This window comes from Antedon bifida, chromosome 6 (assembly GCF_963402885.1).
Source record: "Antedon bifida chromosome 6, ecAntBifi1.1, whole genome shotgun sequence".
Classification (NCBI taxonomy): Eukaryota; Metazoa; Echinodermata; class Crinoidea; order Comatulida; family Antedonidae; genus Antedon; species Antedon bifida.
Genome location: NC_136231.1, coordinates 13,840,793 through 13,984,971, shown reverse-complemented (window position 1 = coordinate 13,984,971; position 144,179 = coordinate 13,840,793). Strand labels below are relative to the sequence as shown.

The 144,179-nt window shown below is 31.5% G+C and overlaps 10 protein-coding genes and 2 long non-coding RNA genes across 18 annotated transcripts; 5 read left to right on the top strand and 7 right to left on the bottom strand.

Moving 5' to 3' along the window:
- Window positions 1–11,577: 11,577 nt before the first annotated feature.
- Window positions 11,578–12,274, bottom strand: LOC144844343 (low-density lipoprotein receptor-related protein 5-like protein). The gene is made up of 2 exons (XM_078701208.1): window positions 12,038–12,274; window positions 11,578–11,748 (listed from the first exon to the last, which is right to left on the bottom strand). The coding sequence occupies exons 1-2, from the start codon at window positions 12,070–12,072 to the stop codon at window positions 11,580–11,582; spliced, it is 204 nt and encodes a 67-aa protein (XP_078557334.1). The 5' UTR covers window positions 12,073–12,274; the 3' UTR covers window positions 11,578–11,579.
- Window positions 12,275–20,904: 8,630 nt separating this feature from the next.
- LOC144845664 (uncharacterized) lies at window positions 20,905–51,150 on the top strand. The gene is made up of 9 exons (XR_013612582.1): window positions 20,905–20,969; window positions 21,054–21,288; window positions 39,401–39,464; window positions 43,093–43,177; window positions 44,960–44,977; window positions 45,797–45,847; window positions 48,444–48,503; window positions 50,032–50,076; window positions 51,092–51,150. It is a non-coding gene; the product is annotated as an uncharacterized LOC144845664 (long non-coding RNA).
- A 3,811-nt stretch (window positions 51,151–54,961) lies between these two features.
- LOC144845417 (receptor-type tyrosine-protein phosphatase epsilon-like) lies at window positions 54,962–86,672 on the top strand. 4 transcript variants are annotated; one of them, XM_078702733.1, is made up of 30 exons: window positions 54,962–55,147; window positions 57,000–57,239; window positions 59,015–59,146; window positions 59,470–59,775; window positions 60,487–60,807; window positions 61,111–61,374; window positions 63,351–63,454; window positions 63,862–64,057; window positions 64,325–64,430; window positions 65,530–65,679; window positions 65,969–66,131; window positions 66,459–66,501; window positions 69,034–69,118; window positions 69,584–69,678; window positions 70,130–70,209; window positions 71,428–71,518; window positions 72,252–72,328; window positions 72,537–72,573; window positions 72,901–72,998; window positions 73,277–73,396; window positions 73,873–74,045; window positions 74,880–75,015; window positions 75,818–75,967; window positions 76,178–76,271; window positions 76,878–76,954; window positions 77,419–77,553; window positions 78,065–78,214; window positions 81,572–81,726; window positions 82,330–82,465; window positions 82,871–86,672. In XM_078702733.1, the coding sequence occupies exons 1-30, from the start codon at window positions 54,985–54,987 to the stop codon at window positions 82,943–82,945; spliced, it is 4,152 nt and encodes a 1,383-aa protein (XP_078558859.1). In that variant the 5' UTR covers window positions 54,962–54,984; the 3' UTR covers window positions 82,946–86,672. The 4 variants fall into 4 exon arrangements, with proteins under 4 accessions (XP_078558859.1, XP_078558860.1, XP_078558858.1 ...); XM_078702734.1 differs by having other exon boundaries at window positions 70,121–70,209; window positions 78,065–78,199; XM_078702732.1 differs by having other exon boundaries at window positions 70,121–70,209.
- Window positions 86,673–88,063: 1,391 nt separating this feature from the next.
- LOC144845468 (beta-1,3-galactosyltransferase 5-like) lies at window positions 88,064–96,429 on the top strand. Its single transcript, XM_078702836.1, has 2 exons — window positions 88,064–88,276; window positions 88,620–96,429. Exon 2 carries the CDS (start codon window positions 88,643–88,645, stop codon window positions 89,702–89,704), a length of 1,062 nt encoding a protein of 353 aa, XP_078558962.1. The 5' UTR covers window positions 88,064–88,276; window positions 88,620–88,642; the 3' UTR covers window positions 89,705–96,429.
- Window positions 96,430–96,985: 556 nt separating this feature from the next.
- Window positions 96,986–101,785, top strand: LOC144845467 (BRISC and BRCA1-A complex member 1-like). Of its 2 annotated transcripts, none has more exons than XM_078702835.1 (8): window positions 96,986–97,409; window positions 98,004–98,062; window positions 98,239–98,359; window positions 98,884–98,993; window positions 99,592–99,712; window positions 100,182–100,268; window positions 100,785–100,992; window positions 101,224–101,785. In XM_078702835.1, the coding sequence occupies exons 1-7, from the start codon at window positions 97,014–97,016 to the stop codon at window positions 100,959–100,961; spliced, it is 1,071 nt and encodes a 356-aa protein (XP_078558961.1). In that variant the 5' UTR covers window positions 96,986–97,013; the 3' UTR covers window positions 100,962–100,992; window positions 101,224–101,785. The 2 variants fall into 2 exon arrangements, with proteins under 2 accessions (XP_078558961.1, XP_078558960.1); XM_078702834.1 differs by having other exon boundaries at window positions 100,785–101,000.
- Window positions 101,775–112,947, bottom strand: LOC144845481 (trimeric intracellular cation channel type 1B.1-like). 2 transcript variants are annotated; one of them, XM_078702858.1, is made up of 7 exons: window positions 112,937–112,947; window positions 111,136–111,199; window positions 108,608–108,753; window positions 106,618–106,771; window positions 105,957–106,141; window positions 104,975–105,062; window positions 101,775–103,529 (listed from the first exon to the last, which is right to left on the bottom strand). In XM_078702858.1, the coding sequence occupies exons 3-7, from the start codon at window positions 108,735–108,737 to the stop codon at window positions 103,274–103,276; spliced, it is 813 nt and encodes a 270-aa protein (XP_078558984.1). In that variant the 5' UTR covers window positions 108,738–108,753; window positions 111,136–111,199; window positions 112,937–112,947; the 3' UTR covers window positions 101,775–103,273. The 2 variants fall into 2 exon arrangements, with proteins under 2 accessions (XP_078558984.1, XP_078558985.1); XM_078702859.1 differs by lacking the exons at window positions 111,136–111,199; window positions 112,937–112,947 and adding exons at window positions 110,516–110,558; window positions 110,722–110,732.
- Window positions 111,251–118,129, top strand: LOC144845494 (uncharacterized). 2 transcript variants are annotated; one of them, XM_078702881.1, is made up of 6 exons: window positions 111,251–111,361; window positions 114,541–114,634; window positions 115,046–115,093; window positions 115,574–115,678; window positions 116,067–116,093; window positions 117,275–118,129. In XM_078702881.1, exons 2-6 carry the CDS (start codon window positions 114,551–114,553, stop codon window positions 117,464–117,466), a joined length of 456 nt encoding a protein of 151 aa, XP_078559007.1. In that variant the 5' UTR covers window positions 111,251–111,361; window positions 114,541–114,550; the 3' UTR covers window positions 117,467–118,129. The 2 variants fall into 2 exon arrangements, with proteins under 2 accessions (XP_078559007.1, XP_078559008.1); XM_078702882.1 differs by lacking the exon at window positions 116,067–116,093.
- Window positions 118,130–118,467: 338 nt separating this feature from the next.
- Window positions 118,468–122,376, bottom strand: LOC144845663 (proton channel OtopLc-like). The gene is made up of 5 exons (XM_078703093.1): window positions 122,300–122,376; window positions 121,297–121,553; window positions 120,369–120,549; window positions 120,005–120,102; window positions 118,468–119,635 (listed from the first exon to the last, which is right to left on the bottom strand). The coding sequence occupies exons 1-5, from the start codon at window positions 122,374–122,376 to the stop codon at window positions 118,785–118,787; spliced, it is 1,464 nt and encodes a 487-aa protein (XP_078559219.1). The 3' UTR covers window positions 118,468–118,784.
- A 263-nt stretch (window positions 122,377–122,639) lies between these two features.
- Window positions 122,640–126,675, bottom strand: LOC144844892 (proton channel OtopLc-like). Its single transcript, XM_078702002.1, has 5 exons — window positions 126,539–126,675; window positions 126,044–126,315; window positions 125,326–125,497; window positions 124,901–124,992; window positions 122,640–124,515 (listed from the first exon to the last, which is right to left on the bottom strand). The coding sequence occupies exons 1-5, from the start codon at window positions 126,631–126,633 to the stop codon at window positions 123,683–123,685; spliced, it is 1,464 nt and encodes a 487-aa protein (XP_078558128.1). The 5' UTR covers window positions 126,634–126,675; the 3' UTR covers window positions 122,640–123,682.
- An 839-nt stretch (window positions 126,676–127,514) lies between these two features.
- Window positions 127,515–128,227, bottom strand: LOC144844182 (uncharacterized). The gene is made up of 3 exons (XR_013612399.1): window positions 128,137–128,227; window positions 128,001–128,035; window positions 127,515–127,808 (listed from the first exon to the last, which is right to left on the bottom strand). It is a non-coding gene; the product is annotated as an uncharacterized LOC144844182 (long non-coding RNA).
- A 1,334-nt stretch (window positions 128,228–129,561) lies between these two features.
- On the bottom strand, window positions 129,562–135,750 carry LOC144844583 (uncharacterized). The gene is made up of 7 exons (XM_078701557.1): window positions 135,614–135,750; window positions 134,139–134,242; window positions 133,150–133,467; window positions 132,371–132,431; window positions 132,128–132,340; window positions 130,657–130,691; window positions 129,562–130,541 (listed from the first exon to the last, which is right to left on the bottom strand). The coding sequence occupies exons 1-7, from the start codon at window positions 135,700–135,702 to the stop codon at window positions 130,105–130,107; spliced, it is 1,257 nt and encodes a 418-aa protein (XP_078557683.1). The 5' UTR covers window positions 135,703–135,750; the 3' UTR covers window positions 129,562–130,104.
- A 1,535-nt stretch (window positions 135,751–137,285) lies between these two features.
- LOC144845662 (protein Wnt-8-like) lies at window positions 137,286–140,166 on the bottom strand. Its single transcript, XM_078703092.1, has 6 exons — window positions 140,105–140,166; window positions 139,645–139,675; window positions 139,233–139,369; window positions 138,739–138,866; window positions 138,164–138,306; window positions 137,286–137,772 (listed from the first exon to the last, which is right to left on the bottom strand). The coding sequence occupies exons 1-6, from the start codon at window positions 140,164–140,166 to the stop codon at window positions 137,287–137,289; spliced, it is 987 nt and encodes a 328-aa protein (XP_078559218.1). The 3' UTR covers window position 137,286.
- Between the last annotated feature and the right edge of the window lie 4,013 nt (window positions 140,167–144,179).

Here is a 144,179-nt window from a genome sequence, read left to right as displayed (position 1 = left end):
AAGTGGTTTTCATTAACATTTTATCCTTTTTAAACTCTTGGAAGATATTCAGTGTTTTCCCTTTTATACATGGTTAATCAAACATTTTTTTAACGTTTGGAAGATTGCCATTGGTATTAAACAAATATTTCGTTCGGTAAATGTGTAAATAAATTATAATTTAATAATAAATTATTTGCTTAGAATTTATACTGTTTTACCAGTTTTTGGTAAATCATTTAAATTGTACTCATAGTTGCATATGCGCATTGATGAGTTTTAAAAGGCGATTATATTATAGGTCTTGCCTTGCGGCAGAAATATTGTTCTCTCTTCGTTTCCGTAACTGATAGTTTAATTATAATTATAATCACGGTATCTGTATAGCGCGCTTATGGCGTATTTACTCATACTGTATTTTCATATTTTCTTATGTAACTGAAGCTTTAGTCTCACTGTTAAAACTGTTGAATTTTTAGAAATAAATACAGCACTAGAATTTTGAAACGTGACTTAAGTAGGATGAGTTTCTTAATCTTAAACTCTTTTGAGTGATATGAAATATAGTACATGTGACAAGACAAGAAATTATCTCCACAAATATGTATCTCCAGTTTCCCTTATCAAACTTAGGAAACAGTACGAGTCCAGGTTATACTAACAGTTTACGTGTTTTAGTGTACATAACAAATGAGTGCCCATTAGCCTAGGTCCATAAAGCGCAATGGGGATTCCGCTGATCTGCCAGGATTCATAGTTAAAACATGATGTTTATAGAACCACTGCATGGGCCTAGCTGTTAGGCCTCAGCGTGAACAGGCGGAGGGATATTGAAGCATGTTAATGATCGAGATCATGTTTTAAGCAGCTAGTAGGCCTAAATCAAAGTAAACTAAAATCTATTCTGATTTTTAACTATATTTTGTTGTAGAATAGACACCCGCCAATCAAACAGCTTCCAACTGCGTTAGACGAGTTCGTCTGAACTTTTTCTAAGAGTTATTCGCATTAAAATTCTGCATGTTTGAATTCAGTACAAGCAGGTGCTAATACAGGTGGAACATGTAGTGTTTTGTCTTTTGTTTGGAGAGGTAATAGGGTGTCAACGTAATTATTTCATGTTTACAATCAACTGTCATTTTTGCAATCTGAAAATCTTATGAAAATTGAAAATTACCGGCAATTTAAATTCAGAATAGAAATACCATAACGTTACAGGTAATTGGATTATCAATCAAAATTCAGATTATTTGATTGAGTTATGAAAAGAAGTATATCAGATTTGAAAAGTACAATGCTAAAAATATATGATTTAGGCCTAGTAAACTAATTTTTACGTTAAAAGAAAAGTTGTTTGTTAACTGTTAAGTTAAGTTACAAACCCATTTACTGTAGGATTACTGAATCTGTAAGTCAAATATAACTTCTTTAACATTTCTGTAGGATTCATGGAAAATAACAAAATGTCAGTTTACGCACAAGGACGCGTTACTTTTCACTATAAATCTTATATGATGTTTACTATTAACAAGGCCATATACATTGCTGCAGTTGCGTGCGCAAATTTGGGTTAGTGATTACCGACCGACCGACCGACCAACCGACCAACCAACCAACCGACCGACCGACCGACCGACCGACCGACCGACATAGTGAGCTGTAGAGTCGCGTTTGCACGCGACTAAAAACCTACAGTGCATGCGTACAATTTTATTTTGTTTAGGCCTGTGTTCAACAAAATGAAACTTTTTTATTATTTGTTTCTTTTTTCATATCTTTTTTTTCTCGTTTGGATATAAACAAACAGTTATTGTATGATGTAGTATGTTTTAAATAAATATCGGTAAATAAATAAAAGTTTTGGTTTTCCAAACTAGTTTGGAAATTCAAGTATAGGCTTAAATCAACAAGAAAGAAACCACAAACAATCAAATGTATTGGGTTATTTTGTATTTTGTGGGTTCGTCTCACTTTTATTTAATCAGCTGTTAATTGTCTAAGATAATAATAGTTTTAAAATTGCTCATTTTACATCATTATTCCAACCTATAAATTGTATTGATACTATTCGTTTTCACACTAACAAGGATTCATTCTGTTTGATTACATATTTTGTTTACTAATATTACAACATGCATTTATTGCATTGGTCGCGTATCATGTTATTATAGTCATATGTTTTATCGCGTATGCCTATCAACTTTTTTTTAAACGAAATTTATGTCATTTATGTATTAAAATATTACAAACTATTTTTTATGTATTTCATGCCACGGCTCAGACGATATCATTTGTGAATATTCCAATATATTCAGTATGAATACAAAACTTTGCATGCCTTTTCAAAACATTAGGCTATTGATAGCAAATACACCCTTAATATTTAAATTTGAATTTAGTGTAGTATAATTATGATAATATCAAATTATATGGAATCACTATAGAAACTCTTCCCCTAAATTTTGTATTCCAATTGCAGTGAATTCGAATTTCAAAGCTATATATAATATAAAACATTTAATCATGGTATAACGTTGCGTATAAAATTGTGTTTTAAAATGTGTTTTTGCATTGGTCATTGAACTTATTGAACACCTGTGTTTATTTAAATTTACGGACAATGGGTAAAAACCCCATGTATTTGCATTAGTAACCAGTAATAAGAATTAAAAAGTAATACATTACAAATAAATACCTTAAAATAGTATGTGTGCTTATTTCTTAATTTGTCAGGTGAAACAATAATTATTACTAATCCGAATTTACAATGTATTGTGGATCAAAGTTTAAGCATCTTAAACAAATGGAATTAAAATAAAGAAAGCAAAAATCTTGACATCAATGTTTGAATTAAGTAGTACATTTAGAACAAACCCAAATCTGACATTTCTTCGGGGCAATATCCACCCGTTAGAAATCCTCAAACCTTGTCACCCACAGCAATTCTTATCAACAATGGCACGTTTACATTAGTACTAAAGTAACAGAATCAATTTTCTTAGACAAACTCTATTTTCTGTAGTATCAATTGTAATGGAGGCATTTCGTCAGAGAACAAAGGCTGATTAAGCTGTGAGGGATGGTTACTCTACCATACTCCTTGGTTTTTTTACCTTTAGGGTTGTGTGCTCAGGTAAGTCCGGGCTACAAACGTTAACAAAGCAGATGGGAAGAGCTGTGCAAGCAAATCTAAGGCCCGGTATTTCTTCTGTGTATAAATTTGGGTCATTAAAAACGTAACACAAAGAATACAAGTCAATGACCAAGTTTACGAAATGAAACACTTAGACACTTTCATAACTACAATGTATCATTCTTAAGCTTTCATGTTCAAGTAAAAGCAGTTTATTTTCTTTATAGCTCAAAGTGTGAAGCTTTCAATATTATTCTGTAACTCTATACTTATTTAGAATGTCAATCAATATACTATAGAAAAGTAGGATTCTATATGATACATGAGAAAATACGTCTATAACGTATAGTTATAGAAGTACCGGTAAATGTACATGGGATAAAAGAGAATGCATTCCAAAGCCTACTGAGTTACTATTCTAATATTAATATCAAATGAAACATGTTTTGTCAAACACTAGCGGATTAGCCATAAAAAGAAAGGGTCGATTAATATTATTATAGATGTTTTTAAATACAGTTATCAATATTGCCTAATGAATATTTTTAACTGTGTCTATTTACAAACTAGATCTCAACAAGATTCTTTTTTTTTATTTTTTTTTATTTTAGCTCTTATCAAACTTTATGTTACAACAAAAAATGTGATGTGCCCATTTATGGACGCGAGGACGCGATGACGTCATATAACTTTGAGCATATTGCACTTAAGCGTAATGGAGCTGTAGCTTGATGGTTAACCAATCCAAAGATCCAGGGTTGAATCCTGACCTGTGTCAAGAGTCGTAACTCATGACTCTTTCACCTCCACTCCCCAAGCCTAAAATGAGACGTAGTTTATAAGCACGATAAATTATAAAATATTGTATACATCGTGTAATTGGGCTATGAAATAAAAAACAAACATATAGTCTATACGTTGACATATAAATGATTCGCCCATAATGTTACGTTTTCAGTAGAACCAATACAAGTTTAATGTATGTAAATGGAGAAAGCTTTAATTGAACGGCATGACAGCTTTGATGATTGCATTTCGTACCAGGTAACAGTGGATAAAGTTCAAAAATAAAAATTCAATATTTATTAATTTTCACAAGGCCTACTTAGACTCGTTCTAATTTTGATGTTTTTGAAAATTAAATAAAACTATTCGTTATGAATAATGTACTATGATAATTTGGTTTCAAAACGATTATTTAACAATGTACCGATAAACTGTTCAATTACCTATTCATTGTCCATTTCGATTCAACAACAAAGCTTTAAAAAAAACAGGCTAATCAGGGTATACATTTAAAATAAAAATAGGTTTGATTGTATGCAATTAATTTAATTAAATTAATTTATGAACACTTCTTAATCACTATACTAAATTCAATTCAATTAATTTATTTCGCCAAACACTTGGTTTGTCAATGTGGGTAACTAACAGTAGGCCTACAACAAAATAAAAAGCACAATTAAATACAAACTTAACATGATAATTAAAATATCATAAACATAGTTAAAAATAGGCCTACTGAGAGTAGTAAATAAAACTAAATAACTGTTTATAATTGTGTTTGTAAAATAGGCCTATAGTGTTAACAAATCAACACACTTCTTGGTAGCAATATGCATGATATTAAAAATGAACAGTGAGGTAACTGTGCAACTCATCTAACAAGGTTCTCGAGTACGAAACAATTGGTAGGTCTAGTAGCCTACGGAACAATTAGTACCACTTTAGTCTATTTCGATCAAAATAATGACATTATTTTAATGGTTTAGACATCAAAATAATTCGGAAGAGTTTAACGCCACTAGCATAAGTTGCTGCTGATGACGAAGTAAGCCATGACAGCAAGAATACAGCAAGGCTTAACTACATTAATACCGGTAAACATTAACTTATTTCATGTACAGTAGTCTATTTATAAATACTTTTTAAACATAAAATTTAATAAGGTTATTCACTTGTTGATTTCTTGTTGTTTGCTGTCGAAGTTTGCTAAAAACATACGTCAGGAATGATTTTGTAACAAAAGGTAGAGCAAACCAATTGGCACACTGGAGAGTTTGTATGTGTATCAAATTTAAGCATTCTGGCTTCCTAATCATCCGCTTCTGTAAATACACTTCTAAAGCCTTAAGAAATAATGTTTAAGCAACCCAGATATCTAACTTTTGAATACAATTAGTGGCTTCATCATACGTTACACGTGTTTCCATGAGTGTGTGTAGGGACAGAGGCCCATGGGAACACTCGTTTGCCTAGTGGCTTCCTGCCTGTAGTGTATTTTGGACCTATTATACATTTTACAGGTCAAGTGCCAACAGATTTGTTTAAATAGAAGAAACTGTAATAATACATTGGTGTTTTTTTATTTTTTATTTTAACTACATAATCATGACAGTTGTAATAGTCTAATTAAAACCATAGTAAATGTACTTCCACCATCCAACCTGCATCAGCATTGGTGTAAATTTTAGGACATTTTAGGTTGTTTTTGTGGAAGATGCTACTGTTAATTTCCTGGTGATTTTTTATTCTCATTTTTTGTAGGTTTTGTATATAGATGTACTATCCGAAATAAAGAAAATTAATGAATGAATATGACTATATAGGCCTATCCTTTAATTTGGTTAAAACTGGTGTTAATTGTAGTGTATGTTGAACGAATTAAAATACATTCGTTATTTGTTAAATGTTATACAGTGTTGTTACACAAGTAAAGCCTGTTTTCCTGTCGACGTTATTCGACGCTATCGTCGTTGATCGTTAACGATCAAGTTGAAATGATAACGATAGCGAGTACCTTTTCCTGTAAATCGTTAACATCTCAATGTTTACGTATAGAAGATCGCCGATTATTGTTAACGATAGCGTCGACTAACGTCGACAGGAAAACAGGCTTAAAGCTATTCTAAATGTGTTAAAGATATTTGTTTCTATAGCATTATGTGCATATTCCAAATGAACTTGTGAGGTGCACTCATCACAATGTTTAGAGCCTGTACGTTAATGTTCAAGTAGGCCTAAGCCTATTTTAATTGTGTGTACGATGAACGAATTACAGTTCATTCGTTAAGTTTCCAATAGTATATCGATATTCTTAAATTAATGCTTACATTTTTATAAATGAAAATATAATTCACATCAGTCTTTTAATCTTATTCTTTTTGGTAGCCTTAGCAAAAAAATAACATACAATGTTTTCACGGTAATTGTGTAGGCCTATATCGGTAGCCTACTTTGCCGCAGTTATTACCAGTGAACACCAGTTACCTGTTTACAAAAAATAAGTGATTATTAGCTGAATTAAAAGGTTTTATATTGTAAACAAACTACCTTTGTTTCAGCTGTGTTTAGGCTAGCTTGTTTCTGTTTTTTTACATCGGTATATACGAAAGGACAGTAACGAGGGTTCAGAATATTACAGATAGGTCTACTTTTTGTCTTGTTAATTTCGGTAGGCCTATTAGTCTTAATACATTACTATGGATTCAATACTTCCTCATTAAAAATTAATACTGTACTGTTAGGGTATGGAGCGCAATTAAGTTAACCGATATTTTTACAGTAGCTACAAGCGTTACCGCATCGAATGAGTGACAAGTTAGTCCTAACCAAAACTGAAAACTAACAAATTGGGCTTTGTCCTAACGTACCCCCGCAGGGACACCAAAACGGAAAGAAGAGACCTGTTTTGAACACAAGTTTGCACCTCCTAGTTGCTCAAGAATCCCAAGCGGTTTTGTTCTGTTTGTTCTCGGCTGTTTACGTTTCTACTAAGGTTTGACACTAGAACCATTAAGTAAATAGCTAACAGACACTTTTATACATTTCCGTATACATTGACCTTTTTTTATTCGAATAACTTAGTATAAACACACGTTAATATGAATCATAATTGCAGGTGTGAACACATACTGAAATCAGAATGAATGAGTTAAAACCACTTAACAGAAGTGCCGTATATACAATTGTTCTAACATGTACATGATAATTATTTTTGAAATAAAAAGAGGTAATATTCTAACTACGTTATCTAAATCTTTTATTTTGACTGAGAGTGCAGTACGTGTTTAACGAATAAAGACACGTTTGATTAATTATGTCATTTTGTTACAAATAACTTTGGCAATTAAATAATTAGAATATTTTATATTCAAAATTTATAGTTAAAATCAAATGTTTGTGCTGATGCTTAGGCCTATTCTTCTTGCGATACCCAGTATTAAGTAGCCTGGAAACATCTAGCGACTGCTATGCTTATTTATAAGTATGTTTATGAATGTGTATGATGAATGCGCTGCAAACAAAGAAAGAAATAAGAAGAATGTCATTCATATTCGATGACTGGCAGTGCTCATCATTTTTACTATTAATTTATTTATTTCTATACACAATCTTACATTATTATGGTTTCATTATTTTGAGAGTGGAAAACAGTGGTAACATCTTAATCTGCTTTATGTGGTTAGGCCGACAATCTTATAAGCTAAGAAATAGCTTTCTGGAAATGTTTTCAGGTTCGGCCGATTTCCCGAAATATTTAGAGCTTCCTAAGCAAATATTACATCCCTAAAAGGGACTGCAGTAAATGATCATCCTGTTTGAAGTAGATTATACCTGGAATTCCTGAAGAGAATAAAATGAAGATTTGTATAAGTGGAGAAAGGATGTAAAGAAAAGAAGGCTGACATGGTATGGTCATGCTCCGATTAAAATGAAACAAACAAGCTAAGATCACACTCAGGCTCAGCGAAAGACCAAAAGAACAAAAGGAAGACCGAAAACAACATAGATGGCAAACATAAAAAAGGAAACAGAACTTTTCACATGTGGACCTATACTCAAAAACGTACAGAGTAGCAAACACAAGTAAGACGCGCAATGTCTAACGACGACTGCGTTTAAGATGATGATGATGACATATGACTGGTATTTATTGGAAACAAGTTTACCACACCAAATTATGTGAAACGAACATAATTAATTTATAATTAATTTCAAGCATATGGTAGCATTACAACGCTATAATATAATTGCAATTTTTAAATAATAACAGGAATTATAGCAACACTAAAAATGTAAAGAAACAAAACATTCAAACAATACCCATTAATGAGTTGAGAATTCGTTCTGTAATAATATTATCTTTTAATTGACGATTATGTTTTTATCGAAATTAAACTAACGAATACTTTACTGATATTCAGTAAACTTACGGTAGTAATGTAATATAATAATGTAATATCTGTAAGGTATTATTAATTAATATTGATATTAGGGCCTAATTGAATTATATATTGATAGGAAATAATATCGATATCAGTGAAATGTCTGAGTAGGCCTATTGTATTACGTCTTAAACCAGCAACAAAAACCGCAATCAGATTTACAGTGGAAGATCCGGAGGAGGCGCATCCTTAGCAAGTGTGTGTCTATGTTAAATGTTCTTAAGTTATAGTTCGTTTATTGAATTTTTTCCCAGTCAGTATATACAGTACCACAATAAGGATAATTACGTATAACTAAGAAAATGATGAAATAGCTAGGTAAATTACAGTATGAAATGGCAGTCATTTTTAAGATGGACTCAAGCTATTCAAACTCATATTGTATCAATTAAACAGTCAATCAACTTATATCTCAGTATGTCTTTTTAGAAATTAATTTAAAATCGATGAAAAGGTTAAAAGTTGTTAATAGTTCAATTATATATTCGATGGTAGTTTGTTTTCAATCATACGTTTCCCATATGAAACAACAATCTTGTCACTTTCCATTTTATGGTACTAATGTGAGAACATTCTAAATGTCAGTTCGTCGTGTAAATTAATCTTTCACATTCCGGATTGGCAGAATAGTTTGCTCTAAAAGGTGGATACGTCGAAATAAGTGAGCATGATTGGTTTGACGATTCCGAATCGGGTCAAATTCCGGTGATCAATTTGCCTGCTTCAATTATACAATTGCATGTTTTGCTGCGAATTAGGAAATTGTTCGACAAAAAGATTGCATAGTTTACCCATCAGAAAGAAACCGATTCTGACATTTTGTGTCCGTCTCCAGTCGAGAGGTTGAGGAAGGAGAACGAGTTGAATAAACACTGTATGAAATGATGACGGGTATTGATAGGCATTGAAAGTGACAAGGTGGTCATTAGGTTGCTTGTTCGTGTTTGATTTCATGTATCTGTTACGAATATACTTTTTCACCACAAACCTTGAGATGGCGCTAGACTGATTGTGTGGTATGCACCAGATCGTCAATTTAATTTTATTCCCTGACGAAGGATCTCTTGACAGAAAAGAAATGTGTATATTATAGGCCTATGAAGCTTCATTAATTAGCATGATTATTATCAAAATTAAAAATCGTTTTAAATAATGTCACAGTAAATGAGAGGCTATTTTACTAAAAAAACTAAAATAATATAAAATGCATAAGAAAATAACACAAACTGACTAATTATATTTTTTTTAGTGCTCGTGATTACGTTCTTGCTTATTTCCACTTTTGATTCACGGTTAATGAGATTCTACATTTGTTGTCTACACTATAACTTTATGTGATAAAAAAAGTATGTGATGTGCCCATATAAGGACACGATGACATGCCATATCAGCACATCACACTTTTTATGTCAAACTAGTTTGATAGTGTGTAGACAGAACTTAAGCAAATATTGTTCTACTCATTTTATATTCACAATGTTTATATTATGTGTAAAGCTTGCTTGCTGTGCCGTCCCTTTTCCACTTATATTTCTTTTCTTGCTTTTATTATTAATATGTTCATTATTTTTGTATATTTATTCATTTTCCATATGATTTGAAATTTTTCAGGAAATAATATGAAGTAACCAATCTCTTGATCTAATTAATCCTGTGAATGTGTTTTCTATCTTCTTATCCTAATTTTAATTATTGGTTATTGATGAAGTTTCACGATAATATTCAATAAAGTAAATCCTCCTTATGATCTGACTTATTCAAAATTAAAATAATTAAATTTATATACACATTAAGCAACATTATATTTACCTGTTGTTATCGTATATGAATCAACCGTTTGATTATGAGTTTGTGTTGGTGGATTTTTTTTTGATTCATAGCATGTTAGTCCGTCTGGAAATAGTGATGAGTTGTTGGGACAAAGGCAATAGTATTTAGCATGGTAGGGATTTCTAAGTCTTGGAGCAGCTACGCATAGATCAGAGCATCCACCATTTAGACCTTCACAGTGATTCACAATTCCTAATAATATTAGATTTTATATTATTCATTTATTATTGTTATGAATAAATGGATGTTCTTGTAAATCGGAGGAATAATTTAGGCCTTCATAAGAATTTCCAAATTCGGGGTATTTGATTGTATTAGATCGTTCAAATTATCTTTTAACACAAATATGTAAGTATTGATATTGTAGGCCTAGTGCTAGAATCGATAGATCTCAATTAATAATTGTATTTGCCAAGTTTATCTATTAAAAACCAATTCTGTAGTTCAGCTCGAATTTCAATTTCTATTAAAATTGACTTACTATACCCCTGTTGAGCCGTGAAATGTGCAAGAAGTCACATTTGTGACATGTCATCTTCAAATGTGCAAATCTGTAAAAATGTATAACCCAATAATGTGCAAACATCCCGCCGTTAAATGTAAAAACGATCAGTTTTGACGTTAAATGTGCAAATGAAATTCTACAATGTGCAAATCATTTTTGTTCAACGAAAATCGTTTATTAAAAATGATAACCTAATTCTAAATAGTCACGGGGTTTTCTAACAATGTTTTCAAGATATAGCATTTCATATATTGTAGTACAGGCTGAAATAATCTGTTTTTGAGGGAAAAAACACAATCCGAATGTCCGGGTATGCAGGACTGACACGTGGTCGCTGCCTTCTGGAGATGGTAACTTCTATACCGTTAAAATTTAAGTCCCTTATAGTTATTTACAAAACATAATGAACTGAGTTAATTAGATTTTATATTATTTCTGTTATGCGCGATTTGAACAATGTATGCAATTTGAAATTTATTGACGATTTTCTTGCATCAAAATTCAATATTGCGCATGGTATTTTCAGTATTTGATAAAATCAAAGCTCATTGAAATTCGTATATGCATTTCAAATTCAAATGCGCAACGAAATCTTTGCGCTATTTTAAATCACGCATAACATTTAACCATATTCATATACCTACTTCATCTATATTATTTTCCTGTTAATTAATTTTGTTAAAGAAAATGATTTACGCAAGAAAATCCTCACAATTTAAAATTGCATAAATTGTCCAAATCGCGCATAAAAGAAATAAATTTTAAATGAAATAATATAAAAAAGTTGTCCTCTTAATTTAAAGGAAATTCACAAAAGATAATGAACTCAGTTCATTATGTTTTGTGAATTTCCTTTAAAATAAGAGGATTGTGCGTCTGTTCACACCATCGTAATCCACACTACTCAACTATAGAGCTTAGCATCGACCCAGAACAAACGCTCTTTCACTATATCGATGGACAACCCATTTGGCCAGGTGATGGAGGTGTCAACAATAGTTTGTCGCCGCTGTCCATTCATTCCTGCTCGTTCAATCATAACTCTTTCTCCCAAATCAGACCAGAACATGTACCTGTAGGATATCAACAATATTAGGAGTTGTAGCTTGGTGGTTAACGTACTTGCCTTCCAATCTCAAGGTCTAAGATTTAATCCTGACCTAGTGCGAAGGCTTTAACTTACTACTCGTTCAACTCTACTCCCTAAGCCTAAAATGAGACTTAGTTTATAAGCACGATACATTATAAAGTACCGGTACTTTATCCATCTTGTAATTGGCAAGTTACTCGCTGTTGCGTATGAAATAAAAAAATAGCCTATACGCCACGAAGTATAAAGCCCTGACAAATAGTTTAACTTACCCAACTCTCGGATCAACTGAAATGTCTCTAGGCATATGCAAATTGTTTGAAATTAGAACGGATCGTTTGCTTGGTTCGTCAAGACTCGCAACTTCAATGATCCTCTTTGCTGTATTAGTCCAGTAAATATTTCAATAGATCCAGTCAATACTAATACCTTCTGCTTGATCTTGGATGTCAATAAATACTTCGGGTTTCGATATATTAATCTTAGCGCGAAAGATCTTTTTTTGAACCACATCAGTCCAGTATATTTCCTTCTTGTTAATGTCCAAATCTAGAGCAAGGGCACTTGATAGATTATTAGCCACCAATGTGTAGACTCTTTGTGATGGGATGTATTTGCGAACATCAATCCTGTTGGAGAAGACAACAAACGGGGTACCGGTAGGCCCAAGAGCTCTGCAGTTATTGTTTACGAGGATATATCCGTCCAGACAAGAACAAGAATAACCACCGACGGTGTTTCTGCATTCTTGGCTGCACACATTTGAATTCAATTGTTTACATTCATCGATGTCTTCACATTGATAGAAATAGAATAGAAATAGAAATATTTAACGCAAAACCAATCGGATACGAATTGTTGTGACAATGATAATCACCCTCCAGATTCAAAGAGCAATCACCTACGGAAATGAAAAGGCACACGTAGCTTATCACATCGTGTTGTTCATTTTGAATACGAGATAGGCTCGTTTTCTCGCGTGCCATCTCGGACGTGCACACAGATGGTCCTTGAATACATTAGAACACTGTGGGACACAACTGAATCACTGAATATTATTTTATAACTTTAAGGATTACTTGACTTCAGTTATTGAATATACTCAGATTGCATTAAAGATGTATTGTCCCCCAAAATCATGAAAAATCAAGATTTTTTAAATCAGACTTTGAATAGGCCATTTTGCAGTTTTAATGAAGTTGTTCACTTCCATAAGAAAAAAAACGGGGGAAAAAATTATTTCACCTATAAAAAGACAAAATAAACAGTTAAATTACCCAAAAAAAATTTGACCATTTTTTGCTTTAAATTACATTTTTCTCAGGTAAATCAATTTTTTTCAGACCCAATTTTTTGTGAGAGTGAATAACTATTATGTGACATTAAAATAACATATTCAACAAAAAAATTTAAAAAATATTTTTTTAATTATTTCTTAGACTATCTTGGTTTATGCTTTTAATATGGTACACCTTACACCTATCATTTTGTGTGTCTGGTCCCCGGTCTGGTCTAACTAACTAGACTGTAGAAAGCTCACGTCATAAATCCCGTAGACACCAATGAAACAACTTACGACATTTTAATTCATCAGATCCGTCTGTACAGTCATCTTCTCCGTCGCATTGCCAATGTCTAACAATGCATTCTGTATTATCACAGGTAAATTCGTCATCATAACATCCATTCCGTTCCACCATACATATTTCATCAGACTCATCGGATGAGTCAAGGCAGTCTGTATCACCATCGCACTTCCATCGATGCGTAATGCAACTTGTGTCATCACACATAAATTCGTTTTCATCACAAGTAACAAGCGGACAGGAGAACTCATCCGCGTTGTCTCCGCAATCGTTTTCCCCGTCACAAATCCATCTGTCAGATATACACCTACCATTTACGCATACAAATTCATCGTAATTACAATACGCAACACCTGAAATATTATAGTTTCACAATAATTATTGTAATAATAATTTTATAGATTTCTAAATTCGTGTAAACTTCAATTTGAATAATTTTGAGGAAGTTGCATGTATTATTGTGAACTCCTTTTTGCCATGACATTTATATTATGATCTTTGCACCAACAGACAATTTTACTCTTGCCTGGTTGTACCAAGGGACATTTCTCAAAACACTATAGAAACAGACAACTAAATAAATAAAATAGGACTTTTTTCGAGCGTGCGCCAGAATTTCCGGTGGTGGTGGTAAAAGTGGTATTGGGAGTAACCATTGTAATAATTATTTACGTTTATTAAAGACTTGCGGCATGTATAGGACATACATTGTAATTACATAGCCTTTGATAGAATCATTTCATTGAGAAATAGGGTACAGCAAATATTTCAAACTTTATGGAAATAAACGTTCTATACTTTGTGAAGCACATACCAGAAATATTAAAAATGGAATTATGATTATGATGATCGTATTCGTTGTCACATAATATCAATCACTTGGTAGCTGATATCACAAACTGTTTATTTTTAGTCTGAGACATTAGTTTAGTTCAGTTTGTTAGTTTAGTATATTTTATTCACATTGTAGGCATATAATGATTTGATTCATTAGGCATTTGCTTTTATCTTAATAATCTACAGGTATAATGCGTTTATGATTTCAGCATCCTATGGTACTGTGATATCATGGTGATATTGAATGACGAAAGCAAGTTAAACTGTACTGGTTTTGCTATTTTTGTAGAATCGATATTACATACCACCACCGGCCGTTATTAATAAAAGTAGAAATTTGATCCACGGTGACTTCATGATTCAATTTTTAGGCTAGTAGGAGTACGGTACCTATTCTAAAACAAATGGAAAGAAGACAAAAATTAATTATCAGTCATATTTATTATTAAGTGTATATTTAACAATCCTGTATGCTTAGTTTATTCAATATTCAATAAATGTTCCCCACAATATATATATAAATACATAAAATAATACTATTAACACGTACGATAATAACCAATAAAAAACATAGTATGTGTGGAAGGAAACCTATATAAGTTAAAAACTTTACGCCTAGGCTCCCAGAAAAAAATAAAGAAGATACAAAAAACGATATATCCAAATAAATTTCAAAAATGTAAAAATGTTACTGATGAATTGTAACGACATTTGGAATTAATAGATGTGTTAAATAATATGATTTTATGTAATGACATGAGATAATATGAATGTGAATAAAAGTGGTGTTTGCGCCACAAAAGAGAGAAAAAAAAAGCATTTGAACTTACATCAACATGTCTGATCGAACAAAGTTAGTTGTTGACCTACAACGGTATATTTTCTACAAAACTACATAGGCCTATTAGCGCAAGCTAACTTTAATTATGTTTACGCCAATATAACTATGTTTTAATACTATTGCTAAATATTTGACTGTTATAAGATTATACATTTTACTTAATTATCAAATTTACTTACTTGTAATAAAATGTTTATCTGTATTTTGACGGTTTATTATAATGTACACATTCATTATACACTTTATGATGAACCAGTGTTATTCAATAGGCCTACGTACGATGTACCTTTTTCTTTTTGAGAGGGCGGAAATCAAAATGGAAGCACAGAATTGTCACAAAACCTTCTTCAAGAGCGTAGAGCCAAAAATCAGTGGGGTCAGAGATCTTTTTACGTTGCAGCCCCAAGTGTATGGAACAGTTTAACAACAGTTAAATGCTCCACTAGTCTGAACAGTTTCAAGACCAACCTGAAAACGTCGCTCGCTAAGTGCCATGAGCTCCACATGTCAGTTAGGCAGCCCAGAGACATCTGGTTAGATGACCTAGGTACCAATATCTGACTATGTAAGTGTGTGGTGGGTTACCTGAAGGGTGGCTACATAAATAATTGCAGATACCACCAGCAACCAATGTATGAACTAGCACATTGTAAGGAATACCAAGTCCACCTCTACTACACTCATGCCTTAATTCTGGCAGCCCCTCCCCACGCCCCAATAAAGTTCGACTGACAGACCCCTAAATACAAGTTTGACTAGAGACCCCCTTACTGTACCTCAAGTAGTTTACATTAGATAGTGTAGATACCACCAGCAACCAATGTTATATGATCTGGAACATTGTAAGGAATGCCAAATGGCGTATTACAGACCACATTACACTGCCTTCAACCGATCTTGTCAACCTGTCATGAGTGTTAATTTCACTCTTATATTTGGATCTTACTAATATATCACGAAGGTTGGGAGATTTACGAAATGCAATAATGGGTGGTTCCGGAAAAACAGTCCTGAGACGTTCTGTGGACTGTAGAATGGGCAATGGGTTTCTCAATAATAGCCCGTAATGGAGGCAACCTTGGGTGATGGCACTCTGGTCGAATTTAGCTGACGTGGTTTGTACGTCAGTGTCTGACATCGAGGAATGTCTTTTGCTTCTTTATAGCAGTTTCTATTCAATTCAATACGTAATTAATGCTTGACTGTACGGTATGTTTTTTGGTACAGTGTCGGTGATGACAACTGCTAGGTAGCAGGTACATATTTTTATCCGTGGGTTTACGAAATAGGTCAGTTTTTATTGTACCATTTTCTATGGTGATCAATATAGTGTCCAAAGGGTCAACGCAACTAGTGGATTTAGTAGCTGTAAATTTGATAGTTGGGTGGGCTGAATTAATATTCAGAAGAAATGAATTCAGTTTGTCTTTACCATGGGTCCAGATCATGAAGATGTCGTCAATGTATCTAAACCAAGCAAGTTGGAGGGACAGAAAATTGGCCTCAAATTGTCCTATAAATAAATTTGCAAAAGATGGCGTCATTTTTGTGCCCATCGCTGTGCCATGAATTTAGTCCAGCAAAAATATGGTTGAACCTAGAACAAATTGCAACAGAATTTTTGTTTTGTTTTATATGGTTGATATGGTGAACATGAACATCATATCCAAATTTTACCAAAATCGGACATCGGGAAGTGCGTTAATTAGCATAAATTCAAAATGGCCGCCATTTGCTATTTTAAAGCCCCATATCTCCTTAACGGTTGGATTTAGACTACCTAAGTGCATTACAAATAGATATAAATGTGATATTAAACATTCTAATTAGCATATTTAAATTCCTATATGACGTACCTATGACGTCATATGGTAGTTGTGACGTCATATATTATGTTATAAATGCTTAAATGACATTATACTATGCGAACAATTTAGAAACTGCAGAAAAACAAGTTTTTTAACATTCTCCTTGTTGAAATGAACATAATTTCCAAAGTTTACTAAAATCGGACGTCAGGAATAAATTAGCATAAATTCAAAATGGCCGCTATTTACTATATCATTTTGAAGCCCCATATCTCCTTAACGGTTGGTTTTGACATCATAAGGTAGTTGTGACGTCATATATTATGTTATAACTGCTTAAATGACATTATGTACTTTTAATTCTATATTTATATCTAAAGAGTTTTAAGGAATCCTGTAATTTGCGATTTTTCGCTGTTGGATGTGGTTGAAATAAAATAAAATAAAAATATCCTATGCTAAATAAAAAATGTAGAAACTGCAGGAAAACAATTTTCTAACAATTTCCTGTTAAAATGAACATGATATCCAAAGTTTACCAAAATCAGACTTCAAGAAGGGGGTCAATTAGCATAAATTTAAAATGGCTTCTATTTACTATACCATTTTGAAGCCCTGTATCTCCTTACGGTTGGGTTATAGACAGCCTATGTGCATTACGAGTAGATATATAGGCCTATGTAAAAACCGTTGAAATTTATCATTAAGTTTCCATTTACAAAATCTTATGAAAATCGTTATTCTACAGAACCGGATGAAAGGTGATCATCAACTGTATTTCCGAAACTGATTTGTACTCACGCGCACATCTTGTTTTGTGTTTCCTAAAACTACATCTTTTAGAACTTCATTTCTTTAAACTGGTAAAGGAAAATAAAAAAATATTGTAATGAGGCGATTGTCTGTGGGTCAGGCTATTCAAACCCATCATTCCCACAAACTCATCTCAATTCCCTATTAAATATATTACTTTGCCATCATTAAAAAAAAAGCGAGTGCGTTTTAAGACAGAAGAAGCAAAAAATAGTGGAATAATTGGTACCTAAAGAAAACATCTTAAGGAGCGGAATTTAATTCTTTTACTCAGAAAACTCACAGAGACTATACGGTATACCTGGATTATTTGATTAAAAAAAAACGAATTCTAATAATAATAATAAATGAAAACTTATATAGCGCCGGTATCCCCCACTCATTAGACCGGCAACCCAGAGACATTTGGTTAGATGAACTAGGTACCAATATCTAACTATATAATGGTGTAGAGGGCCGGGTTACCCAAAGTCAAAGAAAATGTGAGTCTGCGGGTACGGTACCTCCCGCTGCGTATAGACCCGAGGAACCACGAAATGTGCTTAAAAATGGTACCAGGTAGACGACAGAGATACCACCTAATTTTACCACCATGAGATACGTCCCATTTACATCCTCATACCAAAGTCACAAACACCAGACATATTATCCGCTGCAATAGGCCCGCCAGACCCCCCTATACGGATGGAGATATCATAGATGAGTGAGATACCACTTAATTTCACTACCATGAAATGCCCATTGACATCATACCAAATTCACAAACGACGGACATTTTATCCACTGCAATAGGTCCGCCAGACCCCGCTACGGAGGGCCTATAAAATGGGGATAGCATAGATGAGTCACGAGTGAGTAACGGCAGATTACTTATTAAGAGACCCCACTTCCCCCATTATTATAATGTCTGTGAAGTTGGTTACTACTGTAGTTTCTAGTTCCTTATTCAAATTCAATTAAAGGGACAGTCACAATATAAAAAAAAAAACAGATAAACAGATTTTAATACGTAATAACTGTCTAATTGAGTTGTTATTGCATCAACATGTTAGCCTTGACCTCCTCTACTTCTTCCGGTCAAAGTTCAATAACATTTTATGCATTTACGCCCTCTACGGCGAATAAGTAACTGGCTTTTACGAACGTTATAACACTTGACCTACTTTTTTTTAATTCCGCGAACTTTTTTGCATCTACGCCCTCTACGGCGAATAAGTAACTGGCTTGGCTTGTCTTTCTAAGTATCTTATAATTATCGAACTATTACCGCTGTAGCTTGGTAGTAAACAATCTGTCATATCTTTCCTTTATAGAAAAGTCATAAGTCATGGTGCTGTTATTAATGTGCTTTATTGGATGTTGTGCCCTTGTTTTCTGTTTTCACATTTGAAATATTCATTAATTTCCCCATTCTTGTTTATGCATTATCACCTCATTATGATTGTGATAGACATACGCATATCATTATTGTTAGTTATTATCAGTACTGCAGTAACATTTTGGTTAGTCTTTAAACTACAAATCAAAGACATACGCATATCATTATTTAGTTATTAGTACTGCAGTTAGTTAGTCTTTAAACTTCAAGCTCTTCTTAGAAAACTTTACAAACTTCTTCATAAACCTTTACATTGAATCAAACTATAATATGTTATTGCGGTATGGCATTACTGAGGTAACTTAGTAAATATTATAAAAGTTATAATAATGCCCTTGCAGTGTCTGGTATAAATATCCTTTCGGAAAGAAGAACTAAATTTGTACTCCCAAACCAATATTTTACCTCAATTTCCAGAATGTAATTCTTTGTTTATTAAACATTGTATATAGTAGCAATTAATTTACATTATGCTAATCTTAATATCCAATGATCCATGCAATATCTTTTGATGACAATTTTAAATATGTGCTGTTCTGTTAAATGTGTTTTTTAAATAGTTAAATATCTTTTTATAGCTTTTCATGTGAAACTTTCAATTTTAAAAATGTCTGTACATCACTAGACTTGCCCCAAGTCTGTATTTATTGTCTTTTTTTTTATTTATTTGTTTTTATTTCGACCGCGATTTTTGTATACACGTATGAAACGCCATATGTGCAAAAATATTTATATTTTTACAAAACTCCGTCTGGAGCCCAGACTAGTACATCACATGCAATTCAGTTTTAATAGTGATTTTAATAAAATGGATCATGAAAACTTACAAACATAGCATAGCGCTCCTTATAAATGCTAGCAGAGAGTGTCGTTATTGTTTTCTTTGTCGATATAAACATGGCTTTATGATGTATGTGTACTAGTTCATTTAATCAGTCTCAATTACTACAATAATTCGTGACAGTAACAGTCAGTAAGAAACAAACAAAACAAACTTCCAACTTTTAAGTGGGAAATAGAAATAGAGGGCGCTGTGTAGTAACCTCTGACAGAGCCATATATATAAAGAGTTACGACATTGAAAATTAGAAGCCATTTTTGTGTCAAAGAATTCGCACGCTGAGGGCGCGCGCGTCTCTTTTGTATAGCGTTTTCCTATAGTTCATGCATTATTTTTAGATTTTTTTGTCTATGAAATAACGCTTATATTCCGTTTTTATTTAGTAATTAATTTTATTAATGGTATTAATTTGGTAACATATATATATTGTGTCTATAATAACAAAAGAATAAATGCTAGGGCCTACATGCAAGTCAGGATTCATCAAAGCATGAACCAATACAAAAAACACAAATTCACCCCTCTTTTTATACAGTATATGGCTCGCTGTGTGTTTTTGACACAAACTTTCAGAGACTCGTTCATCATTTCATTTGTAATAATTTGCCTTTATTATTTTAATATTGTTCATACCCTATTCAAAATATTAACAAATATATCCACGACACTTTATTATTTTATTTAGTCATCAAAGCATGCATTATGAATTGAAAATATTACATAATTGTTATTAATAGGACGTAGTTATGGGATGTTTCGTTCCAAAATCAATCAATCGAACTTTATAATGTACTAGCGCACGCGCGCGCAATATTCTTTGCCGCAAGTACTTCTGTACGCTGTGAACATCGATATTTCACCGTAAAATGTGCAATTACATTTTTTTAAATATAAAAAAAAGTTTAAAGTATTTTCTTGCTCCTATACTTTACATGCATTAACGGAGACAAGTTTGACACAAATTGATCTGCATGTCACGTGACTATAATCCAATGTCGTAACTCTTTATATATATGGCTCTGACCTCTGACCCCAAACAGATCGAATTGTATTTTTTTGAGAAGTATGTTTTTCGGGTGGAAAAATGTTACACGGAAGTAGTGAGTTGAATTTTATTGTAAATGAGTATATTTTCTTGTATTATTTCTCAGTTATAATGAATGTTAATTTTTAATTTCTGGCAGGAAAATTTAATGGAGGGAAAACATAAATCTCATTTTTTCTGACGAGACTGTGTTTATCAACAAAGAAGTGGATAAGTTGTGGAAGCAAGTGAGAAACTCTGAAGCCCAAGCAAGCAGCTTGCTTCTTGTTGGGGAGAGAGAGAGGGGAAGTGTTGGTTTTGCAGTGTGTGGGGTTGTGTGACTGTTGTCATATAGCCTGCAACCACAACACTGAACACAATCACGAAGACTAAAGGTAAATAATATATGTCTGGTTTGTTTGTGGTATATAAGTAGGCCTGCTAGATAGGTCTTCATATATATACAGTCATTTTGAAACACAAAACAGGCCTAGTTTAAAATAGTGTAGGCTACTACTAGGCCTATGTTGTGTTTGACGTAGCCTAATTGACACAGAATTTCTGTAAATCATGAATACAATATTTCATTTATTTTCACAAAAATACAAAAAAGTGCTGACTAGTTGAATGCAGATTTAAAAACCATATAATAAAGTTAATAAAATAATTACTGTTTTAGATAAACAGGTAATTTTAGAAATCCCTCTGGGACTCGAGTCACAAATTTAAAGACACCTTCCCTACATTTTTTAGATCTAATATTTAAGATCACAAACTATATTTAATGTAAAAATAATACTATATATGGTCCTATTGCGATAACTTTTTTCGTCTTTAAATGGTTAAAAATGTGAAAAATAAGTAGATTCTATTAATTATAGCGGCCCGCTATAAATCCCAAAATGCATTACGTGCGGATTGATATTTTTGTTTTTCGTCTGTAATTCACCCACTTTTCAATCGATCGTGAGACCAAAACAAATTGAAGACTCCTAACTTTTCAGCAAAAATACTGGGTTTTCCCCAATTTGTATCAACGGAGTCTGGAAAAAATAGAAAGACAATTAATGCAGCAACTATACAACGTCAGGCTAGGTATATAGCTAGCGTACGATGTTCGTACGTTACCAATGTTTACCACCAGCTAGCCCTACAAAACTAAGCCTAGCTAGGCTACTGTAGGCCTAAAGACCGTCCACGAGAGGTCATTCGCCGCGAGCTACTTACTGTAGGTAGTGCATTGTTTCTCACTTTTTATCATAATTTACCATAAAACGTACATTTAAGACAAGGACTGACCTGGTTTAATGTTTTTAAAGTAATATATGTATTATTTTTACAAAACGTCACAAATTGTAGGGAAGGTGTCTTTTAAGTGAATTTTTTTGTGTGAAATTTGTCAAGCATTTTCTGATTAATATGTCAGACAGTATGTATTCCAGTCTATTCAGTGTAAACAGAAGTGTTTTTATTGATTTTATTTTAACTTCCTTGTTTTTTTTTCTTCAAAAGTTATCCACACTCAGTCATTTATTATTTTTATTGTTTATTTTATGAACATTAATCAATGATACTAAAAATAATAAAAGCAATGTCACCTGCTTACAAATTGTCATTGCATGAATTTGCCAGCCTGCTGAATCTGAAAGATTACTTGATAAACAATTATAAATAATGACTTTATTAGTCATCAAATAAGGCTTAATTTAAAGAGACCTAATGATTCTGTTGACTGAAGGCTATAACATTTACAAGTTCCTTTTAAAGGAACAATTTTCCCTTGAACTTTCAATATTGCAGCTGTATAATTTACCAGGAAGAGGAAGTTGTTTCAAAACTTACTGTAGCACTGAATGATACTGTTTACTTATAATGTGAACAAATCCTTTATTTTTGTAGCCTTAAATTTTTGCAGTCAATTATATTAAAAATATATAAATTTTAAAGTTTGCATAATTTCAAATTTGTTATTCTACAGTGTAGTATGGTAAATTGCTTTATACCCTAATTCGTTTACAGTAGAAAATTTATTTAAAGCAAAAAAAAAAAAATGTATAAACAGTATAAGGAAATAATATACGAACAGGTTTAACTCATTTTATTGTTAGAATATCGTGATTTTCTGACATTTTTATTGTTGATATTTTATGCAGAACGTAACAAATCAAGCAAATCTTCACTCTTTAATTAAAATACTAGTACAGTTCAGTATGTAAAAAAGTGTCTTTTATTGAAAGTTATTTTACAATTATATTCTCATTCACAGTTCAGATTCACTGTAGTATTTATATGAAATAAAAAACATTATCTACAATACAGTATATACATTTTTACTACGTTTTACAGTATACTTAAATGTACTGTATGATAAATAATAGTAATTAGTATACAATAATTAAACATTTATGGAAAATGTAATTAAGATAAACTAGATTTGAACTCGTCACTATGGACGAGTTATGTTATCCGCCGCGCAAATGCAAAACGCATACGATTTATTATGCCACTGTGACCTGAAATAAAATGTTGTTTAAGTGTGCTCTGTATTTTGTGTATAAGTATACAGTATATACTATATACTGTATACATACAGTGCAGCATAGATAACGGGACCTGCCATTTATTTCAATTTTTAATGTATATTTAAAAATGAAACATGTAGATAGCAATTTGGGAAGGGGATTATCTGAGCAACAACTTATTAACGTGTTTAAACAATTTGGATACGTAGAATATAGATGCACGCTTGTTTATTGTGATGAACTATAATGCAAAGATGAAAATACAACTTTATAATTCAACTGGACATATGATGGCTTCACAACATCCGATGCACAAAATTTGTACATGAATTTTTGAACTTTTTCATCAAAAACACTCACAAATTGTCTCATTAGACGTACTCGTATGACATGATTTTAAGTCGAAATGGTTTAAAATTTTCACAAATTACTAGAAAAGGCTGTAAAACACAATTCATGCAAACAAGTTATGTTTTTAATGTTATGTGTGTGCACCGCGCGTGTAAAAATGTTTGTGCGCATAGACATTTCTACGTTCCCATTTTTTACATCCCATTCTCCTTTCGCAAGTTTTGCGAATGATATAATTTTTTTTTGCAAATTGACAACTCCAATCGCAATTTGCGAAAACGCGAATGGTTAGCGTAAGCATAGGGACTTTAAAATTACATAAAATGCATAGAAAGTTGATTAGAAATTGATTTTTTGCATTTTCAATTTTAACTTTCTTGGGAACATTACATTTCTTTCAACAGAAAGTTAGCGCATAATATAAATTACACTTTGCTAAGCTTCAATTTAATAAAATGTTATTTGGTTTTCGACCTATGTTACTGTTAAAACACAAAATTCATAAAATTGCGCATAAGTCACGTTAAGAAATGTTAGCTGCACAACTTAATGTGAATGATGACGGTTGTGAAATTTATAAAATGTTATGTTTGCAAGTTTTAGAGATACGCAAAACACAAACATTATTATTATGATGATGACGATGATCTTTGACAATCACAATAAACTTTTATTGTGTTACAATACAATCATTTTATTTAAACCTCATTTGACCTTTTTTAAAAGCAGACATTTTTTTTTAACACAATCTGGCAACATGATTATGTTTTCTGTAGACTACCATTATACAGACTTACAGTATGCTTTTCAGGTCACTTTAGCATGTATTGCTCACACACTGCATAGAGTAATTGTAGTTTATTTGTTTACACAGTACAGTACGTACTAGATTTTTAAAACATCCGATTCCTTTTAGAAATTTTAGAAATACTGTAGTGTGCCAATAGGAAAATAATTCTTCGAAATTGTGTAACAACAAATATCAAACTTAAAGATGTATTGTCCCTTGAAACACAAAAAAATGAAGGTCAAAATATTCTAAATTTAAATTGGCCATCAAAGTAGTATTAAAGTTATTCACTTTAAGACGAAAATTAGAGCCAAAAGCAACAAGTTTACGTAATTAACAGGTAAATTAATTTGATTACAAATCGTCGCGAGCGAAAGTAAACAAAGATTTCAAACTACGGGTATGCATTATGCCTGGTGCTAATTAGAGTTGTTTACAACTCGTCACGGTTGAGAAGGTGTTTTCGCGAGGAAGTTTTATGATTATGCATACAAAGTAGCCAAACAAGCGTGTTGCATTATGAGATATGTTTTGATCGAAAACATTGACTTCCAGTCAAAGTTATTTTTTGAACAAAAAAACGTCTGTATTTCAGCTAAATTATTTTTTTTTTGACTAATTTTTGGTGAAAGTTAATAACGATTATGATACTTCAAAATGACCCACTTTTTTTCGAAATCTTTTTTTTTAAATTTTTTTGGAATTAGTCAAAGGGACAATACATCTTTAAATCATACATTGTTCTACTACAGTAATTCTGTACTGTATTTTGTTTTTCCATACAGTGTAAAAATGTACTGTAAATAATTACTGTACAGTACTGTACATGTATTTATTACATCATTATTACTATACAGTAGAGTATGTCCATACTGTACAATCATATACAAATTATCTAACAATTACATTTTACATTGTCTTTGTACCTTTACTTTTATTATTTATTAGTAGTTACTAGCAGTAGTGAAATTTTATTATCAATTTGATTTTCTGAGACCTAGTATCAGTTAAGGATTTATACAGTAATGTACAGCTTAGAGTTGTTAGCAGCGAAGTGTCTTTTCATTGAGTACAGTATTCTCTCTGGACAATGTTAGACAATCAATGTTTGGTAATTTTTAAATTGGTGTGAGTATATGGTCAGAAATAATTATAGGAAATATCATGTGAAAGGCTTGAGTTGACTGTACCAAATTGCTAGTTAGTACTGTATCATTTAGACAAGATACTGTACCCTCCTCACTGCCTTGTCCTACTGTACAGTACATTGCACATCTGAATATTTAAGAACTTGGTACACTAGGTATTCAAAAAGTATGGTATATTGGGCTCTCTGGGAGAACTGTCACCCAGTATAAATAATATTAAACATTTTAGAATTTCCAGTTTTATGCTTATTTGTACAGTATTGTATTTTTGTCAAGTCGAGTGGTCAAGCAGTTACTGTACACTAAGACAGCGCCGCAAACCATAGCTATACAATCAGCACCTCGGTTCCAGTCACTCCTTGACCATTGTTCTAGTGGTAGAACAAGTCTTCTCAGATAGGACTTCAAACTGGAGGTCTATTATACACACCTGGCTTGTGTGCACTCTAAAGAACCAAGTTTAGAATAAGTAGGGCGTTGACCCCAGTATACTGGTCCAGTCCATTCAGCCCCTGTCGTTGTGGTCAGACGAACGGGTGCTGTTTGGTGGCAGAACTTGGTCTTCCTTAATACAATATAAAATCTGGTAAAGAGTGTACTGTAAGTATTTACCCCATCAATATAGTTTAGATTTCTCCTTCGAAAAAATATGTCACAGTAAGTTGTAAAATTAGATTTTAACTTTGTAGCTTGTACTGTATTATTACTGCTTTCTAATTTTGCTCTTCACTGCTTCTAGTTCTGCTGTTAAATTTCACTTTTTCACAGATTTTTTTTCCCGTATACGAAAAAAAAAAAGGTACTACAACACGATCGTTAAATAGTACTTACTATTGTACGCCATGTGACCCACAATCATCCAATCAATTGACAGGAATTTATCTAGGTGTTATAGATATTTTTGAATTTTATAAAACCAAATCAACATAATTTTTTCCACAAGTACCATTTAAGTTAACTTTCCTACAGTATATTGATTAATCATTAAAAGTTGAACTCACAAGAAACCTTTTCCCACCCATCTATTCAGTGTTAAAGCTTTTCTTGATGCCAAATTGAAAGTTTAAAGAAACTTTATAATTCATTCATAAAAAGTTCAATGAATCCTTATGGAAAGTAGTTTAAAGTTTAGAAGAAACAAACTGCAGGCAGAAAAAATGGCTTTTTGTGATTAAGCACGATATTTGAATAAAGAGGACAACAACATATAATCTCTGCAGCCCACGTAAACCTTACTTTGATAAATAAATTGTTCTTATTACTTAAACTCTTAAATGCCATCCTGCATAATAATTGTAAATTGAAATTCAGCGCAGCTAAGTAGATATGAACGGCTTAAGAGATAGTTTACCAGTATAAGAAAAAATAGAAAAGCACTCAACTTGAGAGCTTGTAATAAAAGATGACAGAAAATATAGAAACAAAGGATTCACCCAATCTGGTGCAACATATGAATACGTGTACATTTCTATGCTCTTTATGATTATGCAAAACATTAAATACCATTGTCAAACTCCCATGGTGATCATAAAGCAGAATGAATCACAATTTATGCTTGTACAGCAATTTTACATGTTCCACTAACTGGATAGTAGCTATGATTAGTTTCTAAAGTAACATAATCCATACATTTTATGTAGCAGATTTATACATTAGCTGTTATGTTTAACAAGGATGTGATTCAGATTCTCCCCAGTCACTTTGCAGGGTATGCTAACTAGTCTTCATTATTCCAGACTAATCACTAGCTTGTCTAGACCACTTATTTACAATAATGATTTGTGAATATTAATGAAGATTTATTAGGGTACTCTTTTTAGACTCAGTGAATGACATTAGACCAAACTATAGTACTGTACCATACTTTGTGTTTCAATACAAAGCATAAGGATAATGATAACTGCAATATTGTAATAAATAATTACTGTATTTATTCGAATAACAAATGGCCCCCTGCCCGCCTCTGTATTTATTTCCTCAAATAAACGCCCCGCCACATACAAACAATATAAATATTAAGTACAAAGCCTTTTTATTTGTAGTACAATTATATGATTGGCAATTTACCAAGCATTTTGATACAATTTTTAAAGTGTATTTTATGACGTGACTTGTATTTTTTCATATCTAGGGGGTATTTGTTTGATTATGTTAGTACCATTTTATTATTACCCCAAAAAAATAATCGCCTCCTTATATAAACAACGGGGCGTTTATTTTTATATACGGTAAAAAAAACCATTTAAATAAACCAATCAAAGGCTGTATGTTAGCTGTTTTATACATAGAGGCAAACATTGTCATTAACCAACTCAATTAAATAATCACCTTGTGTATTTAAAGAAGTACTGTAGCTATTTACTGTACTGTAATTTATGTACATTCAAATTAAAAATAGTTTATTATAGTAATTAGTTATAACTGGCATCAAAGCATTTAATTGTTTATAACCACATTACAAATTAATGACCTAAAACAGACAAATCTGATGTTGATATAAATTGTACATTAATACAGTAAATGATGCACTGAGTATGCATTGAATCTCGTTAGCCTGGCTCCTTACCACATCATTATACTAGATCATTGTTAGTGAACTCAAAATGTTTGTGTGACGCTGTCAAAATAGATGTTGTATGTTAAGCATGATGATGATTATCTGTTCTTCTTTGTCTCTTCATTTTTTGTTGGTGTAATTAATCATAGATCTTGTATGACTCATGTTCCATGTATCGAAAATCATAAACAATGTTTTCTTTAATTTTAATGTCTTGCGCATTGAAGTAATAATTGTAATAACAACATCATGTATTTGAAAGTTGAGTGCAACAGTATTTTTCATTGGCTGTTTAGCCCAAATGAATGTTCAGACTAATTTTAAATAACTAAATATCATTTATTTATAATATTAATACTGTATATTATAATAATAGTATACTATATAATAACTATAGTTATTCTTTATTCAAGACCCATTGTATTCTTTTTTGCTTTTTTGTACTCAATAGGCTAATTTTTACTATTTAACATATTTTTATTTATGTTTGCTTCTTAAATAGAGTATTTATTGTATCTGTTTTCTGTTGCTGTTGGTTTTGATGAAATAAAATAATAAAATAAAAATGTATAATATACTATCAAAAAGTATATACTTTTTTGTTAATTGCAACATTTGTTTGTGTTGCTGTGGTTACCATTGCATATTATATGCTTAGGGTACTGTATGTTCAGACTCACAGCGTTAAGGTGCGTTATGTAACCAGCGTACATATTTTTGTGTCTGAACTAGACCGTGGATTAGCGTTAGGCAGCTGTTATGCCTCGCCAGTGGCGTTAATAACCCTAGCAGGAGAGGGTAGATTTAATAACGCTAATCCAGTGATGCATCAGTGATTGTAACCATAACCAATGAAAAGACAATTAGCAGGCCAACAGCATGCCAGTACAGCGAGATAGCTACAGTAAACGTCAAACTATCAAGTTTTCAATTTTAAAGAACAGTACAGTTGGCGTTAGAGATATGGTATTTTCATAAATTAAATACATTAATCAGATAATTGTTATTATGTTTGAAATTATTTTGAAATAGAATGCAATTTTGGCATGAATGTATGCATAGTTCTATCTGCTTAGACCTAATGATAAGAGTGTTTTAAACCATTAAACGCAAGGTATTGGAAGGCTGATCGTTGTGTCTGAACACCTTGACTTTTAACGCCACAGATTACCGTCCGTCTTGCGTTAGATAACAGTGAGTCTGAACATTTATTTCATCAAATGCCATACAAATAATACAGAGCATAAAAATGAGGACCAACTTAGAAGTAAACTTGTCTCAGTTGGCCCTTTAACATGGTTACAAAAAATAATAAGTACAACTTCAAATAAGAATATTTCTTAAATTGAACAAAATGTTTGATAGGAAGCTTTTTCCTTTGGGTGGGGCCTTGGCTGTATAATACAACAGCTTATTTCCATAGAATGCTACATTGTCAATGTAAGATATCTGGTTTTAATAACTTGCCAAATTACCACATGACATTAGACTAGCACAAGACTCATACCTTCATTTAAAGTAGAGTAGAGAGCAACAATACTGTAGCTCTCCTCAAATTTTAAAATTTGTTTAAACAAATCCCAACCCCCACTCCCTGGTGTGTGTATTTAGGACTATTATTTGGAGAGGCTATATAATAACTAATAGTACAGTATTTTTCATACTGCTGAATGCAATCTTAAAATAGTAATGAATACTGTACATACAATTTGGTCTTCTATACAGTAGTACTGTGGATAGGTTTTTAGTTTACTTTTTATAGTCAAATAAATGACTACATACATGTGTTAATTGTTGCTGTTAGTGTACCACCTAAACAATAGGTTACTCAAAAAGTGATCTAAGTTTAATGTTTAATAGTGAAAGGTAATCACTACAATATAATATGATATTCCTGAACATGCTTACAGTATTAACTGTACTATGCAGCAACATTACGAAGAAAAGTGATTAATATTCAATATATTTGCAATTGATTGCAGTGTCAAACAGCTAATTACTGATAATAACTACAGTATAACATGGCTATTATATCACTACTACTACAAATCTGTGAATCTACTGTAATGCCGATATCTCTTCACTTTTTTAAAGCTTAATCATTTTAAAATTTATTGCGTTGTCAAATACACTAAACTACTTTTTTTTTATGATTACATGTAGATCATATTTTACAAAGCAATGTTTTTAGTATCTTATTTGCAAGATTTAAAAAAAAAAACCATCATTTCATTCGAGTTAAATATTAATAATATAATAATACAGTAATAAATTTGTCGTCACTATGATTAACAGAAATCGTCTTGGAAAATATGTTACTGTGCAGTAGGTGCTGTTTCTGAATAAACTATTTGTTTTCAAAATAGATTATGAAATATTTTTTACCGCATTTCTACTAAATTTTGCTGTCAAAAACTGTTAACAATACCCAAAAATGCGCAGGGGACACTTTGTTGAGTTCCAAAGATTTTCTTTACATTACTGTTTACAGTGCCCAAAGATAACTTATTATTACTACACTGCAGTGACTATAGATAACCATATCATTACTGACTGAAAACTTGCTTGTTAATAAATCACTTTGAACTCAATGGCAATAAAAAAAAATATTTATTTTATAATGTTCATAAATTATTGTACTACCATTCATCACAATGCCACAATAACTAATTTCAGATGATGCCATCTATTGTATAGCCACATATAATTACATCGTCTTGCTTTACAATTTCTAAAAAGGCCTAAAAAACTAATTTATTTTGTACTTAATAGTTGTACTTTCCAGTAATATTCTTTCACAACCAATGTCATTGCATAGATAACAATCTAATTACAGTACTGCAGTAATCTTGTTCTCTGTGCATGAACTCAATGCCAATCAAAAAAACAATTGATTTTCGTTTAAAGCTTCATCAATAAAAACCCAAAGGAAATTAAATTACATTTTAATGTCATGTTTTCAAAACTTAAATTTAGATTATAGATAACAATTTGTTCATTCAAACAAATTTATTATTATTTATCATTTAATTTAATAAAAGGTATACTGTGTACAGTATGGTACTACATGAGAACTACCCTATAATAAATCACTTTTCTTGTACTTTTATTTAAATTACTCTGGACGCACATTCACTGTTTCAAAAGTGTAGCTTCCAAAAAAAATTATTACACCTACAGTACTGTTCACTGAAAATTAAATTATCAGATAGGTAGACACAAAATTTTTACATATTTTTGGTCTCAGTTGTACAGTAACCTTCTTCCTCATTTAGTAGAAATGACGTCAAATAATACAGGACGTATTTATGAAACTTAGTCTGACAAGGACTACTATGTATAGTTGCTAATGTAAATTTAGGTTACTAGAAGGTAGCAGATGGTTCTCGGAATGATAATGATTTGGGTAAAAAGGTTTTAGGCTTATTTGAGAGATATGTTTAATTTTTTAGTTTTAATAATATGGTAACATTATAATCAAATAAAATCCTCTAGGCAGATATGAAAAGATGAAAAGTAAAAAAGAATAACAATGAATGATTTCTACTACAAATAGTATTTGTGTTAAAAATATTACAATATTGTGTGTATAAATGTGGATGGGCGTTTATTAGATGGTTGGCGATTACTATTATTTTAAGTTATGTTTTATTGGTTTAAGGAGGGAGATGTTTTAAATGGCTTGCAACATGGGCAGCAGAAGTATCATCATGGTCCTAACATGACACAGATAGTCCTGCTACTGTAGCTTACTCAACAGCGGGGTTTCACTCAAACCTTTTAAACAAAAGGTCTTATCATCAATTCTCCCGATTTAATTTTATATACTATTCCCCACAATATACTCTGATGCTTTATAAATATTTAATTTGATCTTTATTAATTTGCAGTATATTGCTAACTACTGTACCTTCACATGCACGGTCCGAAATAAAAAAAAGAAGCTAAAATGGGTATCGCCACCAACGACCAACTTAGTTGAAACTAACTTTACCGCCGACGCTTAAAAATATACCAATGAAACCCAACATTTCGTTTTAAAACCCTCCATGATATCTTCCTAAGAGAAAAATATGGAACAATATCGTAATAGTCAGAACTAATGTTATAAAATCTACGTTTCGCAGTACATCTGATATAGATGAGGTAGGTATCCAAGGCGGAGATCTTTCCCAAAGATGTCCATTGTGCTAGCCTATGTCAGAATTAAACATAATTTATGTGATTATGTGACCAAATGACTACTATATTACCTCACTAGACTATTTATCAAATTTCCTATTTATTTTTACCATTTTTATTTAGCTTAAAAAAAAGCTTTCTGCTTATTTTATTTGTATCTCCAGCCACTGATACCCACATCATTGTATTTTAGGAATTTTCCTTTGGATTATGATTAAGTACATTTAATTCTTCTGTATTAAATCCATTTGAATTAGAATGAGGCCCAGAAACAGGAACTTAAATATTCCTTTTTTATACAAATAAACTAGTATAAGGAAGTAAAAACTAATAAATGCATGAATAATGCCTAGATTTTCCTTCAACAGAAATTATACTGAATTTAGTCCTTTTCATCAATCAGCATTTATTGTAAACACGCATTTATTGTATACTAAATTTATTTTGTCAATAAAGTACAAGCAAAATTGTGGTCATAGGTTTAAATGTACTGTACTGGAGGTCCTTTTGAGTCTGCAGTACTGTAGACACTAACTTTATAATATTTACAATTCAGGTTACACCCTATTACTTGGGGAACATGAAAAAGAAATATCAGTGTTTTGACACTACTATTAAAGGGGAGACTTTGTTGGGTCCTAAAGGGCCTGTTTCTATTGAGCAGAAAATACGGTTTTGAATACCGGTTTTTTCTTGCCAGCAGAAATGGGTCTCCACAAAAAATCGCGGTCTCAATTTGACCCAAAAAAAACTGAACTCTGCTGCACTCCATTGCGGTCAACTCGCAGTCAAAACCCGCGCGATAGGTTAGTCATTTTTATTTCTCTAGATAGTGATTATTTTATTTAACTAAAAAATGTGGACCGATGCCATTACAAGTAATAAATATGTGGTGGAAGAAAGATGAGGGGGCTAGCCGGGAGTAGGAAGAAAGTCTCACATGTTTATAAGAATATTGTAAAGTTTGTGAAAGCTAGACAAGTTCAACTTGACAATATCGGAGGGTGCGACGTACCTATACTTTAACCAAGGACCACAATAGCGTTTCAGGCAATAATGACATGATTACCTGCCCCTTCTATGACGAAATGGATGCAATTCTTGGGGATCGCGAAAAAAAGTAAACATGACCTTGATCGAATCGCGCTTCCGCAAACTGCATTCTGGTATAAGGACGTCATTCATAACGAGCGCACATGGACAGAACTGGTTTTATTGGAGTAAAAATTGAGATGCAACGCGATCTTTATAATTACAAACAACTGCCGAAACCGGTTTCCAAAAAAAATGTTCTTTTTTTATTTTTTCAATATAAACAGGCCCTAAGAATGCGTTTCCTTAATTGGGGTTTTTGGTACTTGTTTTAGGTCACAATGACTTACACATTTCTGGTTTCTGCGTCAGTATTTTTTGTTTTTTTACTGGCTGTACAGTATACAGTTTATTCCACCAACATTTTAATTATTCGTATTTGGTTCTTTAATTCATTGATTTCAGTTTGATTTGTGTGTTTTAAGTAGTGATGTACATCTCCATGTATACAGTTACATTGTTCAATTTCACTTCAGAAGACAGCACCGCGTTGTTAATTAATGGAAAATCTTTTAAAGAATTGAATGGCACCGTATTTCTTTCCCTTTACATAGCTTAAAATATGATATTATAAAACTGTATCTTGTATACTGTACTACAAGTATTACACAGTTTACTGCACTTCCTGGTTCAGTGTGCTTACCACTTATTGTGGGAGTGGTTTATGATGCAATGGACTACAAACAACCACACAGGATTAGAATGTGGCATTGTAGTTCAGTAACTTTTGTATTTCTTCTACATGCTATTTAATTAAAAATAATTCAATTAAATGAATATGCACACTCTCTTATTACAAAATTACTGTATGAAAGAAATTTTGATTTTAATTTGAATGATGTATTCAAAATTTAACCATGTAAAAATTAATTACTTGTTTTTTTTCAAAATCAATCTCTTTATTCATCTCATCAAAAACAGTACACATAACAAAAAGGAGTAAAACAAATTTGTTACTCAATTGGAGTGGCCTAAACTTGAATTTGAACAAGTTTTGGACTGTTAAGAAAATTCTAGTTATTGTTTTAAAGTTTAGGCTTTTGGGGTAGTTAACTTTATTGTATTTTATCCATATTACTAAAGCAATAACCCAAAAGAAAACCCAGTCAATACATTTTAAATTATTGAATTCAATTTATTTTCCACAAACTACCACTACTACTTGAATCAAGTACATAGAGGATGCATATTTTAAGATCTAAGCAGAGCACAGATCTTTAAGCTAAATAAGCAACCTTAGAAAATAATAGATATTTACAATTAAACATCAGTGAATAAAAAAATAAGTATATAAATAAATAAGGCAGTTATACAAAAAAATAATTCAATATTTTATATATATGACATGTATAATGTATAAATAAGCAGGGTGGTATTTACTCACCATATATCGAGATCAGAGAAAGTTTAAACGCACGCTTAAAACTATTTACCGATGTTTTATGTAAATTTAAAGTGGAAATAAATTGCCATAATTTGGGGCCAGCCAGCTCCGAGCCAACAGTGTACAAGTGTAAACACTCTGGGAACAACTGAGCCAGCCTCGAGCCGGCGCAATTTCGATCCTAGTCTAGAGTAGGCTTTGGGCCGGCAATTGGAGCCAATTGCGGGCTTCAGGCCGGCACTTCGTATAGTGTAAAGACTCGCGGTCATAAAATGAACGTTCTGGGTCAACTATAGTTTCAAGTTTACGAAAATTACCATTGAACCGGAAATGCATGTATGATGTAATATATAAACAAACAGGCTTCATCTACTAGGCTAGGCCTATAGAGGCCTAGTTTCTTCGTTGAAATTAAATTGGTGAAGATGAATTGATATACTACTATTCTTCAGAAAACGAGACGCAAACATTTAGTAAAGCAATAATACATATCCATATTAAATACCGTTATTTGATGCTTTTTTTGATAATGTTCGATAGGCCTAGTGTAGATCGACAACGCTTAATAATATTAACTTTTTAAGACGGCTGGTAGCGCACATGAGCGGATATGACGTGAATGTAGCAAAATCGTATCATCGAGCACTCTTCCGCGAGAGAGCAAGTGTAAACACAATAGTAGGGGCCCGAGGCCGGCTTTTTGGGTAAGTGTAAACACATTACAGGCTAAAAAGAAAGCCGGCGTCGATGAAGTGTAAATGGGGTCTATGATGGGAATTGCAGGGTGATAATGAATAAGAATCTAGTTGAGTTACGGTAATTGTGAACAGAAGAAGTAGAAATGAATAAATTATTTAAATGAGAAGGCAATGTGTAATCTGTACATAAAGGAGGCTATTTCGACTTTATTAAAATCATAAATATTAAGAATACGAAAATTATGAGAAAGATTTTTGGTATGGAATTGAAAAGAAACGCCTGCGAAGATACGCAATGCGCGTTTCTGAGGTCTAAACGGGTGTCTTCCCATGCGATATTACCATAAGAAAGATATGGTTTAAAATTAAAGTGCTATAAAGGATTAAAAGAACTTGAGGTGGTAAATAATATTTTAGTTTATTCATCATTCCTAAATTCCGAAAAATTATTTTAGATACATGATTGATATGAGGTAGGCAGTTTAAGTTAGAGGTATTGTAAAAAAAATTGGTTTCAGTGACATGTGAAAGTTTGAAATCAGCCATGATGTCATCCTTGAATTTGCAAGATTTGCGTTTGTTGAACAAAATATAATTAGTTTTAGAAGTATTTAAAGATAATTTATTTAACTTAAACCAATCGGATACTTTAACGAGTTCACAATTTATTGTTTGAACTAATACATTGTTGTCATAGATGTGTTATCTAATATTAATAAATATACTGTACCATGGTGTTGACATTCACTTGTCTACTACTAACAATCGTTTAAACATAACTGTTAACTCATTAAAACTTTTAAATATATTATATACCACATGATATTGTAGATATTTGTTTTTTGTATGTGCATGGCCCCAGGAAAGAACAACCATGTGTTGATCTGGGCCTCCATGATTATATAGTTGAATTGAATTGAATTTGTGTTTATAAAACGATCCATGCTACTCATATTATGGTGATTTATTAGACTACCAAGGAAACTGACAAAACTATACTATCAGTTTGTATCCTGTTTAAGAGGAAAAACTAACAGTATAATATCTAAAACAGCATCTAAAAAATTACCAGAATAATATGAGTACACTTAAGAAGTAATTGTGATATATAAGGAAACAAATTTTTAAAATGTATAGTATTACTGTATATCTATAAACTATGGTTGAATAATTCATAAAGGACCATTCACTACTCAAAGGTAAGGGTTTTTTTAAATATTTATTTTAAGATACGGTAGTAGGAAAAGAAAAATCCCCCCACCATTTGTACATTTTGTACCTGTTACAGAAATTTTAGTTTCTAAAGTTTTGAGTGTAACTAGATTTAAACACACAGTGTAAACAATAAGGTAATTTAATAGACACCTCCTATTTAGGGAACACCCTGTTTATTACATTACGCCCAGTTTATTACATTACGCCCTGTTTATTACATTACGCCCTGTTTATTACATTACGCCCTGTTTATTACATTACGCCCTGTTTATTACATTACGCCCTGTTTATTACATTACGCCCTGTTTATTACATTACGCCCTGTTTATTACATTACGCCCTATTTAGGGGACCCTATTCAAGGGACACTCCTATTTAGGGGACCCTTAGGGGTATTCTACTGTAGTCCAACACAGGGATAAGGTGTACATTAATACATGAGGGTTTTAAAAAATGTAAAGGAGTTTTGTAATTAAGTGCGGTGTGCATTTTATTTCAATTTAAAAAAAACATCTAAAGTATATTTTCTAGCAATTAAACTTTTCTCAGTTAATTAAAATCCTCCCTAAAACACTTTATGGTTAGAGGTATAGACTTGCCCAAAGTCTGTAGTTATTGTTTTTGTATTAATTGTCTTTTTCATGTTAGTCTACCAAGTTGGCGTTTCGATTTTTGTCTGAAGCGCCATATGTGCCAAACTATTTATCATTAATAATTACGGTCTGGAACCTACACTAGAGGTACACTAATAAGATTATACAGTAGCTATTATGTTTTTCACATTTTTACTTATCTTTATTGTGACCCACCAATAGAATTGGCATTGGTTATAATCTTTACAATATTGTTTGTAGTAAATTGCATTATTATTTCCATATATGAAAATATCCTTCATTCAAATACAGTCCTATAATTAACATAATTACATTGAGATGAAACATAAACTTTATTGAGTAGGTATTACAGTAAAACAAGGGGAAGTCCCTAAATATTTTACTTTATTTACACTGTGTTTGTATTGAAAATCCATTGTTTTCTTTATATCTTCTTACAACAAATTGAAAGATATGTTGTAAAGTTTCATGTGCTTTGTGCTCATTTTGAATAAACATTTATAGATCTTCTATTGAGATATAATATTTATCTAAAGGGTTGACATGCACCATGAATGATACAACACTGAAACTTTCTTCTTTTAATTTCATTAATGAACCATGTCAGAATTATTCTACTGCAGAACTACATTTTGGAATAGCAATTAAGCTTGTTGGGTAATCATCAACTTCCGCATAAACTTGAAATAACATTGTATCTTATTGCATTTCAGCAAATACAGTTACTGCAGTATCTGCAGTAGAATAATGTTTACATGATTTCTAATGCATATTTTGACATGAAATGGGTATTTTAAACACTTATACAGTACTATAGCACCATAATGTAACTTTGACTGTAAACAAAGCAATTTCCTGTCATTCAAGCCCCATTACCTCAACTAGGTATTGTGATGAAATGATCATACAATTTAAATATATAGTGGAATTTTTATTTATATTACAATTTTAATACAGTATTAAAAAACAAGCAAAGTTGTTGAAATGTCTAGATATATGATATTTTCTATAAACCCCACAGACTTTGCAAGAACATAGTACTACTTTTGTAGCACCACTGAGTATTTCTTCTTTTAACCAAGGAGTGTATAATTTGACCCACCAACTTTCTCCCCAAATGTGTTATTTCAGGAGATTTGGTCATTTAGACATAATTAAATTATCAAAAACTGTCATTGTATACGGTATATTGGTATTAAATTTAAGCATTTCCTTCGATTCATATTCTGTACTCTATTGTATTATATTGATTTTTCCATTGTTTATAATTCAAACAATAAAGCTGTTTTCCAACTAAACAAAGGATTACTTTTGATCCTTTGCTTAGAACTATTTCTTAAATTGTAAGTTTTTCACTATAAATACTTTCACTAATAAATTAGTTATGTAAAATCTAACATTGAACCATTATTCTACTACATACAGCTGAGCATGAAATACAAATTTTAAACACTATTTACTCGGTCTTTCTAACTAACTTCTTTGCAAAACTGAGTAGTTGAGACACTCAACTATTTTACAGAAAGACCTGTGTTCAATTCCTGATAAGAATAACTTCTAGTCCACTCAAAGCTCATTCCCATACGTTCAGAATGAATACCTAAAATGTGATAGTGTACAATCAGTATATAAAATGGAAGTGGACTGGACACCTTCAGGACCCAACAGTGTTCCTTTTAATAGCGGTTAGGTTGCTATTGTTGTTAATTTCCTGGTGAAATTGTTTCTCTTTTTGTTTTGTATGTTTTGTTATATGGATATACTATCCGAAATAAAGAATAAATAGAGTTCCAGTTAAAACTATTGTTTATTCTGATAAGGTTCTCAAAAGGTTCTACTGTAAGTGTAATTAAATGATGTAAAAAAAAAACGTTTTTTTTATTACTTTGTTTTTAATATTTAGCATCCATTGTAGTATGTTAAATTAAATAATAATATTTTTTATATCTTTCAGACATTTTGGTGTAGAAGTATTACATTTTTTTTCTGTGCATTAACAAACAATATAAGTTGTAAAGGTACAGTATGCTTCTATCACAAGCCCCTTGGGGTTTCCTGGAGATCCCTTTCATCTTCTTTTATTTGTTTTACTCCTTTTTGTTATGTGTATTGTTTTTTATGAGATGAATAAGAGATTGATTTGATTTGACTCGATACTCACAGACATCACATTTATAGTGAAATCTATTAGTTTCCATTCACTGTAATGGTTATTAAGTTCAAGATAATATTTAGGTGATCATTTAGAATAAAATGATCACCTATTGTTATTGTATAAAATCTTTATTATTAGTTATCCGCACTTGGCGGATAACTCCTTGTTATTGTATGGGATCAATATTTTTTTCTGTATTATTCTTCTTTCTTTCTCGCTATTTTTGTGCAGCGCGTTTCTCTAAAATGGGTAAACATAACATTTCATAACTTTGACAACATGTGGACATGTACGTGAAGTTGGTCACCTCCTATTTTTAAAAGACGTCAGAGTTGCGTAACGTGACTTACGCGCAATTTTATGATTTTTTATGATTGATCATAGATTAAAAACTAAAAGTAATTTTTAATTGACACTTTGTGAAAATTTAAGTCATATCAAGAGCAAACTTTCTACGGATTAAAAATGGCATGTTTCACAAGAAGTTACGCGCGCACGCGCATTTAGAATTTCAAAATGCGCAAAATTAATTTCTAATCAACTTTTTATGCGTTTCTTGTCATTTTAAGCATGTCAAAAATTCCCACGGGCGCGCAATTTTTTACGCACGCGGTGCGCACGTAGCGTTAAAAACATATTTTTTTCTCTTGAATTATATTTTTCAAGCCTTTCCTAGTAATTTTGAAAACAATTTAGACCTTTTCCAGTTTAAATAACGCCATACGAACACGTTGAATTAGACAATTCGTGCGCGTTTTTTATGAAAAAGCTTAAAAAATCGTCAAAATAATGTCTTTTTTTAAACAGTCATAGTTTCTAAAGTAAACCGTGAACCGTTTATTTTTATTACAAAATCTAGAAGTTGATGAGTTGTAGATATCGGATTATGCATCGATAAGGCTAAAAAACATTGTGACGTCATCGTATGGCCACACGAATGTAAAATATAGGATTTTTGTCTCTTTCGTTATTGCTCATCACATTCAATGGAGCGCATCACGCTTATCTGTATTCCTTTTTCTCCTACATTTATATATTGTGTAGGTCAATCAACTTTCTTTAGCATAAGATAAAAATATTTTAATTTTTATGACGTCATCATGCCTAAACATTTTAATTACGTGGGTCATTAATTTCATCTTTACAGTAAATTTTAATCTGTAATAGCTCGTAAGAATAAAATGTGATAATCACGATTAAAACGTTTTCTGGAAGCTATTGGATTGTAGATACAAAATCATGTGAACTTTTCGCCAATCGGATGTTGTGACGTCATCATATGGCCAGTTGAATAAAAAAAGTCGTATTTTCATATTTTGCGTAATAGTTCATCACATTTAAAAGGGTGCGAATCTATATTTTACGTATTCAAATTTCTTATACACGTTAATATGTTGTTCCTGAGATAATTTCCTTCTGAAATTGCTATCTAAGTGTTTCATTTTGATACCGTCCACCGTACCATGTTAAAAATTGGAATAAATGGCGGGTCCCGTAATTTCACCTATTCTACACTGTATGTAGTATGTATACAGATTATACTGTTTTCAGCACTAACAGCATATGATATTCTTCAGTTCTTGTCATAATGCCATAATCTTTATCTGTATGCAATATTCCAACGTATGACGTGCACGTGGCGTTTGTCGTGGTGCGGATAACTAACTCGTCAAAGTGACGAGTTTCATGTCTAGTTATTTTTTTTCTTTTTATTGTTTCTGTACACTATTTTGTGTAACAATTATCTCAAAAAGTTTAATGTCAATGATTACAAAAATTTCAGAATATCTTTCAAATAATATAACTTAATCCTAATAAGCTTTCCAGCGTGATCACTCATCCGTGACGACATTTATACGCCATTTTGCGAAATCACATTATCAATCATATCTCCATAATTCATTATCACATATTAATGAAATTCACTACACGTAAACTTCAGATCAAGGGTAAAAATATTAGCAAATAAAAACGCACGCGCACGTAGGTTCATTCGCGTGATATCGCGTGTTAAAAATTTAAAACGCTCAAAATAAAGTTTTGATCAATTTAGAGCATGAATTAGGCCATTTGCGTGTTTCAAAAAATTACTGCGCAAAAATGCGATTTTGCGCGCGCGATACTTAATAAGCGTAAAAAATATGATTTTTTTTTACAAATCTCATTCTACTCACCATCCTTAGTACATTCACCAAATTTGAGTCAGTTCCGACTTAAAATAACGCTATACGAGCACGTTAAAAATGACAAAATGCGCACATTAATTTTACAAAAGTTCTGAAAATGGTGAAAAATAGGTCTTTTTTAAAATGAAAATAATTCTTCAGAATGCAAGATGACCCCCGATTTTTTTAACTTATTCTGGAAGCCATTGAGGTGTAGATATGAATTCATGTACACATTTTACGTACAAAATGTCTTGACGTCATCAAATGGCCACTTGAATTTAAAAATTATGATTTGTTATCTTTTTGTGTAGATTATCACATTCAACAGAGCGCATCTTGGTTATGTGTGCTCGAATTTCGCACAACTTTCAGTATGTGCTTGCTTAATTAATTATCTTTATCATGAGTTGACACTATCTTCATTTTAATGACGTCATCACGCGTAAAAACTTGAATAACGTAGGCCGTGTAATTTCACCTTCGCAGTAAATTTGAATATCTTACAGCTCTTCAGAATTGAAGGTTACCTTGATGATTATAATTTATTATGAAAGCTGATGAAATGTAGATATTAATTCATATAAAAATTAAGCCTATCGGATGTTGTGACGTTAACATATGGCCAGTTGAAGTGAAAAAGTAGTTTTTTCATATTTTTCGTCAAAGTTATACACAATTCAAAGAGCGCGCACAGCGCTTCTACGTGCCAAATTTTTTTCAAAATCTTATATTTTTTTGCTCAATTAATTATCTTTCGAAATTGTCATCTTAAAGTTTAGTTTGATAACGTCATCATGCCAAAAAATTAGAACATGTGTGTCCCGTAATTTCACCTATGCTACACTGTATATAGATATACAGTATATACTGTACATATTGTATATGGCATATAGGCACAACTCAGCACTATAAGCATATAATAGGATGGCATACATCAACATTTTCCGATCGTATGTTAACGTACGTGCATGTTTAAAAAAAAATTAATTTCAGTAAAATGATAAAAATGATCACCTATATTTCGTCAAAGTGACGAATTAAATTCTAGTTCTATCTTGATTCTGTACCTTTGTTAGGAATTAGTCTGCTACAGATGACACAGTTGAAACAGATTTATGTCGAGCTTCTCCCATACTGTATGTGACTATTTCCTGCAATCGTGCCATCAAAATATTTATTAATAATACGACAGAATGCACTAGAAATACAAAACTTGTAAATTTAGACAAGGCACAAAGACAAAGAAACTCATTTGTATTATGTATCAATCATTTAAATGGCATTTTGAAGTACCTTCTTTCTATTATACTTTCCATTTTACAGAATTAATTTCAGAAGTCTAAAATGCGAAGAACTATGGAGACCCAGTGGCTCGTTGCCATGTTTTTACTTTATATTGGAACAGCAGGTTTGTACAAAAAATGTTATTTCAGTCATACAGTAGTATACAATAGTATATAGTACTTTTTAGTAGATGTACTGTAGTTATTAAAACAATATGAGATGTGTATTTTGTATTGAAAGTCAAGAATGAAACATGTTTAATGATTTTAATGAGATGAGATGAGATTAATTATTGTGTTGTAGGTTTTGTGTAATATATTGTGTTTCTAGAATGACTTAAACATACCAGATTGTTTATTCTGTGCTTTCTGTTTTGACAAAAATACTGTATATATTAAAATTACGTTTCAGTTTTGATAAGGAATGCATTTCCAAATAAAACAGTAATCATCGGAATTTATTTATTAATAACTACATAACTACTGTATATTGTTTCCTTGTAAATATGCCTAATGTTAAATATATATATATATATTAAACTTTCATTTTACTACTCTGGACCCACCTTCATTCAAGAAGTGTGCCACTGTTTCGAAAGTCTTTACAAGTGTCCAACCTGTTTGCATTGCACTTATTTATTACAATTAAATTATGCATTATTATATTGTCATTAGGCTTAAAAGTCAGAGGATTTTTGGAAAAGGCTTCCTGCTTTCTAGGAGTTATCAGATAATCTATATTGTTTTGTAAACATGATCCATGCTGATTTTGCAATTTTCCCCAACTGATAACTGTTACTAACATCTTCATTGTCAACTCTACAATCATCAATATTGTTAAGCATTTCTTAAAACTGAAACAATATTATATTATCCTAAGGAATGGAATTTTCCTTCAAATTTTTTATTTTGAAAACTGACTCAAAACAAAAATCAATGACTTGACAAAGTTTTTTTTGAAATTTTTTTATCCTCCCAACTATTTCTTCTATTCTTCTTCTATCCATTTAATCATATCAGAAATGACATATGAGATAAAATACACAGGTCATACTTCACAGCGATCATTGTTAATTGTCTGTTGATCCTGACATCATGTAATTAAAATCTAGCCTGAAGACAAACGCTCACATTTATAGCAATAATATTTCATAGAAGATTTATTGTTAACTTATTCATTACATGTCCCATTTTTATATTAGTCAAATTTTATGTATTGATTACAAGGTATTTAGATTTCATTACAAAGTAGCTACAGTGTGCTGTGAATATTCATATAATTCATCAGTTAGAAACTTAGGGTCAGATTATAAAAAAAGAATCTTAACTTTGTTTTAATTAAGTCAATGATTTTGCTTTAAAGTTTAACAATTTTACATGATAAAAAGAATTGGTTTTATAATAAAGCCTCTTCTTCTTTTTCATTATTTGCTTAAATATTGTCACCTGAAAAAATAATTAATATATAAATATTAATATTTTTTGTTGTTGAATATTTCATTTTAATGTCACATAGTTATAGTTACATGAAAAACTGTAATTTAAAGCAAAACAATATTCAAATTGCCAGCTGCCAGACAATGGGTTTTTGTTGAATTTAACTGTTCATTTTGTCTTTTTATAAGTCATACAAACAATTTTTTTTCTGCAGAAGTATTAACTTTATTACAACTACAAAATTACCAATCAAAGTCAGATTTTTCATGTTTTTGGAAGACAATACAACTAGTTGTCTTAAGCAAAAAGAATGATACACAACAGCCCTCTTCTTAAGTCGAAGTGGTTTTTTTTTCATGGCGCTATAACATTATAGGTTAATGATTTAGTAGAATAGATAGTCCTCCATTTCTTGTGCCATTCCACATAAAAGTTTACACTTTAATAATTATTTGTTTTATATCTTTCAGCTGCTCAAACTACAGCAGGTTAGTATTGTTTAATTTATTGTAATAAATAACATATTTCCTCCTGATGTTTTATATCCAGAATGCGTTTGGTTTCACACTACTAGGTGGTTCTGACCCAAAAGCTAACCTAAACATTCTGACACAGACCGTTTCTTTGAGCTTTTCTATCTATTTTCCTGACTAAATTGTGATATAGTGCGAATAAAAATAATATAAAAATCCTACACAACCTGTTATTTACAATTAATTCAGCACTGACATTAAAAATGTAATAAATGGCTGTGAAGTACAAATGAAACAATCTGCAGTGTGCAAAAAACTCTTTAATAATGTAAGGAATGAAGCTTCCATCTATCTTTAGTATGACCAGGTTTCTATTGAAAAATCCCAAAAGAAAAACAAAAATGGGTTTTGGTATTTCTTTAAAAACAAAGGCCACGTTGCAAATAAATTGTTACTGTCAGGTGCGACTGAATTGAAGTTGAGGTTAATTGAACCTGAATTGAGGTTTTACTATCTATATGATACCTAAATAAATAAATACCATAAAACACATGTCACAAATCCTTTTATTAATTGTAACAAAAATTATGTTATCAGTATGAACATGTTACAAAATAAAAGAGCATGGTGTCATTCCCTGTCTATCCTCTATTGTTGGTAATAATCAGATAGACGACACTTGTTGACTACCAACACCACTTTTGGTTTGTGTATTTTTGATGACATATACATGTACGTCAAATATAAACTCTAAAACATTAGAATTAATGATTATTTGTTATTTATTAATTGGAGAAGTATTAAACTATTTATATTGAAATTGTGTACTATTAGTCGATTCGACTGAATTTGTAGCCACTACAGATCTGATTACAATTGTAGAAGGTAAGGCAATAGGGAAAATTTACTCTCTCCACGTCATGCTTTTGTCATATAATATGCAGCCTATGAAATTCCATTCCCAAATATTATTATTAAAGCATAATATATTAATTGCTTGTCGTCCATGGAGCACCTGCATTGGTTAATAATAATAATAATAATAATAATATTTATTCGGTCATCAATGTAAAAATAACCAGGAATGAGAATAGGCTAAAGCCCAAACAGATTCTGCACTCACTCCATACAATACAATCAGTTAAAGATAAAACCATATACAAGAAAAATACAATTAAATTATACATAACATGAAATATAGTGTTTTGTTAGAGCAGCCTTAAATATTGAAATTGTTTGTGAATCTTTTATGTCATTTGGTATTTGCTCCCATAGTCTAGGAAAGGAAACAAATACAGAATTATGAAAAGTATTGCCTTTCGAATTCCAACGTAAAAGCCTACCCGGACATCTTTCACTAGTTTTAATATACTCATTGAAAGAATGGGGACAGTAACCTTTCAACACCTTAAATCCTAATGAAAGTCTATGTAAATTTTTTGCACTTTCAACCTATGAAAATAAGATGTGTCCCAGGAACCTTCCTTTCTAAACATTAAGAATTAAGACCAATCTTATTCCATTTGTAAATTGGTAATTTTTACATTTTTCACACTTTTTGGCCAGATTCACTTCATTATTTGATGGAATTTGATGTAATTAACTGGTTATTTGATAAATTATTTTTTTTTTTAAATGGCTATATTCATTGTCTATAGGCTGAGTTTTCCAATCTTGCAACAAATTTGCAATTAATAATTGAGGGTTTTGTTTAAAGAATCAACATAAAGTGGCCGTTGGTATTTCTGTATTCATATCTAATCACGTACTGTATTTTATTATAGGCCTTTTACATATTTGCTGATAATTCCAAAAGATATTATAAAGCTAAAATTGTATATAATCTATAAAATCATTATCTCTAGAATGGAGTAACAATATGTTATCATTATATGTTTATCTCGGTACATTTCAGAATCTTTCAGTTCCACTTGTACAATACATTATGCAAATTTATATTTACTTTCACCATGAAGTACTACATTGATTACTGTACATAAAGTCCAAGGTTGAAAGCACACTTGTGTAGGGGAGTAATTTAATACTACTGTATTACTACATAATTTAACCTTAACATTAATTTTATTTCCTTGCATTTCAAATGTGTTTGCCAGGCAGATTTAGGGAATGAAGCAAAATTAATGAAAAAATGGGGAAAAAACTTATAGAGTGAAAGAAATACTTATTTTCATTTCATTTTAAACTGAAAAAGTGATGAGCTACACTATTTAATATATTAATATCCCCTGGTTGGCATCTAATATCACATTAATACAATTTAACAATTTTAATGTTTTTCCATTTCTATGTTTATATTTCTTAATTATTCCATAGAAGTTCATCTGTTAAAGATGTATTGTCCCTTGAAACACAAAAAAATGAAGGTCAAAATATTCTAAATTTAAATTGGCCATATCAAAGTAATATTAAAGTTATTCACTTTAAGTCGAAAATTCGAGCCAAAAGCAACAAGTTTACGTAATTAACAGGTAAATTAGTTTGATTACATTTCGTTTGGAAAATCGTCGCGAGCGAAAGTAAACAAAGATTTCAAACCACGTGTACGCATTATGCATATGCTAATTAGGATTGTTTACAACTCGTCACGGTTGAGAAGGTATTTTCACACAGATCGTGAGGAAGTTTTATGATTATGCATACAGAGTAGCCAAACAAGCGCGTTTCATTATGGGGTATGTTTTGATCGAAAACTTTGACTGGAAGTCAGAGTTATTTTTTTAACAAAAAAACATCTGTATTTCAGTTAAATGATTTTTTTTTTCGACAAATTTTTGGTGATATAGTTAATAACTATTATGATACTTCAAAATGACCCACCTTTTTTCGAAATCTGTTATTTTTTATTTTTTTGGATTTAGTCAAAGGGACAATACATCTTTAATGCAATTGTTTTTGGTATTAATATTTACTAGTTGTTTTAATATTAACAAACTATACATGATTTTACATATATTTATTTCAATAATTCCATCATAAACTAAATGTGTCATGAACTGTGTCATTTAATTAATTGTCTATCATACATCATGTTTTTGTGTCTCATTAATTAAAGCTATTAATTAAAAACCCAGAGTTATTAATATAGCTTTTAAATAATTCCTAATTGGTAAGTTTAAATGATTTATTGTGCATTAAAAACAAATAAGTACCACAAATAACTTGACTTACAATTTTATAAAACACCTTTTATGCACTCCGCCTCCCCACCTCTGCCCTATATAAGAACGTCCTACCTTTTTACCCGAGTCATTATCATTCCAAGAACCATCGTCTACACTTCCTAGAAGCGAAGCGAGCTCACCCTTTAGTTTATGTGAATTTATGTATTTAATTATTTTTTGTTCTATATGTTTGTAAAATTTCTTCAATTAATGTCTTTGTATTGTGCATATTTTGTATTTCTTTATCCTTCTTTTTAGTTTCTTTATATTTTTGTTTTTTTATTTCTGTTTTAAACAAGACTCAACTTTTTACAGTACATTAACATCCCAAACAACAGAGCGTGAAACAACAACAGATGGTAAGAATATCATATGGTAGTACTAACATCATACAAAGCTTTACCTCATCTATTATAGAGTGGGTGATGATTGTGGAATAAGCAGTCAAATTTATCCCCACCCATGTCTAATGAATATTATGACATTCCAGCCAGTGTAAACACCCAGCAAACAGTTTATAAAGCCTGTTTATAATCCTCAATACTGTTTTGGAACCAACCCTTATACGCTTTTTGTGGTGCTTCAAGAGGAATTACTCAATCAAAAAGCTTTAGCATTTAACATAACATTTTTCACACATACAGCGTGAATGTAACAAATTGTTATCTGTATCTCCTGTGCTAATCTTTCCAAGATTTTCACATGCTTGTAATGTAAACGCAGTGTAACAAACTCGGAAAGATATGCAAGTACTGTGCTGTATTACAGCTACTGTATAAAGCTTAGTTCACACTTAAACTGATCACAAGTTCTTGGATGATCGATCGCATCGTAATTGGCCAAATTAATTTGCACTGTACCTATACATCCCTGCTTTGTGTCCTATTGGGAACCAAGCTTTAAAGAGCAAGGCCTGTCAAGATTACTAACAACAGAGAAACACTTCTACACTTTGATAACAATTTGCTACATTAGATTTTATTTTGTAAGATTTTTGTATGTGTGAATCGGGTTTAAGTAAAGAAAAGTCTAAAAACACTGTGAATATTATACATAGATTGCATGAAAGTACATACAAGCAACCTGATTCAATTCTGCAACCAGGGAGTTGTTACTGTTATATTTAATACTTATTTCCATGACTAAACATTCTCCTTATCTGAATAGTCCGCCTTTCCTGCTTTATGACTTTCTTTCCCACTATAATCTTACCACTCTAAATGCCATGTCATCAATGAATATATATATATATATACATACAAACATATTTACACACTTAAATAACCATATATTATTTGTGTGATGTGTATGTTTTTATTTATGTATTTAAATTCAATCCAGATCTTAAAGAACATTGATCCTACTATACAATTGCATCATTCTGACCACATACATAATGCTTTTTTCAGGACAATATTTGTCTATTTTGTCAGACTTGTCAAACTGATGTCATTGTCGTAATTAAATAAATCAAAATCAATAAAATATATAAACATTTCTAAATGAAATATGATAAATAATATATAAATATAATACTGTAATTACAAAACATTTGTTTGCTATAAGATATTTTCACAAAAAGCTGTGATACTGTAATATTACAGTCCGCTATATTTTCTGCCTGCTTATGCAAATTAGGTACAGGTACAATATTTAGGAAGTAAAACAATATTGCAACCGCTTTATTTTTCTTGGACTGTTTTCTGACTTGTGAAGATGTGTAAATGTCCCTTATGCAACTTCAACACATGCACACAAAAAATTAACATGACCTATCCCTATTACTGTAATATATGTAGACAAAACCTTGCAAGATTTTTATATGTATGGCACATGTATGTTAATTTCTTTTGCATTATTTTCTTTATTTTTTTTAATCCACTATAGGTGTTACAACCAATCCTCCCACTACCAAGGCACAAACAACACTGGGTAAGAATAATAATGAAAAAAAAAACATATAACCAAATAATAATTCTAAATGTAAATTACTGGAAAAATGCTGTGTAATATATACTGTATAGAAATAATTTTTAGCATAATAGAGTTCTTGGTGTTATAATTGTTTTAAAAATCTTTTTGCTTCTTTATATAGTACAGTATTACGATTATTCACTTTATTATGTTCTTTAGGTTTTTTTTGTTTTTCACCTCACAATCTTACTACAATATATATTATGAAATACTAACAACATACAGTGCACAATAGATATTTAAAATACATTAATTGTAGTAATTTCAATTTCTGCATATACTTTCCTACTTCCTTGCAAAATATTCTACAAGTAGTTCACTCACTGAATTTGTTGCACTGTTTTTTTATTTTCACTTTACTGTAGATTTTACAACCTTTATAGATTCCACTACCAAAGCACTTACTACAATGGGTAAGATTTTCAACTAAATGGTTAACAAAAATGTGGAGAAAATATAAAATAGAATGTGGATTTTGTGTTTTTAAAAGGATACACACTATGTATTTTAAAACCTTCCAATTCTACTGATAATCGCAGGAGGTTCCCAATATTTTGAGTTGTACTCACGCTAAGGAGAAATTTCTCTGGATTATTTAGGCTACTACTAGGCCCTATTACTAAACTAAAGACGAAATATGTGTTTACCCAATTCGTTTTCCACCTTTGCCACATCTTCATATTGTGCCAAGCATCCATTGTTTACAATTTACAATGCAGATTAACATTGTTTTCAACAGAATAGTTTGATTTTTTTTTTCTTGTTTGATAATGATTTCCATAAATTCTCCCGATATTTCACTTTTAAATTGAGGGCCTCTGCATCTGTACAGCTGAAGACAGATTCTTCTGATTGTAATTTCTCAATTGAGGTTTTAAAATTGTTGCTGTTTTCAGAATATTTGCACTTTTCTTTGATGTTTGTTTTCTCTGACTGAATTTGTTGTTTTTTGTTTGATTTTGCTTTACTGTAGAAGTTACAACATTAGATCCCACTACTGTAGCTACAATGGGTAAGATTATCAATACCTGATTTAACAAAAGCTATAAACTGACTATGATTAACTGGTCATGATCAAATGGCTGATTATGATCAACTGGTAATGATCAACTAACTGATTATGATTAAACATATAATGATTTTGATTAACTAACTGACTATAATCAACTGATTAAGATCAAATAACTGATTATGATCAACTAACTGATTATGACTAACCAACTGAGCGAATGATTATAATCACAACTAATCATAATGCCACATTAATGGTTAAAAATCCATGAAATTGCATGTTACTACTGTACATTCATTAACATCTTAGATAAAGGATAATAAGTACCTCTGTTTTTTAAGAAGGTACTATTACTAACTACTTGTGTTAATACATTTAATACTACCACTTTTATATGAGATTTTATGATCTAAAATTTCATCCTGTAATCAGTTGCTCGCTGTTGGATGCATATGAAATAAAAATACCTGAATTGTTATTTTTTATGTCTTTAATTACAAATTTATAAGATATCCTAATTTGTATAGAACAGATTTCCAACCATTTTAATTAGGAGACTAATTTTATCACATTTCTGTAGGTCATAATAAAATATATATTCAAGACATTTAATCACAATCATCATACATATTGTTTATTAATATTATTATATTTTAAACACCACAGGCACAAATTCTTAACCTCCCAGTGATATACTGAATGAAAATGTATTAATTTGAAATGATAAGATGAGGAAATCTATGAGAAAAAGTCACCCCCAACCGAGATAATATATATTTTGTTATATTCTATAACATTTTAGATAATAGAACTTATGCTATATTAAATCTGTAGTAAATACATACAAAATTAAAATATCTGAAAAGCAAAACATTTGTAGCATTGACAGTTACTGTAAGTTCCGTAGTTCCATAAACTTTATATGGAAATTTTACAGTATATCGTCATCATCGTAATTATTGTTATATAGATTGGCAATAAATAAAAGATCAAAAACCTGATATTCCTTATTAATTAAACAATGAATGCTTGTCAGAAAAAATCAAAAATTTAATAAAGCTTATAGAATTTTGAGAACCCTTCTATTTAGCCCTATCGACAGAAATGTATTATTAAAACTAATATTAACAATTATTTTTATTCTTTATTGCCAATCATAAAAACAACAACAACAACAAACAAACAACTACAAAGAAAGTGGTAGGAAACTAAATTGTAGGTGGAAGGTACACCCAAACATAACACTAGCTAAAAAGTGCATGGTATTGAAATACAAACTGTTATTTTATTCCAGATGATGTGGATATAAAGTTTGCAGTACACCACATATATTTAGTTCTGAAAAGGACTTTTGAGTTTCTCAAAGTTTTTGATCAATATACTTTGATTGTCCTGAGGAGAGAGGTGTACAGCAAACTTTATATCCACATATTGATTGTGCCATGCAAACCTTCAAACAAAAGTTATGTGATAGATCTGATTATGAAGAAGCATGTCAAATGATGTGTCTGTTTCCTATATAATATTTAAAGAAACACTTATTTTTAATTTCAGATAATAAAGATCCTATGATAGATTGTCCAAATAATACCATGGGTACTACTGATTCAAATAGAAAACAAGGAAATGTTACATGGAATAAACCCACGGCAACAGATAATATAGATGACCCGGTTCAAGTTAGCTGTTACCCAACATCAGGGTCCTTGTTTAATGTTGGTAATACTACAGTTACATGTACAGCTACAGACACTGCTAACAATACTGATGAATGTACATTTACTGTTACAGTAAATGGTAAGTATTAAAGTCAAGTTATAAATCAAAGGTTTGGCAACATAAAATACCTTGAATTTGTAGAGGAAATATATTTAAATTGAGAACCAACACGAACAGCTTTTCTATAAATTAATTTTGTTTTTGTTAATCAAAAAGAAATTTAAACTTCATGCATTGCAAACATAAATTACATGCAAACATAAAGGAATGAAAAATAACTATAGTGATTTTTATTTTAAGCTTTTTTTGTTTAGTACAGTATAATGTTTTGTATTTAAAATTCAAAATGCATTTGTGAAAGAAATAATATGCGTTTGATGTTTTAATTTTGATGATTTTTGATTTGCTACCTTTTTTTTTAAATTGGTGCTTCAAAATATTCCTTTTTATGTTTTAATATAAATCAAATTATGGCTGATTCCTGTAGAGTTGTATGGTGAGTGTATAAATAGTGTGACGTAGGATGACCCTTCAAAAGACCAATCAAAAAATGTTATTTCTCTGTTTTTATCAAAACAAATATATTATTGACATTTTGTCCTATCTAACATACAACTCTACGTCAATCTTTACTAACCACCTATAAATTAAAGTGCTTTTGCAAAAGTAGGTAGCTATTCATGCTATTTTGTTTATAGATGATCAAAAGCCAAACATTACTTGTCCTGTTGTTGATGCTGTTTATACTGATTTTGGTAAAAATTATGCTGTGGTTAAATTTGATGACCCGGTGGTCATGGACAATGTTAATCAGAGTTTACAAGCATATTGTGATCCTGCGTCTGAAGAGCAATTTGGAGTTGGTTCAACCACAGTTACTTGTGAGGCAACTGATTTAGCAATGAATACAGGCACTTGTAGTTTTAATATAACTGTTGAAGGTTAGATACTTTTTGTTTATTCATAATGAAGCAACATTTAAACACTTTTAATAAGTGTATGATATAATTTTCTTTTACATTCACTAAACCTAAAATGCAATTTACACAGACAATTGGTAACAGTAAGCGGAAAACTGTGTAGTTTGTCCAATTTACACAGCTCATGGAATTTGCGAACGATGTGGTTGAAAGTAGGTGCTTGTAGGCCTCAAGGCTACTGTATGTTGCAAGCACTGCTGGCTTGGACATGACGTACTATGACTGACTGTCAGTAGGCCTAGTAGTCTACGCCAGTTAGGCCTGCTTTTAGAGAGCCAGTATTCCAGTCATCGTCATTTGTTGCCTAATAACCTCCCACATTTTTTTACACTTTCCTTATACAAACAATCAGTCACGTCGTATAGTAGTTTGTATTTCTGAATAATACAAAGTTCCGATACTGAGCTAAGGCTGCTACTGCACTCATATTATTGACATCGTGTCTCGACGGACGGACGCAAAAAAGTTGATATACGATGATTGGCCAGAATTCAAAATTACCACACCGCGCGCAAATTCTGCATGCTGTGTAAATGTGACAAGCTACATGTTTTTTTTTTCAAATTTGGTTGGGTTGCGTTGACCTCCGATCAAAGCCGGAAGACAGACAGATGGTAAAATCATGACTTAGTCTGTAGTTACAGTTTTTACCTCAAACAATTATTGAAATTTACAAATATAAGTTTTATTTGTTTTTTAATCCTATTTATATCATTCCAAAACAAATACCGTAAAACCTTGAAAAGAAGCCCATGGACTTCTTTTTTCAGGACTCTTGGGTGGGCTTCTTTTCAAGATTACTTTTGCAAACTAAAGAGGAGGCTTCATTTTGAAATGAATGCTGTAAATGTTGTGAATTGCTACTACAATATGATTTTTGAGACATTTGTAGTTTCCCTTATATTATTTGTCATTGTTATCTGTGATTTTATACTGATGCTGAAATAAATAAATCATTCAATCATACCATCGGGGAAGAGTGCACTTTTCCCTGATCATACACAGTTAAATGTCATGAAATGTATGTCATCGTTATAAAAAAATGTTATGCAAACTGTGGCTATGCGTTATTTATTAGATGATGAAAAGCCAGTGCTTATTTGCCCTGTTAATGATGCCTACCAAACTGATACTGGTAAAAATTATGCTACCATTATGTTTGATGTGTCGGTTGATGACAATGTGGATGAGAATTTACAAGTAATGTGTGATCCTGCTTCTGGTGATAAATTTGAAATTGGCCCAACCACAATTAATTGTAATGCAACTGATAGTGCAGGGAATACAGGCAATTGTTCGGTTGTTGTTATGGTTGAAGGTTAGTTATATTTTTTTTATTCACCATAACCCTGCATGTTTAATTAAAACCCTGTACTCCTAAAAATACATAATTCATTCAAAACATTATACACTTTTTTACTATATGTCATTGCTACAGCATTCTCATGATTCAGAACAGCTTTATAGTTCCCAGTTTCTGCCTCAAATCAACTGACGTAGACTCTAACTTTGTTAAATTGAAGAAGACAGCATGTAATTAGCTGGTTCATATACCATTTGAAAGAGCCATTGAAAGCATTATAAATAAGAATTCATTTATAATGTTTTTTAATTAAGATTAAATGATATACATGTGATTACAGTCAACTTTCCTAAAAACCAAAAGTATTTTAATTTGTTTAGGCTATTAACATGCATGATTTTGTAGGATATTCCTGTAATCGTTATGTAAATCATGTTAGTACCTTGCCTACAGATAGGGAGCCACCGATGATAATATGCCCTGAATATCTGTCAGTATCAACCGATCTACATGACAGTAAAGGATTGGTAATTTGGCATGACCCATACGTTGTGGATAACTCAGGGTCAGTCATGCTCGGATGTGACTTGAAAGTGGGACGATATCCTGTAAATGAACTATTTACCGTCTCTTGTTTTGCTACTGACCATGCAAGGAACACAGCTCACTGTAGTTTTAAATTTGAGGTCAAAGGTTAGAATTTTGCAAGGTAGCATGTGCCTGATTCAGGTCCAACTTCTTGAAGTTTAAAATCATTAACATTGTTCAACTTCTACTCTTTGGCTAATGAAGAGGCATGTCAAAATAACTGTCATGAGACCCTGTGCTTGCAAAAATTAATGTCAATGTACTGTTTATTTCTCTACTCTGAAAATTCCATTTCTACTATATATGTAATAAAAAACACTTAATAACTAATTTTCAAGTATAAATATTATATTATTGCATTTCTTTGCATAATTAATAAGCAACTCTTTCATGTAAATGCTAAATTTATTTAAATATTATATCAAAATTTTCTTTTATGCTAAATTTAAAAGCTAATATGGATAATTCTAATTTGATTTACACATTTTTGGTATTTTTACAATTTAAAGGCTTGATTTTAATTTAAAATACATTATTTTTTAACGTTATGCAGTACAGTATATTGAATTCATAGAATCTTCCAAACAAAAGATTAATGGAATGGTGTAACAGTTCAAATCATATTTAAAACAAATTGCTTTGCAGAATAACTAAATTAGCTTAAATGTTCACATGTACGTAAAATGATACAGTAATTTTAATAAATCTGGGGAAAAAATGTTTTACTCTACATATGGTTAGATAAGAAGTCTAGAAGAAATAAAAATCATATGGCATTGTATAAATAGTAAATGTGCGAACATTTACAAGATTACCTTTACATTATAGACAATTAAATGACTTATACTTTCCACTTTTGTGGACTTTAGTAGTTTATAATGTTACTCTCATGCTCATAAAGACTCCCTTTTCTGTTTCCTATTTAACCCTTAGTTTAAACTCCACTAACTGATTCTCTTTGGTTCATAAACTATGCTGTATTAGCATCTGTAGTACCTAATCCTCCTCCTAAACCAAGGTACAATACTTTCCATTCGTGCTAGAGCACCTTCTAATTTCCTCAAAGTTAAGTTATTTATTTTGAATTGCCGAAAACTTGCATTGGACAATTTTCTGCCATATTGCACATTCATGTCTCACAGAGGTCAGAGATACTTGTTTATTGCAGAGTACAATTGGCCTCTCTGCGACCAGCTAATAATATTTTAATTAAAGATCTTCTTAGTTTCTCATATTTTATATATTGTAACTGTGAAACTTTCTTGTTTTATTTACATAGACGAAGAAGGTCCAAATATTGAGTGCAAAGACATCTACAGAAGCGCATTACTAAATAATGACAGTGCAGTTGCCAACTACCCTACACCAATAGCTACAGATAATGCTGGAAATGTAACTGGCCCAGATTGTTATCCACCAAGTGGTTCAAAATTTAAAGAGGGAAATAATACAATAACATGTAATGCTACAGATAGCTATAACAATACAGGGAATTGTAGCTTCAATTTGAAAATTACAGGTAAATATATATTTATTTTTGCAATTTACTATAAATGAAAAAATGTAAAAAGTACATAAATAATAATGACTGTATCTTTATTTTGCTAACATATATATACTATATATAAAACTATAATAAATATTATAAACTGTAAATAATAATACCTATAATATTAATTTCTTTTAAATTTAAATATTTTTTTTTAAATAATCCTCCAGATCATTATTGCATTAGTATGATTTGATATACTAATGAAAATAATCAAATTTTACATAATTTAGTGTTTTTTATAGATTGATTTTTAAATATATGTATTTTGTATTAAGCTCATTTTTGGGAATTAATATTTTATTGATTTAATAAGTGGATATAATTATTAATTTCAAAAAGATTTTATTTACCAATAGGATGTTTCAATTCATGAAGCATATGTTTACAAATGTTTTTCTAGTTTTAACTTATTTCAACTTTTTAGATGAAAATCAGATGAGTATTTTTTCAATAGGTATAACATTTTTCTGCATTCCTCTTTCTCAAATGCTATTTTGTATACAAACACATATTGTATTTTGATGTTTTTAAAAAAATATTTAATTTGATTACTGTATATATTTATAGAAATACATTATTTCTATTTCTTATAAAATTTTATTTTAAAATTATAATGCTTAAAATGTATAAATGATGTTAAGAGATAGTATATATATATAATTTTAATTAATTATATAACTATTTATTTTATCTACCTTCAAGAACCTACAGGTAAAGCATTGTTTATATTACTTGTACAATTATTAATTGTTAATTTTTTTTTATCAAATTTATTTTAAATTCTAATAAAATATTAGTTTATTTGGAATTAGTTATTACTGGTAAACAGTGATAAAGTTTACCTAGTAATTTGTTAATTTTTTTTTAGTTCCTCATCATTGTAACGTTTATGTGACATATTTTTGTTTATTTAAATTTATTTTCTATTTTTTCAATAATGAAATTAAATAATTACAAAAAAAATATTACCTAACAACGATTTTAATTTCATTTATTAAATTTTAAGATATTTTTAGTTTAAAAATAATTAAATGTTTTGTTTCTGTCTCAACATTTTTACCATTCATTCTAGTGTGTTCTGTTTAGGTTTTTAAATATTGCATTTTTTATACATTTACCATATTCACTGTAGCATTTTTTATAATATAGATAATGTTCTATTATTTATTTTTTGTTTTTTAATATGAAGTACATTTTTTATGTAATGGTTTTTATTTTTACCTAATACTCACCCAAAACTAGACACATTGAGTTGCCCCAAAATGTTTGGTTTGTGTCTCTAATAACTGGTTTCTTATCTTGGAAATCTGTTTTTTTAGAATGTATTTTAAAGTTTGAAAGGATGAGTTGGCTGTTTCTATATTTTTCTTCTTTACCTATTAATAATTACATATATATTGGTCATTTTCACAGCTACTGTCAATACAGTATTAGATGATATATACTTTTATATGTATATTTTGGGGTTTTTGTTGTTAAATTTTGTAGTTCAACTTTTGAATAAAGTTATACTGACTCACACTTTTATACAATGTGACCGTTTGACCATTTAATTTGTGAGGTAATAATCAAAACGGTACTGGGTTTGGGCTGCTAGAATAGAATAGAATGGTCCCGAGACATGGCTATAGTTGATAGAAGATTGAAATGTTTTGTTAGAGATATACGTTGTTTGATTATAGTGTAATGTTTTTGTACAAAATATTACTAATACCGGTACTTGTATTATTTTGGCCTTATAGATTGTGATGTTGGTACATTTGGACCGAATTGTGGTAGTTGTGCATGTGTCAACAATACAGTTTGTGAGCCTACAGATGGTTCTTGTCCATCGTGTAAAGAAAAAGAACAATATGGATTTGATTGCAATTACAGTAAGTTTTCATTCAACATTTTGTTTCAAGCAATATATACATTATTAATTATCTAAATTTGATATTAGATATTTTGATTAAAGTATTTTTACATTATATTGATATTATTGTATATTTTGGAAAGCTTATTGAACCATAGGTAAAGTTTGACGGTCTTATTGTTAAAGTTTTCCATGGCGAATAAACAATAATAACATTAACTTTAACGGATTTAGTGCACACCTTTTTGTAGCCAGTTTTTCATAATAGTTTTAGCCAGTGAATAAATACATTACTGACTTTTTTTTTAATGATCAATTAAAACATTTTGTTTGTTTTTTTAGTGGATTTGAAAGCTACAATTGATGCTACAAATCTGAATGTTATGAACAATGTTGTAACTCAACTCATCAATAAAGATATACATCTTCTCTGTTTTTACAATCTGCTGAATATTAATGGAAACTGGAGTAAAGATGGAGAAGTCGTGAAGAATTTTACTGGAAGTATATCTATGTTTGATATGTATAACATCACCAACGTTACCTTTGATGATGTTGGCAGGTACAGTTGCACACTATATCCATTGGAATATGTTGATGTTGACGGAGTGGTACCAGATTCTGAATATGTTGATGTCAATGTTGAAGGTTAGTTTGTTTATTCTAAAATAATATTTGGTGGAAGTCGGCAATCAATAATAGATTCTTTACAGAATTCTGTAAGAAATCAACTGTGATTTTCTTTTCCACAGCGTGTCTGCTGAACTGAACATGTAAAAGCACATTTTCTAAGCTCTGAGTGGTCAAATTTTATCTTTACCAAAAATAAAAACTGTCTCAACAAATCCGTATAAGCTGATGAAAACATGCTTTAGCCTCAAATACTTTAACAAGTATCTAATCATACTTTTAAAGTAGTGAAATATGTATGTTTATATATAAAAACCATTTAAATTTCACACTCTTTTTTGGTACCGAACATTGTTTTGTCACCTAAAAACCAAGAAGCGATATTAGGAGAAAATTTTTAGTAGTAAAACATGTATATATTTAAATATGGTTTATTTTTTTTGTTTCTTATTACCCAGTTTAGTTTTAGTTGGTTATGATTACCAACATACCATTTTCATATCGCCATTTAAATTTCACAATTTTTTTAATACATCTGGAAATTAGTTTGTCACCTGAAAACCAAGAAGTGATATTAGGAGAAAATTTATTGTAGTAAAACATACATGATTTAGATATGGTTTATTTTGCCTTTGTTTCTTAATACCCATTTCTTTATTGGGTTATGATAACCAAATTACCTTTACACCCATTTTAATACACCATTTAAATTTCACACTCTTTTTTTAGTATCTCCGAACATTATTTTGTCACCTAAAAGCCAAGAAGCGGAATTAGGAGAAAATTTGACATTTTATTGCTCTGCAAGTGGGACACCAGAAGTTGAAATAACTTGGATAACTAATGAAAGGACAATCAGTGAGAAGGAAGGAAAGTACAACATTACTTCTCAAATCGCAATTAATAATAACATCTCCACGACAAACAGTTCATTGGTTGTTTACAATATTGCAAGAGAGGATAATGGTGACTATTTATGTACAGCCATGAATGACCTAGTAAACACCATGCCTGGACCTGAGGAGAGTAGTTTTTCCATAACTGTTTTTGGTACGTATAGTTTTCATTGACTTTTTAATACTTTTTAAAATTGTCTAAACTTTTATTCTACTAAGCGTAAATAATGTATTCAATTATGGTGGTAAGTCAATCCATTTCATATATTAATGCTAGATTACATCAAATCACACTGTACACACTATTAAGAAAATATGCTGAAATGCACTCTCTATGATATAAGAGTTCAATGGAGTAGTTATTGAATATCATATGACCCACAATCATTCAATTAAATGACAAGAATCTGCTCAATTGTGTACTTTTTTATTATTTAAATTGTTTTTATTTTACCAGAAAAACCTGACCGTGTTAGCTCTCTGAATACTATGCCTGAAGAACGACAAATACATGTTAGTTGGACAAGAGGAAATAACAATAATAGACCAATCATAAATTGCACTGTTGGCTATAGCTTTACAAGTGAACTTGCAGAAAACGGTGAATCACACACAATCAAGAATCTGCAGCCTAATACAGAGTATACTATCAGAGTTTTCTGTACAAATGACATAGGAGCAAGTGATTCAGTATATAGAGAAACAAAAACAGAAGAAGATGGTGAGTATCATTGTTATAATATCAAATAACTTCAAAATAGAGATAAAGGGTCCATTATGCATTAATTTCATTGTTAAATAGCTATAAACATTTAATTTGTGTGTAGGTAGCTAACCCATTGCTTGATAAATAGTGAGTATGCAAATATCTCAAGTACCAAGCTAGTGCAATACCACAGTTACATACAATATAGCTGTGAAGTAAAATTTCTATTGTACTTTTTCTATGAGAATATTGTAAACATGATGATGAGTGAAAGTGGTACATTTTGTGCAAAACATGATTTGTTAAAGAACTTTAAAAAGTAAATGTATGAAGCACCGAGAAAGGGGCAAATTAGAAAACTAATTTAACTTACAAAAAGAAGCACTTTTTTTACTGATAACAATAATATACAAATGATGAAATTTTTATGAGTTGAATATTGTCATAAGTTGAATGGAATGGTCAAATCATTCAATGAATGAATATATTCTGTCCATTCAATGAACATAAAACATTCACTTCCAATATTTACATTTTCATTCGGATAGCAAATGCTAAGCTGCACAATAATGGGAGTCAAGTAATAAGGATTACCCCCTGAAAAAATGTTGTTGAATAATGCAATTTTAATGTCACCTAATAGATCCACTTTGACTATAAATTGGATAAAAAAAACTGTAAAAGACTGTAATTTTAAGCAAAACAATAGTCAAGTTGACTGCATAATTTTCATTTCAGTTTTATTTCATTTTCACTTTTCCAAAGTGGAGGAGCCTAGTAAAAGAAAACATAGTTTGTAATGATAAGGCTCCTCAAGATATGGTTAAAAACCTGTCTATACAGAATGTTTATTGCTATACTTGAATGACATTTTGTTGGCATGGTACTTAAGCTCTGTCTACACTATCAAAGTAGTTCATGACAAAAATCGTAGTGTGATGTGCCCAAATATGGTAGTGATATGCCCAAATATGGTAGTTATATGACTTCATCGTATATGAACACATCACATTTTGTAGTCACATAAAATTTGATAGTGTAGACAGAGCTTTCGATTGCCTTGATTTTATCAATACCTAAAAAAACGTTCCATTCCTATGTTAGTATGAGTACAGTGGTATGACGTTTGTTTATTACAAAAATCAGCTGTGCAGTTTTTTTAATATGCTGCATGTTTTTACGTTTTTGGTTGTGATCATTACAAGAAGCATATAACCAGTTTTTACTTTTACGCAATAACCTGCATTCATTTTAATACCTCAATACAACTTGGTATGTTTTTTTTAGTTTCTTATTTTGAATTTATGTTAATAAAAAACCATATTACATATAACAGCATGATTAATATTTTTAGTTTTTATTTTGATACCAGTATTAGAAAATCTATCCTGTTGTCAACCTCTCTATTTAGTTACATTTTACTAATTTTCTACTAACAGTTTTACACCCATTTCATGGATCATAAAATAATATTGCATTAATAACTAACCATTATGAAAATGATAAAGATGAGAATTAAAGCAGTAATCATATATCAATAAATATCAATATCACCAAACATTTATTTATTTCGACTGATAAACGTATTGCAGTTTGTTTATATATTATATAGTCAGGGTCATGTCAAGAAGTACAGTAGTACTTGTCACGAGATGACCCTATAGAATGAAACTACTATTACTACTATTATATTTGGAGGTGTTTTTTTTGTGCATGTTTAACAATCTTACTCAATGGTCTCCTGTCCCCAAACACAATTATGTTTTAGGATTATTATGTTATAGTGGTCAAATGTATTTAAATTAGACCAATTGATTTATATATCTCATGCAATTAATAATGTAGTTTTGTTTAGTTATTTGATAATTAACATGATAATTAGAATAATAAAACATTTCAAGTACAGTATTTGTAAAAATGTAGTTATAAGTCACAAAATAATTAAGTAATCTTTTAATATGATGGATTTTTTTTTATCCAATTATAAATAGCTCCGTCACCACCAACGGAAGTAACGGCAAACTATGAGAATGAAGGATGTAAAGTAACGTGGGAAGAACCAAAAGAAGTAAACGGTCAAATTCAAAAGTATAGTGTAAGTGAACTGTTAAATAAAGACTTGACCCTATGGCAAATGGTATTATACACTAGAAATATGTATACTATATTATTTGATATGATCAACAATTCTTCAAAATATGCCTCAAAGAGCTATAATGCAATAAAAACATTTATAATAGAGAATTAAAGTCATGTGAATGTTTTTTTTTAAAATGACTACATGCCCATTTGTTCAAATAGTAGTCAAGCCCGAAATCAGTGGTATAGTTGATAGTTGTGAGGAAAAGAACCCCTTATAATAATACTGACTACGATATCGTAATGGAGAAAACTTGCACCACCAACCTATGTACAAACAACGATGAGTGGATTGTACAATGTATATTTTCACAGTATTATTTAAGCCATGATAATTCAATGAGTAAACAATTCTGATTGCAGGTTTACTACACTATTGAGGCTCTTAATGAATATCCTGGAGTGCCATTGAATTCTAAAGACATTAATGATAAAAGCAGCAGAACTTACTCACTACAACCTGTAGTGCTATATTCAAAGTACACAATATATGTAACTGCTACTACAGTAAAGGAGAGTGGTCGATCAGAAGAGAGAACTTGCACAACCCCTGCAGGAGGTAAGGTTTTGAAACCAGTATTATGATTTTACTAAATAATTTTTGTTAAAATTTAATTTAAAACAGGCAGCAGTTTCATTGAATTTTAAGTACTGTATATCCTCAGGTACAGTCCCACCCCCAAATATGTAGAAAAGAGTGGGAAAATTTGAATTATTTTGGTAACCTGCACTTACACTACTAATTAATCAACAACCAATCACTATTCCCATTTCTCCTCTATAGTCCATGGCAACTAAGTTGCATGTTTATGTATATTTCTTTTAGCACCAAGTTTTGTAATGCAACCAGAGCAGCCAAATAATCAAGAGATTAAACACGATTCATTTAAAGTTAAATTTGTAAAGCCTAGTGCACGAAATGGACCAATCAGGTAATGAATAATTTATATATGAAAGGTATCTGTAAAGATAGGATAAGATAAGATAACTTTATTTTGTCCACAAAACAAGTGGAAATAATGGTGTTTGTCTCATTACAAAGATGAAACAAATATCAAAACAATTCTATCCTAAAGTTATTAACACCAATATTAAGTCAAAAAGTCAAAATCATCAACAAAATAGAAAATAATTATCTACCTAACCTTGCGGTTGTACTGGATGACACTGGAGGGAACAAAGGAGTTTGCGAATCTATTTGTTTTTGTATTAAGGAGTCTCATACTACCAGTTGGATTTAATTGGTCAATTATAACCTGATAAAGGTGTTTTAATCAAAAAGGCTAAGGCTTTAAAAGTTGAGCAGTAATTGGATAAACCGGTAAAATGTAGTTATGCAGTAACTGCAGTAGAAAACTTGTCTTAATACTAAATCAGTAAAAAGAAACTTTATACGGACACGACACAGGTTTGTTATTGTTCAGCAGTGTAAAAGGGGTAATTGTACATCTCGCATTCTTTTTTTCTAAACAATGGTTACGAATGAATTATGTAATAATCTATCTGCACCATAGTGGTTACTTCACAGTAAATACACGGAGGAAACTTTCTTCAACTTCTAGTCAGTTGTGTATGGCTCAGTGGTTTGTGCTCGTGTCTATAGCATTCGAGGTACCAAAATCAAGTCTCACCTTGGGATCCTCTTCATATACTATAAATAATTCTGAACAAAATCAATCAATCAATATATCACTTAAAATCAATTATCTTTATTTAAATCAATGCATATAACCTATAATTCGTCATAGTGACAAATTAAATCTAGTTAACTTTTCTACTTGTGAATACAGAGACAATGTTTTTGTTGATCTTGTTACTTAGTTTGGCATAGTTGTCGCTTGACCGAGTTCGCATATTTCTGGTCTTTGAATGATTCAGGATGATTCAGACTGGTATTTCAGTTTTATCATCTGTTTCACATTCTGCAGTGTTGTTATTGCTCTCTGTTGGTTTAAAGTTCTGCTTGGTAGTTGTTATTAGTAATAATGGTTAATAATAATTATTAATTACTATAAATATTCATCATTTTAGCTGTTATGCAGTGATTGTTATCCAGTTGGAAGAAACCGATGTCAAGGACAGCTTACAATTGGATCAGTATACTGAAGAAAGTAAACTTCAAACTTATGAAAAAGCTAAAGACAGACCACATGTACCATATATTGCAGAAGTGTTTAAGGAGTAAGTACACTTGATTTTTATTTAGTACTTATTTATTTGTTTGTTTAAACAAATGATGGTGATCCATCGAAAGCTGATCATTTGGGAACCACCATATATAAAAACTAAATAGTGTAATTAACATTTACTGTATATATAAAAGTACAGAAATCTTCAAAATTTATATTCAAATAAAAATTTGATTATATTTTCTATATCTTAGCAATATCAGAACCAATGTTTTTTTTCTTCTTTTTTAAGATTTACAGTATATAGATATTATTTAAGATTGTTTTATCTGTCTGTTTAGTGATAATTTTGAGGAAGAAGTCACAATTGGAAGCGGTGAGACCACTACCTGCAGTTTACCGACCAGTGGTCGAAAACGTTCAACAAATACTCTTAAAGGTCACAACGGAGGTTTGAAAAGTAGTACAAAATATACAGTATATCTTCGATCTTATGTTGGTGGGGTAAGTTTATGTTTCTACATGGACTTGAACTTTATTATCGCAATTCATTATATGAATAAATTGAAGTTGAACATAAAATATCGCATATAATATAATCGCCACAATACCAAGACCAGATTTATTCGTACCCTATTGACCCTAAGCTTGCGCAACATAACAATGTTTTGGCCTTATTATTTTCATTGTCATAAATACTATTGGTAGGCTGTGATAAAATGTCCACGCTAGTACTGTACTTAAATAATCAATTTATTACAATAAATACAATTTACTTGTTCTTAAATTTCATACCTAAACACTTTTTCACATTTTTTTCTTTTGTTCTAGGTCTCTGCATCTAGTGAACTTTTGGATCCAGTAACAACTGGCAGTAAGTTTTTTCTTTTTTGTTTGTTTCTATATTAATTAAGAATAATTCTTTGTTTAATTTGTTCTATCAACTATACATGTAAATTAATTAATATGGAAAATGAATAAACATTTCTAAACTGTCGTCTGAAATGTGTTTTATTTTTGTCCCACTAATACAATACACTTTCATTTATGAATCCTCCTATGTTGTAAATTTATTCATTCGACAATCTTAATAATCACATTAAAGTTTTTGCTTACCGACATATTCCTTTATTCCATTTCTATCACCAACAATAATAAACAAAACCTAACACATATTTTATAGACAGTGCTCATATTTTGAAATATCGCATAACACAAAACAATACATGGCATGAAGTAGCACTGTGTGTAGTCAATTCATAAGACATGTTTATATTGTCCATAATGAGTCAAAGTTTGTGGTGTGACGTGTCAGTGCATGCAGTGAATTCATATGGCACATTGATCTCTGTGCTCCACAGTGAATAGAGGCATGTAAGTTGTGCTATATATATAGCGTGCTGCCAAAAGATTGACCAAAATATTTACTACAAAATATGAATGAAGTCATTTATTGCCTTTAGCTGTCTGCACTATCAGACTAGTTTGACAAAAAAAGTGTGATTTGTCCAAATATGGTTGATATACCCAAATATGGTACTGATATAACATCATCAAGTCCATATATGGGCACATCACATTTTTTTGTCACATAAAGTTTGATAGTGTAGACAGAACTTTAGAAATCTATTACATGCTTGTTATACGGTTATAATCAAAAACATAGTATTTATTATAATTATATAGTATTTGTTGTAATTTTTCAATCTTTATCTATATGATCTTGAATCAGGTGAAAGCAGAAAATCAGTTGGATCTCCAATGAGTATGTCAACCTATTGATTGCTTTTGAAAGAAATTTTAACAAAATATTTATATTTTTTAATGTTATGTTCTACTATTCATGATGCAATTTTGACTGCTTGGTTAACCTGATTGATGTTACCTTTTACAATTTTTAAATGTCATTAAATTACTACTCATAAGACCTAATATTATGTTTGGATTCAAATATCTGTGAATTCTAGGCCTATTCCCTCTGTTAGAATGAAGCATACAACGTGTAAAGTCCATAGAAAAAGAATTAAAATTGATGTCATTTGGGATAAAAATACATGGATTTTCTTCCAAATTTTCTGTAGAGATTACTGGGATCATTGTGTGTTCCTTTTCTTTTTACCTCTTTTCAATATTTAACTATATCTCCCTCTCTATATCTCAAAATAAATTGGCCGATAATCATAATCATTCATTATTCATGTAACAGCACTTTAGACTATGATAGATCAGCAATTTATATGAAATAATTGAACCCCATAACAAATATTTAACAATTCTTCATCTCCAACTTTTTAATTTGTGTTTCTTCTATTTTCTAATATCAACTGCATATTCAAATTAATATGAGTGTGCATGCCCTTTTTTTTATCCAATAAAATCCTCATAATATGGCCAGTTAAAACTCAAATGAATACATTTTATTTATTAAACTTATCAACAATTAAAGTGGAGTATTAATATTTCCCATAAATACTTAAATTATGCATCATGTTGCATGCTCAAATGTGTTAAAACAACATGTAAAAAAACAACCAATTATAAACTTTGAAACATTTAACCCTCACAACAAGTTTCAAATGTACCACTGTGGTTTTTCTGAATTCCATTTAGTTCAAATTATTACAGTATGTAATATTGCAATTTTGAGACTGTGCTGGACTTGTTGCGGGATTCAAACTGAAAACTACAAAATGTTTGTGCGACAAAAACTAGAAAATATCAGTGTAAAATGAAAGACAAAAGATTTAGGCTTAAAAATATTGGGTACTTTGTATTCAGTGACTAACATGTTGTGCGTTGGAAACCAAGATTAACAATTGTTGGATCATAAGATTGTGCATGCTAGTAGAATGCCTGTTAAAATGTTACAAAGAAATGTTTAGTAAAAAGCTCCCTCTGGGGTTGAGTTTGAGTTATAAATCTGCAATATAATACGAACCAGTTTATATTTTAATTGCATAAAATGTTATTCAGTCACCAAAGATTCACCTATAATGCAGTAATTCCTGTATTAAGGAGACACCTTTGGAACCAAACAAATTGTCCACTTTCTTAATAGTGGTTTCCCTTGAATAGGGTTTTCGTAGTGTTAACACATATAATTTACCTCTTTCAGTTTACAGGAAAGTGTCTCCTTAATAGAGGTGTCCCCTTAATAGGTGTGTACCCTTAATATGCATGTCCTCCTAATGGGCGTGTCCCATTAATAGGCACATCCCAAAGAAGGTGTTCTACTGTACTTTGAATATTAGGAGAAATAATACTCATTGAAAAGTTACGAAATAAATGATGTTAAAAGAAAAAACTTTATGTATTTAATGATTTGATAATATTGTGTTCTTATGGATAAAAGTAAAAAAAAAAAAAGTTTGAACATGTTTATTTATATTTGTATCTGTCATTACAGGAGACAATACCCCACTTGTTGCAGTCATTGTTGTTATTGTACTTCTGATTGTTATTGTCATCATTCTTGCTGGCTTTTTGATGAGGTATGTTATTTTGTATTATATAACAAGTAAATAGATTCCAGTCATTTGATTGGACAATTGTTGGTCACATGATAAAAAGTGGCCTACCAATCGCTCCACATAGCGCAGTGTGTTTTGATTTTTACTGACTGGAGCCCAGACAGCGCAACCCCTTAACAACATCAAATCAACAATGCTTTGTGCATGCTCCAGTGACTTTGCGCATGCTCCAGCCAGAGTGCAGTGAATTGCAATCAATCAAAAAACCATCACACTCATAAACATTCATTAGGTGTTTAATATTAATTGTTATTTTATGCACTGAATGTTTGGTATGGTATGGACCATTACAACATTATTTCACTGATGTTACTGCAGTAACTAAATTTCTTTTACTCTTAAACCTTAGCAAACTTGTTTGGGTATTCATTCTACTGTTAAACCTCTACATTAAAACTAAAACTCATTATTGTTATCACTTCACAGGCACAGAAGAGTTGAAATTGGGAATATATTTAGACGACCCAGCAACCGTCCACCACAAGAAATATTTAGTTTGGAAAATGATGGTTATATACAAGGTTTGTGTTAGTTATCATTTAAACTTCAATATAGTATTTTGTTTATCTTCTAACAAACTTAATGTACTAAATTTAAATGGAAAAAGGTGATGATGCTTATTTTTTTTTAATGAATCGAGAAGAATCAAAGTGAATTCACAGTTTACATATACTATATAATATATACATAAATATGATGTTTACAACTAAAATTGAAAAACATGGGCATACTGCGTACATTCGCTTCGTACTGATCGACCAAAGTCCATCCCGATAGTACACAAAGTATACTGAGCTTATACGCATGCGCAGATTAATATTTTGTACTTCCTTTATCTCATTTTATTGGGGTTTTTTAAAAAACAAAACTAAATGTCTTTAAAAACAAATTTAAAATTGTCCCTAACCAGTAACACTGGTTCCCGTTCCTTTTCCAAGTTAAGCTTCATTTGTTTTGTTCTAGAATATCCAGCTATTGCAATAGACAGACTTGGGGAAACCTTCGAAGAAAAACACAGAGACAACGACAAACTATTTAACCAGGAGTACAAGGTGACATTGTGGGCCTATGATTTGCACCTTGCTTTGCATGAATCAATACTGTTGATTTTCCCCCTTTTTTTATGTCATTGCTTTGTTTTGATATTTTTACCTTTTTGGTGTTTGGTTTCTTTACTTCTTCTGGCAATACCTTTTTCCAACCAAGAGGAATTGTGGTATCTTGCATGTAGTTGAGAGCTGCACAAGTGCGTTACAGCATGGAATGTCTTCCTTCAACGTGTTCTTTTTTTTCTTGTCCGATTGTACCAGTGCCTTGTTTTCAAACTTTTCTAAGCAATGTTTGAATATTTTGTTGATCGTTGTTTTACTGTATCTTTTGAAATGTTTATCAACAACCTTGCAGTAATTTTTAAGACATTCACTGCATTTAACAACCTGGATACTGTGTACTACTGAATAGGATAAATTTACAGAATATTGGAAGCTATAGCCTATACCTCTCGAATATGAATTAAATATGTTATATTTGATTTAATTCCCTGCCTACAATTACTATGAAAGTGAAAGTTACATTGCTCATGTCTTTTTTCTAGCACTTTTCTGGTGGTGTTTTTTCAGATGGTTATGGGGCATATTTGAAACAGCTTTGCTTAACCTGGCTGGTACCTAATTGTACTGATTAACTGTCCCAATAAGTTATTACATAATGTCAGAGAATTTTCAGAAAGAGTAGTACATTACAATTGGAATTTTCGCCTACCCTCAATCTTGGAAGCCTAATTTTACCATTCTAGGATCTATTTCTGGACTGTTGCTTCTAAATATTTGATTAGTAGTGGCAGGAACAGGAATGGTAGCAGCATGAGTTGCTCTCAACCATTGATCTATTTAATATAATACCTGTAAATGCCATATATCCAGCTGCCTAGGGTATGAACTGTTCCAGAGTCTTATGCACAACATAACCTTAAAAAAAACCCTTAACTCATCAAAAACCACTGTACAGGCCTCTAAAGACCAGTCTAGAAGCGTATTAAATCAAGATTGGTTATTTATGTAAGGTACAATAACTGCATTAAAACTGCATAACAAGAATTTGTCAAAAACTATTTGAATCATGGTAAGTTTGTGTTGTGTATGATGCAACACTATTTGAGTTGGGTTTGTATGCACGGACTGCATTTCACATTTATATATTTATGTTATTTCTAAATGGACATTTTTTAATTGTATATTTAAATTTTTCAATGACATTTTGTTGATTAATAGTCATTACCGGCTTCGTCCAGACCAATTACAACTGAAGCGAGTAGTATACCTGAAAATAAGGGCAAGAATAGATATATCAACATTTTAGCATGTAAGTGTACAGTACAGTTCTATTGATACGGAGCTTTTGATTTGCGAAGACTGACAACATAACTAGGTCATGTCAAGTGATGTATTGTCGGCCGTTTTCTGGATCTAGAAACCACCTAAAACTGCCCTGCATGTGCACAATGAATTGACATGACCTAGCTAATGCTCTGTCTACACAATCAAACTTTATGTGACAAAAAAAAATGTGATGTGCCCATATATGGACATGATGATGTCACATCATCACTACCATTTTTAAGCATATCACTACCATATTTGGGCATATCACACTTTTTTTGTCAAACTAGTTTTATAATGTAGACAGTTGTCGGTCATTGCAAATCAAAGCTCCTTAATGAAAAGAAAAGAAAGAAAAGTTGTTATGGAGGTGATGATGCAGTGAGGATAATGGTACTGTGGTTTGCTGGTTGACATGTTTGCTTACCAATTCCGTGGTTCAAATCATGCTATTACCTTGTAAGATCTTGTTGAGAAAGCATAGGTTTCCCATCCTGTAATTTTCTGATTTATATTATTTTAAAATAAAAAAGATAAAAATTATCTGTTAATTGTCATTAAAAAATATAGCAATGTCATTGTTGTTATTGACAACTGTATGATGAAAATAGACAGTAATATGATAACATGGTTATGGTTTTTAAATTTAATGATGTTCATAATTGATCATTTTTAGTTTGGATTTTGCTAAAACATTTTTTTTCCATTTTCTTTAGATGACCATAGCCGTGTAATTCTCACAGAGATTGAAGGAGAACCTGGTTCAGACTATATTAATGCATGTTACGTCGATGTAAGATTTTTGTTTTGTTTTACCTATCAACCCTAACTCATAGACATGGCCTTTAAATATATAAAAAAATGTTATGGTATTTTTAGGTTAAAATCCTGTCAAAAAATTCCACTCCCTAAGAATAAATTTTTATTGATAATCATACATAGTGTATACAGTATACTTGAGAAGAGATTCCAATTAAAATATCTTATTTCTTTCACAACAGGGCTATGACTTCAGTAATAAATTTATTGCTGCCCAAGGTACGTGTTTACACAAATACATGTCTTTCCTATGAAATCATGTGATGATTTAGATGTAAAATTCCTTTTTTCAATTCAATAGAAGACATTAGTTAAAGGTTTCACCTGTGTATCTTTGTATGTATAGTATTGATAAATGCAAATTTTCTTTTTTGATGATCCAACATGTTTGAATAAAATCCTAAACTTACGTTTATTACTTATGATTAAGCTGTGTCAAAGAACCAGTGAAAGCTCGAGTAAAAACGTAACATATTGGATCATAAAAAAGAAAATTTGTATTTATTAATAGAAAAACAATGTAACATATATTGATTTACCCTATAGGACCAAAAGAAGAAACAGTTGTGGATTTCTGGCGAATGATATGGGAGCAAAGGTCCCCTGCTATTGTTATGCTTACAAAGACATTTGAGAAAGGAAGGGTATGAACATATTCAGTCTAGTATTTTAATATATGCTATTTAGTAAAGTTAGCATGTGATTAAAAGGAAGTAAAACACAAGGTGTACCGCAAATAAATTTACTAGTGTTTATTCACCATGCAAACCTTTAAACCTTTTGTTTTTGTGCAATAAATATAAATATTTGCTCAGTTATTTATTTGTGTTACAACAAATACTAATAGTCCACTTTTATTATGTAATTTGAGTTTGATACACATTTATAATGTTTTATTTTTATTTTTGGATTATTTTTGCAGGAGAAATGTGCGCAATACTGGCCTGACGCTGATTCCCAAGAGTTTGAGCAATTCACAATTACTTTAGAAGATACTGTCAAAACGTGCGAGTATGTCATACGCAAATTCCGTGTCCAGAATGTACGTTTTAAATTTATTGTTCATGTACTAATCTTTGTACAGTATTTACCTTTTTGTTATCAGATGGTCCTTCTCTTTTTTTGGACTGTGTTTGTGTGGATTTGACTCCTTAGTTGATATAATAACTCTTTGATTCAAGTCAAATGGCCAAATACATAAATTAAAAAAAAAAGTATAAGGACTATAAACCGTAGGTCCACAGTTTGCCTGGAGTAGTACTGATTCACAAAATAGCCCCTGTATCATTGGGGATAATTACTACCTAATAATAAGGAAATCTTATATTGCGCCAGATGAGATGCTCATGGCGCATTGACACAACAATGAAATGAATGAATGAAATCATGTATTTAAAAAGTCATAATCCGAGCAGATGATAAAGGTCTTAAGCTATTACTACTACTACTGTATCAAGGTAATCCTTGGCCACATATGACGACATTAAGTAAATAAAAAATAAAACTATTTGTTTACAGTCTGACTACGATGAGGAAGCCAGATCTATCCACCAGTACCATTTTATTGGTTGGCCTGATTTTGGAATTCCTGATTATACATATACCATGTTATCATTCATCAAACGCATCAGGCAGATGGTTCCAAAGCCTACAACGAACGGAGATGTTGGACCACTTACAGTACACTGCAGGTAAGTCTAAATGCCTGTTTACATTATGCATGATAAACAATGATGATAATTAAATATACATTTATCATATAAACAGGCCTTGAAGATGATGATTTCATTTGTAGTAATTGAATTATGATCATTGCTTTATATTGAAAAAACAGATTTATAAATTCCAAAATGTGTTTAAAGGATTCAAATAGGTATTGACACTCCAATAGGTATTGTTGTCAAATCCTTTTATATTGTCATGTTTGAAAAAGAATTTTCTGTCAATTTTGCATGACTGAACATCATAAAATCAACTAAATAAGTAAATTAAACAGAATCCTCTATCACATTCCCAAACCTTTATAATGTTGTATTGTAGACTATTATGTCATTTGATCAAGAATTTCCTAGTAGAGTTTGTATATATAATAATGACAGATGTTCAGTGGCGTAACGGCTATGAGCACTCACTGGCTAAACCCAGGACCCTCGGAGTTGAAAGGGCCCCAGAGCATGAGAAGCCTCAATTACCACCATTAGAGGGCCCCTTAAGAGTGCTAAACCAGGGGCCCTTGCCCCTGCATTACGCCACTGCAGATGCTTGAAAATAGATATTGGGTTCACTTGCTATAAATATTTATCTCACACAGTTTATGATTATAAATACTAGAGAAGACTGTGTATGTCTATAAGCTTAGAGATGTTTTTTTTTTATATAGAAAACTACTTTTAACGTTGTAACATATAAATGAGAGGAAAAAATATAATATTTCTAACAGAGTATGATAATAAAGGTGGGGTGAACCCACACAAGACAAAAAATAATGAAATGTCACTTGCTTATTTTCCTTTTTCTTGTTCTAGTGCTGGCGTTGGTCGTACAGGTACTTACATTGTAATTGATGCAATGTTAGACCAGATGGCAGCAGAAAAACAAGTAGATATTTACAAGTTTGTATCCAAGATTAGAGGACAAAGAAACCTTTTGGTTCAGTCACAGGTAATGTTTATTTATAGAAATTAATAATGCGTATATAGAGCGGTAGTTGACAGAGCTGGAGTTGTCAGAGTGGTAGTTGTCAGAGTGGTAGTTGACAGAGCTGGAGCTGTCAGAGTGGTAGTTGTCAGAGTGGTAGTTGACAGAGCTGGAGCTGTCAGAGCTGGAGCTGTCAGAGGGGTAGTTGTCAGAGTGGTAGTTGTCAGAGCGGTAGTTGTCAGAGCGGTGGCTGTCAGAGTGGTAGGTGTCAAAGTGGTAGCTCTCAGAGCGGTAGCTGTCAGAGCGGTAGTTGTCAGAGCGGTAGTTGTCCGAGAGGTAGTTGTCGGAGAGGTAGTTGTCAGAGCGGTAGGTGTCAGAGCGGTAGCTGTCAAAGTGGTAGCTGTCAGAAGAGCGGTAGCTGTCAGGGGTAGTTGTCAGAGGGGTAGTTGTCAGAAGGGTAGTTGTCAGAGGGGTAGTTTTCAGAGCGGTAGATGTCAGAAGGGTAGCTTTCAGAGGGGTAGCTGTCAGAGAGGTAGCTGTCAGAGCGGTAGCTGTCAGAGCGGTAGCTGTCAGAGCGGTAGCTGTCAGAGGGGTAGTTGCCAGAGGGGTAGTTGCCAGAGCGGTAGCTGTCAGAGGGGTAGTTGTCAAGTACAGTAGTTGTAGTTGAGGATAAGTGGGGTGAGAGACTGAGGTGGGGGTAAGTGGTGTTTGTCATTGAATAAATACAATGATAATATATGTTTTATGGTCAAGAATGATATATTCAAGTTTTTTTTTTTTATTTACTTTGATTTGATTTTAACCCAAATGATGTTGTTTCCCACAGGTTCAATATGTTTTTATACATAAAGCACTTATGGAAGAGTATCAATACAAAGAATCAGAAATAGATGTAACAAGTATGCAAAAGAAGTGGTCTGATCTTGTAATAAAGCAATCAGACTCAGATTTCACAAACTTAGAACTGGAATTTAGGGTAAGAAGAAAACACATTGATCTTCAGAAGAAAAAAAAGAATGAATGTGTATAAACTATATGAAATACATGTCACATAGTGTGTCTTATATTTTATTAAAATATATATGAATACTAATTAAAGTACTCTATAACAATGTTTAATTTTTTTTTATCATAATTATTTGATATTTTTCATAGATTATAAATCTATTGTTTGTTTTTCTTTTAGAGAGTGACGCAAATCCCAAATACTCATTTAACACAAAAGGATGGGACACTAGAACCAAACAAAGCAAAGAATAGATTACTGCAAGTAATACCATGTAAGTAAAATGATGTTACTAACACATCTTTCGATACGAGTAGGGGTTTACCTGTGTGCACACACACAGCCACACAGCCCTCATCATAAGGGCCGCTTCATTGTCAGCATACACTGTTTAGGTTGAATAAAAATAATGTAATATATATCCAATATCTTCTGCAATGATGGACCTCCATTCCTTCCTATTCTACATACATTATTTGATGCAGTAATAGCTTATCTTGTTGCAGCAAATCCATCAATGTCATTCTTGGTCATCCAATTGATCTTTTGCCCTGGGTTGGTCTTCAGGTCATCACATCATACACTACTTTTCCCATGTTTCCCATGTAATCTTCTATTATTTCTTATAATTTTCCAAATATAGCTTATTGGTGGTCATTTAAACTTTCTTCTTAACATGCATATTTAGCAGCCATCTACAGCCTTACAAAATATGCTTCTTAACACCCAGGTGTTTTATGCTATTATCTAAACAAGTAATACATGATTAGAAATATTTATCATATATAGGGTCTTGTTGTCTAGTATTTAAAACTACTGTACAATAATAGTATTTATTAAAACAATTCCTAAATAATAATGTGTGTTATTTTCATTCTAGATGATATCAATCGAGTAAAATTACAACGTTTGATTGGCAAGGAACATTCAGACTATATCAACGCCTCTTATATTGATGTGAGTTTCTTTTATCTTATATAAAAATAAGCAGAGAATATATTATTTTGTTTTGATTTGTTATATATTTGTGTTCTAGTTGTAGTATTTCTAAAATGTGGCGATGTTTAATACACTCCTTTCATGTTAGCTTTCATTTTTCATTCAGTTCATTTTTTCATTTTGTTTTTCATTGTAGACTGCTAATTTGTAACATTCTTCTTATTTTTCATTCTTAATGATTTGTTAATAATAAAGAATTTAGTGAGTGGATGAGCGGTGGAACTGTAATCCATAACCATAACATCGGCAAGGGTTTCGAGGCTCCTGGTTCTGGTGGTAGAACGAGTCTTCTTGGATAAGGACTATAACCCGTAGTTCCAGTGTACATAAAATGCTTGTGTGCACTTCAAAGAACCTAGTACATCTTTCGAGACAAGAGAGAGATTATGTGTTGTTATTATTATTTGATTTGATTAATACAGGGCTATGAGTATAAGGCTATGTACATCGCAACACAAGCTCCCACCAAAGAGACTACAGGAGACTTCTGGAGAATGGTTTGGGACGAGCGTACAGCATGCATCATCATGATGACAGATCTAGAAGAGAATGGCCGAGTAGGTGTTTATTTTACTAGATTTACCCAGTCAAAATCAATATTAAACCTTCTTTTATGATTGTAGCAATGAAATGTATATAGATCCAAAGGCAAATTACTTAAAAAAGGACTATGCTGTGGGTATCAATGGAAATACAAAATAGAATAAGCAAAAAGCTAAATTAAAACGATAAAGTAAACATCCAGAAAAATGTGCAGAGCTTTCGGGCAAAACTAGCCCTCATCAGTGCAAATGAGAGTACGATATATATATATATTAATCCAAAGGCAAATTACTGAAAAATGACAATGCTGTGGGTATTAGTGGCTGGATCTCAATGAAGATACAAAAAAAAAGCGAAAAGCCAAATCAAAACGATAAAGTAAAACAGTAAGTGAAAGTTCTTAGACAAAGTAGATAGTTAAATAAGACAAACGCTGCCTGAGTTGACAGGAATAAAAGAAATAAGAACAAAGGTGGCAATATATATATATATTTAATTTAATTTTCTTGTCATATCTTATTTCAGGAAAAATGTTTCCAGTACTGGCCAGAGGACAACACACCAGTTGTACACGACACAATTGCAGTCCAAGTGAAAGAAGAGCGAGAAATCGAAGGAAGCGAGTACATAATCCGTGAATTCCAAGTCACAAATACAAAGGTAGACATTGCTCTGGTATGTGTAGCCCTTAGATGTCGTACCCTGCCTCTCTTCAACCAAACCAGCTTAAATTCTGCTACTGCTGCTTCTAGATCTTGTATATACATTATTGTACTGTACATACAGTATTGGCATTAGCTTCAGGTTGTACAGGGCTTGGTTCAGATATCTTGTTGAAAGGGTCTTTCACACCTGTCCGGCACGGTTCCAATCTGGCGCCGGCACGAATCAAATCAAAACGTCAATGTTTCGTTTTCATGACGCTCCACGCAGCTATGAGCCAATAGAAATGTGCGTAGCTACGTGAAATTGAAACATTGCTGTTTGATTTTATTTGCCAGCGCCGGGCCGGAACAGGTGTGAAAGACCTGTAAAGCCTGGTTTCCATTTACACAATTTTTCTTCATTCATTCTTGGTAATACACCATTCTTATTAATAAGCAGATAGAATTGACATTCTCAAATTTATAGTAGCTTGACAATAATTATTTAATTTATCATAATAGTAATTTCTACCATTTATCTTAAATTCTATTCCAATTCAAAACTTAAATTTTCAGATTTATCAATAATTAATTGCTATTTTTATTTCAAAACTTAAGTGCCAAAAATTGATTACATATAACATACAATGTATGCATCCATATAAAATAGATCTATTAAATGCAAATTGCTAGGGGAAAAAATAGAAGAATTCCATGGTGATCTCCCTAAAGAAAGGAAAAAATGGATCAACTAGAGTGAAAAATGCTTTAAATCTAAATAATACTGTATACCAGAAGCAATTTGAATGGCTCAAGCTTACCTTATCCCCTATGCTTATTTGTAAGAATGCATGCCAGTAAATTCAAAGAATGGTTTAGTATGATTATTGTCTGTCACAATCCCCTTGAATATGTTTTTGTGGAAATCAGGCTTGGGGCATCTACAGTAGATATTGAGGTTTGTAACATTTAATTATGGTAATATTTCATACAATCTTATAGAAAAAGACTAATACACATTTTTTTCTATGTTGCAATCATCTTTATTATTACAGTAGTTTTGTTATTTAATATGATATTCATAGTTGTTTATTATTTATTAGTAGTTTTGTAATAAATATTATTTCTTAAGTAGAATATATGCTTTGATTGAAATGGTACACTAATAGCAAATTTAGATATTAACTAGATTTGAACTCGTCACTTTGACGAATTCGGGTTATCCGCCACGCCATACGTTAGAATATTGCGCACAGAAAAACTATTATGCCATTGAAAAAATGTTAGTGCGCTCTCTATTTTGTGTCACGTCTAAGTAATACAGTATATACTATATACTGTATACGTACTACATACAGTGCAGAATAGGTGAAAATAAGTGACCAAAGTTATTGACGCTTTTGCCCATGATGACGTCTTAAAAATGATAAATCATGCTAAAGATAATTGATTGACCTAGACAATATAAAAAATGGGGGGGAAATGGAATACGTATAAGTGGAGATGCGCTCTATTAAATGTGATGAGCTATGACGAAAGAGACAAAAATCCAATATTTTATATTCGAGTGGCCATACGATGACGTCACAATGTCCGGTTACCCATTGATTCATGATCCGATATCTACAACTCATTAACTTCCAGAATATGTAAAAAAAATAAAAGTTCATCATGTAGTTTAGAATCTATGACTGTTTAAAAAAAGGCATAATTTTGACGAATTTTTAAACTTTTTCATCAAAAACGCGCGCAAATTATCCAATTCGACGTGCTCGTATGACGTGATTTTAAGTCGAAATTGTTTAGAAAGTTGGTAAAATTACTAGAAAAGGCTGGAAAAACATAAATCACGCAAAAAAATATATTTTTAGTGTTACGTGCGCACAACGCACGTAAAAATGCGGGCGCGCGTGGGAATTTTTTACATGCTCAAAATGTCATGATCAGCGTAGAAAGTTGATTAGAAATTAATTTTGCGCATTTTGAAATTTTAAATGCGCGTGCGCGCGTAACTTTTTGTGAAACATGCCATTTTTAATCCATAGAAAGTTTGCCCTTGATATGACTTAAATTTTCACAAAGTGTCAATACAAAATTACTTTTGGTTTATAATCTATGATCAATCATTGAAATTCATAAAATCGCGCGTAACTTACGCTGCGCGACTCTAACGTCAAATAACGAAATTTCTTGCACATCTACAGCTACAGGTCACTCTTATGACAAAGTTATACAATCTTATGTTGACCAGAATTAGAGATACGCTGCCAACAAAATTCCGGGAAAGAAAGAAGAATAACATAGAAGAAAAAAAAAAAGATCGTGACAATAACAAGGGGTTATCCGCCAAGTGCGGATAACCAAAAAACAAAAAATAACTTTTTTGTTATTATTAAAATCAATGTTTTTTAATTTTTACCCTTGTGTTTAATCATCAAGGTATAAATAAGTATTGCACTAGTATGGCTGAACAATTGAAACACAATAGGCATTTCTTATGCAGAATTTTGTGTTATATATAAACAAATATATTAATATCCAAAAATATTTTTTTTATTTTTTTTATTTATTATGAATTACCATGAATGGAAAAAAAAAATCAGTTTTTTTAATCAAACGCAAGAAAATAAAATTTAGACAATATTTGTTTTTGGAACTGAGTTAAAACTAAACTGAAAATAATGCATAGAATAGTAAATTAATTTTAAATAAATGCACAATTGATACACGTTATTTTGTAATTGAGTGTCTTTATACCTATTAGCCTACATCACGCCATTTATTTTAAAATAGTTGTTTAACTTTATTTAATTAACTATGACTAATTATGATTAAAATATGACATAACTGTATATTTAGTTGCTGTGAACTGCTGCCTTTGAAGTTGCTGCTAACAATCTATTGATGTAGTTTATATCATTCGCCTAAAAAAAATGTTCATTGCTCAGATTTTTTAATGGAAGAGCTAGTGAGAATTACAAATATAAGGATGTATATTAAGCAAATGAATGTTATTTTAAGTTATTACAAGGATAAACCTTTCACATGTTTAAAATCTTTTTCTTAACTATCTAAAACTTAGTCCAAAAATGTAGTTCCTATATAGTACTTTACAGTAGTTAGCATACATTTTGTAGTTCTATTAAGTAATTCTACTGCAACTCCATTTGACTAATAAACATTCGTTATTTGTATAATGTTCCATTGGGTATGCTGTATTATATTAAAACATTTTATAGAAACGATCCCTAAAGCAAGCCAATTTAACAACAGGATGCTGAGCTCCGGAGATCAAAGGGTTTATGTGTGGCTCCGACATGATGCCTTGATAAAAGTTTGTCATTTTGATATACATACTTCAATCTGTATATGTTTATTTTCTTGACAGGGTGGTGAGTCAAGAAGTGTCTTCCAGTATCATTATGTAGGCTGGCCTCCATCTAGTGTCCCTAACAGTGGAACAGGTCTGGTTGACCTAATTGGTAAAGTACACAAGTACCAAGAATCTATTCATTCAACCTTCCCAATTGTTGTACATTGCAGGTAAATATTATATTATATTATTATAAATATTAATTATAACACTCCCATTTGATTGGTTTCATTTTGATTAGGTATCATGTGCCGTTTATTTATTATTTTGGTATATCCTCATGATTAGATGGTACATTACACGTTAAGGTTTTTCTATACAATTTTTAGTGTGCGGCCTCCATAATAGCTCCACGGCCACATTCTGACAATCATATTTTTTTATTGGTCTAGAACCTAACTTAGACCAGACCATCTTTCAACTCATTAAGATACATACCAAGTAATATGCAAGATTATGTTGTAGCATATTACAGTAGAACTCCCCCTATCCACCCATTTGGCACATTGTTCAGGGAACAAGTCTATTAAGGGGATGCTTTCCAATTATAAAACCATAGGGAAATATATGTTTGACAAAGCTGGCACTTTGTTGTATTTCAAAGGTGTACCCTTAATCGGGCTTCTAATGTATTAGATTGTTATTCTCGATATTATTGCTGCATTACCTATAACATATAGTAGGACTATGATTAATTTTTGTATTAATAATCTTAGTGTTATTGATATTTATTGATATGATCATGAATTGTCATCTTAATTTATATCTTCTAGTGGTGGTGCGGGACGAACTGGTGTATTTATAGCCCTCAGTATAATGCTTGAACGTGTAAAAGCAGAAGGTCTAATTGACGTCTTCCAAACTGTTAGAACATTGCGCCAACAGCGCCCTCACATGGTGCAAAACTTTGTAAGTTACAGTTTAAATTACAACAAAAGTATAATTTGTTTTATTTGCTCAACACAGTATATGCACTTATTTTATAAAGGCTAAGCTAATAGTACTCTTAGGTGGGCTTCTTTTCAAGATGGGCTTCCTTTCAAGGTTTTTCATGTGGATTACTGTGCATAATCAGTGAAATCCACCACGTTTTAAATATAGAGGTCATTATTAGTAAAAAGCACTTTTTGAACAGGAAAGGAGTAAATCTTTAGCCCACAAATAAACCAGTGATTTGTCAATAATATTTCTGGTTTCCATTTAATATAAATGTTATGTCTGTGAGTATATTTTACTCTTTTTACTATTTGCATTTCCTAAATTAGATATCCAAACAATATATTCCTAATGTAATTATTTATTTTTGTATTTTAGGAGCAATATGGATTTTGCTACCATGCTGTACGGGAGTATATGGACTCGTTTGACCACTACGCTAACTATAAATAAAAAGTGTCACATTCATGAAATAGATAATTATTTAGAAATATAAAAAACCAAAAGAAAATATCTTTCAAATTTATTTTTAACAGGTTTTTTTTATAGACCAAATTAAATTTAAAAAAAATAGTTTTATAATACTTTGTGAGTGTCTGTAACCATCATTCTTAAAAGGATTGTTTTTTGATAATTTTAGAATTTTTGATATCTTAACAAATTAATTTGAAAATAAAGTATCTTTTCATAGTTTTTTTTTTTGGCTCTATGAATATAATTATAATATATATAATAAATATGCTTTATTTTGTGGCATCATGTAAAAACTAAGGAATATAAAGTAGTGATTAAGAGAATTAGTATATGGTTACCTACTTAAGTTATAGTAGTATTAATTTTATGTTTTATATTATTTTTGCTTTTCTTTTTAATGTAAGAATGCATCCATATTATGGGGTATACCTATATCTTTTTAAGTAACAGAAAATAACTATTTTTTTATAATTGTTTAACTTATATAAGTGTTTAATGTCAGATAGGTAATGTGTTTTGTATGGTACCACCGATTATGTGTGTGTTTTTAAAGTCATTTTTAACTTATAAGAAATATTTTGTTATAGTTTTTAGACATTGATACCAATCTTAAATAATTTTAACAATTTTTAATTATTATAAAATATTTTATTAGGTTGGGGGTGATTCAATAACAATTTTAAGTATAATTATGAATATTAAAGAATTAATGATGTTGTATAAGTATGTTTATTAACCATGATGTAGATGTATTAACATAATATATTTTACTGTTTGTTGTACCAAATTGATATCCTTACATAAAATCAGTCCAGATTACATAAAATCAGTGTTAAAATTACATTAAACCAGTCTACATTATATCAATTAATTTATCTGAATTACATAAAATCAGTCCGGATTACATCAAATCAGTCTGTATTACATCAAATCAGTCTGAATTACATCAAATCAGTCTGTATTACATCAAATCAGTCTGTATTACATCAAATCAGTCAGGATTACATCAAATCAGTCTGTATTACATCAAATCAGTCTGTATTACATCAAATCAGTCCGGATTACATCAAATCAGTCTGAATTACATCAAATCAGTCTGTATTACATCAAATCAGTCTGTATTACATCAAATCAGTCTGTATTACATCAAATCAGTCCGGATTACATCAAATCAGTCTGTATTACATCAAATCAGTCTGTATTACATCAAATCAGTCTGTATTACATCAAATCAGTCTGTATTACATCAAATCAGTCTGTATTACATCAAATCAGTCTGTATTACATCAAATCAGTCTGAATTGCATCAAATCAGTCTGTATTGCATCAAATCAGTCTGTATTACATCAAATTAGTCTGTATTACATCAAATCAGTCTGTATTACATCAAATCAGTCTGTATTACATCAAATTAGTCTGTATTACATCAAATCAGTCTGGATTACATCAAATTAGTCTGTATTACATCAAATTAGTCTGTATTACATTAAATCAGTCTGGATTACAGTACATCACATCAGTCTGTATTACTGTACATCAAATCAGTCAGGATTTTATCAAATCAGTCAATATTACATAAAATCAGTCAAGATTACATCAAATCAGTCTGGATTATGTCAAATCAGTCTGGATTACATCAATATTTTTAATTCTAATGTAAGACGATAATGCAATTTTTAAATAGTTTTACATTTTTAACAGTTTTTTTTTATTTTTAACTCTTTATCTTGTATTTTTATCTCTTATGATACTGCACGTTTTAAATTGTTGCAACATTTTTTATGTTTGTTTTTTATTGTTGTTTTAATCTACCAAGCAAAGTGATTTTCCATTTTTATGGACAAATAAAATGTCTTGAATCTTGAATCTTGAAATCAGTCTGGATTACATCAAATCAGTCTGTATTACTGTACATCAAATCAGTCTGGATTACATCAAATCAGTCTCGATTACGTCAAATCTGTCTGGATTACATCAAATCAGTCAGGAATACATCAAATCAGTCAAGATTACCTCAAATCAGTCTGGATTATGTCAAATCAGTCTGGATTACATCAAATCAGTCTGGATTACATCAAATCTGTCTGGATTACATCAAATCAGTCTGTATTACTGTACATCAATCAAATCAATCTGGATTATGTCAAACTAGTCTAAATAAATCAGATAAGAAATATTGTGAATGTTGCATCTGGTGTTATTTTTATATAACCCTGTAAAATATTTTATTAAATCTAACAGATTATAAAATCCAGAAGACAAAGGTCTAAACTGACCTTTAAAAAGATATGTACATGAACTTTGGTAATAATAATTTCAACACAATTTATATTTAGTATGATAGTTACTGTACACTATTTTAATAATGAAATTTATATCTCGTACACTTGTTTTTCAACGTTGTAACCAACAGCTGTTTGCATTTTTAATTCTACTAGTATACTTGTGATTTTTACATAATAATGAGTTTTGCATTTACACTTTGTGTACTTTTTTTACATATTCAAACTAAATAATGAATTGTACTGAAATATTGTTCTCAATCATGTACTTGTAATTTCTATTTTACAATACAAAAATAAAACACTTGATCTATATATTTGAAATTTGACTTTCAAATTAGATATCTATGCAATTAACATTAATGATTATAATTAATGATATGATATTACCCAACTGAAAACTAAAATATACAAATAATTTTCAAATCTGTAAAAGATTTAGATTTTATTTTTGTATAAGATTTGCATAATAAGTAGTTGTATTAAGTTAGAATATAATGTTTTAAAATTGTCTGGATGACGCATTGTGATTAGCATTGACCTTTGAGAAAGATGACCTGTATAAGCAAGTACGCTCCATGTTCAACGTAAAAAAAAAACTGAAAAGAAACTGTTAATTTCCGCTGGATGTAGCTTACTATAATTAACTACATACTTATGTTTATTATGAATATTAGATATTGTTAATTTTTTTATCGCATTTATAAGATTTATATAATATCGTTATTAATATTATTAATAATTTATGTTTATAGTTAATGATTTTGAAATATAATGTTTGATAATTGGATACAATGCTTACTAACTATTTAGTATAAATATTTAAGTCGAGATAGAAGCTTATGTACAGTGCCTTATATGTAATCTTAAGAATACAAATAAATATATATTTTCTTACTTAGATTTCTTATGCTTTACCATATGTCCAATGGGACAGCCTATAACATGTTATAACTTTTGTTTAGGATTAAAAAGATGTTACAATTTCATAGCTGTACACCCTTGTATCATATCATTTATTTTGATTTTAGCTTGTTTTAATGTACTTTGTTATGTTTTTGTCAAATAGTATGAGGGAATATACATCGTTTAAAGAGATTTAATATATTATATGAATTTGTTTTTTCAAACAATGTACACAGCTATTATTTGTGTTAACTTTTGTAAACTCTACAACTATTTTTTATATGAATTATGATTGTTGGTTAATTAATTTGTTTATTTCCATAACCTAAAATTTGCTTGTAATATTAAAATAGATTATTTACGCAGCTCTAATCATTATTCAGAAGGAGAATAAAACAGATTTTTTGTTTCACTTACTGTACTTCATGATTACTAACAGTTTTTTGTTGACATAAGCCTATTTAGTATTATATATTATAATAATAGTTTTATGAAAATAAATAGTTTAAAGGCTTTCATAGCGACTTTCTATAGTTTCATTATTTTGTGTGTGTAACAGCCTTACACTACAATTACGTTCAAAATGTATTTTCATACCGTTTACATTATATAATAGTCCGTTAAGAATAATCAATGTGTCGTCAGTCGTTGCTTAGACCTAGAAATCAATGTGTGTTCCCTCATGCACACAATGAACTCAATTCACATTAGTTTGGTCATTAAATCAAAACTCGAAAATAGTCTGCGTCTGATTAAAAAACACTTCATTTCTTAGGTTTTAAAACATTGATTTGAATAAAACAGATGAAATCTGGTTCCTAAAATATTCATAAATTGCCATCATTCACCAAAAAAAAACCAATATTAGTGAATTTTGTCATTAATCGGGCTAAATTTATTTTGGCCAGATGTGTAACTGCCCAGCAATATAAGCATCCTTTAGGAGCTGTTTTAAAAATAGCTATCAATGGTACCAATTAAATAAAATATATAGTACTGTATAAAACTAATTTATGTTTCACTGAAAAAAAAAAATAGCCATACTGTACAGTAAATACAATAAATTATTATTTTCTATCTCAGTTGACTGTCCCGACGGTCAACTATTTGGAGCGGTACTAGGTAGCTATATCAGCATGGTGGTGGAAAGTTGAAAAAAATACATTAGACCTAGATAAAAAATTATAATTTAATTACACTGTTGATTGCGTCGATTTTCATTTCCAACCATATTATGAGACAACTGGTTTGTCTAGCATTATTTCTTTATTTCAATTATACTGTACATCCAAATTCATACAGTTATGACAGTAATTATTGTACATATTACTTATTAATTTGATGAAGAGTGATAAATCATGATGATAAATTTACTCTTCAAATATTATATATATAGATAGCATGCTCAATGCACTTCATGGAAATCAAACGGATATGCGTGTGCGTAACTTACGACGCATTTCCGTTTCTGTGACGCGCGTGGCGTAACACTAACAAAAACGGAAATGCGTCGTAATTTACGCACACGCATATCCGTTTGATTACCATGAAGTGCATGCATTGACAAACCTGCACACAGCACCCGCCGAGCGTGCACGCGTTCCTATATTTTTTCACATTTTTCAGACATGAAAACTGTTTTTCTGTTATGATACAAACAAAATGATTACATTTTCAATTGTTGATTTCGACGAGATATTCATTGAATGCAAATACTAAATTATTTCATTTGTAGCGCAATCAATCAATGAAATAACTAATTAGAATATTAAAATGCATTCACGGCGAACCTCCACCAAACCCACTAACGAGCCAATAGTAGCGTGAATAGACATTCATGCGTGACGAAATTTACATATAATAATTGTAAGCGTGGACAGAGAATGAGATCTTTTCATAACACACACATTCAATCACGTTAGTCTACGCAAACCATTGTAAACAAGAAGTTGTAAGTCTCTGTCGATAGAAAATGGTTGTGAACAAAGACGGTCTGGCGAAATATTTAGATATGTTGTCAATAAATTAAACATTTAGTATGTCTTTCAGATGTTTTGAGCTTCAGTTGCAGTCTTTCAATCAGTATTTTCACAGCGTAAACATGTAGGCCTCAGTCCGCAAGGTAAGTAGTAGTACTGTTTCGTCTGCTCATCGATGTGGCTATCCTGCACTCACTGGCCTATTGATTGACCCTGCCGCCTCTGCATTTTGATACTAATAATAGTGGATAGGGCCTACTGTATTTGTTTTGAAACTACTAGTTACTGTAAATATAAAATATGTTGATGATATGTAAACTAGTTTAAATGTACTTTTTTAAGTCATTTTATTTTTAGCCCATGATAATATAAATACTAAATAGTACTATATTATAGAAGAACTGTACTGTATCTCAGAGTTTGCCCATGTTACATTTTTTCCATTCCATCAGTATATTTGTTTGCTATTATGTATTTTTCTTTTAGGAACCACTGTTTAAGCACATACAATGCATATGGTTTCAATGGCTGACTACATCTACGCGATGCTGCGTATTCTTTCACGTACCACCATGTCTTCCACATTTCTTTTCACACTTCTTTTTGTATTTACCATTGTAATGCTTTCTGTAATGCGCTCTGACATCAAAGTTATGAGTGATCATTCATTTGACCATCCTGTATTTGACGACCCAGTACGTTCCAATTATAAGTTAAAGAGTGTTGTTGGTACAACCTGGAATGTTCAGAGGTTTACTGATGTTTTCCCGCAAGATACATCATGCCAACGTAACATTGCATTACTGGTTTTGGTGACATCAGCACCTGATCACTTTGATAGGAGGGCTAGTATACGAAGTACTTGGGCCTCACGATCAAACGATGACAATGCATCGTCATGGCAAGTTGTTTTTTTACTAGGTAAAACAAACCATCAAACAACGCAATTACTACTTGATGATGAAATGCAGCGTCATAATGACATGCTTCAGGGTAATTTTATAGACTCATACCGAAATTTAACGCTTAAGGTACAAAATGGGTTTTCATGGGCTGCAAAGTTTTGTCAGCCTCAGTACTTACTAAAAACAGATGATGATTGTTTTGTGAATGTCAATTTAATGTCTAATTTTCTTTTGAATCATAACACTATTACAAGCAACCTATATGCTGGAAATAAAATGAAGTCATTAGAGGTTGTACGACGTGATGATAGTAAATGGCGTGTGTCGAGGGATGACTATCCACATGAAGAATACCCTCCATATGCCAGCGGTACAGGCTACCTTCTGTCGGGAGATGTTGTGGAAAAAGTAGTTAAAGCAGCACGACATATAAAACCGTTTCCAGTTGAGGACGCGTATATGGGAGTGATCGCAGAGTCTTTGAATTTAGACCTAATAGACACAGGACGATTTACTCTGTACAATGCAAATTGGAACACCTGTAATTATCGCTACCTTTTCGTCGTTCATCACATTCTTCCAGAGCAGCAATATGTGTGCCAAAACAACACGATTGAAAGTGTAGTAAAGTGTGCCGATCAAAAAGAAATTACAAGGTGGGATTAAACCATTTTGTATCTGGAAGTTGTTGTGGTTAATTAATTACTAATAAACACCTGTAATTCCTACAATATCTTCAGTAAAACTCACATTTTATGTACGGTATGTAAAACATTACATGGGATCTATGAAATCCAGACCTTAATTAAAATCAGCAGTAAGAGGTGTGAATAAATAAAAAATAAAACAATAAATAAAAATAGTTTTTAAGTTGTAAACAGGGTTTATATATTTTCATAAATAATTGTTGAAACAAATTGTTTATTCTATATTTGTGCTATATTGTAATTAAATGTTAATACTAAATTCTCAATTGTAAATTATGTAAGAAAATTTGTATATATTTAAATCATGGAGAGCAACCTATAACAATATTAATCAAATCTGAAAATGAAATTTTCGGTAAAGTATATCAAACTATTTTTTGTATTAAATGCAGTGTACTGTAAATTGAACGATTCATATTCAATTTGATAATTAGGATTTAATTAATAGAATACTTTTGAAATATAATATGTTATATAAATGCAATGCAAATTCTGGATATAAAATATATTAATCAATGTACTTGTGTAACTGATATTGAATACATTATCCTTTATTCAACTGTAAATAATATGCTTAATTCTATATCATACAATTACACCATTCAGAGTGTACAGAAGAGCTTATACATTTTAGTGTACTGAATGAAGTGCTAAAGTAAAATTGCCTATCTTTTGTATTATAATTTTCAACATTTTGAGAGGTACGGGCCAGCCGCTTTGTATTCGTCTATGGTATGAAATTGATACATGTTTTCTAAACAAAATCTACCCAATTAATTGACTAGAATATTTATTTGAGTCTTTGACATTGAATCTGTGTGTTCAGCAGATGTGTTGTTATTGTATTGTCATCATCATACTATAATCAAGATCACAAAACCACATTAACCACTAAAAAAAAAATTAATGGATTTAAAGTATTTGGTGACTATACTCTCCTGTAATCTAAAAATAAGTTTGTAACTGTAGGGATTATTTCCTGTTACACATGACTTACTTCTGTTTTTTGTTCTGTTTATTTGCTTTCAATTTTTATATACAGTACTGTACTTTCATTTACTTTTTAAACTTCAAATACTGTATTTTTTTGTATGTTCTTCATTCCTGTATTTCATACTTTTTGTTATTTACCTACTGCTGTAGTGTACAACTACCATACAGTGAAACTACAGGTATATAGAATTGTATATTTGAATCATAAAGAGCAGTACAGGGTTATGAATCCGCAGCAGAAGATTGCGATTTTAAACTAAATTGCAAGTAAATTTTTTCTGGGTCTGGTTAAATTAAAGTGGTTTTGTTTTTTTGTAAATCAGCTGACTTATAGTTTAAATCTGATGTTTTTCAGCCTTGAACTTATTTTGAACTTACATTGTCTAGTAAAACTTCCTATTATTGACTTTATATTTCAAGTAAATTTTTCATTTGTTATTTCAAAGAATCCCACATATAAAAAAAAATATCCATCTATAAAATGTTGAAATCCTGGTGATTACTCTTTTTACTACATGTAATCAATTGTGCAATAACTTGCTAACATTTCCAACTTCCTAATTTAGCACTCCTATGGGGGCTCCCAACACTGGGTAGTTGTGTTGAGGCTTCTCATGCTATGGACCCATAGCTGTTATGCCACAACACTTTTACACGGTTTAAATATAGGCCTACTGTCAGTTAATAATACTGGTGTAGTCTTGTACAGTAGTGTTATTTAGACTACAAAAGGTACACAGTCAAGCATAACAATATCAGATAAAATCAATGTCATGCTATATCATTGTTATCAAAAGTGTAAATCAATCTACTGGGCAAAGTAAATAATAGCATAAACTAAAGTAGTTGAATATGTGTGATAAAGGTTTGTGAGCATGTGCAGAATACTTTGTAGTCTTCTTTAGGTTCCATTTATTGTAAAAGAAATAGAAAAAGAGTCTGTAATACACAATGGCGTAATGCTGAGGCCCCGGTTTAGGGATACATAGTGGTCCTCCAATGCTAGAGGCCTTGAACGTTTTTAGCTTTTTGTGAAAATATTTTCCATTTTTTTCTCTGAGCCCTGCTCAGGGGCCCTCAATAGCATCGCTGGGCCCCTGGGTTTAGCCATTGAGCTTTTATAGCCGTTACGCCACTGACTATACAAAATTACAAATCTTTTCCCTATTTCATTTTCCCCATTTTTCCTTTATTTCATCATTTATTACAATAATCCATAACATAACATACATAATAATGCAGTTATCTGATAATTATATCCTATTATAACTAGAATGCAAAAAAATGGAAAAGTTTATAGCAGAGGAACCCAACATCATCTCAAACATTCTATCACAATTTTAAGGCCATTTATAATACCGTATATTGCTTGTATATTTTTATTATCTCTTATCATTTTCATTTAAAAGCATTCCTTTTGTTTTCATATCTCACCAGTTTATCAGAATTTTCAATGAAACAATTGCATGCATTTTACAGTGTTCATAACCATATTATTCCCTTAAGCATTGTCTGTAGTGATATACTTAATTCGTACCACATGGTACTGGCTATCCAGGGTTTAAACATTTAAATATATCCTGTTATTGACAATAACAATAAAACATTGCTGTCTGTAGGGAATTTATATGATGCATATGTTATTTTCTTCAAATTTGGTTTCATAAATGTTGGGCAGACATGCACTGTTAACTGTATATTACTTTTTTCATTGGAAAAATGATCTTTAATAGTAAAGGTCTAATTGTATAATTATCTGGGTTTATTTCACAGTTTGTATGAATATATTGACTATGTTATGCGCGATTTGAACGATTTGCGCAATTTAAAATTGCGCAAAGAATTCCTTGCGCAATTTGAATTGAAACATCTGTTTCAAATTGCGCAAGCAACGTATTAAATTGCGCAAGTAATCTGCAAATTGCGCAAGGTTTTTCGGCAGATTGTGAAATCATGCACACCCATATTTTTATAGTAATTTCTAAGAATGATTAAAAATTAAAGATAATATCGCATTTCGTTATTTTAATAGTGAAAATGTTGTTATTGTTAGCATACCAACGAAGACCCGACAAAGGAAAACGAAGCGGTGGTGTTCCCCGCGGCGGGCGGCTATACTACTCTAGCCTACTACTGGCTATGTTTTGATAGCAAGTCTAAATGGTGGTGGCGGTAGACTATGTTGTGTATTACTGCCTTAATTTTTGTTATTTTTACATTCATTTTGATTTATTTCAAGTTACAATGAGTGATAATATTATTTAATTGTGTATGCCATTTATGTTGTGTATTATACACATGTTATCTTCGCATTTATTATGTTTCATTTTGAGTTATTAGTTTCCAATAAATTATTATTGTTAACCAATCGTCGACGTTAGCACGCATTCTGGTAGAATTCTGTTGCGCAATTTGACAATTTTACAAATTGTGCAGCGCAATTTGAAATTGCGCAAGGATTTTCTTGCGCAATTTGAAATTGCGCAAGTTGATTGCGCAATTTGAAATTGCGCAAGAAAATCCTTGCGCAATTTCAAATTGCGCAAGAATTCTTTGCGCAATTTTAAATTGCGCAAGGAATTTTTTGCGCAATTTCAAATTGCGCAAATCGTTCAAATCGCGCATAACAACTACATTTAGACAATGTCAAAGGTTATGCAAATAAGAACTATTTATAGTGGAAGAAGTTTGGTCCATTTAACAAAGCAATAAAATACAAAAGGCTAGGCTACTAGAAGTAATTTCCATTCATATCTGTATCATGCTTATTGTATGGGTGACTGTACAACTGTAATTAATATGTAAGAAAGTAAAATATCATGTTTGATGATATTTATACCACCAGGGAGGTATACCTCCCTGTTTATACAGGACTGTATTCTATATATAATACTTATGTAATAAAAAGGTTAATTGGAGGACATTTCCTGAAAAAATGCATATTTATACTGGTGGTTTTACCTTGACCTCAATGTCAATTACCATAGCATCTGGACAAGTTTTATAGGTTGCATTTCCAGGGTATAGAAAATAAATATATACAATTATTTCCAAGAATACTTGCAAAATAAATGTATTCATACAATTCAAAAGGAAAATGCACAGTCATATGCACTCTAAACATAAGTTACATAAGTATACAGTATTGGCGTACAGTAAGAATATGAGAAAAAACATATTGGTATTAACATAAATATTAGATACTTTTTGAGTAATTAAAATAGAGGATTTTGATATTGAAAAACAGTAGCCCAACCAAAACAAGAGGACAGAAGTTTCCTTGAAAATTTGGTTTATAGAATCCATTTTACATATATATATATAAAATAAAAATACTTTTGCAGCCAAAGGCTGAATTGCTGCATTAAACTAAAGTTTAGTGTTGAAATTGTATTGTGAAATCGATGTTTTTTTATACATAAAAATAACTTTTTGATGTCATTTTAATATTTGAATATTGTAATTCAATTGTATTAAAAAATATAAAACTGACATCAAAAAGTTCAAATTTAATTTCAATGAGCGATATAAAATATCTATGTTTACAAACTGACATCAAGAGAGTAAAGATAAAAATATGTAAAAAAACATCATTGGCATCTTTTGGATTTCCTTCCAGAAAGTCTCTGGTACTGTATCTCATTTACAATACTATTCAAATATGGTGTGTGCTGCACCATATAGCATACAATGAATGATGAAATGTAAAATAGGCCATGCTATATCTACCTCATTTTTATAAATGAATTATTTTGAGTAGATTCACACCAGAAACTTGATGTAATTAAAATTTAAAATTGATTCAAAATCATAACTTCCTCGTAACATTATCATAAATGCAAAAACGTATATTTGGCAATTTGTATCATGCTTATGTCATGGTTAGTGCCGAGAATGACCTCATCAGCTGCGGAACTATACATCATTTTTCATGGCCCCTTGTAATACTTTATCTGAAATCATCCGATCTGGTCGTGACATGTTTTTCCATTATTCTGCCTCGGCTGATTTAAACATTGGATTAACTTTGCTAAATATACAGGTACTGAATATATTAGACCTTGAATCAGCTGGTAACTAATGTCGCCATACAATAAAATGCTTTTGTTAAAAACACTATATTTATTGTTCAATCCTACTTTACCCCTGGGTGATCATTATACCTATATATTATTTTTAAAAGCAAGGTAATACAAAGGCTAAATACTAATGATTTAAATTAAATATAAACCAATGTTATGTTTTTCTTTATCCTTTCAAACTCTTTGCCAGAAGTGTTTTTTTTTTATTAAAGATGTATTTTCCCCCTGATGTTTTTGTTGATATTCCATTTATCACTTAATTGTTTTTCACTTTGACCAAACATTGGATCTGAAAAAATATATATAAACCTGAAACAACTTTCATTTAAAGTTAAAAATAGTCAAATTGTCTTTCGGTTAAATAGGTTTTTGGGGTTAACAATTATTAATTTGAATTTTTAAATTAAAATGTTATGAAAGATCTCATTTTCATTTTTCTAGTATATTTAGATAAAATGTGTATATTTTTTGTTACTGTTAAGTTAATAGAAAAGTGTTATTTTTACAAGTAATAAATAGTATGCTTCATATTATATGCAGTGCCAAATTCAATGCAAAAATGTATGTATGACATCAGGGTTTCACATTTTTAATATTGTTTTCAAACTCCTGAAACGTTTTAAGGCATACATGTACATACATGATCAATGATAAATAGATAAACATACACATAAAAAGCAATTAGAGAAGTTTACATTCTAGAACTATAGGATAACCATTTATTCAAATGACGTCATGATCAATCAATCAATTATTTGATTGGACATGTGAAATATTATATTCATCAGAGGCAGCATTAATGGTTATTTTATAGGATTAAAACTCCTACTATAGTTTATTTTGTTTTATCTGCAAAAAAAAAAATACATATGTATCTAGTTATTGTCGATCGTCCTAGTATAATATGGGCCTCTAAATTCAAAATCTTTATGATTGGGGAGGGGCGAGTCTATCTGTACTTGAAATGTTGTGCAGTTTTGGTTCATAGAAATGTCACCATAGAAAATTATGTAGACAGAAGCTGTTAACATCTGTCTGGTGATATAACCTTTTCATATTGAGTGGTGTGCATGTCTATTCTATAAATAGCACTAATTTATATCATGGCTGTAGTACAGTTTTGTACATTAGTGTGCCAAATATAAATACTTAAATGTGTATAAAATAAAAATTGCATCTACATATTATTCTATACTGTTTTAGAACATAAAACAAGTTCATTAGAGCCTGTCTAACAGTACTTATATACTTATGATTTGAAAATATTTGTTAATACACTAATTCTAGTGTACATTACATAAAAGAAAAACAAATGAATTAGCAGAGGAATATGCATTTAAGTGATGCATCCTTACTATCTAAGTAAAAATGGAATGTTTAATTGTGAGAAAAAATGATCATCTACTGTTTTAAGGTTATTTATTGAAATTATTTTTAAAATGTCTTCCTGTATATATGCCAATAGTTTGATCTTGAAAGTAGTGTATACAAATAATATAATGTAATTAAGTGTAAGTACCATAAATCTATTTGATTTGAATGATTTTGTTTGTTGAACTTTACCCTTATATATGAATAATGGATGATATATTAAATTGCATGAAGTCTGTGTCTTTTTTATTTGTGTACTAATTCACTTCAATACTTTTCATTTGTATCAACATAAGACCATTTATTAATAGCTATTTTATTATATATTTATATATAAGTTATTGTTAATAAACCAAGGCAATAACAAATGCTTTGATGATCCTACGATAACAAGAAATATTTCTTACAAAAGACGCCGATCATCTGACGATAACTACCGTCTACATGCATCTCAATATTTATCAGCAAATGTTTTCCTAGACTCTCTTTTCCCAGATGTGCTTTGGGGTGTGCGCATGCCCAGTGAGTTTCCAAATACCAATTTTTTGCCGTAGGCCTAGTAAACTATAAGCTACCACATGGTAACCGTTTCCTAATGCTTTCGTTCTCTTGAATATAACTGCCTAAAGGAACGGCGCGCGCGAAAAAAGTAAAAAAAATTAATTTTAAAAAAAGGAAATATTTATTAGTACCAATGATATTATATAGCCGGCTTATTCCATCTCACTGATTAGTACTTATAATGCGCTCTAGAGACTCAGCTCTTGCGCTAAAAACTTTATTGGTGGCGCTGTTTCAATAACAACTTGTTTCACACACATCATGTCCGAAAAGTCGGGTACAAACCCTTTTTTGGCGTTGGTTAAAGAGGAGAAAAACTTACAAAGAAGCTCTGACTTGTCAGTTAAATCAAACATAAACGAAAGAAGCAAGGACGGAGACGATCCAACTAATGAAAATGTCGAATATAGTACTGCAATCCGTGATTCTCCTAACAAAAGCCTAGGCCCATCAAAATCAGGAAGTACGGAGGCTCACGGGCTGACTGAAACGTCTGGGTTGAATCCTTTCCTTGCTGTCGACCCCGGCCTAGAGCTTACAGAAGACGATAGTGCCCAAGTTACAGCTGCATCTGCACAGCAAAAAGCAGAAGAATCAAAAGAGGTTGAATTATCGTTTGGTCCACAATTGCCCAAAGTAAATTGTAAAGAGAAAATTGTAAGTAAAAAATGAATTATTATTGAGTCCTAGCTAGCTAGTAGGAGGGCACAACAAGGCAAGGCCCGGGGGGGAGGTGGGGTGTTTTGTTTACTACACTTAGTTTTAGGATAGGTTTAGGTCACAGCAATCACTACTAGTTACGAGAGGGCCTAGTACTACTAGGGGAATCCACTACTAGTCTTTGGCTATATTTATTTTCTATTAATTGTTATGATCAGGCTACAGTACTGTCTATTATTGGCACTCTCGACCGTGCCATTATAAAACTTTACACTTTACTTTATGATAAAGAAATTCAAAGACTCTTAAAGTCATGAGTATGATGATAATAAAGTTAATATTTTTCAATTTCAGGTCACAGCAATCACTACTAGTTACGAGAGGGCCTAGTACTACTAGGGGAATCCACTTACCTACTAGTCTTTGGCTATATTTATTTTCTATTAATTGTTATGATCAGGCTACTGTCTATTATTGGCACTCTCGACCGTGCCAATATAAAACTTTACACTTTACTTTATGATAAAGAAATTCAAAGACTCTTAAAGTCATGAGTATGATGATAATAAAGTTAATATTTTTCAATTTCAGGTTATTTGTTTTGATCTATCATCAGAAGTTGACAATGTTCCATTTGTTGGTCGAGATGGGTAAGCTTAAAAAGTTAACCTCTCTGAAATAGAAATATGTGTTAAGGTTTGAATTTGCACTGGAATGGAAGATTGTACAGTAGAATATTTAAACATTCATTTGACTGTAGTCTATTTAGATTACAGTCATTTTACCTTCATTTTAAATCAATAATAAATTTTTTTTTTTATTCCAGAACACCATTTAATAGTTCATCACTAATACAAAATGTGTTACATATTTTTATTCAAACAAAGAACGCAATCAATGCTAACCACGAATTTGCATTGGTTGTACTTCAAGAGAGAGCTATATGGGTAAGATTATTTTAAATTATATATAAAGAAGAATGTTTATGAAGTTCAAGGACATTTTATTCTCAACATTGACTTTTTTTTCAACATTTCAATGTTGTAATAATAATGTTTTTATTTTCATGTTTGGATTTTAGTAGTATTGAAATGTAAAATAGAAAGTAGTGCTACCAGCTTTTTATTAGTATATTAGGGTCTATTTCGTGCCTAGTAGCTTACCTGGATAAACCAACACTATGGATTGGTAGTGTTGATTCATCCAGGTAAGCTGCACTCATAGACTACCAACACCACTGTTGGTGTGTGTAATTTATCTTATGAAAGTAGAAGCTACTGTAAAGATAATCCCCTTTCATGAATACCGTTTTAGAATAGTCCTGGGTTAAATCCCAGAGATAATCCAGGACTATAATGTTAATCCCCTTTCATGAATACTGGCCTATCTGTTTAATTTATATTTTATCTGAGATGATTGCTAGACAGATAATCTTTACAATATTTATTGTTTCTTTTTGCTATTTTATTAGTATCAAGATTTTACGAATGACTGCAGTGAGGTCATAGATGACCTGTATGACCTTAATGCAGAGAAGCAAGACTGTGACGAGTTTGACATGTCATCACTGTTTGAAACATTGTATGTTTTTAGTATTAATGAATTTGATTCGTTAAACCCACTCTCTCTGCACCTCCTCCGCCACCATTTTTAGTAATTTTACTAGAAACTTTCCCCAAAAAATATCCAAAATTTTCTTATAACCTCAATAAATAATTCATAGTGCATTCTGAAAACTAGACTTTTTGGAGAAACCAGAAAAATTGGGTCAATTATATCCAGTTTGGATTTTACACTATATTTTACAAGAAAATATGCTTCTCAAGATATTTGAGCTATCCTCTTTTTTTTTTCTTAATTTAATCTTGGTAACTTAAATTTAATATTGTGATTAAAATAATTTTCCAAATAACAATCAAAGTCTGTTAAAATTAGTTTTAATTTGATTAATAATACTATTATTGTCTCCTTGAAAATATACCCATTTTAATAATAAATCCAAAGGCAAATTACGGAATAAATGACAATGCCGTGGGTATCAGTGTCTAGATCTCAATGGAGATACAAAATAGAATAAGCAAATAGCTAAATAAAAACATTCAGACAAATTTGCAGAGCTTTTGGGCAACACTAGCCCTTCATCAGTGCAACATTTTAATGTATATAAATTATTTTACAGGCATGAGAATGTAACGTTACCCACAGTGGAAAATGAACTCCTCCCACCTCCATACATAGTGAGAACAATAATGATTTATGGCCGTTCAAAATGTATACCTACATTTGTTGCTAATAAAGAGGTGAGTTGGTTTTACTGTATATGAACATCCCCATTAAATTGTTATATCATTAGGAATTTGCGATGACCTACGACCCTTACCAATGTCATGTTAATTCATTGTGCATATGCAGGGATATTGGGACGTGTTCCCTCAACATCACATCGCTAATCGAAAGCTCCCTATTATTATGCAGCTTCTTTACTGTACGCTACTAAAACCTTCCATGTTTTTCCAACTACCTAGTAACTAGTTGGCCAGGTGCATTTATTTATTTATTTCAACAATAATTTATGCATTGTGTGCATGCAGGGACATTCCTCACTCGCTCACCCAATTGCTAAACACAGTTTTGCAAGATTCTAGGTCCAGACCATGACCAACAACATAATGTGTAGGCCATTTCAAGTTGAAAGCTCCTATTACTATAATGTAATACTGTACCAGCAGCTTAATTGAAAATAATTTGTTGAATGTTTTAAATCATTAGATATGTCAGTATTTCTTGAAATCTCCGTACTTTTTTATGGATGTGTTTTATATTCATGAAGCTCCAGCAGAAGAAAATAAATGTAAGGTAAGTAAGGCTATGCTGCTGATAGTATCATCACAAGTTAGGCCTGTTTACCATCATTTCCACTTTAAGTCTATAGGCACTGGATTTATAAAGTGCTTACTGTTGTGAAACTTCCAAGCACTGTACATTACCCCTGTAATTTTTGGATCAAACACATATGGAAACATACTCCCATAATGCAGCTAGTATCAGTGCAAATCTAAGTAAAGTGTCTTGCCCAAGGATGGATACAAGCAATGCTTCGAGCGTTGGATTCAAACCCATGATCTCAAGATCAGTAGTCCAACACACTTACAAATAAAACCAACCTCACCCCCTGTCTATGGGTTTGTACATCTCTAAGTTACTAGTAGTTCATATAGTATTAGCCCAGTAATAATTCAATGACACTGCTCATTATGTGATTTTTTAAAAATGAAGTATATTCCAATGAGAAGCAATGCTAATTGAAAAAGACCCCTGGTCCTTTTTGTAATTGTAGTTACAAAAATCTTTTAAGTTCTTTTACTTTAACAGGAAGTTTATGACGTCTTTCTTGATATGGACGAGATGAACCGCGCTTACATCAATGAGGTTGGTAAGAACATCACACAGCTACATGATAAAATGGCAATGTTCTTAGCTCATCCATTACAGAGACCATACCAACAACACTGCCAATACACTGTGAAAGATACACCAGAGGAACTCTGACCAAGAGACACCCGAGGAACTCTGACCTACTGTAAGATGGTAATTACTAGATTTATATACAGTATATCCATAACCCAGAAATGGCAAATCTGAATAATCTGACGCGTTTATTTTGTCTTTTTTCACAAATTACAGTCTTCTGTTGTACATTTCTTAACATTAAATATTATTATGAATTGAATGTTTTCTTTTAATATGTTATTTGTATTTTTTAATCATATTTATATTAGTTATTAACCTTTTTATTTTGTTGTTTTTGCAGAAAATGTTACGAATTATCCACTGACAAGCAGTAGAACAATGACTGAAAATGAAACTATGTTTGATCCAAGAAACTTTTAATTGTCAGATCGATTAGCAACACTCAATGTCTTGTAAGGGTAGAGTATTCTGAAAGGACTACATTGTATACAAGATATACTATGGAATATTTGAATAATTTCTGTAATATGAGTGTACTGAGAACTGTTGAATAACAAAGTGGATACTCTCATTAGGGAAATGAAATATATTTGGTTTCACTGGCTAAAATAGTGTTGAGATATATCATTTCCTTCTTTTGTTCATTCTTTTCCTTAATACAGTCCTGGTACATAGCGTAAATACATTTTGTCTGAGGCAGTTTTAACCAATATAATGTTATATGAGGATGATTTTATACTCTTATTATGTTTACAGAACTGTACTGTAGTCAGTTCTGTATTCTTCATCTGGTTTTATGTTTGTAAATCCACCATTGTCTGGGAAGTGCCAGAACAGTATATATTTTATTTATGAATAGAGAAATGTATATACAGTATGGAAGGAGACATATTATTTCATCAACACTCCATTTATTCATTTGTAAATAAATAAAACATAACACAAAACATAGAATTATGACTCTTTTCTTATTACAATCTGTGTTGTCTCGACTGATATTGTAAATTATATTGATGGCATGCTCCAGTTTGGCACTTGTATTAATGCTGTTGAACTTTTATTGGCTAAATTAGTATTAATATAATGGCTTATAATTAATGGCAAAACCAGACGAGAAATTACTAGTATAAAATGATCCACTGGACAATTTTATGTATTTTGCACTGAAATATTTCTATAAAAATAAGAAAAGTAAATAGTCATTCATTTGTATTTCAAATTCATATCCTGAACTGTACAGTTGAACATTTGTATTGAAATTGCATCCAATATTATATACATTAAAGCTTGACCAGTACTGTGTCCAAATGAATTGGAAAAAAACACTGAGTTGATAAAACCCTGATAAATTACATTTAACAAAATAATATACCATACTGAAATAATACTGTTAATACATTACAAAATCACTATGCAAAATTTATATTCATAATCGGTGTACTATAATCATCTAATAATTGTGTATAAAAATGTTAATGTGTCCAAGTCCACATCAATTGGAAATTTCAGTTTCTCCTTATTTCATTAAAGTAAGCAACAAACACTGAGTTGATAAAACTCTGATAAATCGCATTTAACAAAAATAATATACCGTTCTGTAAATTACAAAATCACAAATTAATATTCTATATCTATTATACTGTCTAAAAAGTGTTAACAAAAATGTACATATGAACTTACTGAAGATAGTTGTTTTGTTGCTTTTAAATATGTCATAAATTGTTAACATTTTAGTTTAAAAACAGCAATCCATAACTAAAAGTTATTAAATTATTTATTTTTTTATTAAAATAATTAAAAAATGGTAACTGCACAAAATGTATAGAAATTCCAATTCTAAATAGAACTTCATTGAAAATAGTTTAAATCAGGCCTTGTCTTTTGAGGCGAGCGAGGCGATCACACTATACTAAACTGCCCTTGAGAAGTGCAATTTAAACACACTTGAATTTGGTAAACTTCTACACACCAAAATACAAACAGCACACCTGTACCACCCCTGAATGTATTGAGGAGTACAATTTTTAGCATACCTACAATTTTCAAAGACATGCAATTAAATCATTACTAAAAACATACTCACTGCATAAACAAATACAAAATGCATAATGTGATATAATCTAACAAGAAATTATACCATATACGTATGTATACAGTACAACAGATGTGGCTATTTATTAAAAATGATTGATATACTTTCCTTCCTTAAACTTTCAATTAATTAGATTTACATTTATATATGAAATGTTATGGTTCAAATTTTGGCAATTTATGTTACGGTTTCTTTTCTGCATGAAAATGACTCCATATTTGGGCATAATTAGTCACAAGTGGCTTAAAATAATAAAAAACCGGACGGCATATTCATTTCACTCAAATCTATAATTTGTTCATTCTCCTTTTGACTTCCTCGGTTTCTTTTGAACTTCAGCTTTATTTGCGTACTCTGATCTCCCAAACATCGATGGCTTTGTGTAGTCCTCAATGAGGTTAAATGGATCGTTTATGTCAAAGAACAACACGCCAATTTTGAAACTCATTGTAGACAAGGAGATAAACATCATGAGAACGTTGTATTCTATTGGTATGTAGCCAAACTTCTGCAGTACTAAAAGCGAACTACCAATCACAGATGCCTTCAGTGTGCTAAAAACAAATCAATTATTAAATGTTAAAGTTTTGTAATTTCTGATTTTTAAAGGAAATAAATGCAAATAGAACATATGCGATATTTGATGAAAACTGACCACCCTCTTGCCTATAAAAAAAATAGCATAAAAACAATATTTTAGTATTAAGCATCAACATATCAGCTTGAAACATGTTTTAATTATCTTAATCTTATTATATACATGTATTAACTTGTTTGAAATATAGTGTAGCACATACATCGTATGTACAGCGTTTGTAAAGTGAATGGACCAGTATTGAAGTCAACTGTATTTAATCATACATTATATGTACAGCGTTTGTAAAGTGAATGGACCAGTATTGAAGTCAACTGTATTTAATCATACATTATATGTACAGCGTTTGTAAAGTGAATGGACCAGTATTGAAGTCAACTGTATTTAATCATACATCATATGTACAGCGTTTGTAAAGTCAATGGACCAGTATTGAAGTCAACTGTATTTAATCATACATTATATGTACAGCGTTTGTAAAGTGAATGGACCAGTATTGAAGTCAACTGTATTTAATCATACATCATATGTACAGCGTTTGTAAAGTGAATGGACCAGTATTGAAGTCAACTGTATTTAATCATACATCATATGTACAGCGTTTGTAAAGTGAATGGACCAGTATTGAAGTCAACTGTATTTAATCATACATCATATGTACAGCGTTTGTAAAGTGAATGGACCAGTAATGAAGTCAACTGTATTTAATCATACATCATATGTACAGCGTTTGTAAAGTGAATGGACCAGTATTGAAGTCAACTGTATTTAATCATACATTATATGTACAGCGTTTGTAAAGTGAATGGACCAGTATTGAAGTCAACTGTATTTAATCATACATCATATGTACAGCGTTTGTAAAGTGAATGGACCAGTATTGAAGTCAACTGTATTTAATCATACATTATATGTACAGCGTTTGTAAAGTGAATGGACCAGTATTGAAGTCAACTGTATTTAATCATACATTATATGTACAGCGTTTGTAAAGTGAATGGACCAGTATTGAAGTCAACTGTATTTAATCATACATTATATGTACAGCGTTTGTAAAGTGAATGGACCAGTATTGAAGTCAACTGTATTTAATCATACATTATATGTACAGCGTTTGTAAAGTCAATGGACCAGTATTGAAGTCAACTGTATTTAATCATACATCATATGTACAGCGTTTGTAAAGTCAATGGACCAGTATTGAAGTCAACTGTATTTAATCATACATCATATGTACAGCGTTTGTAAAGTGAATGGACCAGTATTGAAGTCAACTGTATTTAATCATTATTATATCATTGTATCTATAATATCTCTATGATTTAATACATTTAAGTCTAAAATAAACAAAATGTGTTTTTTAGTTGTAATTGTTTGTAAACATTAAATTTGTAGATTACTTACAATGATGGAGTGATAAGCTCATTCGTACTGGGATTCCACGTTCCTCGTAACAGCCTTTCAAAATTCTTCATCAAGCTACTGCCATTAGCTGAATGTAAATTAAAAAAAAGTTAAATTTATGTTATTTACAGTGTAACATAGATATTAAGACACATCTTTTAATCCAATTTTTAACATGATAATGTCATCAAAATAACATATACAGTGTATTCCGTAAATACTATTATGTTTTATGACACAAAATAGGTACAATTCAGCACTGTAAACATATTTAATTCATGTCATAGGATGGCATAATAATTGTCGTCGCCGTTGAAAATTCAACGTATATGCATGTTGCGTTTGCGCGGATAACCCGAACTCGTCGAAGTGACGAGTTAAAATCTAGTTAGTATTAGGATTGCTAACCCATGGGTCTTGGTTTAAATCCTGTCATAGTTCCAGGACAGTTAACAAGCAGCCCTACCTAAGCCTCCTATAAGGCTAGGTTGAGAAGGCATGGTTTCCCATCTTGTAATTGGCAATTCGATCGTGCGCTTGTTGGTGGATAGGTGTCAACATTTTTTTTAATCTATAATTTATAAAAAGCAAGATATAAGAGACAGGATTCAAACGTCATATAAATCATATTTATGACACCAAAAATATCTTTTGACAGGTATTTTCACAGTGGGATTGTGAAAATAATTTTTTTTTAAAATTAGTATCTAGAATTTTAATAATACCCCTTTCACACACACATGAGCGCACAACATACAAAATGCCAATAGACGCCCTGATGTGTGTGAACTCTTTTTCGGTTAAGACAGTGGAACCATAACATTGGCAAGGGTTTGAGGCTCACTCGCTCCATGGTTCTGGTTGTAGAACGAGTCTTCTCGGATAAGGTCTATAAACCGTAGGTTCAGTGTACACATCTAGCTCATGTGCACTTTAAAAAATTAAGAGCTTAACCAGTATAAATAAATAATAAATAAAATACCTTTAGCAGCACCAACCATAATCATGATGAATACAGCATCAGGGTACAAAACCTCTGACTGTGCAATACCCATAGAAATCTTACGAGCCCTAGCTAACTCCTTTAGGGATATGATCACCAACTTGCCTGGTGTTGTTATGATAAGTTTGTAGAAGAAATCACCAGGCGAGTAGAACACAAGGTACCTTAAAATAAATGTATATTCATGATTAAAAAAAACAAGGCAGAATCTTCAAAAATCTATCATAAAAGTTAATTAATTAATATTAATCAAATTTCGGTCACATTTGCAGCTGCAGCCTAGAAGCACACACAAAACACTGTGGCACATACTTTATTTGAGAATAGTATGATTTAGTTATTTCAGAAATAAAATGACTTTTTAAGTATATTCATTTCACCATTAGTTGTGCTATAAATTACATTAAAATTATTCTTTTTTCTCTTTTGTTGAATTTGTTTAGTCAATTGAATTGATACTGTATATAATTTAAATCAGTACAATCAATAATACCTGCAACTTTGCTGATAAACTTTAAAAACTAACAACATAATTTAACAAAGAATTTAGCATAAAAAAACACAAATTTAGTAACTAAATATACACAATTTTGAATTCTAAATTAAGTTGATAACATTTGAAAATAAAATAGAGCTATACCAGACAATGGTAGCTGTGATAACTGCCTGAGTGTTAGCAAATGGTTGCATAAGAGGTGCTCCAAGTAGAAGATTGGTTAGAATACCACCAGCAAAGCATGTCAGCATACTACACATGTAGCACACAAGAGGGTTGCTTTTTGGGAAAGATGATCCTAGACAAAAAGAAAAAAGTTTTTACATTTCTCAAGGCAAAGATGCTTTAAATATAATTATTATTATAAAATATAACGATCTCTGCTGGGGAATTGGGGTGGTAGTGAAAATTGAAAATCTCGAGCGCCTCATCTACCTCATGCTGGCTACGGCCCTGTTTCTACAACATTTTTCAAACAATTCTTTTAACATTTTATAAGTCCAAATTATTATTATACTGATTTCTGGGAAAGATACAATTTTAGCAATTCTACAACATATTCAATAACAATAATTCAATTCAGTAGTTTAAACCCCACAAATGGAATTCATTTAATATACAATATATTATAATTATAAATAAATACCGATTTGAGATATTTTTATTTTCTATATATAAATTATGGTTAATTCTGACATAGGCGAGCACAATGGAAAAACTTCGGTACAAATCTTTGCCTTGGATACCTACCTGATCTATCTCAGATGTACCATGAAATGTAAATTTGATAACATTAGTTTTCACTATTACGATATTGTTCCATATTTCTATGTTAGGAAGATATTAATTATAAAGAGTTTTTTAACAAAATTTATGATTTCAACAGTAGATTTTCAACTCAATTTCAATTCTTCGCGGTCAAAGTCATTTCTGGGTTCACGATGAGTTCACCTTGCAACAACCTGGTTTCAACTAGTATTTTCTCTCTTTTATACACAAGGGAGCAGTTAAAATAATAGATTTGAACCTAAAGGTGACTGGAAACAGGCACTTTCCATCAATCAATACAGTGTCCCTTTGGAAGACGGAAGAAAAAAACCGATAGTAAAACTGGATCTTAAGTTGGCCATTAGTGGCTATAGCCATTTCAGTTTTTTGTTTATTTTAGGAACGGACCGCGCATGTGAAGGTACAGTAGTTAAAAAATAAAAATTATACTGCAAATTAATAAAGATCAAATTAAATATACGCCATAAAGAATCGGAATATATTGTGGGGAATAGTATTATAAAATTACATAGGGAGATTTGATGATAAGACATTTTGTTTAAAATCGAGTGAAATCCCGATAGCCGAATTTTATTGAGTAAGCTGGCAGGAATAACTGTAGGCTATCTGTGTCCCGTTATGGGATGTTGCAAGCCGTAATGTCTTCTTTCTTGGGCCAAAACGGCCCACTCTGTCACGGAAGTTAGTTTCAAAATAAATATGAATAATAATACCCCCACCCACCCAACCCAACTATCTAATAAACGTCCATCCACATTTATAATAACACAATTATACTATTTGTAGTAGAATTCATCGCATTGTTATCTACAATTTACCAAGCATTTGTTATTCTTTTTTACCACTTTTCATATCTATTAGAGGATTTCATTTGATTAAATGTTACCATATTATTGAAACTAAAAAATTTAACATATCCCTCGAATAAGCACCTCCCTCAAATGAACTCCGCCAGCGCCTCCCCACCTCCGCCCTATAAGGGCCCTACCAAACAATAAACACTATACTTTGAAATGTTATTAATCTGTGAAACAGAGTAGTTTAGTTTTCAATAATGGTAACCGACAGAAAACGTACAAGGAGAACATTATCATTCCGAGAACCATCGTCTACACTTCCTAGACGGGGAGCGAGCTTAAATTTCAAAGTAAATGTTTCTCTATACTATGCTTGTTCTAAAGGGGTTTAAAAAAAAATTATTATTAATCAGGGGCAGATCCAGGGCGGGTACACTACACTTGAAAACTACTTTTTGATGTCTATTTTTGACAGACTATTAATATTACGTAAATGCTCCCCATCATCCTGAATCGGTTCATATGTTAGTTAGCATACTCTAACTCACCATGTCCAATATCTTCTCTAGTCACTAAAACCATTAACATGAAATGAGCTATATCCAACACAGGAAACAGAGGGAATGTGGCATATTCATCAGCAGCCTGACTTAAAGATGTATACGGCATGTATTCCATACTAGAAGCTTTATGCCTACAGTATAAAAAAAGATACTTGAATAATAATATTTATAACACACCTGATTGTATTCTTACAATTTGATTGCTAAATTACGCATCACGTGTCATTTGGAATTAGCACTATCTAACGAAAAAGTGTATCTAATGGTCAATTAACACGCTCTAATGCACGTTCAGCTTTATGAAAACATTTTGAGAATTTTTGCCATGCGATGTTGTTGACTGATTGCGTTTGGAAATCAATGTGTTGTGCGCTCCGTCAAAAACTGTTCTACTTTGCATCTAAAGTTGGAACACTACCGTTTTAATGTCCTAGCTTCCCGGCCTAGCATTCGTCAATGATTTATGATGGATAAATTGAATAAAATTAGGGGTGTTATAAAACAAATAATGAATGTTTAGTATTCATTGAATGATAGAAGAGATTATTTCATTTGGTGAAAAATTTTTTAACTCATGAAGTATTCTCACCATCCAACTCATAAACATTCATTACTTGTATAATATACAGTAAGTAACATCGTTTTTAGCAGTGAAGATAATGCCAGGGGCGGACGCAGAGGGGTTGCCCCAGTTGCCCGGGCAACACCCTTAACTTCATGATAAATGTTTTTTTCTGTCACTAAATTAAAATTTAGATCCCATGTTGTCATAATAACCTAACGTTACAGAAGTCCAGTTTTGGAAGAGCCTATTATGTAAATTGACAAAATTAAGCATTACAATACCGCGCACAATTAACCGCCGGCTGTCTTTTGCATAATTTTTTGTGTAGATATATATTTCTGAACATGCTCAGAATGAATTTCTGACTGTTTGGACTGCTTGTGTGCGTCATGAGAAGGTACGAAAGGCCACTACACACACTGTGTTCGTGGAAAACCCTGTCATACGGGTCGTTGCTTTGTCCATAATATTGCATTTTGCCGGAGATTTCCCATCATTTAAGTATTTCCGTAGTACACTATTTATCTTCATCTTATGTCCGTAATATTGGGCCAAATTTCCGTAGAAATTACGGATGTTCCAAACTTTAAAATAACAGTGTTTTATGTACTTCTTTTTGAAAATTTCGATCATAGTTTCTTTTCTGAAGTGCAGTTTAAGCAACACTGTTGTACAGTTTATAGTGGATAAATGAAAATGAATTTTTGAAATTGTGGTTTTATTACTGACTTATTGATCAAAATAATATAATTTAATCTCGTGGACGGTCTTAGGCCTAGCCTAGCTTAGCTAGGCTTAGTTTTGTAAACATCGGTAACCTACGAACATCGTACGCTAGCTATATACCTAGCCTGACGTTGTATAGTTGCTGCATTAATTGTCTTTCTATTTTTGCCAGATTCCGTTACACATTATACAAATTGGGGAAAACCCGGTATTTTCGCTGAAAAGTTAGCAGTCTTCCATTTGTTTTGGCCTCACGATCGATCGAAAAGTGGGCGAATTACAGGTGAAAAACAAAAATATCAATCCGCGCGCAATGCATTTTGGGATTTATAGCGGGCCACTATAATTATTAGAATCGACTTATTTTTCACATTTTTAACCGTTTAAAGACGAAAAAAGTTATCGCAATAGGACCATATAGTATTATTTTTACATTAAATATAGTTTGTGATCTTAAATTAGATCTAAAAAACGTAGGGAAGGGGGCTTGAACGTTTATAGCAGCAGCTTCATATTTTTTGTTTAACTTTTTAAAATTATTAATTGATAATAATAATTAATTTGTATTTATTGATTATAATTGCCAGAATTTATTAGCTTACCGGAAGTACCTTCGTCTGGGACTTCCTCTGACGTTAAATATGTATATATGTTATATATGGAAAAATTAGGCGGGATATGATAATATTGCTGTTTGGAGTAGCCCGATAGTGTCATTTCCGGCGAACTATAGGTGCCATTTAGCGTGAATTTTACGTGCGAGAGTATAATTTCCGGCCCTCTAGGGATGTCATTTAACAAAATTTGTTATCTACGGTCCTGGGCAACCCCTCTTAAAATAGTTCTGCGACCGCCCCTGAATGCCCTAAGTAGAAAAATATTTTTTCCGCCATGGATTGGTAATGGTAGTACCTTCTTGCTAGCCTAGCTAGGCCCCTTCCCTACTACTAGCTAAACCGTACTGCCTTTGGCGTATTTGCTTCTCGATTTCTATGCGGCAGACTGCTTTGATTGGCGATCGCTTTGGTCATGACAATGATCTAGCTGGACTTGAAATGGCTAAATACATTACTAGTATAGTAGGGCCTAGCCTAGCTAGGCCTAAGTAAGGCTTTAGGCCTAATAGTTATAGATAGGCGGGATCGATCCCTATAGGAGACTAGGCCTAGGAAATAAAGAACTAGGCCTAGGCCTAAGCTAGAACAAAAGCTATGAAACATACTCATAATAGTTTGGTTGGTCAAAAAGGCTGATCTATGTTTGTTTATTTTACAAAATTAAAACTATCTTTGATTAAAAACAATTTATTCGATGTATACTAGAGAGGGCGCGAATCCGTTCAATAATATCAGCACGTGATGAGGGAATTTCCAGATACTGTGCCATAAAAGTACAGCAGTATTATCATTTTATTTTTATGAGTGTTGAATATTTGTTTAACAAAAGAGGTAATTCAATACATAATTTGGTTCACTAAACCCCGTAAGAACATAGACATAGTAGTTTTACGCCTTGTTTGAATTGAGTTGATTGATAGTGACCTAGCTAGCCTACCTAGCTAGGGCTAGTTGAGGGGGTGCTGGTCAACCCGTACCCAAACCAACCCGTACCCATGCCAACTCGTACCCAACTTGGCTAACCCGTACCCAAATAATTGGTCAACTCGTACCCACTTTGGCTAACCCGTACCCAAACCAACCCGTACCCATGCCAACTCGTACCTAAATATTTGGCTTACTCGTACCCAAGTTTTTGGCTTACTCGTACCCATTATTTGGCTTGCCCGTACCCATTTTTGGCTTACTCGTACCCATTATTTGGCCTACTCGTACCCAATTTGAATAATTACTTGTAATGGTTTGATCGGCGCAAAACTAGTGGTATGCTTTTGCCGTATGAATATTTTTATATTTAAATTGTTTTTTTATTTTACAGGTCTCGGTGAAATGTGTGCTAATAAAAATGACCATTGATTTGATTGTAGACTTCGTTTAATTAGGCATATATTTGTTAACATTTATTTAAATGTAGTATTATAGTTTTATAAACGTATGTTTGATGTGTCTTTTTTATTTACGTAAGAGAACATTAATTAATAAAAAAATATTTTAACTGTTGTATAGTTAGTATTACAATTCAATTAAGTCCAGGTAAAGTACCAACAACGTATAATTTTATACTTATCGATTTTTATTCTTTTATTTTATTCTAATTATCTTCCCTGATTACATTCGATCAAGTAATTATTATTTCTATTGTATTGGTATATTTAAAATTGGTTGAATTAACAACGCCCTGTTTTAAGCAAAAAGCCTGCTGGGCTATGGGTTCGAATTACTCGTAGATTTCGTGCTACGTGTTTTTGCTGACCGGGATTAACCTTTTATTATAAAAAAACACGCATTTATAGGGCGGCCCGGCGTCAAAGGGACGACTCAGTAATGACGTATGATCGTTTTCCATATATTTTATTTATTAATAATTCAGTGAAATGATCATATACACGTACTGTCGTACTGTAAGGCAATTAAACATTTTGGCAGATTTTCTTCTATAACAGCTACGTGTTTTTGCTGAATGGGGATTCCTCTTTAATATAAAAAAAAACGCATTTGTACGGGTCCATTTGTAGTGTGTCCAAAAATAGACAACGCAATGTGGCGTATGATCGTTTTCTATTTATTTTTTTTCTTAAATAATTCAGTAAAATTATCTGTTTGTTTACGGTAATTAAACATTTTTGGTAGATGTTTCCTCAATAACTTTCATCATCACAGTGGGTATTTCAATGTCCGTGTACTACTATTCGTAGAAAATAATAGATTAATAACTCATAAATGAAAAAAAAATAGAATGCAGCACAGCCGACCACTGACATCTTCCACAGAGCCATATAAAACAGGTATTAACAATTAACAAGTATTAACTTGACCAAATACGACGTACGAGTAAGCCAAAATTTGGGTACGAGTTGGCATGGGTACGGGTTGACCTGTGGTCCTGTATTCGCCTAGAGACTATAGGCCTAGGCTAGTCCTCAACTGAATACAGGTCAACCCGTACCCATTTTTGTATTTTTTTAAAAAAAAGGGAATCCCTCGTCAGCAAAAACACGTAGCTGTAAGTTATTGAGGAAACATCTACCAAAAATGTTTAATTACCGTAAACAAACAGATAATTTCACTGAATTATTTAAGAAAAAAAATAAATAGAAAACGATCATACGCCACATTGCGTTGTCTATTTTTGGACACACTACAAATGGACCCGTACAAATGCGTTTTTTTTTAATATTAAAGAGGAATCCCCATTCAGCAAAAACACGTACATAGCTGTTATAGAAGAAAATCTGCCAAAATGTTTAATAATTGCCTTACAGTACGACAGTACGTGTATATGATCATTTCACTGAATTATTAATAAATAAAATATATGGAAAACGATCATACGTCATTACTGAGTCGTCTCTTATTTTTTATAATAAAAGGTTAATCCCGGTCAGCAAAAACACGTAACACGAAATCTACGAGTAATTCGACCCCATAGCCCTGCAGGCTTTTTGCTTAAAACAGGGCGTTGTTAATTCAACCAATTTTAAATATACCAATACAATAGAAATAATAATTACTTGATCGAATGTAATCAGGGAAGATAATTAGAATAAAATAAAATAATAAAAATTGATAAGTATAAAATTATACGTTGTTGGTACTTTACCTGGGCTTAATTGAATTGTAATACTAACTATACAACAGTTAAAATATATTTTTATTAATTAATGTTCTCTTACGTAAATAAAAAAGACACATCAAACATACGTTTATAAAACTATAATACTACATTTATATAAATGTTAACAAATATATGCCTAATTAAACGAAGTCTACAATCAAATCAATGGTCATTAATTTTTTTATTAGCACACATTTCACCGAGACCTGTAAAATAAAAAAACAATTTAAATATAAAAATATTCATACGGCAAAAGCATACCACTAGTTTTGCGCCGATCAAATCATTAATTATTCAAATTGGGTACGAGTAGGCCAAATAATGGGTACGAGTAAGCCAAAAATGGGTACGGGTAAGCCAAATAATGGGTACGAGTAAGCCAAATAATGGGTACGAGTAAGCCAAATACTTGGGTACGAGTAAGCCAAATATTTAGGTACGAGTTGGCATGGGTACGGGTTGGTTTGGGTACGGGTTAGCCAAAGTGGGTACGAGTTGACCAATTATTTGGGTACGGGTTAGCCAAGTTGGGTACGAGTTGCCATGGGTACGGGTTGGTTTGGGTACGGGTTGACCAGCACCCCTCTAGGCAGGCTATTCTAGCCAGGTCCAGGAGGCCTCTTCTCTAGCCTACCCCACTACTACTACTAGTACTATTAGCTAGGGCCTAGAGGAAGGGTAGGCCTCTAGGTAGGGCTAGTCTAGCCTTACCTCTTTCATTTCATATATTCATTTGACCAACAAATAACAAATGTAACAACAATAAAATAGCTCTTCTTAATACACAATACAACTGTGAACATTGCAATGCCAATGTCTCTTAGTCTTACCATGGACCTATATAAATAGGTCTATAATGATTATGCCATTCTGCACATGTTTCTTTGAACTTCAGACAGGATACAATGGAAGACTCAAATAATAAACAACAACCAAATCAGCAACAGCAGAGTCAGCAACAGGCAATCTTCTCAGAAAACACAAATAAGGTAATCAAGTATTAATCATTCAGTGTTGTGTGTGTGTTGTGGTTGGGGGTCATTTGTACACCCATCCCAATAATCTGGTTTGTTTTTATCATACCGTACATCAAATATTAATTCTAATTTACACAAAAGTTATTCAATTATGATTGTCAGCTGTTCTTGTTAGTATTATATTATTATTAATAGGCTTATTTCTGTTTTTATAATAGCATCTCTGAACATCATTTAACTAGGGAAGAGTTAAATTAATTAAATTAATTGTAATTTAACTCTTCCCTGATTTAACCAACAATATAATTTACAAGCAAGAATCAGGAACAAAAGCAAATTTTTTGTCTTAAGCCTCAATCTATAAATAAGTTAAAGATAACAATATTTCTATTTGATTATTGTTGTTTTATATTTTTCCCTTAGACTCTTGCTCTTAAAGGTTTTATTGCAATAACTATATTTATGGTTCTTGTAAGTATAATTTTGTTTGTAATAATTTATGTTTGAATAAATGTTTGATAGAGAAATCAGACGTTTGTTGATATTGCTTTTTCTTTCGCTTTCTGTTAAAAACCCCAAGACATTACAGATATAGTTGACCCTCTCAAAGTTTGTAAATAAGAATGTTCGGAAAATAAAGCATGCATGTCAGGGCTTTTACTAGCCCACTGGTCTAATTAGCAATATTTTCTAGCCTGCCTATGCTTGCTTGCTGATTACAAACGTTGGAAAGCTGCACACTTTTAAATAAATCATCACAGATTGCATGTTGTAAAATGAGGCTGTATATGCTGATGATTTTCCACTAGCCAGCTAAAGGTAATGGTAGATATTTGGGCAAGGCTATGGCGGTATTTCACTAGGCATTGTAATCCGGGCTAGCAAATCCTTGAATCCCTTTTTTGTAGTTGTCCGTATTGTTCTTTATTATGCTGAATCCTTTTTTTTTAGTTGTCTGTATTATTCTGCATTATTGTTGGAGCTACAGAAAACAGAGGAGAACTCTGGCTACTAATTATTAATTTAGCTTTCAGCAGCTATGTCGCTATTACGTTGGTATGTTGATTGATTATCTCATATTGTCTTTATGTTATGACACTTTATGTCCATGATTGTTTAAAGATGTATTGTCCCCAAAAAACATAAACAATGAAGAATAATAAAATCAGACTTTTAATAGGCCATTTTGTAGTTTTAATAAACTTAATCACTTCTTTAGAAAAAAAAAAAAGAGGACAAATTCAACCAAAAAATCATTGGGTGGGACAATACATCTTTGAATATAAAATAAATTGTGATGTTGTGGAACTGTTGGCTTTGTATAAATGCTAACACTTAGCTTTAGCTTATGTGTTGAATTTGATATCATAATTTATGGTTGCTTTACACATCTATGATATAACATGTACTATTGCTTTTAAAAGTATTTAGTTTTCTTTTTCAGTGCTACTGGTATAAACAGGGTGAGCTGGTATGTGTTTTTTTATTTAATAAAAATCAGCCGCAGTAATCATCATAATTATATCATCACCGGTATCATATCCACTGGCTATCATTTGTGTCATTCTAACTATTGAACACATTCACTATGGAACATTTTACTTTCTAATACAGTATTACAAACCTTAAATTTACTTTAAATAATATGATGATTATTTATCTTTTAATTGATCATTTCTTACAGTAAAACGACTAATCATGGATCTAATTATAGGTCCATGGACTAATAATGCTTTTATAAGCATAATGACATTTATTTTTATGATATTAATTATATATTCACATGCATAGTGATATAAAAAATTTATTTATTATACTGGACATTTAAAAATGTCCAGTATAATAAATACTCCAGTAATTATAAATCTCATTCATTAAAATGAATGAGATTTATAATTATTAGTTTATTATATATATAATTATTAGTTATTTTCTATATGATTGATTGATTTACTTTATTAACCAGAGTCACAAAGATACATAGAATATAAACATATAAAACAATCATTAAATCAGTACAACAGTAAGACTTGAATTAAAAGGATATCCCAAAAAGTAAAATACTTAATTCCATTGGGGTCCAGAACATGGAAAAACAAATTTCACAGGTTCCATACACAAATTATAAAAGAAGAAATTAAAAATCAATAATCGAAGAAGTAAAAAACTATGCTTTAAAATGTTTAAAATTTGTATAAACATTTTTAAAATACAATTTCAAGGAAAGACACAAAATATAGTTAAAAGCAGAGACTCCAGATTATGGGAGTATCGTACCCATAAGATATGATTTTATGGTCTGCTTAAAAGTAGTTATGTTGGACGATTTTTTATACAAAGAGGAATATTGTTCTTTAATAGCGTTATAATAAATGTTTTACTAGCACATCCCTTAATTATAGGTATACGGAAGATACATATAGTGCTACTTCTTATCACCCTCTCATGAAAATCCATGAGAAGTGTAAAATGCTCATTTAGGATGGAGCAGTGTCGTTAAAAATCTTAAAAACATAACATAAACTTTAAAAATAAATTTTAATTATCTACAACATTTAAAGTCTTATTTCATGAAGTTCCGACTCACTCTCATGAGATCTAACATTGATGCAATTAATTAGATTAAATAGATTAATATCTTTTACTTTTCAGGAATCGGATAAGGCATGGTTTCTAATTTTTGTAGCTTCAGTTCTCATCTTGCAGACAATCACTACAGACATATATGTATTCAATCCTTATGAGGAACAGAATCCAACGCAAGCTCCAATTATTACGCACGCTCTTACGACGACAAAAAACCTTACGACAATCAAAACTCCATCGGCAAACATTTTTTTCTAGTATTTTCAATGAAATTGTTACATTATTAAAAGCACTGTAGAACAACAATAACAATAATAATGGTAGTCTTATATAGCGCCTAATACAATGTGTCTAAGCAATTTACACACAAATATGATCCATAAAATATCCTAACCAAAAAAAAAGAAGAGAAGCAGAGGAACCATTTACACTAATTCGTTCTCCAACAATAAGAGTGCCGAATCCATGCCTGTTTTAACTACTTTTCATTGGTTGTTTTTGTGATGTGTTTATCTTGTATCGCAATTAAAAACACAAATATAGCAAACGTTTTTTCTTAACTTAATTTCGTTAATCTTGATATACTTAAAGAAAATTATCATTGTGCAATGTTACGTTCTAAATTAATGCTTTGAATTTTTAAACAAAATAATATTTTTATATATATTTAAGTATAATTATGCTTTAGTCTAAATAATTAGAAAGTAAATTTTATTGTATAACATTTTTTTATAACAATAATAGTAATAATGATAGTCGCTTTATAGTATTGTTGTGTGTTAAATTTGTAAGCTATATACTATATAAAATTGTGAGTTTTTTATAAAAACATTTTTAATAAGAAGATAGTGTCGTTCAGCAGTAATTTAGGCTATTACGCCTAATTGTAATTGAAGATTTCCAATAAACCCATGATATTTATTTGTTGTTTTGTTCATATTTGTACACAATGATGACGTTTTCTCGCATCTGTCATCTCATACGTTCCTCACGCGTCTGCATTCAAACTGAAACGCTCCTTTAGTTTGCAAACGTGAGCAAACTCTGAGTTGTCCAAGTTTACTAGTATAGTGTAGACCAGTCACGACAAATTTTGCAAAATGCAGAAACTATTTCCCAAAATTTACTTTTGTTTGCAAACTGTGGAGAAGTTTGTGATTCCTGCTGTCTGGACCGTATACCTGGAGGATCGCTTTATTGGAAGCACCCAAAGACTGCTATTTTGTTCACAAAACACGGCAAACTAGCTTGTTAGAAGGTTCACTACCTAACTTCTGCAAATTAGTTTTCAACTGGTCTACACAAACAAACTTAGGAGAACTTTTCTTGCCAAACTAAAGTTTGGTAGTGTACTAAGAAAAACTAGTTTGTTAATTTGAGATTGTGAATCAAATCAAAGTCTTTATAATGTGATTCTGATGAGCAAAAACTTCAGTAACAGAGTTTTGTTTTGTTCAAACTCGGAGTTTGTGAAAAAAGGCATGGTAAACTTTGCTATACCTGACTAGACTAATGTATTGAATTGTGTAGCCTACCACGCGTGTATATGTGTGTAATGACTTCCAAAGTAATTATTTTAATCGGTTGATACTTTTACAGTAATTATCCGACGGTTATGTGTCATCCACATTTCAAAGAAGCAAACACTCGATTGGTAGTAATAGAACACAACGAATGGGCCTGTGATACCATGAATCAGATCATATGCATTTTTTCCATAAAACTGTTTCTGTGTCCCGTAGATGTGTTGGTCGTTCTTCAGTTCCGTCATTGTGATGATCCACCAGGCTAGGTTGGACATCGACAGGAAAAGCAACATGGATTTGTACCAGTGGGCAGTTGGAACAGTTACTTTAAATCGTAAGCTCTGAACTATTAGTAAGCTTTGTATAACCACTTTGGAGTCTGTGAAGATCCGATCGCAGACTGTCAATGCTATATACTTCATATTGGAGCACCATATCTCAACAATCACACTGAGAACTGAGTACATCTCTTGCAAAATCAAAAACACAAGGCAAAGCTCGATTATGAGTTCATCCAGTTGAAATGGGAAAGTATACTGTTGAAAAACTCCATAGCGACGTCTAGAGACGACGAACAGCACGGTGACTGAAAACAATGTTATGATATTCAATATAATTCTGATCCAATAATAATAATTCTGGATATCAGTTCCCGACGATATAAAGATAGAAGCAATTGTTAATATTATGACACCAAACCCCAGAACAACAGCAATGCTCGTATTCCAAGTCGAATAATTAACATTGTTGTCCTTTGTCCTAACTTGTCGAAGTAACTGTTCTTTTCCGATACTATGCCACATAATGGCCAGCATGGCAGTAGCTATGAAGTAGTACTGTATTCTACATACTTCTAGATAAGGCTCAATTGACTTCCATCTTACTGCCAGCGACGTATTACCTTAAACAAAGAACATGTAAAGAAAAAACAAGAGCAAGTCAGAGTTGCGGCCTCCGCCGGAAGTAACAATAAGAGAAAAAGGATAAACGATCGTGATAAAGATCTGCTTAGCCTACGTTAATAAAATAAGAATAAAAAGTGTTCTAGAACTAGAATCCTTGTCCGAATTGCCACACGTTACAACATTCTGGTGTTTTTTTATTTTAGTCCCTGTGAAATACGACGATTGTACAGCAACCATACATAAGAGAGAAACTCGCCCTCGCAATAACTAAGAAGAATTGGAAAGTTTACGCGGTTTCAAAGTCGCATCGAAGTAACCTACAGTGTATGTAACGATTGTATTATAAATAGCAGTTTTGAGCTTACGGTAATCACTAGTTTGAAATCCCATGCCACAGCTCTTAATAATTATACTCGTTGTAATATCTTTGAAATTTGTAATCATGACATGCATCAATCCAAATCTAAAAAGATATAATGTTCTTTTATATTGCTTAATTGTTAGCAACTCATAAAAAAAACGCACTTTTTACAAGTAAAGGTGCAGCAGTATACGGGGTGCCGTTTTGTATAATTACGTACAGTACGGTGACGCAAACATATCAGAAGAAATTATGCAGACAGTAAATAGAGAGCATTCGAAGTTCTGCACGTTAACTGCATGCATATTCTGTTTTTATTTCTAAAGTATGTTCTGTTATTAAAGTATAGTATTGGCCGTATACATTACCGTCTGAAGCCACTCCATCGTTTCACCGAAACACTCGAGTAGTTGATCAGGTAGATCATCTCGGCTAAAATGAAAATGATTCTCATACCACTGCCAGTTACAAAAATGATTTCATTTGTCCACAACCGTATTTCAATGAATGCCATCAGAATACTAATAAAACCAAATGTCACAATCCCACCTAGAGTATGAAATTTGATAAATGACTAATGGTACAGATAAGAAGAAATAATATGTTGTCAGCAATTAAGGCATGGTTCCCACTTGGACGCAACGCAAGGTTGGTGGTCAATTCTTGCGCTGAGTCGTTAAATTCTGTGTAAGTGGGAACCAAGCTTATGATAGGAACTAACTGGAACTGTTTTGCATGCCACACCATTTTGCGGTCCATCATTTCACGTACAAATAGGTTTCGCGCATTAGCTTTTATCCACCTACCATCCGGGCAGTGAATGCTTGTCAGTTATACCGTGCGAGACTGATGTGACACTTTTAATAGTTTTATTTTATTTATCTGTTTTTGTATACTATCTGTATGTATGAATACAAACATTATATATGATAAATGGAAATAATTTTCCACTGATGAATGAATGCATAATGCTGAGATTGGATCGACTCTTTGCCTCATCTTTTTTATTTGATTCAAATATTACTGTACAATCGACCAATAAAGTGGATATTAAAGTACTATTGCTCTTTGTGAGTGAAACAAATACATGTGGGGGGATTGTGATGAACACACCACCAGAAGACACATTATTAGGATTGACTTTTTGCATAGTATGCAACACTTTCTTGCAAAAAAAACAACCCAAGTATTGTATTGCACAATCTATATACGGTCCTCTCTGAAAGCAAAAAATAAATACAATAAAAAAAAAAAAATAAAGCATTCGTACGAGTGCGGAAGCCTAATAATTCTAACCTTTAACATGAAGACTGCTTGCCATGCTCATCTCTGTATCAGTGGATGCTAGTGCATTAGCTCTAAGGTACACAATATCTCCGATAACACAAGGAATAGCGACAACGTACAGTGCGATGGCATAGGAGTTAATTGCGTCAGCAGTCACGTAATTAGTTTTCTCCCTTAAGCTAGACAGAAATGCCGTCATTATGACGATTGCTAAGAGATAGATGACCATACCGTACATAACACTCAGCAGTGAACTCACGTGGAATCTGAAGTACAAAATCATTATAAAGTTAGCTTTCTTCAAACCAGCACTTCAAGGAGTTTCTAAACTTAAATCAAGCGTATTGTATTAAGCTCTGTCTACACTATCAATATCACTACCATATTTGGGAATATCACTACCATATTTGGGAACATAACATTTTTTGTTTAAACTTGTTTGATAGTGCAGGCTAGACATAGCTTTAGTGGAGATTTAAAAATAAACTACACGTACCATATCACATAAATGATTAATCCAACATCTTTTTTGAGAAACCTACCGCTGTAAATACATTTTGGAATCTAGGAGCATATAGGCCTAAATTAAAACGATACTTTGCCACCATGACTCAACATACGTTGCTTAAACTTATGAATTGATTTACGCATGAAAAGAAAACTAGCAATACTGATTTTAGATAAGGTGAATGATTGCTGAATATGGAGGCCGTCTATAACATATCTATTTATGGAACTTTCAATTTGTAACGTGATGGATGTGTCGTCACCTGGACCTATAATAGAAGTCACCGAAGGAATACAGGGGGTTGAGAAGAAGGACTTCCGAACTTCCCCGCATAGGGCCACACACAATGAACGAGTCGTCTTGAGATAGTTTCGGGCGTAGTTTTAGGTCGTCGGCAGACCATTAAACATTTTTAAATTTCGCCCGACTAGACAACTCATCTAGGCCGTCGGTGGTCGAAATTGAAATATTTCTAATAATTGTTAAAAAACGTGAATACCATACCTCTCTGGTCTTCTTGTGTGTACCAACGGAGTGGATTCAGTCTGCTCTATGTTGCTGACCTCTGAAGTCAATTCCATTTTTTCTCTCGATCTGAAGAAATGTAGGCTACTGCACGTACGACACACGTGCGTTATTAAATTTGTTTTCCAAGTTTTAAATCTAAGATTTTTGTATTTTATTTATACTTTAAAATGGGTTGTTCCAAGTGAGAAACATCTAAATATGTATTAGTAGAGGTGAAAGAGTATATAGATTATGATATAAGATGTATTTATACAGGCACCACAAACACAAGGGAATATAATATACTATCATTTCTTGACGCAATCATACACTTCCCCCACCTCTTTGTTTTTCTGATATAAGGTATGTTTATTCAAAATGCAAGTTCATAAAATAATCGAACTGATTAGCGGATGCTACACAATGTTTATTTATTTAATAAATATTTTCTACCACTTAATTCTTGCATACATTATACACATTTGCCATCTTATTAATAACCTATTATTGCAATTACAGTACAGCCCATTACAGCCCTAGAGGTAAACATCTTCAACTATGTATAAATTATTGGTTATGCAATGTTTCATTTTATACAATAGGATAAGCCTATGCATGTAGAAAATGATTACTATACATTTAAAATATTTTAATATAGTAATTGTGGTAGCTTTATAAATGTTTTATACTATAGGCCTAACTACTTACCTAAACGCTGGTGTCTCCTTAGAAATGAGGAAATCGTTTCCATGACGTTCAAATTAGTTTCTTTTCGACAGTATTTTAGACATGCGCAATGCTTGTTGTGGTTGAAACTATGGCGTTTACGAAATATATATCCATACTTGTTCAACGTTTAATATGTAACGATTTCCAGATAATTATCAATTGGTATCAATCACCTTTTTGTTAAAGCTATTTTAAGTAATTAATCATAGGAAAACTAAAACAGAAACAGTTCTAACTGAGCAAAAAGTAATTGTATATCTTCTGAAACTCATAATTTACAGTAGATAGCTTTATAAACTTTCGCTTTCAATAAGAATAAGTCACTGTATTTAAATTGTTTACAGTACCATTGATTTTAATATAATATGACGTATTTTTTACTAAAACGCTTGGTACAATCTCAGAACTTAAATGTTGATATAATAATAATCAGGCTTATTCAATTTATATGTTTTAAGATGATTAATTTAAATGTGATTCAATGAAACTGTATGCCTAAAGCTATTCTACACTATCAAACTAGTGTGACAACAAAGTGTAATGTGCCCAGATATATGATTGTGTACACAGCGCTTAAGAAAACAATATGTAAACAAATAGCATTTATCAATTTTTTCGAATTTGATAAACTGGCATCTTTCAATCTTACAATCAAATAATTAAGGATACTGCTATCCAAATTTCAAAAAGACAAGTTGCTGAATGAAAATAGTAAAACGAAACAATTGGGCCTGTCACGTGATGAAGAAGGTACCAGGACATTTTACCGTAAACTGTCCGTTCGAGCGGATAAAACAATGCGTCAATTCTTAACTCGTAATGGCTCAACATCCATTGGGACAAATTGGTTATCGACAAAAATATCAGTATATTTTGAACGATTCTTTTTCGATTTTGTTTAACCGATTTACTTATAAGACCGAATATGACGAATGTCGATTGTGAAAGTGTACCGATGAGACACATGATAGAATCCCACACGGCGATTCTATATTTTTTGTTGGTAAAGACCAAAGACGCCAGTAAGCTGTACATATTCAGCAATGCATGAAACCCACAGCAGCAAAAGAGAAGAATTGTATCTTGAGTTATACCATTGGATTTGCTTTCTTCAACTGAAGAGAATTGTAAACAGAACGCGCAAAACGCTGCACACATAGCAGCAGCCGTCGCGAGAATGATACGGAGATAAACCGAAGTCTCAATCGCGTTGCCATCTCTGTGCACACCATCACCTAATGGAATCTGTACAAGAAATGATCCAATCACGGAAACGGCTATAACGACTACTACACCGGCGGCTATACCGTATATTGATGACATGATACTGTATTTCCATGGTCTGGAAAGTGCAATTTCTTCTTTGGGAACTAGTCCAATATTGTGCCACATATTAGCAAGCAGAACAGCAGCAATTAAGCAGTACTCAATGGTACAATCCATCAAGTACGGCAAGGCTTGCTCGTAATTCTCGCCACCGCCAGCTAAAATAGAAAGATAACCAGTGCTTGTATTAACAAACATATTGCTAAAAATTAGTAGTAGAAGCATTTTGTTGTATGCATAAATGTCAATATAACTTTTTTTCTGAAAACTGATTAAATATTCATCATATCTACAATAAGATGATTCGACATTTTAACTGATGTGTTTTAAACAACAATATTTTCCTTTAGTAGCCTATAGTTCACCCGATTTTGCTGTTGTCTCTAGGTAGATATTAACTGACTATTGACAGTCATCTACTTACGAGCTGTGTTACTAGGTTCGAGAAATGTATAAAATATAGGGATTTATGTTCTAAAACATTATTAGAAAAAGGAAACCATAACTGAAGTCAATAACTTTCATCCCTTTATCAAAACTTACTAATGTTTCCTTTGTAGTCAACATATGTTTCATATGAAATCAGAAGCACCCAATGGGATAGGTTTGTCACTAGAATCTGTGTGATTGCAAATCTAAATAAAACAAATATTATTTTGTATATAATATAATTATGAAGAAGACATGAATTGTGCTTTTTAGGCTAATGGAACATTTTTTGACATTTTGATTTTTCGCGTATTTTTACGCATTTTATGCATAATAGGCATATGCGACACATTTGCTCGTGTCATAATTATTATTTGTTTCACTCGATTCTGCAGTTGGGATCACTACATAATATATAACTGACTATTGACGGCCAGTCTAGATGTAGTCTAAATGACTGTCAATAGTCAGTTAGATGTTATCTAGTGACAGCTACAGAATCATGTGGTGTATTTTAATTTTTTTTAAATAGCCATTACCTGTTGATAATCGTAAACCTTTGAAAGCAGGTTTTGGAGAAACGTTTCAGATAGATGGACTGCAAGATGATAAACAAGGTAGCATTGATCTGGTAATTCACCGTCACCGGATGTTCACTTAGTACCAATATATTTACAGCAACGGCCACTGCTGCAAAAATATATAAACCAACTGAAAATAAAAAAGCAAGACTGTTAGTGGAACTGTAGCTTGGAAGTAAAGGGTTTATATCCTTCCACAAAAGAATGTCATTGCTCACGATTCATAAAGAGTAGATAAAGTATAACACAAGTAATAAAGTAACTTATCTGCTGAAGAAATTAATAGTACTGTACTTTTTTTTTTTTTTTTTTTTGTTAGAAAAGTTTGATAACATTGGACCATTTCATAATATAACCATGGAGGTATCAAATATTACACCACCATTGTATCTGTTTGTATTCCTTCTTTCAATCAGGCGCTTTGGCTGACTTTATGAAATAACTTTAGGCCCCTATAGTTAAAGATGGTCAAATTGGTACATTTGTAATAATATTATGGTAAAGACAAACACTCAATTGATGTCGTTCTCTAAAAAAAAAATGTTTCTGAAATTATAAACATAATAACAATATTCGTATAATACTATAATGCTATTCTTATTCTTTAAATATATTATAAGAGTTTAATTTTTTTAAATAATATTCATTTTAATAATAACTTGATTTTGATATTTACATTTAACATAAGCATTGACTTCCAACTGACTCGTTACGGGCTGAACCTGTCCATTTCGGCGGCAGTATATATCCAATACAAACGTTACAATCATCAATGCACAACTCAAAACAAAGAGGACAGAAACGTAGTTATAGCCAACCCATACTGACATACTTCCACATTCATCCGATTTATCAAAAACATCCTTAATTATTGATGACACTACAGTCAACGTAAGAAATAATTCAGCAAAGCCATAAGTAACACATAAGAATGAATTAATTTCAAACCTAAAAAGAAATAGATAATAAGTATCAAGTCATATTTTTGTAAACACATCCGTAAAATACGGTCCCTTGGAAAACGTTTTGGAAGAAATTGTGAGGCATTCATAACATGTTATAAATTAACAAGTCTTAGAAACTTAGAAATTATTATTTAAAAATGTATAATTTAACAGACATTGTTTTATTACCTGTACTATACTGTAGGCCTAATACTACAGTTACTTACCATTTATTAGCTGTAGGTATTTCGTTATCTTCATCGTCTGGTAGACGTTCGAACGACGTGTAATGTGTCCAAAAACTGTCCAGTTTACCTGCCATTGTTTATTCTGTAGGCCTCCTCAAAAAAACGTTTTTCGTTATTAGTATACGAGATTTGAAAAGATGACGTTACTTGGTGATTAATGATAGTTTTCACCAGAAATGCCAATACAATAATAAGTCAATTTTTAATTGAAACTTTCTCTTTCTAATTGTATTACTTTTATTAGTTTTGTTTTCTTTTTCGTTTTGATAAATTTCAAATACGGACAAAATGATACAGATGTTTTATGTTAGCAAAATATCCGTATAGGGCGCTATTTAAAAAAAAAGTAGTATCTAGGCCTATAATCAAATTGGTTAAAGCAAATATTTATAGTATTTATAAATAGTCAAAATAACTCCAAAACACATTTAGGCCTAAGACAAAATGATTTTTGTGTTTGTTGTTTATGTTTACAAAATATCCGTATAGGTCTATTTAAAAAAATAGAATAGTAGAGAGGCCTACTGACAAAGTGGTTAAAACAAGTATTTTCAAGTATTTATAAATAGACAAAAGAACATCGAAACACATTATAGACAAAGTTTCTGGCGAATCTTTTGTTTCAATATTCTTAATCTTTTGTTAAATCTACATACATTGAAACCAAGTCTATCTAAAGATAAGTGTTGATTGAAGTAACAGTAGAAATATGAAACTAATGTGGCAAGTTTATCAAGTAAGCTAAAATGTCTGCAGCTGCTTCTTAATAATTAAAAGTTGTCTATTCTGAATTAACTCAGCTACACATTTCTCCTATACAATCTATTTTTTACAGGAGGAAAGGCTATCAAGATTCTTGGAAGCATACATTTGTAGGCCTATATAATTATGAACTTTCCAGATTATGCAGGTGTCTCATTTTAGATCATAACTGACTATCTGATACGAGTTACCATGCATGTACCTTGATTTTACAAATTTACTCCCTCATCGACCCTTCCCCTTTCATCCGGCCACGCTTATGACCGGTATAAAGAAGACAAAATAGGTATTTTATGAGTATTTTGATTATCCATTAATAATACGACGTTCTGATCTTCAACATTTAGCTCGACATGCCTTCTGCTTTGATTATCATGTGACGTCACACATTCAGGCTCTTATCGTTTCACTATAGACGACATTTATTGTGCTGAATAGTCATCGTTTGATTTGCTTGGTTCGTTAAAAACATTAGGAGTCAAATGACCTATAGAGAATAACACAATTAAAAACTACGAGGCGATTTTAATGTTCAGTAAAAAAAAAGCGTAGTGCGGCAGTTTAATTAATTTGATTTAATATGATATTTATAGGCTATGAGGATGTATCTTGATCACTGCTTGTGATGCGAGACTTGGGGCAAATACAAAATAAAACGTGTAAAAAACATTTTACTTACAGCTGGTTCTAACGGTCGCTATCTGTGCTCGTGCCCTTTACAAAAAAAAGAAATGGATAATTTAACCAGTGAAACGTCGGGCGTCGGGCATCATTCACGATTATACAGTACAGTACTTTTAAATATACTTCATTACCTTTTTGTCTGCTTATTTTTGTTTTTCAATAAAAAGGCAGTAAACATGATGGTCAATGCTAAAATAATGATTACTGCTACGACGATAATGACTGTTGAAGTGCTTCTCCACTTCACTGGTTTTTCTCTAAAGTTGTTGATGATGGCAGCGCTGTTTTAGGTGGTCCGTCGATAACTAAAGAAACAGCACTTATATTAATATAAAACCAATATTGGTGAAACCTTTACCCTATGCTGACACAATTTGTTAATAGTAGGCCTGCATAATTGAAAGCAATACGTCATAGCATGGATTATTGAATCATTCCATATATAGCCATCTTGTATTGATACATAAATACACTGCTCCTCTTCCTGTCCGCCCATAATAGCATTAAACGTGCTCGTTGATTGCAATATTAATATGTTTAACACCATGTTCTTTATTCCATTGAAATTTTCACCGTCTATAGAAGCGATCTTTCCTCCTCGGAGGGCGCATTCTTTATCAGTCTGAAGACACGATTCTTCTTTTTCGGTTTTGAAAGAAAATAAATAGCATGCGCCTAAATGTCAAAAGGAAATGTTGATAAATGTAAGCCTATAATATTGAATTTAAAGGCATTAGGAATTTAAGTCTATGCATTTAGTTGTCTATCTTTGGTGTGTATCACCAAAATAACAACAAACAAACAATAATGCCTCTGATTGATTAGTGTTCAACAGCAGCACAGCAATTACGATTACATAGCTATTTGTTGTAAGGAACATTATGTTTTCTTCACTTACTTCAATAACAAAATACCAGTTGTAGGCTTACAATTATCGATGCCATCATGCCTCCGATAGATAGGACTAATACCTTTACTATTACATTAGTTTAACCATTAACGGGGAGCTACTATTTGCGACGACCGTGACCTAATTAATTGTGCGCATGCGGGGAAGCTTCCTCGCTCTAATACCTCGACACAGTTTTGGATGTTTATGTCCAGGCGACGACCGACGGCATATCAATTCGTCGCAAATCGAAAGCTCTCATTAAACTTCCTCATTAGTTTTTACTTTCTGAACCTCTTTCGACTTAATAACCAATAATTGTAATTCAATCGAAACTAATTAATCATTTATTCAAATTTACCGAAACTATTCGGCAGTACATATTAAACTTTTCAATTTGGATACAAGTTTATTATAACAACATCATTTTTTAATAGAATATCTAGGCATTACTTCTGTAGGGCTAATAGTATTAAATGTCAAATGCATTAGTTATGCAATCTGCATTCAATCTGCATTCAATGCAAGCAGGTTTGTACTTATACAGTATAACAATTTTATAGTAATAATGCTAAATATTATAGTAATAATTTTATTTATTTATTTATTCGGTATATTAAAAATACAGCCAATTACAAAACGACAGTCAAGGACTGAAATGAATAATGCTAAATAAGTAGACACTACCACCAGACTGTCACTACAACTTTACTTAAGCCTATCTACGTTTATTATACAATAGCATTTAGAGATAATCTGGGAATGTATAGGCTCTTTGTTGTTTCTATTTCATTATTTACTTTTATTTTATTAGTGACATTTACTAGATGAATATATCTGTTCGGACCTTCCAAAGAAAGTATGTACCTGGGTCACATCCTCACAGCAGAAGATGGTAAATCTGAGAAGGGGATATTGAAATGGATCGAAATTGCTCGGGTATAGCTTTCGATTGCATGAACAATGTTCTAGGAATATAAGTTTACACATCAGAAGTAACTTCACATTCATTGGTTTACTCTATTATATACTGCAGAAACGTAGACTCTAAACAAAAATATGAATGTGGATATATAGCCGAATGCAGAAATTAAATCAAAATAGTCATTTAAACGTTATTACTCAACGAATATTTTAATGTTTGTTTTAAACATCATTTTAATTTAGATCAAATAGATGAAAGGAAAGAAATTAAAAAAGAAAAGAAACATTAATGCTCAAGTTGTCCATATTGATTATCAAATGATGGCGTATTCATTTTAGTGTCCTTAACCCGTTGAAATGTGTCATAATGTTCCTTATCCTTTTCAAGTGTACTGTATGTATTGTTACAATTTGTTGTCACTACTTGGTGTGTCCGATCAAGTTTATCATAGTCTCCAGCATAGACATATGAATACCTATCTTCAACTATATCGGTTCCGATGTTAGCATACGTATTCAATACCTCGATGCTTGGCTGGCCATGGCTTCTGTCATCCATGTGTTCATAGTCCACATTTATTCTAACCCGTATTGAGTCTGCCATCGTTGCGTACGCGTAATCATCGTCATCAGCCGTTGGTATGCCGTCGTTTAGTACGCTGTAAGCGTCATCATTTAGACCAATATCGTTTGTTTCGTTACTGACATCAATATTTGAATAACCTACAATTGTAAATTAAAACCGGTTATAGTTTTACAGAGAAAAAATGGGAAGCATCGATTACAAATTCAGCCACATAGCTACTAGAATCTGCTAAAAATACAAATATATACGTACTTTCGTTTTGAACCATCATTATATTTGAGCGTGCCCTTTAAACAAAAAAGTATACATCAATTATATATTTTTAAAAACCTATACTAATGCATTAAAGGTAATAAATTAAATATCCCTCCATAAACACATTGGATACATTTATGTTTATATTTTGTATAATATGGACAAAACTGCCGTTATAAATTATTTTATTGTAAAGGTAAATTAAATGGCACGAAATAGGCAAGAAAGGCACATTAACCTTCTTAGTGCCACGGGCGGCGTTAGACACCATATGGGACATGCGTTGAAAACCCCTAGTCGGCGATACACACCAAACGTACCTTCTGTGTTTGAGGGCGATAATCACTAACTTCTGCTTGTCTGAGGATTCTGGGATAGCTTTTATTCGATCAAGCGTAAAATTTTCTTTCGAAAAATGTCAACGAAAAAATTTTCGCTATAGGAAAATCTTTTGGAAATATCAATTAAAAACTAATTAATTAATCAAAATCATGTTGTTTGTTGATTACACGTTCTCCGTATCTAGTCACACAACCGGAAATACTGACTCCTTTGTTGAAAAATGTGCAACGCGAGACGAATTGTTTGTAGGCCCATGCAGCACGTTGTCAGAATTTACTCGCCTGAGTAACTTGCTTATAGTGGGCATGCTCAGACTAACGATGGTGATATAGGATGGTTTGATTGGGCCTAGGCTAAGATTATACGATGGCGGTTTATTTGAATAAAATAACTCGTATCTAATTCTCCTATTATTACTTTTGTTCAAGTAAATATACATTTATAGGTATGTATAATAAATATTTGTTTGTTGGGGTTTTCTAAATATCATTTTATTATCGTTTTTATACGATTTTTTAAAGCAATTTCTTTGAAATTTTAATTAAAAATTAGAATTTTTTTTTAATTCATACATTTCATAAATAAAAATAAATCATACAAATATACATTATACATCATTTTACAGGAAATTTAATAAGGAATATTTGTTTTTAGAAACATTTTTTCATACATTTATGATAAAATGATGAAATTACTGTTTGAAAAATTTCAACTCCCTGGAGTATTACAAAAATGCTGTTCTGAAAAGAATACGGTTGAGGGGAAATGGCTCTCTCTCGGGAATTTGGAACTAAGAGGGTTAATCGAATCTATTATCAAACAAAAACTACAATACTTTGGACATATTGCCAGACGGGATGGAGATAGTATGGAGAAAATGATTATGTTTGGGAAAGTTGAGGGGAAACGAAAAAGAGGAAGACAGAGACTCAGATGGATTGATGGTATAAGTGGTGCTACAAACCGACCAATAATCAGTTGCTACAATGAAGCTCAAGATCGGCAAAAATGGAGACACCTCATCAGAATGGTCACGAGTACTCAGATATGAGTAGAACGACGAGAGAGAAATTAAATAATAAATTATAATAATAAACAAAGTTGTATACATTTATTAAAGGATTACCTTTGGTTAACATCTTTCTTTCTCTTGTTTCTCAGTATGATAATGAAGATGATAAGAGCTAACATAACGACAACTGCAGCTACGACGATAATAATTATTGTAGATGTGCTTATCGTCTCCACTTCAATGTCTGCCTGCTGGTTCTTCTCTAGGGAAGACGACGTCACCCTTCTTGACGAAGACGCAGTTACCTTTTTGCTCGACGACGCAGTTGTTACGTCTATGCTTCCAGATGACGCAGCTATCTCTACTGTGTAATCATCGGAAGTTGGTGATTCAAATGTTGTTTTAGGTTGACTGATGGCTAAAAGGAAAAACGATCTATAGCCTAAAGGCATAATATATATATATATATATATATTTTTTTTTTGTATCTCCATTGAGATCCAGCCACTGATACCCACAGCATGGCAAATTTCTGAAAAATGACAGTGCTGTGGGTATCAGTGGCTGGATTTCAATGGAGATACAAAAAAAGCGAAAAGCTAAATCAAAACGATAAAGTAAAACAGTCAGAAAAGTTAGCAGAGCTTTCGGGCAACACTAGCACTTCATCAATGCAAGTGCATGTATATATATATAGAACACAAGGGACTCAGCCCAAGTAGTATGGTTGGGGAGTTGGTGTTTGGTTTGTACTAATATCAGAAGATAATTTTCAAAAATGTGTTAATTTAAAAAAAACAGTTTTAATAATAAAGTATATATGTTAAATAACTAATAGAAATAAAAGCTAAAATATGAATGTAAACAAATTTTTAAAAGACAAGGTCAATGGAAAAACTTGTAAAGAGATATACTACACAAGAATGCTAAGAGTACTGTATATGGAAATAAAAGTGAGATGAACCCACGTAAAAAAAAAAACATCAGAGGGAATCCAGTAAAATCCAGTCAACCTCCTTTTCAAAGTCGCCCCATCGCGAAGTCCCCCTTATAAAGTCACCCCATCGCAAAGTCGCCCCTTACAAAGTCGCCCCATCGCAAAGTCGCACCTTACAATGTCGCATCCCATTTATTACCTTGTTGACACATAATAGAATTAACATCACTGCTTTCATTATCCGACTTTTTATAAAAATTATCATCATTAAACAAAATTCTGTCTAGTATTGATACGTGGACACAATGTTCTTTTCCATTTACTTTGTTGATAGCATTAAACCTGCTTTCAGTATAAACACTTAGTATGTCTAACACGGTGTCCTTTATTTCTCTGTATTCATTTCTATCCAAGGATACGATTGTTCCCCCTCTGATGTCACACTCTTCAGCAGTCTCTAAACATGTTTGCGAAGTTTCTTCTTTGAAAGACAATAATATGTAGCATACGTCCAAATCTGTAGGAAAATGTTGATAGAAAAAGATTTTAGAAAGATATCCAGTAAGATGTCTTTATATGGCGGGATGATGTTGTTTATGACGCTAATTCATTCATTCGATTCCGTCATGTCTGACGGCTGGTGACTACAATGATGGATTTCAAGTAACTTCAGTAAGTTGATTTATTATATGTGTAGATTGTCCAATTAAAATTGTTATTCTATCAAACCATTTGACTTTGGTCGTCGTGGTCTCCGTGCACCTTCAATTTTGTGAAAGTGTCTTTTCTAGAGATGTGGCCTCTCTTCTACCAATATGTCCAAAGTAGGATAGTGTTATTGTGTTTATTTTGTTCAGCACATTGTTATTTGCATTTACTACTTGTAATGTAGTGGCATTGGTACTTTTCATGTGATGTGTGGCATTCTTCGCCAACACCATACCTAAAATGCATTGATCTTTTTGCAGCTTGAGTTAGTCAGTATCCATGCTTCACATGCATAACATGCAATTGGAAAGGTTAGTGTTTGCACCAAGCGTACTTTGGCAGCTTTAGTTAAATTCCTCTATCCTCTGTCCATGACGTCAACAATAAATTATATTTTGCAAAGGCGAAAAAGATTAACTATAAAGTTGTTAATATCGTATATAACTCATCGTTGATATTGATTATGGTTTCATCTATTACCTGATTGATTATCATTTGTCGGTGTTTTATACTTGTAGTTCCCATCTTCATCCTTGTATATTATGCGGCATGATGAATATTCGTCTTTCATACATGACAAATTACTATAAAACAATTTAAAATGGTATATTAATCATGTTAACCATGATAGGCTCAATGTAATTCACTTTAACTGAATATTCGGTTTATCGACCGATCGATAAGGTAGGCCTAACTAGTGAGCGACTTTTTAAATTTAGCATACATTTGGTATGTTTTGTTATCACCAATTCTCTTAATCATAAGAAAAAAGATACAAAAGTACAGTAATAACCACTACATGTATTTCCAAGTGATAGGAATTCAGCTTTTTTTTGTTTGGCTTTCTTCTATGTTTATTGCGCACACTATTATATAGATGATCATAGGGACCTTTAATGCACGTAATCGACATCTGCGGGGAGAGAGTGACGCGTGCGTCGTGAAAACGGAAGCCCCTTTTTATTATTATATTCATTAACGAGCAACCGTTGTTATCAACATTTAGAAATACGTAAAAATGTAATTTAAATCTATTTTGAAGTGATGGCAATATTACTAATATTTGTTATTAAGAAATTGGACAAAATTGGAGAATAACTCAATTGCGCTTAACTAAAAACTTAATCACTAACTAGAAACTTGACTATTAACTAGAAACGTAATCATTACCAGAAACCGTTTAAAAATGTTATCACTTATATTTTGTTTGTCTTGTGTGGGTTCGTCCAACTTTTATTATTCTCTGTTATAAGTATAACAATAAATATTTATACGTGTGTACATTTAAATATTAGTTTTAAACATATTGTTTTTTCGCTAATTTATATGATACATTGTTAAAAGCAGGCACCCTGTACCATAAATTAATATAGTTTACATTGTATATACATAAGATGATTGATTTCTATGTTAAAATCCACATGTTCCTTCATTTACATTTTAAAAAATACAATTAATTAAAATATATAAATGACAATAAAAAGATGATAAAAATTGATTAAAAACGTAGTTATGACAGTAGTCATTATTCTATTCTGTTCGTGTTCGGGTAGAGTGGCTATAGGCCTAAACTCAGGGAGGAATATAAAATACCCTCCCTTTTCACCAAGACAAAAATGGATGAGAGGAATGCAAAAAAAGTAATATTACCCGAGTTTCTTTCGTCCAGTATAGGACTACTGCTAGGCCTGGTCCATACAAGAGACTTAAAATAGAATGGTCATTTGACGTTAAAGACACCATTAAGGTACCACTGTATCTATAATACAATTTCAATTTAAATTCTTTTGGACTTTGATTGAGATTTTGAGGTATAATGTGGCCCACGTATTGTCCATACAACGTTTCATAATAAGAAAGCCTCCATCTGACAAGACATACACGTCCTGTGTCAGTTCAACAATAGGCTTCCTGAATCAGTACACAGTGGAGATATAAATGAAAGATGTTCTTACCCGGTACATTGAGCGGCTGTGTGACAAGTGTTAAGCAGCAGACGCAAAAGCAGTACACTTACAAAACTATATATTTTTCTGATGAACATTTTTATCTCCACTTAGGCCTATTCGAAACCAAAACATTTAAACATACATAGTCTATCTACCTCTTTGGGGTTACAATATTTAAATAACTTTATTTTTTTCAGGAAACCGACCCGGAAGGTGTATATACGTTGTAACCATGACCGAACATTGTTCATAACCGGTACAGGCAAGAATTTTAAATATAATATCTGGTTAATTGTACATTAATCAAATATTTGTAACAGAAATCAAGACGAAAAAACATGAATTTCCCTTAATATGGTCAAATACAAATTTTGGCAAAATTCTGCCATAAAAACCAGGAAGACTTTTTTTCAGTAGTTAGGTAGTTTAACCTAATGTAATAACATGTCCGGTGACTCCCTAGAAGTTAAAAAAAGATGGTGGATATACGGTGGATAATTTTTGCTATAGCATGAAAATAAAAATCTGTAGTTGAATAAAAATACCAGAAATGTAAATTTCAAGTTATATTACCTCTATTTAGTCATCTGATTTACCACACCGTTTATTTTTTATAGCTTTTTAAAATGCCTCTCTATTTACAAAATTTGTGTACAAACGAATAGAGATTTTACTGTGTAATTTGAACTAACTGATAAGAAAGTGCTTATTTTCAACAAGCTCGTGTAACACAAATAAAATCCCAAAAATTATGAAACATAGGAGAAACTATAGATCGATAATTATTGGAATGTATGATCAATAGAAATTTTTTGCCCGCACCTAGCCTTTAAGAATATATAAACTTTGATCTCCAGTGTTATTCCATGACACCTCAGTTTAATGATTGGAGGAGCATATCAGGCATTCTGGGTTCGAATCTTGATAGGGAGCTTTTTCTCATTCCAACAGATGTCTTCACCGTTAAATAAAGTATTACCAGGAAACTTAATTTCACTCTTCCCTGGTATTAGTAATTACAATTATCATATACAGCGCCACCCGAGTTTGTCATTTTAATCTGTATAGGCCTACGCGTCCATAATTTAACAGTCTGTGGTATTAATTCGTATGTATTAGGCCTATGTTTTTGGATCGTTAGAAGGCCAAAACATCACTAGCACCTAATTGTGTGTACTGTATGTCTATCTCCACGTATGGCTTTATATATCCAGTATCACATATGTATCACATGTGATGACTGTATTATGTCATGGCTAGGTTTATGATACAGGCATGACATATGATGCATAATAATGTAACACTGTGTCACTGAATTTTCCTGTGATACTGGTAATATAGGTACATATTATATAGTCCTATTTTTGTCATCATCAAATTGGGATTTTATGAATACACATATAATAAATGAAAACGAGAATGCAGTTATTCATATTCTAAATAAAACTTTAATAATTTACAATGAAAGTATATACATGATATAAATATTAAGCTTATACCAAACTAATTCTTACTCAATGTTAAGTTCCTTTACTTATTATTACTTAAACTATACAAGTTAACAAACAATAACATTGTTTTTAATCCATAGCTGGTATAACAAAAGTTACATTTATTTACATAAAACATATTCTATAGATACTATGAGTTATATAGTTTGGCCTAACACTTATTTTTATTTAACTACGAGAGCAAGTAAGAATAGTAACTTCTTCAATACATTCGTCACATTTAACATTGCAACACCATTGAAAGCTACAGTTACAACTTGTTTTACGAATAACTTTCGTCTTCTTCACGTTCAGACCACAGCTGGAGCAAATTCTCTTACAACTCTTCTTTTCCCATTTGTTGTCGTCGCTTCTTGTGCATTCTCTGCCTTCTGTACCGCCGATTCCTGCAGTCACGTTAGCCAAACAGTAGTTAGGTGATCTGTCAAGGAAGACTAAATCTCGCTTGGTAACACCGATGAACACAGGGTCGACCATTGTTCCTTCGTTCGAGACTTCGCTGACAAAATCTGCACGGACGGCATTTTCGAATTTCTTTTTGAGTAGTGAACCAACGCTGCGGAACTCGGCCAACTGCTTCCAACAAGTCTGGATCGAACAGCTTCCAGATACGCCGTGACATTTACAGGCTCGGGTCATGGTTTGGTGAACAGCCTAGAAAAGAAACATGTTTAGTTAATATAAAAACAATAATTATTTTAATGCAGGGAACCAGTCTCCTTTCGATGAACAATGAAGAATTACAGAAAAACAATTGAATGTGGGAGGGGGAGGTGCAGGCATACAGTAAGGACATTGTGATATAATAATATTACATTCAATTTTAACATTTTTCTAAAATTAGGCAGTTGAAATGATATTTGCCCTAAAATTAAAGTGAAGGGAGCAAATTAAAATAATACAAAATAATTGTTTGGGGTATTGGAGTGTTGACAACACTATTGGTGCAGACAGTAAGGATTGTTAACAGTTTGTTTGTTAAAAGTTAAAACAGTTGAATGATATTTGCCCTAAAATTAAAGTTAAGAATAAAAATAATGCTGACCTTTCTACCGGCTTCATTGTTGTGAAGGTTCATCGCAGCTCTAGCGTCACTACCAGTCTCAAGTGCATCGACAAACTGTTGAGATATGCGATCACCAAAATCAACGTTGTCACTACAACCACCCCATGTCCATTCTTCACCACCTATTTTGAAAAAGAGAAAGAAATCGGTTAAAGTACATATAAATATAATTGAATGAGGGAAAGGATTGTGTGTGTGTGTACCTACATTAAAACACAAGGGAATTAAAGTAACTTGCCTTTGAAACACAAAATAAAATCACATAAGAAGTAATAATAAAAAAAATGTATTACATATTAAGTAGGTAATCACCAATCAATCACCAAAAATAATCACCAAAGATAATTAACGAATTTCACGAACATGAACACAAATTGGTTTCTATACAAATTTAAAACATTTTTTAAATGAATGAATTGTATTAAATTCCATAACTGAAAATAAATATAAGTGTTTTCTATACAAATTAACATTGTTAAAATGGTTGAATTGTATGAACATTATAGAAATATAATTATAAACAAAATTCTTAAAATAGTTGATTCTGAACTTACCCTTTTTGCCAAGATAACTGTCATCACAACCACACTTTTCAAACTCTCCGAGAGTACAGTTTCTGGTTAAAGTATGTAGAACACTCGCTGAACTAATTGCATGTACGAACGAAGTTTCTCTATTTGCTGTAAAGATATAAAGAAATGTGTGTTAATTATTGGAAGACTACATTACATATTTGCAAATGTATTAAGTAAAAGTTTTACTTGCTTGTTAATAACATAAATTAGAGATACTAAACGGTGAAAAAAACACGAGTTAACAGACGGAAATGGAACAGAAGGGAATGCATTCATTTTACAAGCATATATTGTAAGATTAAAATATAAATAGATAGATGAAATTAAAACAGTTGCGTTACATCAATGGCGGTATACAAATTACATACATTTTGTTTACATGTAAATTAAGCATTTTTCATGTCATAAAAGATGAAAAAAATGAACAATATTAACTATTTTATGCTAAGAATAACTAAACATGAAATAACTTACGTGGAAGTTCGTTACGACCAAAGGAGACGATTGAGCTTTCTGGGCAGTTCCATTTATCCCATTTGAATTGGTGTTGGCACTCATGTAACGCATTTGTCGCACCGGCTGCCACACTTGGGTAGTAGGTGAGAAGCGCCTGAAATGAAGGGAAAAAAGAAAACAAAGATTTAAATAATGGTAAAATGGATACAATATTAATTTTACTTTTCTGAGCAGCTCAGATGGTAGAGTAAAATTATTTGAGAAAAGCAGGAGATCGAGCTACTGTACATTTTTGGAAAAATAAAATAGTTAATTCATTCGATGGAGGACATGAAACATAAATGGATAGTTGGTGATCTGTCGAATTCATTTTATGGTAATTTATAACTAACTTAACTAAATCAATACATTTATTTAAAAAAAACATACCTTAGGCCCAGTCATCAGCAAATTACTCATCCTAAGAAAGAAAGAGAAGCAAACGTATTAAGGAAAAGTTTATAAGTGTACATAAAAGTATGTACAGTACATACATGGCGAATTTAAGGTTTAGGTGGTTTAACATTCTACATAAAAGGAACCAAAATAAAATTAAATCAATATGATAAAACATAAGTGTTTTGAATAAGTAAAATAACATTAGTATCATTTGTAAACACATCGGCAAATTATATCAATTCGTTTAGAATACACATTGTAAAACACAAAAGATAGCATGATACCAGTATCGTACTATTAAAATAGCGAATATAATAACAATTATACATAATACAAAATAACAAACTAAAGTTTAAATAAATAATAATAAATAATAACATTACAAAAATCATAGAAACAAATTAACTTCAATGAAAGAAAATAATAAATTAACCTAAAATAATCAACCTACCATCCAGATGTAGTACGAATGAATAAAAATCCAAGTAAGAACATTAACTGGCTGATATCCATATTTCAAAGAATATCCAAGATATAGTAAAAACAGATGAAAGCGTATATCCAAGTAAAATAAAAATCAGTAAATTATTAAGATGCAACGAAAAATTGTACTCGACGGACAAGTTGTTTTTAAGCTGTTACTCCTTGCTAAAGCAGACTGGAATGATGACGAATTTGGTTGGAGGCACGATCTTTAAAGGAGATTTGCTAATAGATTGAAAATGGCTAACAACTAACCCGAAACAATAGAACGCTACCACAAAGCCACCGACCGGCGGTACAGCCACTTACACTAAAGCGTCAAATATAAAAGACGTTACCGCTTTGCGACGCGCACAATGGCACGCATATAAAGAATTTAGCACCTTTCATGTAGCATGCGCAGTAGCCCATTCACGGATAATCTACAAGGGTACGCTTAAGTGATGCGACTCAGAAATAGACAATTGGGTTATTGTTTTGAAACTTTTCTTTGGGGAATCTGGCATGTTAGTAACTAATTTTTAAGAGGGGCTTAGATTTAGCTCAGTAACAACTAACAATGTGAACAAATCATCTATTAGTACAGCAATAATAATACGTGTTTTAAAAGATCAATGACAGATAGCTATGGCTTGTTCATTTCCGAATAATGTTTTGTACTACTTCATTTAACCAAATATAGACATAATTACAAGAATTAACAAACGTGAAGTATTGTGATGGATAAATCCTAACGAAATTCGTCACTGACCATAGGATTGTTTCATAGATCACATGGTTTACTTTAAAATGAATGAAGAATATCTTAGGTCCATAATTGATGACCGAGGTAAAGTGAAGTACCTCTAGAAAGCCTACTTTACCGGTATGCCTATATGAATTTAATTAAAATAACATAAAGGGCAATATACGTCCAGATAGAAATGATTTAGGATATTCATAATTTAAATAAGTATGACATTTTAATGAGCAGTAAATAGCATACAGTAATATAGTGCATTATTTATATTGCAGAAAATGATGCGATACCAAAATAGGATATTATTTCGTTAAAAATGTAGATAAATTATATTGCAAATTAAATGAAATAGAGGAACACAGATTTCAAAATAAATGTTTTTTTTTAAATTTTATGAACTAAAATGAAAACCGGTATAGGCTTACAATGATGTACGTGCTATTACTTTCTACTTATTTGTTCATAACAAATATCACTCTAATCAGGATCATTAATGACTATAATAGAAATGTATACATCCAAAATTAATTGAATTAGTGAATTTAAAAGCATCTAAATAAGATTAACAATACATTAATTAGTACTCTGGCTTGGATAATTATGTTGATAAAAGACATCATAATAAGAATTTAAGTTTCCAATTAGCTTGCAATCCGGGCATGTCATGTAATTTGCTTAATCTGTTTTCAGAATAAAAGTTGGCTCGTCTAGGTGTAAGTTTACAAATATGGTATCGATATATTCCATAGAAGGGTATTTCACACTCATTAATACCATGGGTCTCACACCCAACTTTAACCAAAGTTTACCAAGGTAATAACTTTTCTGATCTACACAAACACAATATTATAAATCGACCAAAAAACAAAACAAAAAAACACCCCGCTCATAAGTCTATCATAGTACTATCGACTTAAAACACAAAAAAAACCACTCCTAAGTCTATCATAGTACATTACTAATGACCACAATGTGGTCATTAGTAATGGAATTGAGTGTTTATACTATAATGTGTGTTAAAATAATGTATCATTTATTTACCAAATCCATCCACCGTACGTTATTCTCCTGAACGCTTCAACATTGGTAGGCGTATACATTTCTGTATTGAATTTATCAAATAATTTAAAATCATGATTAATACCAATCATTTATAAACAATATGGGCTACACATTTCCATTACATATCATCGTTTTACTCAGTACAGGCCTAATTTAACTGTTAAAGTTATTTGTTTTATTAAATTTGAAAGAAAAAAAACTGATACTCACAGCATTGTCATTTTTTCAGTAATTTGCCTTTGGATTTATATAATTGTTTAAATACCTTATTTAAATTTAATTATGAACTTTGTACTATATTATTTATATATTATATATTATGATGGAAATAAATATTATTATGAAATGTGAAAAAACGTTTGAAATTTGAGTTGTTGACACCTAAATCATGGTGAATTAAAGCATAATTAAAAAGAAAAGAAGATGCTGATACAGATTTTAATTAACTTGGGAAGTTTTAGTTATAAAGCTGAATCATTTACAATGTTTAGATATATAGTTCTAGTTCAATGATGTGATATTTATTGTAGTTTAAAAGAGACAACAAATACCCTATATATCTTAAATGTCTTCGAAATGGCTGTTTATGTTTATACGTACAGATTCATGACGGAGCTACATTTAATATAGTTTTTTTATTTTATGTCTTAATCTTTTAATCAATATTTAATGTCCTTAATTTCGTTTGCCAAGAAATATATACTTAGAAATAATTGTTTTGTATGAAGCTTGGGCCTCACTCGAATATAACATAACTTGCTAAACGAATGTTTGTGTAGTTACCGACTTCGTAATGTTCTTTCATTTACTATTACCGTATTGAATGCTTTAATTGTTTTCTTTATTATTTGCTAATTATCGCTATCGCTCGCTATTGTCTTCTTTTTTGGGACGCCCAAAATTACAAACAATAGGGTGTTTCTTTGAGGACGGATTTGTATTCGCTTTATCCACCTCGAGCATGTCCTATAATACCCAACTATTTAAATATAGTAGATTACACGTTTCGCTAAATGATTATAATTTACTTTAATGTCCTCTGTTTGTAATATTCATTGTAAAAACCTTTACGTTTACATCTTTATGTTAAATTGTGTCAGGTTAATGCTTGTAAAAATGCAATTTTTTTCTGTTGTAGACTCTCGTTGTTCACAATTCCTGTCTTTTATCAAATGTTTTAGTATTTCTCAATTAAAATGTATTCTTTTTACATGATTGCGTTTATTATTACTTTACATTCAACGTATTTTTGTTGCTTTTGGTCCGAAATAAAGAATAATGTTATCTGAGCCAAGATATCATTGATTCAATATATGAATTTATTATCCAATTACTGTTTAATTATTGGTCTCCATTTTAATTACTGGTGATGGGATTCCAGTCTGTTGAATTTCAATATTCTTTACGATATAATGTTTTGAAAAAGATATTTAAAAAGGCCTACGCAAAATACTTAATTACTACTGAAAATTGTTAGCATTCTTTTTTATTTTACTTTCTATGTCTGTTTTTCATTTTTTTGTGTGCTAATTTTGGTTTGTTCTTTGCCAAAGATGGCAAACACATCATTAGGATACGGGACGCATAACAGACAAATAATTACTCAAACTTAATTACTGTAGATTTGACCGCAATAAACATGAAAAGTATACGATACAAGTATATTTACTAAGGTTATATGTAAACAGTGTGTATGTTAATGTTGATTTGAAATGAAAATGTTATACAGTATTTACTAAGGTTGTATGTAAACAGTGTGTATGTTAATGTTGATTTGAAATGAAAATGTTATACAGTATTTACTAAGGTTGTATGTAAAAAGTGTGTATGGTATAAGCATGGACCTATAAATTAAATTAAATTAACTAATTTATAGGTCCATGGTATAAGGTTGATTTGAAATTAAAATGTCATTACCATTGTTGATAGGCAATATCTCTGGAAATGATTCGTAATTCTCTGTAAAAATGTCAAGGAATATTGTTAATTTTGTCTTAATTTTTAGTAGTATTAAGACACAATGGCATACCAAAACAAACCAGTACATCCTGAAGGTGGCAAGAGTCATTCTCAGCAACAAGCTCCAATCCGCATACGTAGGAGGTTAGGGGCACCGCCTGGCGTCGAAGTGAGCCTCTCATGTACCAATTCTATGTTGTTTTTGAACGTGTTATTTTGGATTCTTGGGGCTGCTATTTTGGGATTTGGGATATGGGGCCTGATAGCGAAGAACGGCGGATTT

Bases quoted from the DNA above. Each gene is read 5' to 3' on its own strand.
- LOC144844343 (XM_078701208.1), bottom strand. From the start codon at position 12,072: ATGCCTAGAGACATTTCAGTTGATCCGAGAGTTGG. The intron at 11,749-12,037 runs GTAAGTTAAACT...GATATCCTACAG, and splicing joins TCAGTTGATCCGAGAGTTGG to GTACATGTTCTGGTCTGATT.
- LOC144845417 (XM_078702732.1), top strand. From the start codon at position 54,985: ATGTTTGATGTGTCGGTTGATGACAATGTGGATGAGAATTTACAAGTA. The intron at 69,679-70,120 runs GTTTGTGTTAGT...GTTTTGTTCTAG, and splicing joins AAATGATGGTTATATACAAG to AATATCCAGCTATTGCAATA. The intron at 73,397-73,872 runs GTACGTTTTAAA...ATTTGTTTACAG, and splicing joins GCAAATTCCGTGTCCAGAAT to TCTGACTACGATGAGGAAGC.
- LOC144845468 (XM_078702836.1), top strand. From the start codon at position 88,643: ATGCATATGGTTTCAATGGCTGACTACATCTACGCGATGCTGCGTATT.
- LOC144845467 (XM_078702835.1), top strand. From the start codon at position 97,014: ATGTCCGAAAAGTCGGGTACAAACCCTTTTTTGGCGTTGGTTAAAGAG. The intron at 98,063-98,238 runs GTAAGCTTAAAA...TTTTTATTCCAG, and splicing joins CCATTTGTTGGTCGAGATGG to AACACCATTTAATAGTTCAT. The intron at 98,994-99,591 runs GTATGTTTTTAG...ATTATTTTACAG, and splicing joins TCATCACTGTTTGAAACATT to GCATGAGAATGTAACGTTAC.
- LOC144845481 (XM_078702858.1), bottom strand. From the start codon at position 108,737: ATGGAATACATGCCGTATACATCTTTAAGTCAGGCTGCTGATGAATAT. The intron at 106,142-106,617 runs GTATAGCTCTAT...ATTTATTTTAAG, and splicing joins ATCACAGCTACCATTGTCTG to GTACCTTGTGTTCTACTCGC. The intron at 103,530-104,974 runs GTAAGTAATCTA...ATTTGTTTTTAG, and splicing joins GAGCTTATCACTCCATCATT to CACACTGAAGGCATCTGTGA.
- LOC144845494 (XM_078702881.1), top strand. From the start codon at position 114,551: ATGGAAGACTCAAATAATAAACAACAACCAAATCAGCAACAGCAGAGT. The intron at 114,635-115,045 runs GTAATCAAGTAT...TTTTTCCCTTAG, and splicing joins TCTCAGAAAACACAAATAAG to ACTCTTGCTCTTAAAGGTTT. The intron at 115,094-115,573 runs GTAAGTATAATT...CTTTTTTTTTAG, and splicing joins TAACTATATTTATGGTTCTT to TTGTCTGTATTATTCTGCAT.
- LOC144845663 (XM_078703093.1), bottom strand. From the start codon at position 122,376: ATGGAATTGACTTCAGAGGTCAGCAACATAGAGCAGACTGAATCCACT. The intron at 120,103-120,368 runs GTAATGTATACG...ATATCTTTTTAG, and splicing joins CGATGGAGTGGCTTCAGACG to ATTTGGATTGATGCATGTCA. The intron at 119,636-120,004 runs GTAAGCTCAAAA...TCTTTGTTTAAG, and splicing joins ATTTCAAACTAGTGATTACC to GTAATACGTCGCTGGCAGTA.
- LOC144844892 (XM_078702002.1), bottom strand. From the start codon at position 126,633: ATGGCAGGTAAACTGGACAGTTTTTGGACACATTACACGTCGTTCGAA. The intron at 126,316-126,538 runs GTAAGTAACTGT...ATTTCTTTTTAG, and splicing joins ATACCTACAGCTAATAAATG to GTTTGAAATTAATTCATTCT. The intron at 125,498-126,043 runs GTAAATATCAAA...TTTTATTTTCAG, and splicing joins AGTCAATGCTTATGTTAAAT to TTGGTTTATATATTTTTGCA.
- LOC144844583 (XM_078701557.1), bottom strand. From the start codon at position 135,702: ATGTTCATCAGAAAAATATATAGTTTTGTAAGTGTACTGCTTTTGCGT. The intron at 134,243-135,613 runs GTAAGAACATCT...ATTGTTTTATAG, and splicing joins ACAGCCGCTCAATGTACCGG to TAATTTGTCATGTATGAAAG. The intron at 132,432-133,149 runs GTAATAAATGGG...TTTTCCTTTTAG, and splicing joins TTCTATTATGTGTCAACAAG to CCATCAGTCAACCTAAAACA.
- LOC144845662 (XM_078703092.1), bottom strand. From the start codon at position 140,166: ATGGATATCAGCCAGTTAATGTTCTTACTTGGATTTTTATTCATTCGT. The intron at 138,867-139,232 runs TAAGTTATTTCA...TTATATCTTTAC, and splicing joins GGTCGTAACGAACTTCCACG to AGCAAATAGAGAAACTTCGT. The intron at 137,773-138,163 runs GTCAGCATTATT...TTTCTTTTCTAG, and splicing joins ACAATGAAGCCGGTAGAAAG to GCTGTTCACCAAACCATGAC.